Below are 144,179 nucleotides of genomic sequence, written 5' to 3' on the forward strand. Positions count from 1 at the left end.
AAATGCATTGAACTAATAAACCTAAAACATATTTGTATTATATGTAGGGGGAATAAATGTTTTGACAAATATAGTTTTGCATTTTAAGTAGTGTTTATCATAATTCTTTTATTGTGATTGGGAATGTCTTGCTATTCAAGTAATTTCAATATTATCTTTGTCACATTGGGCATTCTCACAAAACTTTAATCAAACTTTTATTGTTAAACCTAACAATAAAAAGAAGTCAATGAGTTTTATTAAAGTTTGATGTTTCCTTTTTATAGAAAGTGGTGTAAAAAATTTAAATGAGTAATTAATATAATTTTCATATCTCATAGTTATGCATAGTTGCGAATATTTTTAGAATAATTTAATATAACGGCACCCGTTCGTAGGACATGTTCATAAGATAAATCTTTTCAAGTGGGAGTGGTGTATTCTTTAAGGATATAGAAACAATCAATCTGTTATAGTGATTTGTACACATTAGTACGTAAGCTGAGCGGTGAAGATTTACCGTTAAATCACCATAAATCTGATAAAACTATTATACAAGGTAGATCGAGTTTAAGATAATTTCATTTAAAAATTATGGATTAATATCCTAAACCACAAAGTGAAGAGGCTATCTCAATTTGATCCCTTAGTTTCCAAGTACTTATACACCATAATCGCTGCTCATTAACGAATTTCGATTTATTTTCAATAAAAATATATTCTGATTAGAAAATTTGTCGTTAAATCACCATAAATCTAAGAAAACCATAATACAAGCTAGATCGAGTTTAAGATAATTCTATTTGAAAATTACAGATTATTATCCCAAACCACAAAGTGAAGAAGCTATCTCAATTTGATCCCTTAATTTCCAAATACTTATGCACCATAATCGCTGCTCATTAACGTATTTTGGTTTATTTTCAATAAAAATATATTCTGATTCAAAAATTTGCCTCTAAATCACCATAAATCTAAAAAAACTATTATACAAGCTAGATCAAGTTTATGATAATTCCATTTGAAAATTATGTAGTAATATCCTAAACCACAAAGTGAAAAGACTATCTCAATTTGATTCCTTAGTTTCCAAGTACTTATGCACCATAATCGCTGCCATTAATGTATTTCAATTTATTTTCAATAAAAATATATTCTGATTCAAAAAGTTGTGTGAGACATTTTGTAAAGCCTTTTCAGCACACAATATATTTAATAGATCCCGGGCATATTCCCGAGTCCAAAATCTAGTCTATATACTAAAGCAGAGACCTCTAATAGAAGATTTACTCTCTTCTATGTGGCATTCTAATATGAGAGTTAGTTTTTTCTCTCTCCTATGTGTCACTCTAATATGAAAGATAGTCTTTTCTAATAGTCTACACTCCCACGTACATAGAATCTCTTTAGAGAGTTTAAGTGTATTTCTAATTCTTTTATTTGGAGAGTTTGAATGTATTTCCAATTCTTATATATTTGATGAAATAAAAAAAAAAATTAATTAATAAAAAATAGGTGATTTGTAAAAGGTAATTTCCTATTACGAATCAAACACTTTTAGTGTTCCAATTCTTATATATTTGATCAAATAAAAAAAATGGCTAAAAAATAGGTGATTTATATAAACTAATTCCCTATTACAAATCATACCATTTTAGTGTCTATGATAAAGCACCAACTTATTTCGAATATATCCTTAATACGGCCTCAAACCATAGTTAAAAATAATTATAAAAAAATAACATCACAAATTATACAATATAAAATGAAAAAAAAAAACGGCAAAGCAATAATGACAAATATTTTAAAAAATATATAATACTGAATGAAACTAACGTCAAATAATCGAAAACTAAATGCAAATGCAACTTTATCAAATAATAAACAAGAAATTGGAAACTGGATGCAAATGCATTAAACTAATCTCACAGAATAATTAACGGCAAATCATAAACTAGATGCAAATGCATTGAATTGACCTCAAATAACAATTAACAGGAAATTGGAAATTGGATGCAAATGTATTAAACTAATTGAAAAGAATAATTTATGAGAAATCAGAAACTGGATGCAACTGCATTGAACTGATCTCAAAAAATAAATAATGAGAATTGAAAATTGGATCCAACTGCATTGAACTAACCTCAAAATATAAATAACGAAAAATCAGAAATTGGATGCAAATGCATTGAACTAACCTCAAAACATAGTTGGGTTATATGTTGTGGGAATGTCTCGATAAGTATAGTTTTGCATTTAAAATGGTGTTTATCTTATCTCTTTCCGTATGATTGGAAACTCCTTGCTTTTCAAGTAGCTGCAATATATATGAACTTCACCTTATTAGCCAATCTCACAAAACTTCAATCAAACTTCTATTATTAAACAACAAAATAAAGTTGAAGGGTTTTATCAAAGGTGAACTCTTTTTTTTTAATGGAAAGTGAGGTTTTCACGTTATAAGAAATTTGGTTGAGTGATCAATATAATATTAATATATAATGGTTCTGCATATTTATTTGCCAATATTTTTTAGAATAATTAATATATCAACACCCGTTCATAGATAATCTTTGAAGATTCTACATAGTGAGTCATGCATAATTTAAAGAATAATTAATGGAAAATCAGGAACTGGATAATCTTCGATGATCCCATATAGTAAATCAAGCAAACACTACACCATAATAGGATATTTGCAACATGCACCTTTTTTTATTTGCAACGGTTACTAACGTTAAATAAGCGTTAGTAAGTTTCTAACGTTAAATAAGCTTTGACAATGTTGTAAAGCGTTGCTTTATTTGGGTGAATTTTCGGAATTAATTGGTAATGCTTAAAAAGCGTCGAGAAGTATTACAAATTAAAAACTTAAATTTTCGCCGAACGAGGGAAACGAAAAAAATCAAAATATAAAACATAACTTTTTTTCTCTCCTCTCTCTCTCTCACCGCCGCATTTCAAGATCCCTAAAATCTTCATCAAAACTAAAATCCAACTAATTTTCGTACTCCTTAAAACTAATTTTCGGTGGATTAAAACTTTAAAGTTCTAGCTGTTATTCAATTTCTAGAGAGAGGGGAAAAAAAGGGAGGGAATCAAATTCCATATTGACCGAGTCATTCGTTACTAGTAAATAAAGAAGAAGAAGAAGAAGAAAACAAGGACTCGTGGATATTCTCAGAAACAAGTCAAGAGTTACTTTTACAAAAATGTGCCGACTGCAAAGACTCGTGGCCTGGATTATGAGACATTTCTAGTGCTGGACATATTTCTGCTGGTCACTCCTCACTTGTAACTGCTAGGTATTTGTTTTATTAATTATTATATCTTTGGTTATAATAAATTAATTAATAGTTTCATGTTGTTTGTTTTTAGGAGGGAGCTTCATGAAGAGCTCGGGTTGCTTCTTTCAAAGGATACATTTTAATTACTATTCGTTTTTTTGCAAGAATGGTTGGTGCTACTTTTTATGCAGCGTTGAGCATTTTTTATGTTTAAGATAACTTACAAGAGTTTTATTGTAAATAAATGATGATTGCAGTGTCATAAATGATGGTAAATTTATCAACAATGAGTTTAATGATGTGTACCTTGTTACAACTCTGGCTCCAATCCCTCTGGAAGCTTTTACTCTTCAGGTGAGACTATATTTATTCCCTTCTTTAAGCTAGTTTTGGCTGAAGTTAACTATATTACTGATTTCTTTAAGCTTTCCTTAAAGCTATTAAATGCCATTTATATTCTCAAGTTTTCATTTATTTGTTTCTTTTAGTTTTTGTGTTATACAATACTTATTTATCGTGATATCTAAATTATGAAAAGTATGGCAATGATATATTTACTTTTTATTTTTTTCCTGTAGGAGTCAGAAGTTTCTGCTGTTAAGTATATATCCTGGAAATAATATGAGCAGATCCTTGCAACCGAAGATTCTAAGTATGTCCCGTATGACATGAACGGGGAATATGCTCAGCTATTCAAAATACTCTCAAAAAGGTAGCAATTTGCATTTTTTAAAGAATTCAATAATTCCTTGCTTCATTGAATGCTGAAAATGTCTTAGTTTTTCTCTGTTTATATGTGTTGGATTGAAACAAGTTTAGTAGCTATAATCTAAGTGGATTTGGTCATTTAGTCCCATGCAGATTAGAGTTTAGTTTGCTCCAAATCCTCTCGCTATGAAAGAGGCATGTTTTTAAAAAAATGTATCTTTGATGTCTACTCTATTTACTAGTGCAATCACTGGTTTTTACTAGACTACTTTTGATAGGTCTATGTGAGGTTTAAATTAAATGCATGTCGCATGGCTATACTTGATTGCAATATTCAGTGGGAGGGAGTGAACTTTGGGATTATGTTTGGTTTGAATAGGAGTTATATTACACTGTATGACAAGGAAGATTTTAAAGCTGTTCTCACTAGAAATTGTTTTGAAATGCAACTATTATTCGTTTTTTGAGGAGATACCATCTTTGGGAAGTTGATGATGTTCTCATACATTCCTGAGAAGATACATCATCTTTAGGAAGTTGATTGTTTTCTATAAATTTGTTTAACATATTGCGAGGAGAATGGAGAAAATGGCCGAGGAGGACAATTTCAATAGAGAATGAGGAAAAAGAGCTACACATTCCTTTCTGGTGAGGAACTTCCCATCTGGTGATCTGGGGAGTTTCCTAGTGTACAAGTAGATTTATTAGTTAGCTTCTAATGCATCAACAATCTTTGCAAAAATGGATTTTTTTTGTGCCAATTAATTTTATTCTCACGTTTCAGTTGAATATCTTTTGAACTCATCCCTGAGAAAATATCTTTTTCAAACTCACACAGATAGACAATCATATGGATGAACTACAAGTAGCTTCTTAACACTCTGCCTGTTTATAGAGCTATTACAGGAGCGTCAAATCTCTTCCCGAAATAATGTTTTTTTATCTCTCTCACTAGCAATTTGATGAAGCACATAATTTCTTCAAAGTAATGTGCCACCTTCAAGTTCATTCCATATTTTTGTCGATAATTTTGATTGAAATTCCTTAGGTACAATATATATATATGTTAGGAAATTCATATATATATGTTAGGAAATTCATATTGCCCATGTCATAATTTGTATTCCTCGGATGGGCGATACATAAATACTCATCCTTTCCTCTGGGAAACAAGTATTGCATATGGATAGAAATGACTATTATGGAGGAGAGTCATCCTCGCTTAATCTTGTTCAGGTACGAATGTAGTAATACTTTTGAGGAAGTGCATTTATTTTTCAAGAATCAAACTATATATATATCCGGCTTTGTGTTAATCATTATTTTTTGCTACTTATTGCTTGTAGCTGTGGAAGAGATTTAGGGGTGATAACAAGCCTCCAGAGCAACTGGGCTCCAGCAAGGAATACAATGCCGATATGATACCTAAGGTATTATTTTAGCTGTTAATGCTTACTGCTGTTAGATAATAATAATCACTTGACCTGTTTCTTATTGGACGCTGGGTATTTGAATTATTTCCCCAGTTTCGAGCTCTTTAATTTGTGCACTAATTTCTCTTTCATGGCCACATATTTGATATAGCTAGGGAAGTGCAGTCTTCCTTTTCTTTAATATGCCACCCAGTAGATACTTGAAATTAGCTATCAGATCATACTGAACTATGGGAATCATGTCTGTAGTACGAGATAATTGCCTGGTATGACAATGTCCTTGTTACTCATTTCAGCTATAATCCTGAACCAATGCTTAGCCTAGTGAAACTAGGGAAAATGGATGTGAATCTAGGTTCAGGGAGGAAATTGACGCATGCCAAAACTTATGATAATTACTAAAAAGTTCTGAATCATACATTCTTCCATGCACTCAGGAAGAAAGTACTTGTTTTACTAATAGTTGTCCTTAGATATACTTTATTTTGAACAGTAGAGACACACACGTGACTAGGTGTATTCCTACTCCAGGATTTGATAAGTCCTTGTTGTTCTAAGGTGTTTCATTTTGGTCTAGAAACGCACTCAAACTTTAAATCCAGAAGAAAACATTCGCAAGTCTTTGCAACTGCAACAGCGGAATCAATGTCATTTAAAAAGGCTCTACTTAGTCCTGATTTGGTTCTAATGTAATTTTCTCTGTGGTATTGCAGTTTATGATGGCCAATGGTGCTTTGGTTCGTGTTCTCATTCATACTGATGTTACTAAATATCTGAACTTTAAAGCAGTTGATGGTAGTTTTGTTTACAACAAAAGCAAGGTACTAATTCTTAGCTACTAAAAGATTACCTAAGTAATATTTATGAGAGGTTATGATCATTTTATTTTTTAAGCTTCTTTCTTAAATCTTGAAAATCCAACTAAGAAAGGAAAAAAAATGTTTTTTACAACTGCTAGATTTACAAAGTTCCAGCCACTGATGTGGAAGCACTGAAATCTCCACTGATAGGATTGTTTGAGAAGCGCCGTGCTCGAAAGTTTTTTTATTTATGTGCAAGACTATGAAGATAATGATCCAAAATCCCACGAAGGATTGGACCTAACAAAAGTTAAAGCACGAGATATTATTTCGTAAGTACCTCTCTTCCTTACAACGTCTAGCAACCTATAATCGTCTTACTTCTATTGGACTCTACCTACCCTATCCTTTTGTTCTTAGACATTGTTGTTTTGATTACTTACTGTCAGTTTACATATTAGAATGTCAGACGTCTTATGTTGTAATGTTTAGGGACCTTGTGTCATAAGTTGTAGACAACACTAATTCATTGTACAAACATAAAGACTTGAGATTGGCCAGTTCTCCAACAAGACATGTTCGGCTGATCATGCAGATTCTAGCTTAATGCTGATTATTTTAAAAAGTTTGAACATCTCTGATTTACTTCTACTGAACTTGATTTATCCTTATTGCATCAAATTTTCATTGCTATCATCCCTTCCTTAATGGAAATACTTCCTGCATATTATGCACTAATCCTCTCAACAAGTTTTCCTCGGCCTGAATAGTAATTTTCACCATCTTGTCTTTAAAGGAGCTTAAATCAGATGTATTAATGTTTGTTTCAATGTAGAAAATATGGGCTAGATGACAATACAGTTGATTTCATTGGTCATGCCTTGGCACTCCATATAGATGACAGCTACTTGGATGAGCCTGCACTAGATTTTATAAAGAGAATGAAAGTAAGTACTACTTTGTAAACACAAAATAAGAACGGGTTTTCTGTTGTACTTCAATCACATGTTGCACACGGGCTCACAAATTTCAACAATCCTTTAATTATATGATTAATTGTGTGCTAAAGTTTTATAAGAACTTTTCTGATTGTGATATTCTCTAGCTTACCCTATGCACTCTATTACTGTATTCACTGTTAACATATGTTGAAGTAGATTTCTAACCTCTACTGCATTCAGTTTAAAGTAGTTCAAGTAACACCCTTTCTACCTTAATAACTCAGCAAACTCATGTGCATCTCGGAGTATGTAAGAGCACCACTACAGAACCATTTAGAAGTCAATTTAGCATAGGCAAGTGAAGTTGGGAAATGCTCTGAAGCTAAGTAACATGGACACTTCATATTCTTAAAAAAATCTGTGTCGGACACACGGACACGTTGTGCATACGGTTTATAAATAGGGTTTCTTCTATATCCTAAAAGATTGAGGAAATAACCAATTAACATAGTTACAACTCCATGATATGCCACTTTCATAGTAAGGAGGCACTTTGTAAGATCTTGAGCGCGGGAATTAGTTGTGTAACTAAAGAATACTAATATTTTTCTTTTTAATTAGCTTTGTTCCCATGTCCTATTTATATAGGATGCCGTCTCGGACACTCCGTATCCGTGTCAATGTGACTTAGGTCTGAAGTTCTTCCTCCGTCCTAACCACTATTGATGGAACATTCAATAAGGGCTCATAATATTTATATAAAAGGGCAACATGCTGCTTCATTTGAACCTCATATTGACAGAGTAGATGGTATATATATTCTTGATCAAATAAACTTTATTCTAAAATTTCTTCCTATTCTCAAACTCATAGGACTGAAATGACTGCATTATTGCATCTTTTTTAGTTTCAGTTTTATTCTTATTTTGCCTATTTTGTTGGTGTTTAAATCTATATTTTGTTCACAATTGTATTTTATCATTTCCATGTGCTGTTTTATAGTGATGAAAATTGATATTCAATAACTAACTCGTCTTTGTTTCACAAAAAACTTTATGCAGAGTCTTTGGCTCGATTTGAAGGAGGATCTCCTTATATTTATCCACTGTACGGATTAGGAGAACTACCCCAGGTTTGTTTCATTCACTACTCTGGATAGATGAAGAACCTTTTTCCTTTTCTTTTCTTTCTTATTTTTAAAATTTTGACATTGTATACATGGAAATTTCAGGCATTTGCTCGTCTAAGTGTTGTTTATGGTGGCACCTACATGCTTAACAAGCCAGAGTGCAAAGTAAGTTTCTTACAGATTATGATATCCAAAAACTTATATGTGCCTCAGTTCCTGTCTATAACTGCCGTATACAAACCACCCTTATAGTCCTGTGGATTATGTTTAGCAAATTTCTCCCACTTGAATGAGATGGATTGGATAGTGGCAGATTTGAGTGGCCTTATCCTTTTAGGTAGTTTTCTGTACAGAAAAAGGTGATTGTTTGTCCACAAATCTAGCAAGTCTATGTTACTTGCTGCAGCTCACTTTCATCCAAGTTGAATTTAGGACGTCATTAGCATCTCAATCGCCTAAATTTCTTATGCTAGTAATACTTGACTCACCTCTAGCTTTATGAAATCTGCTGAGTCTTAACACTAAATTTAGTTAAACAACTGAACTGTGATGTTCTCCTGTTACTGTCGTAATAAGTCATGCGATTTTTAGATGAATCGCATTGACCTTCTATGGATGTAGGTGGAGTTTGATGCAAATGGTAAAGCCTTTGGGGTGACATCTGAAGGGGAAACTGCTAAATGCAAGAAAGTTGTATGTGATCCTTCCTATTTGCCTGATAAGGTAACCTCTGACAAGTCCTAGGTTGTGTTTATCTCATGGTTAATTTATGTTGCATGAGAACTGTGTGGAGTACTAATGTTTGAATCTGAATACAACAACCGCAGATAATATTATTGAAAGAAGGAATGGACACATCGCAAGGAAAGCCACAAACAATAAGCAATATAAATGCTTGTACAGGAATTGCAGATGTCGTCCGAACAACACTGGGTCCAAGAGGAATGGATAAATTGATTCGTGATGACAAGGGCAATGCTACTATTTCTAATGATGGTGCTACTATTATGAAACTTTTTGATGTTGTTCATCCTACTACTAAGATTCTTGTCGATATTGCCAAGTCTCAAGATTCTGAGGTATACAATAGAAAACAAATTTACTAAATTTAGTGATTGGCTGACTAAAAGAGTGAAATTTTTATGCTAAAGTTTATATTTATCTTAGAGTGGGTTATGATGGTTGCATTACTACAACATTTAACACTTTATACTTTAGAGAAGATAATGACATTAACAAGGACATTGTCTCGAGAGAAAAGTGAGAGGTATCATTAATAATTGTATTGGTTAGGTTTAGGGATAAATTTGGAATTCACTTGTAATTTTAATGACCGGATTTATTGTCTACAAAGGGTGATGGAACCACTAGAGTAGTTCTTTTTTGGGAGAGTTTTAAAGGAGGCCAAGCCTTTCATTGAGGATGGTGTCCACTCAAAGTCTTATATGTAATTTTCGAGCTGCTTCCAATTTGGTAAGGAATTTGGATCTTTTGGTTTGATTGGATGGATATGTTCATGACAAATTGTTCTACAAGCTATGAATTTGCTACTTGTATTTCAGGCAATTAGCAAAATTAAGGAACTTGCTACGAGTATAGAGGGGAAAAGTATGGAAGAAAAGAAGAGTTTGTTGGCAAAGTGTGCTACTACCACACTCTCTTCAAAGCTTTTTTTTTTTTTTTTTGATAGGAAAGACCTCACTCTCTTCAAAGCTGATTGGTGGTGAAAAAGAAAAAGAATTTTTCACATCTATGGTTGTGGACTCAGTTATTTTAATTGGCAACGATGATACATTGTTTATTGTATTCTTGTATTCATTGTTTATTGTAGGTTTAGCTGGTCTCGCTACAAAATATGAGAAATTATTATTTTTTATTAGCAACCCATCAGCAACGGTTTATAACCGTTACAAACGAATTTTAAATTAAATTTTTTTAAATTAACTAACAACTTTGCAATGGTTACAAGCCGTTAGTAAAATTTTTAACAAATTACCAATGCTTAAAAAGCGTTTGTGAAATAAAAAACCGTTGCAAAGGTTTTAAATTTGTGCATGAAATAGTTATAATAAGTGTTGGAAAGTTTTGTTTGCAACGGTTAATAACTGTTGGAAATTTCTGTTTGCAAATATGTCCAACACTTTACCCACGCCATATTTGCAATGCTTAAAAAACATTGCGAAAATTATTAGTAATGCTTTTTTGCCGTTGCAAATAGCCTGTTATGGTGTAGTGATAATTTACTTTTTATGTCATGTTTGCAAGGACACTACAGATAGATCAGTAGAAGTTGGTATTACACACCATATTGGATAATTAAAAGAAAATCGAAAACTTGATTCAAATACATAACTGAGCTCAAAAAGTAATTAACGGGAAATCGAAAACTTTATGCAAATGCAATAAACTAAACTAAAAAAGTAATTAACTAGAAATCAGAAACTGGGTGCAATTGCATTAAACTAACGTTAGATAATAACTAACGAGAAATTTGAAATTTGATGTAAATTCTTGAAAAATATTTAACTGGAAAATTAAAAATGGTATGCAAATATATCAAATAAACCTTAGATAATAATTAATGGGAAACTGAAAACTGGATGCAGGTGCATTGAATTAAACTCAAATAATAATTAATAGAAAATCAAAAACCGAATGCAACTGCATTGAACTAACCTCATAGAATAATTGGTGGGAAATCGGAAACAAAATGCAAATACATTGAAATAATCTCAAAGAATAATTAATGGAAAATCATAAACCGGATATAATTGCATCGAAAAGCATAAATAATCAGAAACTAGATGCAGATGTATTGAACTAATCTTAAAGAGTTATTAACGGGAAATCGGAAACTGGATCCAAATGCAATGAACTAATCTCAAAAACTAATTAACGAAACATTGAAAAATAGATGAAATTGCACTGAACTAACCTAAATGAATAATTAATGAGAAATTATAAATTTGATGTAACTGCATTGAACTAACCGCAAAAAATAATTAACGGGAAATCGAAAACTTGATGTAAATGCATTGAACTAACCTTAAAGAACTGTAGGAAACTTATTCCAAAAATATATTTATTGTTAAGTAAACAAGAAATCAAATTGATATAACAAATATATCATGAACAAACCTTTAATTTCAACAAACAAACAAACTTTTTAGTTCAACGAATGAACTTAATTTACCAATGATTAAATCCGAGCCTAGTGATGATCACTATGTCCTTAAGACAGATTTCCCCCCTCACGGTGCTTGAAGGTTGATGGGAAACTGTCTCCCAAGATAGAACGGATTTCCTTTTATAGAAAGCTAGCACTTCAATTCTATAGAATCAGCGAACACAACATAGTATTTGACTAAGAACATAGGGAGAAGCGAAAGATCAAAACTCTGTGTGATCTGGTATGTCTTTCTCTCCAAATTTATCCACTATTTATAGGTAAGTGGTGCCTCTTCGAAACAACACAATGACTCTTGGGAAAAAGTAAGCAACTCTTTGGAAAGTTACATGTTTCGAAAGGACACACTATTTCGGCATAAATCACTGTTTCGAACCAGTTCCTATTTCGAAAGGTCAGACCTTTTCGGCATGATGCACTATTCCGAACCAGTGCACATTTCAAAAGATCGCACCTTTTCGGCATAATGCACTATTTCAAACCAGTGCACCATTTCGAAAAGGTTTTTCTCACTTTACGTACTGTTTCAAGAGAAAGCCATTTCATCTTAAGTGGGTTAACTTGGGAGACAAATTACTCATTCATATCTCAATGGATTTGTGCAAATCCATTTTTCTAACAATCCCCCACATGAATGAAGATTTTGTTTCTTCTATTATAAACATCGGATTTCTGTTCTTTTACAAATGAAAAGATACCGCATCAGGTCAAGTAGCATGAGAGCCTTTGAACTTGCCATAGTGAAAGACGATCGGATTTAATTGGACAATCAGTAGACTTCAATTAATGTCCTTGAACTGTCAGCCGTTTGTATAAACCTAGACAATCATCTTCACGCAGTACCTTCTAGAATACTGTTGGTTCTCACGTTTGTGTTCATTTTGGCCTTGAACACTTCTTGGTTTCAGATAGTGCTTTTGAGACATTTGCCTTAAAATTCTCATAAAAGCGACCCCACTTCGCACTAACATAGGTGATTTCTATAAAGAGTATCCTACAATACTCCACTTGGATAACATAACTTTCCAAGATATAGTAAATCATTAAAAGCTTGACTTATCCTGGTTCTCGTGGCAGATATGCACTGTCTTATATAGGAATGGGTTAGAGTATAATATTACTCTCCAGTGCTAACTGAGTCACAGACATAATTCAGTTGGCCTATTGAACCTAGATCTTGGGATCTCCAGTCAACTAAGTTGGTTTTTCCATTATGAGGACTCTTGGTTGATTATCTCAAAGGCTTTTGATGTCTTTTGACTAATGCTTCAACAAATTTCCAATTTTGAATTGATTAATTCAAGGAGATACATAATCCCCCAAATTTTCCAATTTCTCATGACAAAGTCAATAAATTGGAAAACCATTTAGATATATGTTTTTCAAGTGAGGCGTCTTGTTAAAGAATGTCACATATCATTCATATAGTGTTGAAACACTTCTAAGACCTCAATTTTGCTTACAAGTATGCTTACAAAACAATATCTTCAGCAATTTTCTTTATTGGCACTCTTTGGCGCAATAGTAAAACACATATATCTTACAAATAATAAAATACTCTTAGAACCCTTTTAGCACCCGCCATTCCTAACATCTGGAATGAACAAGGATTCTTAGAATCTTAGATCATAATCCCCCCCCCCAGTGTGGCATTACCACCACCTTGTTTGCTTTCAAGAAGTCCATTCCAAGAATGACTTGAAAATGGTTTAAGCGAGCTACCATTAGGTCCACCTTTCCTTGCCAGTTGTTCATCTTAATGTCAACTTCCAAAGCGAGTCCTTTCACCGGTTCGGCTTCTTGGTTTTCATCAAGCCTTTCATAGAGCCTTTACATTCTGTGAGTTTCAATCCAATAGGCTCAGATATATACTCAGAGATTAACGTATGAGTTGAACCAATATCCACCATTGCTAGTAAACACCTGTAGTTGTTGAGTTCCACCTCTACGAACATAAGGTCGTCATCGAGGACCAAAATGTTCATACCATTCAACGAAGTAGTAGGTCTAGCAAATCAAATAGGAATAGCATGAATAGGAAAACTTGGTGGTGTTGTCATTTCTATTCTGAGATAGAAACACACTTTGTTATTCTTTAAAACCAAAAAAGAAAATAGAAACAAATTATGTTCAGTAAAGAATATACACTCACAAACTAATATGTGAGCTTTCTTCTGTTCGAGAGATAAAGAATGGGCATCGAAAGTACCTTTTTAGTAAGAGACAAACAGTGCATGAGATATCCTTTTAAGAAGGTTCAAAATCTGGAAGGTGTGAAAAGTACCTTGTTGTTTATGATTTCCTTTACTGGTTATCAAACCATGAGATGGAACCAATTTACCGTTCTTAGTAAGAGACAAAGACCATGCTTTTAACCGTCTCTGGCACTAACAGTTACCTTGTAAAGGTTTCTAAACCGTCTCTTGCCAATAGGTGTGGTACCGCTTCCAAGTGTGTTTCTTCAAACATCCCACCTTTTTGAAGTTCTTTTTTATAAAACATATCGCCAATTTTTGGTAGGAGATGTAACCACCATTTCAATATAAAAAATATAAGTTCTTCAAATTGAGGGTTATGTAGGCCATAGGATGTAACCACCATATACACGCACATATGAGCACTTTCAATAAAATATTTAAAAAAATAAAACCATTTAAAAAAAAATGGCAGCAACATACTTTCTTTGTTTATGTTAGTTATTGGTTCCGTTTTACACAGAGACAAGAAGACTTCAAGTCTTGAACCGTACCTTATTTACTAACATGTGGCTTTCATATTTCCAAATCGAAAACATTTACCTTAACATTTACTAATGCATGTTACTGAAACAATGCATGGCTAGTGAACGTGACTGTTGTTGAAGTCGTAATCAATGACACCTATACATCATCATTTAATGTACTTTCTGTTATTACACATGTCATCCATGGTGTAATCAATGGTGTTTCATGTAGTGTATGTGTACTGTTCATATTAAATATATGAACAAGGTCCCGAAAACATACCTGACTTACTGAATTGTACTAGTATTTACCTGTAGACATTTTCATATTGTCTCACACCAATAAAGATTGTTAGTGCATTAACAATAAGTATAATAACCAAAATTCCATCCAAGAAAAAGGATATGTCTTAAGTTTGTAGGAAACTTATTCCAAAAAATATATTTATTGTTAAGTAAATAAGAAATCAAATTGATATAACAAATATATCATGAACAAACCTTTAATTTCAACAAACAAACAAACATTTTAGTTCAACGAATGAAATTAATTTACCAATGATTGAATCCAAGCCTAGTGATGATCACTATGTCCTTAAGACAGATTTTTCCCCTCACGGTGCTTGAAGGTTGATGGGAAACTGTCTCCCAAGATAGAACGGATTTTCTTCTATAGAAAGCTAGCACTTCAATTCTATAGAATCAGCGAACATAACATAGTATTTGACTAAGAATAGAGGGAGAAGAGAAAGATCAGAACTTTGTGTGATCTGGTGTGTCTTTCTCTCCAAATTCATCCACTATTTATAGGTGAGTGGTGCCTCTTCGAAACAACACAGTGACTCTTGGGAAAAAGTAAGCAACTCTTTGAAAAGTCACATGTTTCGAAAGGACACACCATTTCGGCATAAATAACTGTTTCAAACCAGTGTCTATTTCGAAAGGTCACACCTTTTCGGCATGATGCACTGTTTTGAACTAGTGCACATTTTGAAAAGTCGCACCTTTCCGGTATAATGCACTGTTTCGAACCAGTGCACCATTTCAAAAAGGTTTTTCTCACTCTACGTACTATTTCAAAAGAAACCCATTTTATCTCAAGTGAGTTAACTTGGGAGATAGATTACTCATTTATATCTCAATGGATTTGTGCAAATCCATTTTTCTAACAAGAACAATTAACATAAAATCCGAAATTGGATGCAACTGCATTGAACTAACCTCAAAGAATAATTATAAGAAAACCAAAAACTAGATGCAACTTCATTAAACTAAAATCATAGATTAACTAAATTAAATAAGAAATTAGATACAAATACATTGAAATAACCTAAAAAAAAAGTTAACTGGAAATCAGAAGTCGGATGTAACTGCATCGCACTAACCTTAAAGCATAAATGTCCATTTTTTAAGCCTTCTCACATGAGTAATTACGAGTAATTAGGATCCCAAAACGAAAGTGAGTTTATAAAAATATACTTTAACATATATGCAAATTGTATATAAATTGTAAACTATCAAACAAACCTAGAAAAACAATTAATGGGAAATCAGAAACTAGATGCAGATGTATTGAACTAACCTCAAAGAGTAATTAACGGGAGATTGGAACCTGGATACAAATGCAATGAACTAATCTCAAATACTAATTAACTAAACATCGAAAATTGGATGCAACTGTACTGAATTAACCTTATTGAATAACTAACGAGAAATCATAAAGTGGATGCAATTGCACTGAACTAACCTCAAATAATAATTAACAGAAAATCGAAAACTTAATGCAACTGCATTAAACTAACCCCAAAGAATAAATAATGAGAATTTGGAAACTGGATGCAACGTACGACATTAAACTAACCTCAAAGAATAATTAATGGAACATCAGAAATTTGATGCAAATGCATTGAACTAATAACCCTAAAACATATTTGTATTATATGTAGGGGGAATAAATGTCTCAACAAATGTAGTTTTGCATTTTAAGTAGCGTTTATCAAAATTCTTTTATTGTGATTGGGAATGCCTTGTTATTCAAGTAACTTCAATATTATCTTCGCCACATTGGGCATTCTCACAAAACTTCAATCAAACTTTTATTGTTAAACCTAACAATAAAAGAAGACGATGAGTTTTATCAAGGTTTGATGCTTCCTTTTTATAGAGAGTGGTGCAAAAAATTTAAATGAGTAATTAATATAATTTTCATATCTCATAGTTATGTATGGTTGCGAATATTTTTTAGAATAATTTAATATAATGACACCCGTTCGTAGGACACGTTCATAAGATAAATCTTTTCAAGTGGGAGTAGTGTATTCTTTGAGGATATATAAACAATCAATCTATTATAGTGATTTGTACACATTAATACGTAAGCTGAGCGGTGATGATTTACCGCTAAATCACCATAAATATAATAAAACTATTATACAAGCTAATCGAGTTTAAGATAATTCCATTTGAAAATTACGAATTAATATCCTAAACCACAAACTTAAGAGGCTATCTCAATTTGAACCTTTAGTTTCCAAGTACTTATGCACCATAATCGCTTCTCATTAATAAATTTCGGTTTATTTTCAATAAAAATATATTCTGATTCGAAAATTTATTGCCGCTAAATCACCATAAATCTAAGAAAACTATTATACAAGCTAGATCGAGTTTAAGATAATTCTATTTGAAAATTATGGATTAATATCCTAAATCACAAAGTGAAGAGGCTATCTCAATTTGATCTCATAGTTTCCAAGTACTTATGCACCATAATCGCTACTCATTAACGTATTTCGGTTTATTTTCAATAAAAATATATTCTAATTAAAAATTTGTGTATGACATTTTGTAAAGCCTTTTCAGCACACAAAATATTTAATAGATCCCGGGCGTATGCCCAGGTCCAAAATCTAGTCTATATACTAAAGCAGAGACCTCTAATGAAGGATTTTCTCTCTCCTATATGACACTCTAATATGAGAGTTAGTTTTTTCTCTATCCTATGTTGCACTCTAACATGAAAGATAGTTTTTTTATAATAGCCTACAATCCCACGTACATGGAACCTCTTTGGAGAGTTTGAGTGTATTTCTAATTATTATATTTGGAGAGTTTGAGTGTATTTCCAATTCTTATATATTTGATCAATTAAAAAAAATTACTAAAAAATAGGTGATTTGTAAAAAGTAATTTCCTATTACGAATCAAACACTTTTAGTGTTCTAATTCTTATATATTTGATTAAATAAAAAAAATTGCAAAAAAATAGGTGATTTGTATAAACTAATTCCCTATTACAAATCATATAATTTTAGTGTCTATGATAAAGCACCGACTTATTTCGAATATATCCTTCAACAAGACCTCAAAACATAGTTAAAAACAATTATACGAAAAATAATATCACAAAATATATAATAGAAAATGAAAAAAAAAAAAAAAAAAAAAAAAACAAAGCAATAATGACAACTATTTTAAAAAACATATAATACTGAATGAAACTAATTTCAAAAAACAATTAATGGGGAACGAAAGCTGGATGCATTATATGGAACTAACTTCAAATAATATTTAACGGGAAATTAGAAACTGGATGCAAATGCAAGCATTAAATTAATCTTAAAAAGCAATTAATATAAAATTGGAATATGGATACAACCTCATTAAACTAACCTTAAAGAATAATTAACGGAAAATAAAAAATTGGATGCAAATACATCAAACTAACATAAAAGGATAATTGTCAGAAAATCGGAAACTAGATGCAAATACATTGAGCTAACCCTCAAAGATTAAATTAACTGGAAATCAGAAACTTGATGCAACTACATTGAACTAACCTCAAAGAAAAATTAATTATAAATTGGAAACATGATGCAAATGCGTGGAACTAATCTTAAAAAATAATTAACGGGAAATCGGAAACCGGATACCGGATGCAACTGCACTGAACTAATCTCAAAAAATAAATTTGATGTAAATACATTGAACTAACCTCAAGAAATAATTAATGGGAAATCAGAAACTGGATGCAAATTCATTGAACTAACCTCAAACAATAATTAACGGGAAATCAGAAACTGTATGCAAATGCAACTTTATTAAATAATAAACAAGAAATCGAAAACTGGATGCAAATGCATTAAACTAATCTCACAGAATAATTAACGACAAATCAGAAACTGGATGCAAATGCATTGAACTGACCTCAAAGAACAATTAACAAGAAATTGGAAATTGGATGCAAATGTATTAAACTAATCGAAAAGAATAATTACCGGGAAATCAGAAACTGGATGCAACTGTATTGAACTGATCTCAAAAAATAAATAATGGGAATTGGAAATTGGATGTAATTGTATTGAACTAAGCTCAAAATATAAATAAAGATAAATCAGAAACTGGATGTAAATGCATTGAACTAATCTCAAAACATAGTTGGGTTATATGTTGTGGAAATGTCTCGATAATTATAGTTTTGCATTTAAAATTGTGTTTATCTTATCTATTTTCGCCTGATTGGGAACTCCTTGCTATTTAAGTAGCTTCAATATATATGAACTTCAACTTATTAGGCAATCTTACAAAACTTCAATCAAACTTCTATTATTAAATAACAAAATAAAGTTGAAGGGTTTTATCAAAGGCGAGTTCTTTTTTTTTTTTAATGGAGAGTGAGGTTTTCACTTTATAAGAAATTTAGTTGAGTGATCAATATAATATTAATATATAATAGTTATGTATATTTGCAAATATTTTTCAGAATAATTAATATAACAACACCCGTTCGTAAATAATTTTTGGAGATTCAACATAGTGAGTCATGCATAATTTAAAGAATAATTAATGGAAAATCGGAACTGGATAATCTTCGATGATCCCATATAGTAAATCAAGCATAATTTACTTTTTATGTTATGTTTGCAAGGACACTACAGATGGATTAGTAGAAGTTGGTATTGTAGGAACCGTTATGGTTTCACCGAATGATTTACTAACCGCGAAAACCCATGCGTAGCATAATAAGAGGTTCTCACGGTTTGGTTAGAAATTCATAACTTTAGATCGGCTAACATAACTCTGAGAATACAATATATATGAATCAGCAACCTTTTGATCTTCTATTGTATTCCTATTCTTAGATTGGACGTTGTGTGGGCAACGATCTACCAACCCTTTTCTTTCTCTCTTTCCTTGCCTTTTTTTTCAATCAAATAAATAGTGAATTCGGCCAAGAGAGAAGGGTTTCTATTTATAGGCTACAATAGGGACCATGAGGAGAAATTAGGTTTGGGCCTCCTAACGGGCTTGGGCTTCCCATGTTCGCCCAGAACACACGGCCCAAGTCCGTCAACAAATGGCTTATTCCATTAAAGGCCATTGTTGCACTACCGCCCTAATCCCAAATTACGTGTTACATTTATGGGCTCCATATTATATGCTTGTTGATCTCCCCGTGTTTAAGATATCGAATGCCTGTTGATTAAGTCAAGTTACTGACAACTACATTAATCAACTTCTTATGTCCTTGAGTAGTACCACTCAACCTCATTGTCATGTTAGATTAAATCCACCTGCAGAGTTTACGTGACAATCCTTATGAGCTCCTCAAGGGGACATCATCAGCCCGACTTTCTGCGGGTCACGAATTCATTCTATAATCAACAACACACTTTACATACAATATCATTACCCAATCCATCGAGTTTGTTGATTCACAAATGAATCTCACTCATTGATGATTTAAAGCAATGTACAATGCACGTAAGTGCCCGTTATTATATCCAGATTAAGAGGACAAGCATCCATAATAACAAAGGTGTTTGTTTTTTTATATAGTCCGTATAAAGATAAACAACCTCACTTGGTCCTGTTCAATACACACAAAATGTACTAGTGTAATCCTACTGTCAAGATAGACTAATATCATATTATACTACAACCGTACCAATGGTTTGTCCAAATCCATCTAGGTTGTGGACGTTTACTTATACTTTATAAGGTACTGATGATATGATCTTCTGTGTGTCACCACACACCATATCATCTATAACATAAAGTATTAGACACATGCATATAACTAATAACATATATAATATGCATAACATTTGCCCATATGATTCTCATTGAAAATATAAAGAATTTGAGTTAATACAAAAGTAATGTTTTTAATATATAACCCTATCAGGTATTACACACCACATTGGATAATTAAAATGAAATCGAAAACTGGATTCAAATACATAATTGAGCTCAAGCACTACTAAAAAAAATGACATATTATGACGCTTGTTTTTTATCTATCTTGACGGCTTTGTTAAAAACCGTCAAGATAGGTGTTTTAGTAATATTTTTATGATGGCTATTGCAACATTATGTTATGTATGACACAAAGCGTCAAAAAAAAAATAAATAATAAATTTATGAAGAAAATATAATAAATTTTGGCGGCTGCAACATTATGTTATGTATGATTCAAAGAAAATATAATAAATTTTATGACGTCAAGAAAATTCATGATATGATAGTGTTTCTAAAACACTCAAATTAGCAATAGTTAAAACTGTGAACCTTCTCAAAAAAAATTGGGCACCAGCTGGGTTGGACCATTTTTACTTTCACTTAAACCATCAACAACTTAACAAATAAAAATGGCATTCAATTAAGATATGGTAGCCATTAGGGAGACTCCACTTATTTAGACTCCAATCTCACTCCAAATCTATACCGTTAGATTCTATTAGCATCTACGGTTACATTATTATTTCCGCGCCTTCTCTATAAGCTTGGAGGGAGATTGTCAATCTCTGATGTTAGCTCTAAAAGCTTGTAATAGTTCTCTATTATGGTGGACTCCTTTTTTGTTTTTTTGCATATCTTGGCCCTAGTTACAGGGCTAGATAAGCATGTTTTTTCTTGGGTTAGTCGTATTGGGAATGGTTTTGCTCATGGTCTGGCTTCATGGGCTTCAAAACAGATTCCTAGTAGACACCGTCCTTGTAATCTTGACTATGTAAACTCTATTTTTAGTCTTTAAATATAATAGGGGGATGGGTTATAGTATATATATATATATATATATATATATATATTTCCACACCTTCTACAAATCCTAAAAGAGTATTTTCGGTAGATAGATTCGGTTGAGAAAATTAAAACTTACGAGACAAAGAAAAACCCTAAACCTTTCTTCTCCATCCTCCCTCAACGCCGCACAGTGAGTCTATGGTTACTTATTGAACCGAAGTTCTATATTATTTTTATCTCATCTGAAAAAATCATTTTTTAATGTTTTTTTTTTTTTTTTTTTTCGCTATTGTTTTATGTTTCATCAAATATGATGGTTCAATTGATGGCATACGTATTGCACGCAAGTGTAATACCTGGAATTTATGAAGCTATGAGTTTTGCAGAGATGCTCAAGTAAGTCTTATTTTGATTTTTTTTTTATTAAGCAGTGATTTCTGTTTTTTAATTATTATTGGTTATTCGTTCCTTTATCTTAATAATGCATAAATTTTGGATATCAGTTACTTGAAATTTAGATAAGGAAGTGAATGGTGTTTGAATTCCTTAGTGGTTTCTAATTAATGAGAAAAGTTAAGGTATATAGAAGAGTGAGACGTCCTAGTCTTCAATGTCCTAAAGTAGATTCTATTGCTGTCCAATATGGGGATTCCTCAATTCCTCAATTGTGCACCTCCGTGCATTACAACTCTGAAACCCTTTTTATGGTTTGCTCTGACAAAGCACTTAATCGTTTAGTAGGATACTGAGTTGAAAGTGATTTTGGTAGTTTAACTATCTAAGAAGACACAATACTGATGGCTGGTGCGTGGCTTGGATTCTCTGGAAAACTTCCAAGTTCCATCCATATTATTATTTTGTAAAGAACAAGTGAGTTATTATTGTCACTAACATAATTTTAAACTAGTTTTGTAAGTGATTTTCTCGATAGGTTGACTTTAATTATACGAATGCACTAGAGAAACTTATTGATAAAGAGTACTTAGCTTCCCCATCTTGAATTATTGTAGCATGTTGTGCCTTTTTTTTTGCGAACCCTAACTGTTGCACCTTTTTTTTTCTTCGTCTCATTGGTTTCTCGCATTCTCACTTCTTCACTTCTTCGAGCTGCGCTTAAACTTGTTTGAGAAGGGATCAGTCTGATTACTACTACAACAAAGGTTTCTAAAATCTAAAAGTAAGTTTTTTTTTTTTTGTTTATATCTTTTTTCAACACTTGGGTATAAAACATCAAAAAGTTACATTGTTTCAACATTTATGTCAATGGCTTGTTTAGATGTGGCTTGGCCTTGACTTGACTTTGTTATGTTTGTTTATCTTGTTGACCATTTTTTTTTTTTGCCTGAATGATTTAGGTACACCAGTAGCATCCTGAATGTCAATTTAGTTTGTTAATATGACATAATTTTTTTTATATTGGTATATATCATAAAGTTTTTATACTAGTCTTAGCGTTTGAAATTTGGTGCAGGTCCACTTGAAACCAAGTTAGCAATGGTTGCATATCTTGGTGAGCTGGTTCTTAGAAATGATGTAAAGGTTGTTGTTGCTAGAAGGGTGGGTTCTTCACTGGTGAACGTCATGAGAAATGGCAACATGCAGTCAAGAGAAGCTGCACTGAAGGCTTTGAATTAGATATCATCTTCTGATGCCAGTGCAAAGGTGTTAATAGAAGTAGGGATTCTGCCCCCACTTGTCAAGGACTTTTTCACTATTGGTGCAAATTAGCTTCCCACGCGGCTGAAAGAGGTCTCTGCAACAATCCTTGCTACTCTTCTCTTGTAGAAGTCGTTATATGATTATATTTTTAGTTTACTTATTAAACAAACTAGCATATTCTTCTTTATATTGTTTTTTAGGTTATATGTTAGGAGTAATTAACGGAAAATCAGAAATTTTATGCAAATGCAATAAACTAAACTCAAAAAATAACTAACTAGAAATCAAAAACTGGGTGCAATTGCATTAAACTAACGTCAAATAATAACTAACGGGAAATTAGAAATTGGATGCAAATTCTTGAAAAATATTTAACGGAAATCGGAAATGGTATGTAAATACATCAAACAAATCTCAAATAATAATTAATGGGAAACCGGAAACTTGTTGCAAATCCATTGAAATAAACTCAAAAAATAATTAATAGAAAATCAAAAATCGAATGCAACTGCATTGAACTAATCTCATATAATATTTGATGGGAAATCGAAAACTAAATGCAAATGCATTGAAATAATTTCAAAGAATAATTAACGGAAAATCAGAAACCGGATATAATTGCATCGAACTAACCTCAAAGCATAAATAATCAAAAACTAGATGCAGATGTATTGAACTAACCTTAAAGAGTTATTAACGGGAAATCGGAAACTGGATCCAAATGCAATGAACTAATTTCAAAGACTAATTAACGAAACATTGAAAAATTGATGAAACTGCACTGAACTAACCTAAATGAATAATTAACGGGAAATTATAAATTTGATGTAACTACATTGAACTAACCTCAAAAAATAATTAACGGAAAATCGGAAACTTGATGCAAATGCATTGAACTAACCTCAAAGAACAATTAACATAAAATCGGAAATTAGATGCAACTGCATTGAACTAACCTCAAAGAATAATTAACGGAAAACCAAAAACTGGATGCAAATCCATTAAACTAAAATCAGAGATTAACTAACGGGAAATCATAAATTGCAATTGAGCAATATTTCTGTGGTGGTTGTCTTTGTCGACCAGTAGAGAAGCTGCATCATATCGGTAATGGCGAATTATTTAAAAGTTTATAAACTTCTAAGCTCTAGAAACTGAACATAAAGCATCTTACAAGAGGAAAGTGAAGTTACAATCTGAAGCAAAAAGTCTCTAAAAATCTGCTTTGTTACTGGTTCTTCTGGACTAGAACTTCCTTGACAATTTTTTCAAAATTCAGGTAGGAAGTTCCACCTGGTTTTGTTGAGTCTTCCGCACTCTTCTTCCACTCAATTGCCTTTTTCTTCATCCCTTTACCCTTCTCACCTTCCACAAATTCTCTCAGAATTCTCTCTACATCATCTCTATTTACATTCTTATCAATCTCCATGCCAATTTCCCAATGAACACAAGCATAGCGAGAGTTAGTCGTCTGGTCACCAAAGCCAGGCCAACAGATAACTGGAACCCCACAACACAAAGTATCCATAGTAGAGTTCCATCCAGAATGTGTTAAAAACCCGCCAATGGAACCGTGGCTAAGGACTTCTTCTTGTGGACACCAACCTGATATCATGCTCCTCTCCAGAGTCTCTGCTGTAAACTCTGGTGGCAAAACCGCACCCTCACCTACCACTAGATCAGGTCTAATGACCCATAAGAAAGGGTGCTTGCAGTTAGCTAACCCCCAAGCAAATTCAGTGAGTTGCTGTGTAGTCAATATTGTGAGACTACCGAAATTTACATAAACAACTGATTTTGGTTGTTTTGAGTCGAGCCATTTGAGGCAATCTCTGTCTTCCTTCAATAGATTTGATTGGAAAGATTTTAGCTGGTTGTTTGGCAGTTGTTGTTCAAACAACTGTAGAGGACCTATTGAGTAAATAGGGAGTAGTAGAGACTTCATTGAATCTACAACCTCGGTTTCAAAGGCATCGAACGTGTTGATTATAATCGCAGTAGCCTTGGAGGCTCTTTGCACATTTCGGATACCATTATTGTTCAGGAGTTCATTGCCATCCCAAAAAAAACTCGGAAGATCTTTGAGTCGGATATTCTTGATTCCTGGGATGATATCAATAGGCATGTCGAGATACCCGTTTGTTCTTTCACCTTCTATATGAGTCGTGCGTAAGGAAAACAAGAAGATATTAGCTTTGATTTGAATAAATTTAGGCAAGTTGAAAAAAATTACCAAGCAAAGAAGACGAATATATACAGTACATATACCTTCCGGTGGGATTAGAATCTTTTCGACAAGAAGATCAGAATGAAGATAGCACCACAAGACAGAGGCACTCATTGGCCACAATGCAACTCCTGGAATGCTCAGTTTTTCTGCTGCTTCTAGTGTGAAGCTCATAAAAGTGTCCGCAACAATGCAAGAAACTAGTGGATCCTCAGAAAATGTTGACGCTTCATTAAGCTTCGCAATAAGACTAAGAAAGGGGACTAATAAATTCTTATCAATAGAGTCACAGAATGCTTGGACGACGTCTTGGGTTGCATTGACATCAGTTGGAGGTAGACCACCTGGGATGGTTTCAAATCGAAAATTAGGCAAGCCCTTGAGCGAATCCCGGTCTCTTGATTCAAGTAACCTTAAATGGATGAACTCAGTGTTAACAAATGTGATGTGAAATCCTTTGGAATGGAGAAGTTTTGCCAATTTAAGCATTGGCGTAATATGACCCTGGAAAGGATAAGGTATGCAAACAGCATGAGGCTTCTTAGCTACTGAAGAAGGCTCCATCTGTTCCTTCCCTGCTGTGTCCAGCGACAGCCATTTTATACTTCAAAAATCTCCACATGCCCAAACCTACTTTTTCCTCCTATTTAAAATCTAATGAAAATGACATCTCTCAAAAATGTTATTGAGGGGGATAAAATAAATTAGATTATGTTATGAATTGCTTGCTGCTTTACGTCAAGAAAGCAATATATGCATTGTGAGTGAGTAATATTCACATCCAATAATATCAGGTCCAGCATATTTTATGATATGTAAACAAACTCAAAATCGTTAGGACATTTATAAGTTTTGGATTAGGCTAATTTTTTGTAGATATAATCTTATAACTAATCTAAACATTGTCACAAATAATCAAAAAAATCAAAAATTTCTAAACTTGCCAAATATAGTATCAAAAATGGTGAAAATGAACGGTTTACAATTAGCCAAATTTTGTAAATTGTTAACTACATTTTGGCAAGTTTAAAATTTTTTGATTTTTTTAATTATTTGTGACAATGTTTAGAATAGTTAGGAGATTATATCTACAAAAAATTAGCCTAATCCAAAACTTATAAATGTCCTAACGATTTTGAGTTTGTTTACATATTAAGATAAAATATGTCCATATAACTCCTCCCAAAATGAAAATACATCAGAACTTTAATAGATAGCCTCACAAGTCACAGGCCTAATCTACCCGTCCATATTATTTTTATACACAGAACACAGCCTTAATACACATGCACCGACATTTAAGTATGTAACTCAAAGGCTTGATTGTATATATATATCTTAAAGCAGGGTAAGGAAAAAACACTTTCAAAATGAAAAAAATAATTGTATGATTAATGAGGTAGACAGTTGAAAGACTGGAACATGCGTATGGAAGAAATATGATATGACAAAATCAAGTTTGAAATAAAAACTGCGAGTTTATATGTTTTTATCATTACGATGGTCTTGAGATCTTTGGTGTGTGAGAATTACCAATGCACACACCAGCCACAAAAACATTTAACTAAATTCATTATTAGAAGATCGATCTTGTCAGATCGAACGAACTAATTACAAGAATTTAATGATTAATCCGACGCTAAATTTAGCTATTGGCACTTTGGATTATACCCAGGGCCCCCAAAATAAAAATGTGTACCCCATCCATCACTATAAAAAGTTTTGATGTCGTAACAATTGGGGTTCGCGGCAGCAGTTGAGATGTGCTGGGCTGAGCTGAGGTTGTTATCGGCATCAACAACTTCAAGGTTCCGAAAGAAACTGGACTGCCCAAACCCATCTTGGGCAAAATGGCCAGAACCCATTTGAGTGGATGTGTGTTTGCCATTGGACCGCGAGTTCACCACCTCACCACCCCACTCAACCGAGGTTGCGTGATCTGCTAAACGCGTAAAAAGCTCTGCTGGCCAATATCCAATAACTGTGTCATCCAATGCCAGCCACCAACATCCTTGTTTTGGATCCTGTAATGTAGCTAGCGTTTCAAAATTGCTCAAAAATTCTTTGATGCTGCGCATAGAATTAAGATCGACAAACCTTCCAAATGAGAATGGTGATATCATATTGATTGCTTGAGACAGATGAGACGGGAGATATAGCAGCTCCAATAGCAATCTTGTTGTTGGTCTGTACGAAAGCAGCACAAAGAAGGTTGTAGCAGCCCGTCGCTTGGTATGCATCACGCTGTAATATAACAGATATCTTATTAGCTTATTATAACTTAATCGACTAACAAATAACTCTGAACCTAAAAGAAATGCGAGCGGAACATTTTACAGTGCACACTCGCAAAAAGTGCATATTTTGAAAAAGTTCACCCAAAATTCCAGTACTGTTTTCCCTATAGCTAAAAAGATGCGTACGTGGGACAATGACCCCCTTCCCCACCTAGGCCTAAGTAAACCTTTATGAGCAAGAACACCATTAACGTTTGAAACATTCCTCAGTAGTAGTCAAACTTGTTTGCGACACAAAATACTCCATTACTCTGTGCACTTGCATGTCATGTAAGTTTAACTATCTATTATATAATTTCCGGCTTTTATTCGCGTCTGTCTCATATACTGAAAATGCACAAAGTGTTCTACTGAACGTTGTAACCAGATACTTGGGCAAGGTCACCTGATTCTTCAAAATAAAATATCAAGTAGAGGAAGAGAGCTCACCGTCCAATATGTAAATAATCTTGGTCTACTGTCCCCATAAAGATGCGGATAGGCCTGACAAAGAAGAATCACAACTTCAAAATATGTTCTTAAATTGAATCTTTTCACATTTCAAGGTTCAATAATTTTAGTACTTTTCATTGACTTTCAAACATGAGATAATGGGTCAATATATATGTAATAGCTATCGAGGCAAACGAGATGAAATAGAAGAAGTTAAGAACCTGCCAACCAGCTTCTATGGTGTTGAGACCTGAGTCATTAAAAGATCCAGAGATAATCCAAATCTGTGAAAGACTAAACTCCTTCACCACTTCTACTTTTGGATCCCATACATTTATTGCAGCCTTTGCTCCATATATTTCTTGCGATCTTCCCGTGTGTGCAAATGCATGCTACTAACACATACACAATCAAGTGCAGAAGATAGAAAAAATTAATAAGAAACTCAAAGCTTGATAAAAAGAACAAAGTTTAACAGTTACATCAAGTGAAAACTATACGTACTGGTGTTCTGAGTTTTATGTAATGGCTCTAGGTCACTAGGTAACTGAATATACAGTCGTCCAACCTCTTTTTGTAAACACTATTTGAGTTTGATATATTCGATTTAACCATCTCTTCTACTAACCCACAGTGTCCATTATCTTACATATTATGGATAGGTGGGATAGAGTCTTTCCAAGGGCAGCTCAAGGCAATCGGGGGCTAAGTAAAGTTTTGACATGGGCCTTCTAGTATTAATATATACCAATAAATTTGTTATATTTTATGGATTTGTTTACGTTATTTCATATGAATGCAAGCCTTAATTTAACAAAGAATTTAGACGATAACAATTATTGTAAAAATTGATCCCAACCTTTTTTTTTTTTTCTTGGATAGCCATCTCATAAATTTGAAACTTCAATAAATTTATTTAACAAAGAAATGCACAAGAGAAGACAAAAGAAGACAAAAGAAGGATAGAGGTAAGATTGAAGTGTTGGCTTCAATGTCTTATATTTGATTATTTGTTATAGAGTGATGAAGAACTGGAAGAGTCTCAAGAGCAACTCTAGCGCCAATGATAGAAAACATTAGAGCTCGAGCAGCTAGCTGGGCTAGGAAGATGTTGTCTTTCAAGGGACGGGTGGTACTAGCAAGACATGTATTGGGCAGCATCCCTATATACAACATGGCCTTGTCCACAAGCTGTGATTCGAGAGTGCGAAACTATTATCATAAACTTTGTGTGGTCTGGTAGCCCGTTGAGCAAGAAACTTATGACTCTGGCATGGGAGAAAACTTGCAAACCCTTGGAAGAAAGTGGGCTTGGGCTTCGTAGGCTAAAGGACATCAATCTCTCCATGATCATGAAGATGACATGGAGCTTTCTTAATGAAGACAATGACTGGGCTAATTTTATGAGGGGGAAATACACAACAAGGAATGGTGATTGGTCCTCAAGTAAGTTATCCACTGTTTGGACTGGAGTAAAGTGGGCTCTAAAGGAAATGAAAGTCCATACTGGTTGGTGCATTGGCAATGGTCGCCACATTCGATTGTGGAAGGATAATTGGCTTGGGAATAAAGCCATTTGTGATATAATAGAAGATATGCTACCTCCTTTTGGGCAGATAAGAATGCAAAACTCAGTGATTGCATTAATGGACCAGTGGAGCTTCTCACCCGACATGATCATGGTCCTCAACAGACTAGGCTTTCAAGTCAATCATCTCCCTCAACCATGTCCAGAAATTATAGATTCAATGATATGGCAACCTTCCACCAACGGCAACTTCAAGGTCTGCACAACCTTTGAAGCAATCAGAAAGAAAATGCCTAAGCCCCCTTGGGCACAATTTCTATAGAAGTCAAAAATTCAACCAAAGATAGCAGGGGTGGGCTGGAAAATCTTACAGGGTGTCATGCACACGGATGATAATCTAAGAGTAAGAAACTTCAAGCTTGCTTCAAGGTGCTACCTATGTCAAAAAAATGAGGAGTCAAAGAGGCATATTATTTTTACATGTCCATTTGCCTTCAAACAGTGGAATCATTTGAAAGACATCTTTCAGATTAATGGGGACGTCTCCAACTTTCAAGATCTCACTAATGTCTGCAAAAACTGGAGCACATTACTAAAGGACATTTGGCCTGCCGCTGCTATCTCATGCATGGCATCTTTCTGGAAAGCGAGGAACAAAGTTGTTTATGATGGGGGAACGACTCCAAGTCATGTCAAGGTTTGGTCCCAAATAAAATTGGCAATTCACTCAACCTACAACTCTTCTGAAGGTCACATGAGTAACTTTTGCCAAGATCTTGCTACTCTCCACATATTAGGACTTCAATCTCAATCAAGAAAGGCTCCAAAGATACATGAATGTTACTGGCTCTTCCCCCTCCTCCAAACATTTTGAAAGCAAACACAGATGGCTCGAGTAGAGGAAATCCTGGGCTGGCAGGGTGGGGAGTTATATTCAGGGACAACAATGGGGTGGTACACGGTACTCTGATAGGAGGACTATTGTGTACATGTTATGCCACAGAATGCAAGGCAATTGTTGAATGCGTAACAAAGGCAATAATAGAGCTCGGCTGGACCAGGCTTTGGATTCAAACATACTACTCTTCAGCGGCAGCAGCTTTCAACACAAATTAAGTCCATTGGCAGTGCAGGGCTGCTTTGGGAACAAGCACGACACAAAATGGAGTGGCTTCTCATTTCATCTACATGGCGAGAAACGAATTTCTCAGCCAACTCTTGTGCTAGGAAAGGAGCTTCATTACCCAAAGGGGTAAAACAATGGTGGAACTCTCGAGCAGACTTTATCTCGAGGATCGAAGACCCTAACTCTACATACTTCATATTTGATTCTTAAAATGTATTGAGGGGACTTGCACAGTAGTGCCTCCACTCTATATGATATAAGATCTCCGATCACTTGTAATTGTTCTTGTAACCCCACTTTTTGCTTAATACAAGTTACCTTTAGCAAAAAAAAAAAAAGATGAAGAACTTTAATAAATTATAGAGGTGCGTATGTTTTTTTTTTGTTAAAGAAGCGAAAACGTGAGGGAAACATATGGGTTTAATGTGATTTTTAAATAAAAAACAATAATGACGTTTTTTTTTTTAAATAAAAACAATAATGGGTTGTTTTTTGGGGGTTTTGGGGGTGGGGGGTAATAAAACAATCATGTGGGTTAGAGCCAACCCTCCAAAAAAAAAAAATATCCAAAATATATATATATATATATTTTTGGATATTGGGGGGTTGTCTAAGGGGAGGGATTGGGTTGGGGTTGAAGGCCATCATGTTATGGGGTAGAGCCAACCCTCCAAAAAAAAATCCAATATCCATCGGTCAAGCTACTTCAAGTGAAAGAAAAAATTGATCTCATAGCCGTTGGATATTGGATCGGGGTATGTCTAAAAAGCCCCTGTGGATATGATTATATGATCATGGTAATTATATTGAGGTTTTCATATAGACACCACTGATTTTACCAAGGACACCACACACTAACCACAAAACAAACGGATCCTAGAATTAGGACGAAAAAGAATAATATTTTAAAATAGTTTATTAATAATCAAAACATAATTTTTCTTTTACGAAATTTCCTAATATTGAAAATCAAATAATAATGATTTATAAAATTTATCACCAATTGAAGATACTCATTGATTGATTTATTTTATTTTAAAAAAATGATTGAATTATAAAATTTATTAAAATTTGAAAGAACCCTAACACGAAAACAAATAAACATTCTCATAATAATTTACGAATCAAATCCATAATCTTTTCTCTACATTAATACAATTGAAATCAAAACAAAAAAATTAATGAAATTATTCAATCATACATTTGAATATACTCCCATTCGTTCAATTTTATGGAAAATGATTAAAATTTTAAATTTTGTTAACATTGAAAATAAAAGAGGCATTCTTTTTGGTTTGCTGTTGAACATACAGTCATACATGTCAGCGTACAAGGAGAACCAGAAATCACATACCTCATGGGCATTGCCACTACCCACATCTGGTGCATCAACACGTCTATCAAGATGAAGCCTAGTTGGTTTTTTGCCATAATGATACAAAGACTTTGCTCTCAAAACATCATGCACTGAGCTTCTTCTTATTGGAACCGTCCCTTTTGGACACATATCACCACGTTGATGCCACACTTGCCATGCATGTTCACTCCCATTGTAATTTTTTATTTCATTTTCTTCATTCCTCACTTTAAATCTCGGCCTTTCTGATGGCACCCTCTGATAATCACATAAATTAAATCATTTACAAATCATAAAAATATGAGTAAACTAAGACTACAGAAAATAGGATTACAGCAGTGAATAGCGTGGCCGTATTTGATCTTTCACAATGAACTTGCCCCTTCATAATATTGCCAGTGTGAGCTAGTTTGTTGTGGTGGATCTTTATATGCTTCATTCTTTTCTATCATACAAATATTGTTCGTTCCTTTTTTTTAGAGATGAGAGAGACACACACAAAGAAGAAGAAGATGAGAGTTCTCTAGCTAATTACCTGGATCCTGTGGTTCCTTAGAAGAGGGTGATCAAAAGCTGGTTGTTCGTGTCTGCGAACACAATCTATTATATCTCCATCTGGGCTCTATACAGATCAATGAAATATAAGAAATAATAACCACATGAAGAAACACAAGAGCGAACCATTAACCATGAATGATATGATCACCCGGAAAATAAAATTCGATCATCACATGCAATATATACCTCAATGGTCTTAATCGCTGGTTTGTTAATTTTGTTCAAGTGTCTTTGAATCCTTTCAAGTCTCAAGCTACTTACTCTCTTATGATTAGTGTAATTCAAAGCCAACACTACTGTACAACCTTTAAAGAAAACTATGAAAACAATGCACATGACTACAATAACAGAGAAAGAAGAGTCTCTCCTTGTTGTCCTTAATGTTACCATATTATATTCAGTGCGGCTAAGAAAATCTGAGATGTCTACAACACCATTACTAGTATATATAAGAACATAACAAAGAGGAGGGCAGCGGAACCAGGATTTTAGGTCAGGGAAGGTGCTACTTTAGGAAGTTCTTTCTAAAGAAAGAAATACATGCCTAGGAAATTTTTGTTTAAATAAAGAAATCAATCTCTCCATGATTTTAGGTCAGGGAAGGTGCTACTTTAGGAAATTCTTTCTAAAGAAAGAAATACATGCCTAGGAAATATTTGTTTAAATAAAGAAATCAATCTGTCCCATTACTTTCTACAAGAAAGATGGCCCAATTTAGATTCAAAACAACTCTAGAGAATAGGGTTTTGTGATAATCACTCTCAAGCCCATTTTCATCCTCGAAACAACTCACGAATTCAATTTTTTATTTTAATAACCCTCAAGGACAAATTAAGTTGGTCTGGCCTATTATAATTTTATTAAATATCACTTTTACCCTTTTGTGTATTAATATATAAATAAAAGATGTTTTCAAAATTAGAAATCAACAACGCGCTTTGGTTTTAGGAAGATTTCAATTGATTACTTCTTCTTCCTCAACTGAAAATCGAGTGATTTCCTCAACTGAAAGTTTCAATCCATAGCTTCTTCTTCTTGCTGTCTAAAAAGGTTTATACAAACTTTGTATTTTATAACAATGCTATTATGTGTTTATAGCAATTTGAAATCTTCTATTGATTTTGTTTTGAAATCATCTATTGTTTATAGCAATGCTATTATGTGTTGTAATGATGTCTAAAAAAGTTAGTTTTTATATCATGTTTTGTTTGTTCATTTTCTAGATCAGATCTGTGATTTTGAGATATAATTTGTTTGTATGAAGTTTGTTTTGAAAAAGATGTTTTATGCACTTTTCTTAATTGAACTTTAGGTTTTGATTTTATTTTTTGCTATGAGGTGGAGGAGAAGAGAACAAACACCGATGATGAGAAACCAGACATCTAAAAACTTAAGACAAAGAATACTAGGAAAGGGAAGGTGGTGGGCAAGAATATAAAGAAATATGTAAAAAGGAAAAAGCTAATAAGGAAGATGAGAAGGAAGATGAGGAAGAGGGGAAAGAGAATGTGAAAGGTAGCACAGTAGCACCTGTGCAACTACGAAGTACTTTATCACATATGATAAGTTTGGTACAAAAACTCAAAGAAGTGGGAATTCCAAAAAAACATGTTGATGAAATGAAGAAGACATCATTCTGGTTTATGTTTGATGCATTATACAACAGTGAGATTGTTGAAGAAAACAAATTCAATCCAAACAAAGAAATATTCTATCTCTTCGACAATTTCAAATCAGGACCTGAGGAGGCATTTGAGATTGGTAAAAGAATGGTGAAACTAACTGTAGAGGAGGTTAGTCTCATGTTTGGGCTGCCTATCACAGAGACGTTGATGTAGTTAAATAGGACTGTTGGAGATGATGAAAAGAAAACCATATTCATTAAAAAGTACATTGGTGATGCCAACACCAGGTATTCCAAGTCTTATGTGTTGAATATGGCATAATGAGGACTTTGGCAACCAGTGATGAGCAATCTTCAGTTGAAGATTTTTCAAGACTGATGTCGCTTTTCATGTTGATTACATGTTTCTTCAGCAATATTGCCAATGACAAAGCATCATGGCCATTGATCAAGACTGTTGACAGCTTGGATACACTTAGAAATCTGTCTTGGCCAACTGCCATACACAAAGAGCTAATTGCTACTACCAGAGAATACAAAGAAGCCAAAAACAGACGATCAATGGATGCACTATAATGTTTTTGATATATTTCTTTAACTCAATATCTTTAATTTATAGTTGTTTGTCTGTTTTTGTAACAATTGGTGGGTATGAACAATCATTGTTCATACATGGATCAATCAATGTTCAATGTTATTGTACATTCATACATATTTGTGGGTATGAACAATAAATGTTCATAACTATATTGTGGGTATGAACACTTAATGTTCATATCTATTATTAGTGTATGAACATTGATTGGTTTAATGTTTTAGTTTATTGGTGTGTGAACTAATATGGCTTTTGTCACATGCGTTGTAGTTTTGGTTATGTGAGCACTCTGTAGTCATCAAGAAGGTAGAGAACCATGAAACCGAATTCCCGAGGTGTGCAAGGTGGAATTTGAATACCTTGCTTGATGCATTTCGAAAGACACCAATCATAGAAATAGCTGTAAGTCAGATCATTGTTAATGTTGAAGCAGCAATGGAGGCTGAAAGCACTTTACTTCATGACATGTACAGTGAGTTAGTCACAAATGAGGAAGTAACAAACGATGAAGTAACAGTCCAATCTAATACAAAAGACATTGATGCAGTGATACTGGAGAATAAAGAACTAACGGAGAAAGTCATCGAGCTTGAAAAGAAACTTCTATATTCCAGAGATGAAGTTGAAAAGTTAAAGGAAAAGTTGAAGGATTCCCTACCTAAAGAAGTCACGGATGTAGTCCACCCGGCTAAAGTGTAGCAGGGGAATCCTGGTGAAGTCACGGATGTAGTAGTCCACCCAGATGAAGTGCGTTACAGCACTGGAATCCTGATGAAGTCACGGATGTAGTTGATCAGCTCCCAAATGTGCGTTTTATTACTCGTATATTGCTTCATTACAATCCTTCTTACGCTTAACGAAAAGACAACCCATAGTTTTTACTGTCTTTTTCAGGTTGAGTATTTCAGACCACTTATCATAAAAGCTGCGTCTTAGCACCAAAAGGAGCTTTAATCATACTTATTATGAAGACCAGTAGCTGCTGTGGAAAAGTGCTAAAAAAGGTCAAAGTCCTCAAATCAGAAGGCCAATGATGGAGGCCTTTATCTCAAATTATGAAGACTTATCCATAAACCTACCTTGGTCAAGAAAGCACCAAAAAGCAAAAGCAAAAGCAAAAGTGAAAGGGTGAGGTGTCTAGTTTGTAATAGAGAAGGACAAATCTGTAAATGGCAAAAGTAGGGGTATATAAGCAAAAAGCAAGGGAGAGAGAACTCATCCATTGTCTTAGGATCCAAACCATTTTGTTTGTTTAATTTCTTGTCTTGTTTTTCAATTTATGTTTTTATTTTTCTTGTTGTTTTATTTCCTTTTCAATCAATTTGTTATTTCCTTTTTCTTTGTTTCAATCAACTTGTTATTTACTTTTCTTTGTTTCAATCTTCAATCTTATTTGCTTGCTTTCATTTCAATGTTTTAATCAATCTTTCCTTTATGTTTTCAATGTCTTTTCAATACTACAATCAAAGCTTTCAAGTTTCCTTAGCTTAGAACCATTCTAAACTTACAAGAGTCTACCTTTCTTCTTCATATATCTCCCTCACTCAACTCTAAATAATTTAGGATGAACCTCAACTTCTAAAACATAACTCTTTTGAAGTATACTCACTACAATCTAAAACTTCAAATGGTGCCGTCGTCATGGATTGAAGGAGTGAGAGTGATTGGTTGAGAATATAAGAAGGGAGCATCATTCTCATCTCTCCATTTATATTTTTTTTCAATTTTTCGTCATTTTTATTTTATTGTTTCTCTATATTGAGATACTTTTTTTTACAAATCAGGTTGCGGGACAACAAAGCTGGAGATGAGGAGCTAATCAAACAGGCAAAAGACGACAGCCATCCACCGGCGCAGGCGTGGTGAGGGCGACCGCCCGAGCACCTCTTCAGAAGTGTGTCCGATTTTTTTATAGTCCAGTTCATTTGCGACACAGAGTTGTACTCCGAGCCTGAATTTTGTAATATAGTAGGAGAAAACAGTGGAACTTGTTTGTAATAGTTAGTGATAAAAATAAAAACGAAAAAAGAAAAAAGAAAAAATTGGTCTTTGATTGATTTCTTATGATGAACATGAGTTAAACTTGGTTTAAGTTTAATACTTACCAAGCGATTAGAGTTTTAATTGCCTTGGGAAGTTTAAGTGTGTGAGGCAAGTTATGGATCATAGCTCACACACTTTGAATCAACTTGGTAATCAACACTCTAAGTCCATTTGACTCTAGTTAATATAGGTGATTAATCTAAAACTAGTTAATTAGATTAGTATAATCTTAGTTTAGTTTTAAGTTTGAGCCCTTGAGAGCAAGTCCAATGGAGGGCTGCTAAATTTGGCTGCTAAAAGGTGCCACATAGGCCTTTTAGCTTGCCCAACCAAATTTGGCACCATAAAATAAAAAAACCAATCCAATCGCGTTTTCTGTTTTGAAGTGCTAAATGATACGGACGACATAGTTTTTACCGTCCGTCCATTATTTTGTAACTTAAGTTGAAATTTGTTTGGACGGATGACACAGTTTCTGTCGTCCGTTGAAATTTAACCCATGCATGGACGGCATAAACTATGTCGTCCGTCTCCCGAACTTATTACAGCAGTTGCTAACGAAGGTCTTAACTTTGGCTGGATTTTTTACTCCTTCCAAATTTAAGACCCTTTTAGCAGCCCTATTGGAATGACATTTTTGTGGTTGGGGTGCTATATTTGCCTTTAGCAACCCATATAGACCCCACTGGACTTGCTTTGAAGGCAAAGTTGTATAAATTATCAAAAACCCAACTTGTGGGCTTTTTAAGTGGGCCTTTATTTGTAACTTAAAACAGGGTAAAGCTCGAAAGGTTGGGCTTGGTTCTCAAATTAAGCGCCAACCAACATCGCCTTCTCCTCAAGCAGCGTGTAAGCACGGCTTGAGAGGTAAATTCTAAACCTCCTCGAAGCCCAAGTAAGAGGATACTTGTGTATTCAAGCATGCTTACGTGATTGTTTGAAATTTACTTTTCGTACTACAATTTACATTCGCGCATAAGGCTGAACCCGAGCCATAACAACCATTGGGAAGTCATTACCCAATGTAGGTAAATTGAACTTTGCTTGATTCTTGAAAGCCCTATACCAAAAAAAATTAATTAAAATCAATCAATTAGTGCCCAAGTAGTCACGCTCCTCCAGAAAAAGACAAAAATATAACCATGAAGATTCATCGTGAGTGAGATTCTTGGTAGCACACCACTTAGTGAAGTGACTGCCTACTTTTTGAGATGTGTAGTAGAGCCATCATAGTCTCGCGCCCAACTATTCCTCTGAACAGGGCATAGTAAAATATAGACCAAAAGCAAAGTTTTCAAAACTCTATACTTGCAAAAACGAACTTCGATTGCTTGAGCATACATTGCACCGTTTGCGCATGTTAGGATAGTTTTAGGGTCTTGCTAAAAGTGTATGATACTGCGTTTAGGCACTTCTAGTATTAGCAAGAATAAAACTTACTCACGTAGGAGAGTTTGTCGACCTAGACAATCTCCTGTTTCTAGTCCCCCATCTCATAAGATGGCTGACGAAGTAGTGCAAGTTGAAGAGCCTCTCTCCAACTTCTACACACCGTTGCAAGATGGGCATCCATCTTGTATACGACTTACACTACTTATGAGCGATTTTAGGATTCCACCGAACGTGTTCAATCTTCTACCCATCTTCCATGGGTTAGTACACGAGTTACCGTATGAGCATCTATGCCGAATACATGAAGTATGTAATACTTTTCATCATCTGGGCGTTACCGACGATCAGGTTAAGCTACGAGTGTTTTCTTTTACTCTAGCTGGTAAGAGTCACGCTTGGCTTCTCTCACAGAAGGTCGACTCTTTCGATACATGGGAAAATGTTGTGTTCTCTTTCATGAAGAAGTACTTTCCGTCGAAGAAAACAAAAGTGATAAGAAGCAAGATACAATTCTTCAGATATAGATTCTTTGACATACTCCATTCATGTCCTCACCATAAACTAATCCACTCTTGTCTAATGTTTCTTCAAAGACCTTCTCCCATAACACAAAGTAACCCTCGACATCATGAGTAATGGAATTTTTTTGGATAGAGGTGCAACTGAAGCCTTAACATTTCTTGAAAACCAAGCTTAAATGAGTACCCATTGGGGCGACATAAACAATTCCAGAACAGCCTAACCTAGTACAACTAAGTCTAGTGGTATTTTTTTAGGTGAAATCAGATCCAGAAATCAAAACCCTAATAGATCGAAACCCTCACAAGAAATATAGATGCCTTCACAACCAAACAAAAAGACCAAAACCCTCATTCTGTCATGAACGTAAATACCTTACCATGCAATTTCTATCTAAGCTTAAATCATATAGATACCACCTGTCCCTTGATCACTAACCTATCATCACTTCTGCCAGAAGAAGTATGTGCTTTCAATTTACCAAATGCACCGTGGAGACAATATCCAAACTTCGCATGGACAAACATTCCACAAAACCAAACACCACCAGGTTTTAACAAACCAACAAATACCTTTAGACAAGGACAAGGACAAGGACAAGGACAAGGTACCTATAACAATCAAAACAGAGCATTGGTTCAATCCCAATTTAACCAGAACTATGAAAACCAACCTATCAACAACCAAAGAGACCTAGTTCCCATTACACCATCAACTAGTGTCCAAACAAATAAGCCCACCGAAATAATACTATCTGTCATGCAACAACAAACCCAAATCCTAGCATCCATGCAACAATCTCTAAACTTGTTAGCCCAAGATAAAACCCAGAAAGGTATGTTCCCAGGTTAAGTTATTCCTAATCCTAAGCCAACAAACACAGCCTTTGAAGCAACAAGTGACGTGAACGAAGCTGGAGTGCTAAAAACTCTTTCTTAATCATCCCATCTACAAGGATTGAATCCTTTTTTCTTATGCATTTCCTTCCATTCCATATTTTCCTTTAAGGGGATACATCAATAAGGTAACCGAACCTCTCAACTTGGAGGGTGGGGTTGTAAGTGCCGGAGCCTTAGTCCACAGTATATCTCACATATTCTTTGTAAAACACTTTTTACTCATCGTTGGAGTAAGTGTGAACCTATGGGACGAGTATACAAAGTTTCTTTTCTTTATTTTACACTTCTTTTTCAAAAATATTTGTTTTCTTTGTGCTGTTAATGATAGATTCTCGATACATCAATAGTTAAGTGATTTTTTCAAAACAGGTAATGGATTTTACACAGACCAACCCCTAGAACAATGCAATCTAGGGGAGGTTTGAGATCAGCTTTGCTTACTAAGGGTTGCCTATATCACCGAGCTATTCTCCCAGGTCAGGATATTCCATGTCTTGTGCAGTAAATCCCTCAACTCGCGTAACTGAAACTCTGTATGTCTAGATTGGGTTTGCCACAAAGCCGACACGAAAGTTACCTACGATTATCTGTTTTGTTTTAAAGTAAGTAACATCTAGAATTACTGCTTTTGAGTACATGTTTCTTAAAAACATCTCTCCATAGTTTTCAAAACCAAAAGATATAAAAAACGAAAGTTATACGGCCGGAGTAACCAAAATGATACCGGATTAACGTATAATTTTATCTTCGTGACAAAACTTCTATATGGATAGAGACATATTTTGAATGAGAAAACCAACTAAAAAAAAATGAGACGTCTCCAAACGAGAATTAAACAAATAGAGTAACCCAAAGTGATATTATTCTCTGTTTAATTATATCTTTTTGCCTCCACCTCTTTATTTTGTCTCGAGAATCTGACGTTAAAAGACTCAAAAATGTTCAAATTTTCAAAAATATTCTGTCCTAAAAATCTTTCCCTCTCGTTTAAATCTTTTCCCCTTCTCTAAATCTCTCTTGTTTCTAAAAAACTTTTCAAAAATATCTTCTGTAGCAAACAAAAACCCTTCACCTAGCAAGACTAGATGGATCATTTTCAATGGTTGTGTGCAAGCACTTCCTAGAGAACTGCAGCTTAAGATATTAACACATGTACTGAAAATCATCTCTAGTTTAGGTAAGAGTTCATATGCACTTAAGAGACGAGCTAAGAGAGAAGTCTGGTGCTTGAATTGTCAAACACCAACTTGCCCCGATCTTCAACCTCATAATAATTCTGTATACAAAGTCTACATGTGTTATCCTCCAATGCATTACGCTCGGTTTAAGAGAGTAATCCAGCCGTCTGGTTGGGATTGACTCAAGTTTTCAAAAACTTCCAAGTCTTGGGGATCTAACTTAAAACGACCCACTTTTTTTTAAAAATTCCAGTCAAACTTATTCAAAACCCAAAAAAATTAATTAAAACTTTCTTTCTGTTATCTATATATTTTTTTTTTTTACAATTCCTATACAATTTTTTCCATCATTTGTTTTTCATCCACCATTGGACTTGAGTGTACCCTATACCGTTACGTTGCATTTTTTATGCTGATTTTTTGATACCTCACGAGTCAAGATTAGACGAGAAATGAAGAATGGATTGCTCTTGAAGTTGGCAAGGCACTGAAGACAAGATCGGAATTTCCTGATTCATTTGGGCTTGGGCAAAAATTTCAAACTCTTAAAAGAGGCATGTGCTATCAAACCCTTAACCCCACACAATTTCCCACCTTCCTTTCTTCCTCCCCAAAAATTTCCAAACCCTAGCCAGAGCCGCTGAACAAGCACGCCCGACTGAGAAGGTGGATTACTTCGCTGAAGATGCCACTCAACAATTCACTCAGCCCATGGACAGAATTCACTTCCTCTATGAAGGCCTGAGGATTCTACACTCATATCTCCACCAGCTCAGGGAAACTCAGGGTAACATCATAACGGAACAGCGGAATATCAGAGTGGAACAACATACCCTTAGAGAGGTGCTACGGACCTTCCAGCAGGAGCAACGACATTTTCAGCACAGTGTCACTAGAACACTGTAGAGCATCAAAGACGCGCTCCCGCGTAGTGATAGACATGTCAGGCCTTGGCGTTAGCAAGGAGAAGGATCTTCTAGACGTCAAGATGAGTCATGCACGGATTCTGACTAGGATTCTTAGTGTCCGTATAGTTGGATCTATTTATTTCTATGTTTCTTTTTCACGTGTATGACGTAGTATAAGTTTAACTTTATATTTAATATTATCTGCTTGTTTTATTTTAGGGTTAGTTAGACTTACCCCCCATTTTCAAAAATATTAGTGATAACCCCCAAATTTCAAGATCCAACGGCTATGAGATGACTTTTTTTTTCAGATGAAGAAATTTGATCGTTGGATCTTACAAATTGGGAGGGGGTAAGGCTAACTAACCCTTTATTTTATTTTGTTTTTCTTGTAGAATTTGGTTTACAAGTAGAAGATAAAACAGATACATCATGCCAAAATTTTCCATTTTCTTCATACATTTCATGTTTTCAAAAATACAAAAACCCAAAAAGATTTTATAGTAGAATAAATATCCCTAGTATAATAAACCATGTATTTCTGGTTCTATATCAAACAACTCACGCCCTAAACTTATTTGGGGTGGCGTATTTTCATCATGAAGAACATAATACAGGTGTATCGCCGTTTTTGCTCATGTTTCTATAGTAATCTCTTTCCTTATCTCTTCATACCTTGAGGACAAGCAAAGTTTTTGTAGGAACCATTATGGTTGCATCGAATGATTACAAACCGCAAAAACCCATACGCAGCGGAATAAAGGGTGTTCACAATTTTGTTAGGAATCATACCTTTGGTCACCGTGATATCTCTGAGAATCCAAACTCTACGAATCAGCAACCTCTTGATCTTCTGTTGTATTCCTATCTTTGGAATGGACGTTGTGTGGGCAACGATCTACCAGCACCTTCTTTCTCTCTTGGCCTCTCTCACTCACAAAATTAGAACTGATTTTGGAACTCTCTTTTCTTGAGCAAAACCTGAGTTTCTCTTAATGTAAAAACGGCCAAGAAAGAGGGGTTTCTTTTTATAGGCTACAACAGGGACCATGAGGAGAAATTAGGGTTGGGCCTCCTGATGGGCTTGGGCTTCCCATGTTCTCCCAGATAACACGACCCAAGTTCGTCAACAAATGACTTATTCCACTAAAGGCCATTATTGCACTACCGCCCTAATCCCAAATTACATGTCTTACGTTTATGGGCTCCATATTATATGCTTGTTGATCTCCCCATGTTAAGATATCCAATGCCTGTTGATTAAGTCAAGTTACTGACAACTACATCAATCAACTTCTTATGTCCTTGAGTAGTACCACTCAACCTCATTGTCATGTCGGATTAAATCCACCATAGGGTTTACATGACAATCCTTATGAGCTCCTCAAGGGGACATCATCAACCCAACTTCTTGCAGGTCACGTATTCCTTCTATAATCAACAACACGTGGGTTTTCGCAGTTTGTAATCATTCGATGCAACCATAACGGTTCCTACAATTGGTATCAGAGCATGTAGATCTGTTGGTAGATGTAGAACTGCTCTAACTTAGTTTTGCAGGTATCTAGACTAACTGTTATGGTCAGAATGTATGAAAAGTGATCGGTTTTACATTATTTGTTTATTGGTGGATATAATTTAAATCATGATATGTATGTATCATGTTGTTTGTTTATTATCCATGATGTAATCTACTGTAAGATCAAAAGATCAAAAGTTGGATTGGTCGAGATCCTATGTTGTGTTCATTTTGGTGGAGCGCAGGTGGAGTGCGGGTCGCGCTTAAGATCATGGCATGTTTCCTTCACTGGAAACCTCACGAAATCACTTCATAGACCCTCAAACAGCAAACAGATTTCACCTCATAAAGAGAAAAAAATTATCTTTCTGGCGTTAGGGGTGCGACACGCGCTCTTTTTATGCATGTACAAGGCGCGTGGCGCGCTCATGCCTATGACGACTTCTAGACACTTAAGCGCGCCCCGCGCTCCACCTGCGCTCATGCCTTTGGCGACTTCCAGGCGCTTAAGCACAACCCGCGCTCCACTAAAATGAACACAACACCGGATCTCGACCAATCCAACTTTTAATCTTTTGATCTTTTGATCTTACAGTAGATTATGATCTTTGCACTTTTCAGTGTTTTTAGCAGTTGACTTACTACGTGCTAAAACTCAATAATTCCTTACTCACTATTTTTTTTCTTTGAGAATGTCAGTCTAGTTCGAGTAGGGATTTCGTTCCAACTTCTAAGACAAGAATTTAAATGATCACAACTGGAATCTACACTTTGGAGAACTAAGTGAGAAGGATTTTATAGGTAGATTTTTTTACACAAGTTATCTAAAATTTGTAAGTTTGTTTATTTTAAATGTTAAATGAGAGAGAGAGATAGGGAAGGATTAATCCTACTCATGCAAGGCCTAGCTACAAGTCTTTTAGAAACAGGTCACTACCATCTCAAATCCCTAACATAATATACCTATCTCTAAACATATCATGCTAGCATGTCGAATTGAAATGATATTTCATCTCTGAAATATCATTCCAACTCCTAGTTCTACTTTACAACAATTGATCAGATAATTGTCAATCTCTGTCATTTTGGGACAGGATGAAAAATAGAACCTAAGTCTTTTAAGTAGTGATTTTGAAATCCTAAATTTGTAGCATGATCCTCACATGAGCATCATTAACCCTCCCCTTGGGAGAGTTTTAGCTCATGATCCTAGGATTGAATTAAACTACAAGAAGATATGTGAAATGAAAAAGAAAGAGAATGAAACAAGAAAACTACAACCTGTTTACCTAAATGAAGAAGAGTTTATTAAAAACTAGAGAGAGTTCCCCCATTAACAAGTTACAAGCTTTTCTCTCAAAACTAAGAACTAAAAAAACAAAATTAAAGACATGGATGTAAATGAAAAAGTAAAAGTCAAAGAAGTAAAAGCTTCCAACTCCCAAAATCAGCCCCCCTTTACATAAGAGAGCCTTTTTCTCTTCTCCCACGTGAAACACTCTCCTCTCATTTATTTCTCACTTATCCACAACTAACTCCCATTTGACACCTTTCATTTTTTTTTATAATCATCACCTAAATCCAACTAACTCATTAACTTCATGCAAGGTGTCAAAATTGCACCAATTATTTGCACCTTTGTCTTGACTTGCATGATGACTCATCAAATCTTGTGGGCCCGCCTAGTGGGTCCATGTACGAAAATCGATGGCAACCGGTCTTTTGGCATTTTACAACTTCCCTTTATTTGTAGAGTTCATCGCGATCGTCGGAGCAGCTCACTCGTCGCATTTGGAGTCCTGGTTCAAGAGATATGAGCTTCGGAAGTTTGATGCTTCTGTGCATGTAATCCCGTTTCTGATTGGATTCTGTACTATTTGAGTCTTTTGGGCTTTAGTCCGAATTTGTTAGGCTTCACATGGGCTTGATCGGAAGGCATGTGTATACTCCTATTCCGTGCTTAAATGTCTTTGGCTTTATCATAATTTTTTACATTAGTTGCTCCAACCTGCAAAAAGCGAAGATGCGATTATTTCATGATTATTAAGCACAAAATTGACCGAAATGTTATGTCTCTACAGGTTTTTATAATACAGTTTTGGGTGCTTATCAGATTACATCATGGATAATAAACAAACAACATGATACATACCATGATTTAAATTATATCTACCAATAAACAAATAATGTAAAACTGATCACTTTTCATAAAAACAAAATCGATCACTTTTCATACATTCTGACCATAACAGTTGGTCTAGATACCTGCAAAACCAAGTTAGAGCAGTTCTACATCTACCACCAGATCTACATGCTCTGATACCAATTGTAGGAACCGTTCTGGTTGCATCGAATGATTACAAACTACGAAAACCCACGTGTTGTTGATTATAGAAGGAATACGTGACCCGCAAGAAGTCGGGTTGATGATGTCCCCTTGAGGAACTCATAAGGATTGTCATGTAAACCCTGCAGGTGGATTTAATCTGACATGACAATGAGGTTGAGTGGTACTACTCAAGGACATAAGAAGTTGATTGATGTAGTTGTCAGTAACTTGACTTAATCAACGGGCATTCGATATCTTAACACGGGGAGATTAACAAGCATATAATATGGAGCCCATAAACGTAATACATGTAATTTGGGATTAGGGCGGTAGTGCAACAATGGCCTTTAGTGGAATAAGTCATTTGTTGACGAACTTTGGTCGTGTGTTCTGGGCGAACATGGGAAGCCCAAGCCCGTCAGGAGGCCCAACCCTAATTTATCCTCATGGTCCCTGTTGTAGCCTATAAAAAGAAACCCCTCTTTCTTGGCCGTTTTTACATTAAGAGAAACTCAGGTTTTGCTCAAGAAAAGAGAGTTCCAAAATCGGTTCTAATTTTGTGAGTGAGAGAGGCCAAGAGAGAAAGAAGGTGCTGGTAGATCGTTGCCCACACAACTTCCATTCCAAAGATAGGAATACAACAGAAGATCAAGAGGTTACTGATTCGTAGAGTTTGGATTCTCAGAGATATCACAGCTGATCAAAGGTATGATTCCTAACAAAATATAAAGAATTAGAGTTAATACAAAAGTAATGCTTTTAGTATATAACCCTATCAGTTCTATCATAGAGTTGGTATAGTAACATTTTGCAAAAAATAAACATTTTCTATATAGTAGATATAATAGTATATTTTTTCCTTTTCAAAAAAATTCGAAAAAAACCAAAAATATTTTTCCATTTAGTATTAAAAAGTCTTGTTTCCTTTTTCTATGATGAATAAAAAATTTAGAAGTCTCATTATAACAATAGAGTAAGGATTTGTTCTTCGTATTTAGACTAATATACATTCAATAGTTTCTGCATCTTTTCATGAATGGCATGCATCAGCACTTGTTTGTATATAGTAGTAAGTTTCCGAAACCAAGGTTAAAACAATTAAGTTTTATATCTTGTGAGAATCTAGCTAAAAACCTCATCTGAATGATTATTAAGTGATGACACAATAGATGTCCGGATAGAAAGACCACACATCCACTTGCTTGATCACCACGCCATATCCTATGAGGGAATTTAGGCCCTTTTTTTATCGATATAGCCAAATAAACGTTAAAAACCTAAAAAGACAGTTTTCCTCTAGTTACCCCTCTTGAGCCTTCCACCTTTCTAAAAGCCTTTTTATTCTTCACCAAAAATTCCTAGCCCATCACAACACACAATAAAAAAAAACTTACCCACCTGATGAGTTGAGAATTGGATGGATATTAGAAAAAGAAAAGAGAAGACATTGTACAAAAACAGAACAGTTATTTGCTTCAAAAGAAGAAAAGAAAAAAAGAAAAGAAGAAAAGAAAGACCCATCAAAAAACTAACACTCCAAAAAAAATCCAAAGGAGTCAAAAATCGAATCTCCCAAAAGTTCAAAATCAAAAGGAGATGATATCAAAAACAAAAAGAAACAAAAACAAAGTTAGAACTCCCAAAATTCAAAATCATATGGAGTCACAAAGCCAAAGGGCTATAAAAATGTATCACAATTCGGAAGCAAAAGAACAAAACGAGGTTCTTCTCTGGTTACAAGTATCTTGAAAACCCAATTTATTATCTTATCAGATTTTGTTTTTTTCCTTCCTTTTTATTTCTAAACCATCACCCTAACCCCGTAACTCCTAATAAAAGACATCTAGCTCGATTAGGAATAAGATGGTGTGATAGTAAGTAGCATGTGTGATCAATCGACCCGAATATAAGTGCCCACTGCACTTGAGAGAACGAACCTTGAGTGAAGCTATCAGAGAGTTGTGATTGCAACACACCCCTGTGAGAACCCACCTTAAGGAAGCTCCAAAAGCCTCGAAAACAACTCTGCTTTTGCATTTCATTGCTCATGTTTTATACAATTATCTTTAGATACTTAAATTATTGTATATATGTTATTCTAAGTTCAAGAGAGCTTATCCTTATTTACCACTAATGAGATGTATAAACTTCTGAGAATAAATAAGAAAACAAGATCCTTTGTACTAAATAGAAAAAGTTTGTGAGTACCTTCACTAGAAAACTCTCACGAGGCTTAAAGCTCATCCACTAGGAAATTCCTAATGGTTTAAGGCCTTATTGCATATGGTCAATGCAATCACACTCTGTGAAACGGGATTAGTATAACGTATAATAAATAACTCATTTGTGATCTTAGTTTTTTCTCTCATCCTTGCTTGAGGACAAGCAAGATGCTATTTAGGGGTGGTGATTAGCTCCCAAATGTGCATTTTATTTAGGGATGTCCATCTTGCCTAAACCTGAAACCCACTCAAAACCCGAACAAAATACCCGCACCAAACCCCGCCCGAACCCGACAAAACCCGAACCTGAACCCAAACCAAAATATATAGGGTAGGGTTTGGTCACACTCTCTAAACTAGAACCGACCCGACCCGACCCGATAATTTAGCCCTAAACCCGTTAAAAGGGCTAAAAAACCCGAAACCGAACCCGGATCAAAATCAAATCCGGTTTCAATTGCATACTACTAATCTCATATAAAAGGATGAGTTAGATAAATATTTGGATTATGATCTCATTCATGTTTACAATGATGAGTTATTTAATATATTGGATTATGAAAAAAATTATGTCAAGATTTCCAATTTTTTCAGTAATTGCACGTGATCATGTGTCTATAGTTCATTCCGAGTCCATCTATTTTTAAGTCATATCAAATAATTATGTCCGAGTATAGGTGATAATTACTTCCAAGTTTATTAGAAGTTTTATTTTGTTTGAAAGATTGGTGGATAGCCGAAGAAGGAATAAAATGTAGATATATATTTCAAATAAAATTTCTTATTGTCTTCTTTCTTCATTTATACCAGGCTTTATCTTACCCAAAACCCAAACCCGGGCCCGAGCCCGATGGGTACCCAAAATATAAGGTTACAGTAGGGTTTGGTCACACTTCTCAACAAAATACCCGACCCGCTGAAAACCGGTTCAGGCTCGGGTAACATGATACCCATTCAAAACCCAAAAAGTCGGGTTCGGCTCGAGTTGGGTACCCGTTTGGACATCCCTAGTTTTATTATCCGTATATTGCTTCATTGCAGTCCTTCTTACGCTTAACAAAAAGACAACTCATAGTTTTTACTGACTTTTTCAGGTTAAAGAGTATTTCAAACCACTTATCATAAAAGTTGCGTCTTAGCACCAAAAGGAGCATTAATCACGCTTATTATGAAGACCAATAGCTGCTGTGGAAAAATGCTAAAAAATTCAAAGTCAACATTCAAAGTCCTCAAATGAGAAGACCAATGATGGATGCCCTTATCTCAAATTATGAAGACTTATCCCTAAACCTACCTTAGCCATTAAGGCACCAAAAAGCAAAAGCAAAAGTGAAAGGATGAGGTGTCTAGTTTGTAATGGAGAAGGGCAAATCTACAAATGACAAAAGTAGGGGTATGATAAGAGCCCAAAACTGTAGTTTTAACCCCTTAATAATCATACGGTTAGACCAATTATGTGAATAATAAGTAAGAGTTAATACTGATTACGTGTTTTTATGCATTTCAGGCTTCAAAGTCCATTATGTGCGAGAAATGTGCCACATTAGCGAGATAAGGAGCAAAAGTCGTGAGAACTTCGAATGCCATATCTTTGGACTCGGACATGGATTGAGGCCTACCTTATGTCAAAACGACCGGCTCGGAAAGAGCTTTCCAATGGTCAAGCCTTGACCCAATCAGAGGAGCAGAAGTGGACGAAAAGTCTGTGGAAGCCAACTGCAGCTGAAGAGGCCTTTTTGAATTTGAAAAGAATTGGGTTTTGGGCACGATTCTCAGGCCCCATGGCTCCAAGCCCATGCACGAATTTTGGATCTGGATGTATAAAACAAAAGCTTAGCTCTTTGTTAATGGTAGCTAGTTAGACCTAAATTAAGATATAGAATTATAGATCTAGTTTTATTAATTAAATTAAGTTTTAGTTCCATTTAAATTCTTGTTTTAGATTAAATCTCTGAATCATTGTTCTTGATTGATTAGATAAATAAAATAGTTAGTTTGTCAATTTCGAATTTGTCATTTCCATTCTAGATCTAATTTCAATTCTTGTTCTTGTTTCATTCCGACCATTAAATTAGATTCATTATTGCTAAATTAAGTAATTCTCAATTTCTCACATTATGTTTAGTTTAGATTCAATGGTAAATGTTAGATTGATGACTCAAGGCTAAACCTCCATTAGAGGGTTGATGAAGCCTTGATGAAAACTTAGCTGTTTAGTATAGAAGCGTTGTAGAATCTATTCCACTCTAGAAGGTGGAGTGTTTAAGCCATGAGAATGGGTGGGCGACCTCACATGCTAGTTAGTACTTGGTAGAAATGCCATGAAAACTAGGGATTAGACTTCGAAATTCTTGCCGGTGAAAGCGTAAGAATCGAGATACCACAATCTATGCTAGGTCATTAAGTTAGATTCGAGGTGGATTCAATTCCCCTCTAATTCCTTATCTAGAGTCAAACAATAGTATTTCCATAGCATTTGTAGTTAATTTCTAGTAATCATCTTAATTAAGTATCGTAGTATAATATTTAAGTAAAGCTCTCATTGACTTAAAAGCGACTAGTTAGACTTAGAAAACAATCCATGCTAGGGAACTAGGAGTGGAGCGAACTTAAATTACTCCATTTAGTGCAATTAAAATTGTTGAGAGTAGAAGATTTGATAATGAACCGCGAAAAGTTAGTTTAGTTTACTTACGTTGTGAAGCCATAGTTCATTTAAATAGGTAGACTATTCATTTCTGATTATCAAATGGCGCTATTTCATCTTAGTTGCACTTTAGCATTGTTTTCTTTGTAGAAGTAGTTATTTTTAAGTCCCATTAAACCCACCCACCCTTGTTTGATTCATCTTTGTGGTTGCCGTTTCAGTTTTGGAAAAATTCGAGAAAAATACGAAGCGCCGCCCGCAAAGAGAGCGCGACCAGCGTATCTTCTTTGAAATTCGATTACAAAGCCCAGCATAAAAAGAAAAGCGCGACCAGCTATCTTCTTGGAAGTCGACTTTGCCTAGAAGCGCCCAGCGCAATCTCTGGCCCGCCCCCCTTCTCTGAAAATTCAGGATTTCCACGGTTTGATTCGAACCCGAGTTGTCAAGCTTTTTCGGTGTTCTAATCTCTTATATACAGCGAACAGCGTACACAAGGCGCTATTCATAAAGCGAAGCAAGGGCGCTTATCGGGTATTCCTTTCTTCCATACCTCGCATTTTTCGGTTAGAGGTTTTCTACTAGTATATCGAAATTGTTTGGAGTGTTGCATGTTTAGTTAAAGCAACTTAGTCTTGCATGAGATTAAGGTGCAGTCGAACAAAAACAACAAAGCGTAATTACCGCAACAAACAAGTCTATCTAGTACACCACCCACGACACCTCTAGCTAATATCACACACACCATACGACATAATGGGTGAAGAAAGAGACTCCTCTCTCCGACTTCTACAAAAGCTTTGGCGATAGCCCTAAGTCTTGCATCGTTCTAGCGGACCAATGGGGGATTTTGAATCCCCAAATATATTTAATCTGTTACCCGTTTTCATGGGTTAGACCATGAAAAACCCTATCGGCTACATCGTAGGATTGAACAAGTCCTTACAACATTCCACCACCCTACGGTTGATGCGGAACAGATTAAACTAAGGGTATTTCCTTTCACATTAGCCCGATAAAGGGCGTCTTGGTTAAGCGCCCAAAGCGCTAATTACGTGGACTTCGTGGGCTAAACTTGTTGTTTGTTTATGGAACATTTTACCCACCCCTAAAGGCGGATGAGATGCTTTCCAAGATTCATTTCTTCCGGCCGAACCCTCATGAATCATTTTAAGGGCATGGAATCGTTCACCGATCTCCTTATAGAGTGTCCACACCATAACCTAGCAAAGACCGTTAGTTAGTGCCTTTTCAAAGGACTTCAACATCACCATAAAGAAGTCCTTGACATAATGAATGGGGGTAGTTTCCTAAGTAAAGGAGCCTCGGAGGCTTACAAATTTTTAGAAGACCAAACTAAGCGGAATAATAATGGGGGTAGTGATGATATCCCCGCAAAAATAGTTCTTCTTCAACGATCAAGGCCGCCCGGTATGTTTGAGAATAAAACCGATCCATAACTTAAAATTTACGAATCTCTAACTAAAAAGTAGAGGCTATTTACGTTCAACAAAAGCCTATCCCGTCATGAATGTAAACTCCAACCCATGTAATTTCTGTTTGAGTCGAGCACCACGACAATTATTGTCCTCTAGCTTATGAACAACAACCACGAGCAAGATAATGTTTACTCTATTAATAACTATCCTATTCCTAAGCCCTTGGAGACAACATCCCTTCTTCAGTTGGAGAAATAATCAACAAGTAACACCTCCGTACAATAATCAAAGCGTTAGGCAAGCAAACAATTATAACCAAGCTCCACTTAGGCAAGGACAAGGACAAAGTCAAGGGAATTATAATAATTATAACAACCAAAGCAACCTAGGCAAGGTCAAGCACAAGGTCGAGAATAATTATAATAATTATAATACCAATAGAGGTATCGTTCGGTTAATAATACTAACTATCACAACCAACCACCAATAAATAATCAGCGAGAGATAGTTCGGTCGCACCACCCGTGACTACTACACCTACACAACCGGATCGTGTCGGCCTTTATATCACGAGTTACCCAACAACTTTTCCAATCAATGACTAAATCAAACCAAGCGGATCTTACAATCCATAAATCGGGGCATACAACGGTTAGCCCAGCCAATGACCAAAAGGCGTGTTTCGAGGTCAAGCTATACCAAACCCTAAAAAAGCAGCAAACCGCGCCTTTGAGGTCAGCGGTAATTCTAGTGCGGAAAATACAATAAGTAGGTGACCTAAATGCCATCACCACTCTCCGATTACGGAAGAGTGGTTGATAACAAAATAACTAGCGCCTATAGTTACCCCATCGATTACTCCACTACACGGATATCGAACTAGATACGAAATAGAAGCGAGGAGCCTACCGCGGTAGAGGTACGGTTAAATCACAACCAAAGAAACGAAAAGCCAAGGTTACCGCGACAAGTAGAGCCATATCACGAAATATATAAGCGAAAACCACCGTTCCCTCAAAATTAGCCATGCTAACTAGGGATACAAACTTTGAGGAAATTAGGAGCGTTTTCAAGAATCTAACGATAAACCTCCCTTTTCGAAGCTATTAAAAGCTTCCTAACCACGCTAAGTTTCTTAAAGAGTTGTGCACTACTAGGTAAAAAGCGAACATACCCAAAGGCGCCTTTTAAGCTGAGCGGTTCCCAACTTTATCCGAAAATAATGGAATTGTTAAGTACAAGGACCACTGGTAGATCCCTCTTGTAAAATGCACCTTAGGAGATTCCCACCGCGGCGACCGCTTTATTAGACACGGGGGCGAGTGTTAACTTACTCCCGTATTACTTGTATAAACAAATAGGTCTACGAGGAAATGCAACCTACAAAATAGCGTTGCAATTAGCGGACCAGTCAATTAAGTATCCTAAAGGTGTAGTGGAAAACGTGCTTGTTAAGGTTGAGGATTTCTACTATCCTGGCGATTTTGTTATCCTCGATCTGAGAAATTAAGCTAATGACTCCGTACCGATCATCTTAGGGCCCCTTCTTGGCAAACTTGCCAATGCGCTTTATAAATTGTCGCGATGGAAAGATGTCCTTATCTTTTGGCCATCTTTACGTCGAGGTAAAATGTTTTAAAATGATGAAACGATTACCAGATTAAATCTATAGATGGGGAGGTTAGCATGATCGAGAGTTTAGCTCAAGATTATTATTTTAACAACCGTTTCACGAAAACAATATGTACAAATTCCTTTCTTTTGGAACTTCTGATTTTGTGAATGACTCCTACTTAGAGGAGGTCAACACCATCTGGAATCCACACCAATTGTAGACCGTCGGTTGCTCCATATCTCGAGTATGAAGACTTGCTACCTAAGCAAGTATTCATTCGCATAAATAAGGACACTTATGAAACATCACCGGACATTCCCCACACGGTCTTAAACCTCTTCCCGGGTTAAAATATATTCAACTTGATCGGATGGTAGTCACCCGATAATTATATCTTCTCTGTTAACTAAAGATGAAGAGACATCGTTAATAAGGGTGATTAGGGAACATCGATCTGCGATTGGTTGGTCCTTAGCCGACATTAAGGGCATTGACCCTAATATGCACTCATCGTATACATTTGGAGGATAGCGAAGACTTCTCGAACCTCGGCGTCGCTTGAACCTGCCATGAAAGAGGTGGTTAGGGAAGAAGTCTTGCGATTACTTTCGATCGCGGGTATTATATACCCAATCTCCGATAGCGAATGGGTAAGTCCCATTCATGTAGTTCCTAAGAAGTCGGGAATTACCATGAGTGCGTAGCGGGAAGGGTGACTATGTTGTCACTCGAGGTCCTATGAAATGGAGAATCTGTATTGATTCTGAGGGCGTTTAAATGCTATGACCACGAAAGGATCACTTTCCGCACCATTTATAGATCGGATGCTTGAGCGTCGTCGGCTGGTCATGCCTTTTATTGTTTCTGGATGGCTACTCGGCTATTTTCAGATTATTATTGATATTGATGACCAAGAAAAGACAACCTTCACATGTCCGCCGGAACATATGCCTATAAGCGAATGCCTTTTGGCCTTTGTAATGCTCTGGTACCTTCCGGTGATGTATGCTTCATATATTTAGTGACATGGTAGAAGCTTTATGGAAGTTTTCATGGATGATTTTTCTATCTATGGAGACTCCTTCCGCAATTTGTTTGTCTAACTTTGTCTAAAGGTTTTGACCGCGGTGTGAAGAAAAGAGCCTCGTTTTAAATTGGGAAAAGTGTCATTTCATGGTCAAAAGGGCATAGTATTAGGTCATATTGTATCTAGTGATGGCATCGAAGTAGATAAAGCCAAACTAGATAAGATAGCGACCTACCTAAACCCGGGTTGTCAGGTGAGATTAGAACCTTTCTAGGCCATCTTGCGGGGTTTTATAGGCGGTTCATTAAAGATTTTTTCGAAAATAGCTAGGCCTTTAACTAACTTGCTTTTGAAGGATGCAATCTTTGATTTTAATTTTAGCTGTAAACGGGCTTTTGACACCTTAAAAGCCGCCCTAACCACTTGCACCTATTATCTGACCTCGATTGGTCAAAACCTTTTCGAACTCATGTGTGATGCTAGTGACTATCACGGTTAGTCTTTGTCTTGGGACAAAAATAGATAATAAGTCCACTGTTATTTATTATGCTAGTAAAACATTAAGCGGCGGCTCAGCGGAATTACACAACTACTGAAAAAGAATTCTTAGCTGTCATTTATGCTTTAGATAAGTTTAGTCCTTATTTGGTTGGTTCTAAAACTTTAGTTTACCACGGACCATGCAGCCATAGGTACCTTCTTGCAAAGAGGATGCTAGCAGAGATTAATCCGATGGATTCTTCTCCGCAAGAGTTCACATTAGAAATAAAGGACAAAGAGGGTCGAAAGCGTAGTTGCGACCACTTATCTAGACTTACAAATGGCGATAGTAGTGATTACGAGTCCATACGGACTCTTTCACGATGAGCATCGTATGCTATTTTTTTCATCACCATGGTATCGCGGACATAAATGTAAATTATTTAGCGGCTGATGTTATGCCTTATAATTGGTCAAGAAATGAGCGTAAGAAGTTTTTGGCGAGTCAAGTTATACTATTGGGATGAGCCCTACCTTTTTAAGTATTGTTAGGGATCAGTTATTAAATTCGTTGCATTCCCGATGGGAATATAATGAAGTTCTATCGTTACTGCCATGACAAAGAGTGTGGTGGCCACTTTAGTGGAATGAAAACAGCCGCTAAAGTTCTTCAATGTGGATTTTATTGGCCTACCCTTTTTAAGGATGCCCAAGTGCATTGCAAGGCGTGTATTAGTTGCCCAACAACTTGGCGAATCCGCGGCGTAATATGATGCCATTAAATCCAATCTTAATAGTAGAAATTTTTGATGTTTGGGGTATTGATTTCATGGGCCCTTTCCCTGTTTCCCCGGTTATATTTATATTCTAGTTGCGTGGACTATGTGTCTAAATGGATAGAGGCCCTAGCTTGCGTAGCAATGACCATAAGACCGTTGTATTTTTATTAAAGAATACATTTTAAATCGGTTTGGCATTCCTAAAGCCATCATTAGTGATGGTGGAACACATTTTACCTTGAGTTGTTGCATCCCTAGTTAAAAAGTATGCGGAGTTACACACAAAATAGCAACTCCTTATCATCCACAAACTAAGCGGACAAGTAGAAGTTTCTAATAGGAAATCAAAAGATTTTAGAAACAACGATGAAACCACGATAGGAAAGGCGGTGAAGCGTCTATCGGATGCCTTATGGGCATATAGAACTGCTTTCAAAACTCCTATAGGTATGTCTCCTTTAGACTTGTATTTGGGAAACCATGTCATTTGCCCGTTGAATTAGAGCACCGTGCTCGTGGGCTATAAAAGCCTTAACTTCAATATTGATGAGGCGTCAAGCGCAAGTTACAATTAAATGAGCTTGAAGAAATCCGTGGCGATTCTTACGATCTCATGAAGGATTATAAAAAACATGAAAGCGTGTTCATGATAAGCATATCTTAAGTAAAGAGTTTGTGGTCGGACAAAAGGTTTTGCTTTACAACTCCGTCTACATATTTTCCCGGGGAAACTAAAACCCGTTGATGCGGTCCTTTTACTGGTTCTTGAAGTCACCCCTTACGGGGCAATTACCTTGGTAAATCCCAAGGACAACGATTACCTTTCAAGTTAATGGTCAGCGGTTAAAACATTTTCCGCGAACTTTTGTCCCCGATGTGGAGGAAGTCCTTTTCGGGGACCACATCTATGAGGGTGACCTTGTCATTGGTGTACTTACTTTCATTTCCATATCTTGATAAGTACACCATTCAGGTAACCGGGCCCTCCCTATGGAGTGTGTGGTACATAAATCGGATCCTAAGTCCACAGTTCACATAATTCCGTTTTCCACTTTACATGTTTTTTCTCGTTTTTGAGTCATGTTCCTCTATGAAGTGAATTATGTATTTATTGTTTTTAGTCTTCCTTATAATAAACAAATAAAATAAATTAAGATTCTTAAAAATCATAGACATAGCAATCCAACAAGTCTGGGGAATCGACTTTAAAAGCGACCACGTTTGTAAACAAATTTTGTGTTTAAAATTTGTTTGGGGATCAGGAAGTCATCTTTCCATCCGGTTATTCGAACCTTCTAGTTGGGTTGTTTAGGTCCATTAGTATAGTTCATTGGGGTTGGCGTCATCTAATTTAGTGTTCATTAGTTAAGCATAACTTCGTCATGCCGCACTCGAGGCGTTTTCCACTATCTTATTCGTCACCCCGGTTGGAATCGAGTGTTTTATGGATCATTGGATTGGAAATTCTCTCCTGATCATTTCCATATCTCATTCGAAAGAATCGGACCGATAGCGGCGGAAATCTAGTTTGAAATTAGCTAAAATCGGCGAAAAGTCGAAACAATCGAATTGGGCTTGGGCCGACTTCATCTCACCTACTGTGGCGCCAGCGCCTTTCAAAACCAAATCGCGATCTTCTTCTTCTCCAGCCGCTTTACACAAATTTTAATCCAAACCCTATCAACCAAAATAAAAAAAAATATATATATATAATAAAAAAATAGAATACATCCACAATAATCGGACACCCAGCCCCGTTTGTGAAACACCAATCTTCCACACAATCAACCGTTTCCACCATTAAACCATCCACCAATTCAAGTTTTCATACCCACCGTCGTTACCTACCATAACCACCACTGTTTGGTTTAGTTAGAGTTCATCAAACTCGCATCCACCACCATCTACAAACCCCAAATCGGTTCAAACTTCAATGCGCTAACGGCGTAGAATTCTGCGGAAAAGCGTTTGCGTTTTGCAGCCGGCGGTTTAGCGCCATTTATGAAGCGGAGATGTTTAAGAGAAATTGGAGCGGTTGTGGTATTCGACGAGGGATTTCTATCACTTTGATTTGGTAGAACAGTTTTATAAGAAACGCGAAAGTGGAGGAAATAGGATTTTCATTAGGATAGCGAGGAGCGCGGAGGAAGTTCACGAGGCGGTTGTTGGTGAGCTATTAGGAATCACCCACAGTAACCAACCTAGATCACGACCAAACGGGGAATCGGTATCTGCGGTTCTGTTTTGATGAAAATCTGGTCATAGAGGGTGAATACAATCGATATCTCATTCGTTAAGCGGATGACCACGAGAACCAATCAATATTCGCTTCGATGGATTGGTAAAACGTCCTCGGGAAAGACAAAGTCGGCGACATCGGACTTGATTAATGCCGTTCTCTGGAATTTGCAAGCGAAGGAGTATAATTTCTGCATCCTTGATTTAATTTTGAATGTGATTAGAGGTGGGAAAGAGCCTGGCCTCTTCCCGTATTGATCACTAAGATTATGCTCTCATTTAGAGCCGTCGCTAGATCTGCTCCTATTAAGATCAAATTGCCTTCTAATCCAAGTATTTATAAGGAATGCATTCAAAAGACTTGGCCGTTGTCTGCAGAGAAGGAAGTTGAGTCGGATAATGTAGGGGAAGATATGACATGGTTGGTTGAGGATAATTTTGATAGTCATACTTCTAATTTAGAGCGAATGATAATCTTTGCAAACCCGGTTTTGCGATCGCGGTTATCGTATCTGTGAAGACATTAGACATAGACAAATTGTAATTGAAATAAGCAAAGCGAACTTTTCGGGCGATAGTTGAAATGCTTTCGAAGAGGGTCGACAAGATATATTGTTTAACTTGGAGGTTATCCACAAGAATCACCAAGCCCGGTTATCACGATACTCAAGGCGAGATGGAAGCCGCAGTAGCTTGTTCGGGATAGAGATGCTTTGACGTATGCCACTTTCGTGGATGAGTGCATCTCGGTGAGTCGAGAGGCATGGCGTCGTCGCCCTTGAGGCGGATGGCTCAAGCCATTCTTCACCCGAGAACCGATCTCCATCTCGGGGACCATCTTCTTCCTGCGCCTAGGTGTTCACCATCGGTCGTGTCTGTTATCTTATCGTTTTATTGTTTAGTTAGTGGAATTTTATTTTAGTAGGTAGATTTGAGTAGTAAGTTGTTTGTTTTAGATTGCTTGGATTTCATAGTATTTTAATATAATTTATTTTGATCATCTTTTCTTAAGGTTGTCTTGGAGTAAAAGTTGAAAATAGTGGTAGCGGGATATGTAGGAGAGTTTAGATACCGGGGTTGTTAGGAAATCAAAACTATGGTTAGTTTCGGTTTGGGTTTGGCGGTTTTCTATTTCGGGAAATTGCCTTAAAACAAATTGGTAACTTGCCGATTCGTTTTGGAAACCGGAACCTATTTAAACTTCCATCATACTACACTCACACCCACACTACACCCCACAATCATCTTTCACTTTTCACTCCATCCCCTTTTTTTTCTAGTTTTTCTTGTTTTTCTTAGAAACTCACTTTTGCACCTCTGGTAGGCCCAGCCAGCGCGCAGCGACTTCGCCCTACTTTTGTAAATCGAAAATTCACTAAGCGCCCAGCGCGTAGAAGCGCGACCAGCTCAAAACAACTGAAATCAAAAAATCAGCGGCGCCAGCATACAGTAAAGCGCGACCAGCTAAAACACTATAATTTCAAAACCAAAGAAGCGCGACTTCGCTCTATCTGGCGCCAGCATCTCCGATAATCCACGAAATTTTTCGATTTTTACGAGGTTCTTCCAGGTTTTCGCAGCTATTCTACAAAGTAGTGTTGAGATGACACCACCTATAGTGATTCTGAGCGATCTTTTGAAGACTTGATGGGAACCTATACCTATGGAGCATCGTTCCGTGGCCGGATCGTGCAATTAGGATGGCGGCATCTTACGGTGAGTGATGGCGATTCTTTTTCACCTAAGCTAACTGAATTCTTCTATAATAATATTACTTTTTTGTACCCAAGAAGGAGAACAAAATTTTCCCTTACTATTGATGAATGCGACTATGGAATTCAATAAACACTTGATAGCTTTGGTTTTGGGTTGCCATTACGACCACATATGCACCGCGTGGGGATATATGACGGATAACTTCATACCTATATGAATATGCCTATTTCCATGAGTATTATGGGGGAGGGGTATTTAAATATCATGGACCAAGACCAATATAACACATAATACGAGTAGCCTATCACTGAATGTAGGCACAACCATGTTGTTCATCATGATGAACATTCTAGAAGAAACGGCGGTTTATTACGCCAATAATACCCGGCCGGTGGCGTTTTCCTTTTTTTAGGCGAGGGGCGTCGTAGGTATGACATTCCCGAGTTTTAGTTGCTACTCGAGCGAGCCCATACCTTGAGGCATAAGTACCTTCTTATGCCTGTCTTGGTTTGCCGCCTTATCTTGGCGCTTGCCTACCCGTATTCTGTACCGCGATTACCGCAGTTGGAAAAGGGTTCGAAATCATGAGACCTACCAATCGTGTGGTAAGATCATTCGAGCCATGACTTGGCGGGATGGCGAATGCAACCACATTTTGGTTGCTCCTTACACCATCGGACCAAATAACACTAGAGGGTTAGCAATAGTTGATGATACCGCGGCGTAAAGTGGCAAGTTATTATGGCATGGCGGGGATCGCGAAAAGAACCTCATATAGAAGAGGAGGATGGCGAGTAGATGTTGGGGTGCGGTAAGTTTTAGTTAAGTTAGTGTCTGCGCTTATGTCCCAAGCAATTTAAGTCTGTTAACCCCATAATGGGTGGAACTCTTATAGTGTTGCGTCGGTTTTATTTCCTATATTAGTGCGTTCTAACATTGTTTTGCGGATGTTTTTCGAATTTCCAGCGTTTCAATGGTATTTTTCCTACCCTCTTTATTTAAAAGCGCTTTGAGGACAAAGCATGCTTTTTGTTTGGGGGCATAGAAACCGCGTGTAATTAAGACATCTGTTAGGATAGAGATATGTATAATGTGCACTTGTTTTCTAGTTAAAATTTGAAAATTCAAAATATAAATAAAAAAAATATATATATATATATATATATACACTTAGGAATATTGGTATTGTTTTCTTTCTCCATGCTCTTAACAATCTAGAAGTCTCCGTAGGCTGTTGCATCGGAATAATTGTTAGAAACTTAGGTTAATATGTAGGTAATAATCTTTGCATCTATCTATAAATTTATTACATGAGTATCTATGATTGTTAGCGATAAGTTTAAAATCTAGGCTAGAGTACTTATTCTACAAATCCTGTGAGAATATAGCCTAAAGCCTTATATGAAGCGAAAACATGTGAGAAATGACACAAGGGAGAAGTTAAATCCGGATAGAAAATCCACCGTCCACTTGCTTGATCACTAAACCATATCCTAAAGCGAGAATTTAGGCCGCTCTTTGGATCGATATAGCGAGAAATTCAAACCTATGAATTATTTTCCGCTAATTAAGCCCACTCGAGCCCTTTCATTAGCCTTCCATAAACCACAATTCCTTTACCACTGTTACAAAAACAAAAACAAAATAAAAAAAAAAAAAAATATAAATCAACCTACCCAATTTAGAATAAGTCCGAGAATAGAATGAGTGAAGAAAAGAAGAAAAAAACACGTGTAAACAAAAATTTGTTAGTTGCTTGAGAAAATAAAGAAAAGAAGTTTCCATCCAAAGAAAAAAAATAAAAATAAAATAAAAACTCCAAAAAAAAAAAAAAATAGAATAAAAGGGAGTCAAAAGCCAAAGAAAAAGAAAAAGAAAAATATGGCTAAGGATGGAAACAAAGTATAGAAGCAAAAGAAAATAACAAGGTTTTCTCTAGTTACATAATATGAAGACTCTATTATCTCAGGACTTGTCCTCTAGAATATCCATTTCCTTCCTTCTTAAACCATCTCCTAATCCCATGACACCTAATAAAGACCTCTAGCTCAATTAGGAATAGGTTAGTGTGATAGTAAGTGGCGGATGTGTTTGATCGACCCGGCTTCCTTGATGTCATTGAGATTGTAAGGTAAAGTGTGCCCACTTGCTGCTTTGGAGTAGCAAAACTTGAGTGGAAAAATCAGAGAGGGTTTTGTCTTGACATTTATGTGAGGACCTACTTAAGGACGCTATTAGAGTTCTCGAAAACAAACACAACTAAACATTTCATAGTATTACTCATTGTTATATGTTTATTGTAGATGATTGATTATTATGCATATATTAACTTAGGTTTTTTTCTTGTTATTCTTATGTAATTGCTATAGAGATGTATAGATAGTTGAGCATGAAGGGGAAAACAATAGTTTTATTTCTTAGTCGTTGTAGTATAGATGAAGTTTGTAAGTACCTTCAATTTGGAAAACTCTCCGCGAGGCTATAACTTCGTCCACTAGGGAATTCCTAGTGGTTTAAGGCCTTGTTGCATATGGTCAATGCAATGCAGCTCAAATAAAGCGAGTAGTTAGAACTCCATTTTTGGTCACTTATTCTAATTTCTCATATTTGCTTGAGGACAAGCAAAATCTTTGTTTGGGGTGGTTTGATAAGAGCCCAAAACTGTAGTTTTAACCCTTAATAATCATACGGTTAGACCAATTATGTGAATAATAAGTAAGAGTTAATCTGATTACGTGTTTTTATGCATTTCGGGGCTTCAAAGTCCATTATGTGCGAGAAAATGTGCCACATTAAGCGAGATAAGGAGCAAAAGTCGGTAGAACTTCGAATGCCATATCTTTGGACTCAGACATCGGATTGAGGCCTACCTTATGTCAAAACGACCGGCTCGGAAAAGAGCTTTCCAATGGTCAAGCCTTGACCCAATCAGAGGAGCAGAAGTGGACGAAAAGTCTGTGGAAGCCAACTGCAGCTGAAGAGGCCTTTTTGGTTTGAAAAGAATTGGGTTTTGGGCACGATTCTCTGGCCCAACCATGGCTCCAAGCCCATGCACGAATTTTGGATCTGGATGTATAAAAAAAAAAAGCTTAGCTCTTTGTTAATGGTAGCTAGTTAGACCTAAATTAAGATATAGAATTATAGATCTAGTTTTATTAATTAAATTAAGTTTTAGTTCCATTTAAATTCTTGTTTTAGATTAAATCTCTGAATCATTGTTCTTGATTGATTAGATAAATAAAATAGTTAGTTTGTCAATTTCGAATTTGTCATTTCCATTCTAGATCTAATTTCAATTCTTGTTCTTGTTTCATTCGGCCATTAAATTAGATTCATTATTGCTAAATTAAGTAATTCTCAATTTCTCACATTATGTTTAGTTTAGATTCAATGGTAAATGTTAGATTGATGACTCAAGGCTAAACCTCCATTAGAGGGGTTGATGAAGCCTTGATGAAAACTTAGTTGTTTAGTATAGAAACGTTGTAGAATCTATTCCACTCTAGAAGGTCGTGTTTCGCCATGAGAATGGGTGGGCGACCTCACATGCTAGTTAGTACTTGGTAGAAATGCCATGAAAACTAGGGATTAGACTTCGAAATTCTTGCCGTGAAAAAAGCGTAAGAATCGAGATACCACAATCAATCTATGCTAGGTCATTAAGTTAGATTCGAGGTGGATTCAATTCCCCTCTAATTCCTTATCTAGAGTCAAACAATAGTATTTCCATAGCATTTGTAGTTAATTTCTAGTAATCATCTTAATTAAGTATCGTGTAGTATAATATTTAAGTAAAAGCTCTCATTGACTTAAAAGCGACTAGTTAGACTTAGAAAACAATCCATGCTAGGGAACTAGGAGTGGAGCGAACTTCAATACTCCATTTAGTGCAATTAGCATTGAGAGTAGAAGATTTGATAATGAACCACGAAAGTTAGTTTAGTTAGACTATTCATTTTACAGTTATCAGGGTATATAAATAAAAAGGGAGGGAGAGAGAACTCATCTATTGTCTTAGGATCCAAACCATTTGGTTTGTTTAATTTCTTGTCTTGTTTTTCAATTTATGTTTTTATTTTTCTTGTTGTTTTATTTCCTTTTCAATCAATTTGTTATTTCCCTTTTCTTTGTTTCAATCAACTTGTTATTTACTTTTCTTTGTTTCAATCTTCAATCTTATTTGCTTGCTTTCATTTCAATGTTTTAATCAATCTTTCCTTTATGTTTTCAATACAACAATCAAAACTTTCAAGTTTTCTTAGCTTAGAACCATTCTAAACCTACAAGAGTCTATCTTTCTTCTTCATATCTCCCTCACTCAAACTCTAAACAATTTAGGATGAACCTCAACTTCTAAAACAAAACTTTTTTGAAGTATACTCACTACAATCTAAAGCTTTAGTAGTAATCCTCCCGGCTGAAGTGCAGCAGGGGCATTCTGATGAAGTCATAACTAAAGTCGTGGCTGAAGTTCAACAGAGGTAGTATGTCGCAAAACCCTTTGAAGTAGGTCCATCATTTGATCTACGTCTTACCTTGTCACCTCTAGACAAGGAGGGAGATAAAGATAAAGTTGAGGAGAAGGATGTTGGAGGTAAAGATAAAGATGAGGAGAAGGAAGTTGAGGGAGGAGAGAAACTTTGTTCACTAGTAAAGCGAGTGAAAGAAAATAGAGGAAGGAAAATTAAGATGATAGGCGAGGATTTCACTGGTGAAGGGAGGAAAAAAAAAAAAAAAATGTGACACTGGCAAACAAACTCTTGCTGAAGAGAAGGGATTTGATGACACTAGCAGTCGTCCTCTGCTTGACCCGAAGACGTGTCCATACTATGTGGGATTGGAAGAAAGCCATCGAAAATTCATTGACACTTTCTTCAAAGTTGTGGACAGTGGGTAAGTTTAGGATACCAAAAAATGATATTTTGAGTAAATATGTTTTTTGACTAATGGTTATTTCTTATGGTTTTTGAAGAGCTATTGCTTGGTCAAATAGAATTTTATAAGTTCAAGGTGTTCTAGTTGAAGATCTTCTCTTTGATAGAGAAATTGATCACCTAGTAAATTATATTCATACCACAATTGGATTATAAACAATGAATGTTCATAATAGTCTTTAGCTATGAACATGAACACTCATTGTTCACATCCATACTATACTATGAACAATTATTGTTCATAGTCATGAGCTTTTTATATGATGCAAATTTTAAAAAAATTTATCCATTCAACAGGTCATCGACTGGTGGTCGATAGAACTTCAACAGAGGAAGACTGGAAAAGCAGAGACTTGTCTAGTCTCTGCAAACATTAAGGTGAATTTTTTATTACAAAAAAAATATTGTTTCATCTATTATTATTGTCACATTCTTATTATTTCACACAATTGTTGACACAGAGATTGTTGGAAGAAGTAGGATTGGAAACCATATTGAAGAGCATCGACTTCTCTTCGAAATTCATAGCCATTCCAATTCATTCGGACATTCATTGGACTATTCTTGTGTTGGAGTTGGTGGAGGGACAACAAGCAAAATGGTTTCACTTCAACTCCATAAGCCACACAAAAAAAGGGTTGCAAGTTGCAAAAGAATTTGTGAGTTCGACAATAAACACTTAAATTACATAAATTTTTTTGTGTTGAAATATAAAGAAATAACTTCTTTGCAGAAGAAGGCACTAGTTGAGCCAATAAACCATCTTGTCATAAAGGGGATTTGAAAATCCAACTTCTCAGTAATAAAGGAATAATACTTTCACAAAAATGTCTGCAGCAAAACAATAGATAATTATTTATTTATTTATTTATTCTCCTATGTTACATGTGTGAACTATGATTGTTCATACCTATTGGGTATGAACAATGAGTGTTCATGCCTTAGATAGCTATGAACATTAGTTGTTCATGCCTAAGATAGGTATGAACAATTATGAATACAATGATTCGTCATATTTAGAATTGATTGTGATTTGATTATGTATTATCTAAATTGACTGTGTTGATTGTGGGCTTCATGTGTGTAAAATGATGCAAATTCTGTATGAACAAGGTCATATGAATTTCTCTAAAGGAGAAATACACAACATGCGCCAGCACATTGCATGCAGATTGTTGTCAGACTTGCCAAGAAGCTGGAGTAAAGAAAATCACGAGTTTCTGGAAAATTATAGAAAAGGATTGTTTAGTCAATGAATGTGAGGAAGGCAAAAAAACAATATATTTTGTGGTGTTTTTTGGTGCACAATGATTTTTTGTGTTATGAAAATGAACTATTGGTATTTTTAATGTGTTCTCTTATTATTGTTTTTATTCTGCTTATTCATAACTCATGTTCATATTTTTAATCCTCTGTTCGTAACTCGATCATGTACATATTTGGGGGTATGAATATTTATTGTTCATACCTACAAATAGGTATGAACAATGATTGTTCATAGCTCACGTTCATAGTGGAGGTATGAACATTTATGGTTCATACCTGCTTAGAGGTATGAACAATCATTGCTTATAGCTCACGTTCATAGTGGAGGTATGAACATTTCTGGTTCATACCCACAAATAGGTATGAACACGCATTGTTCATAGCTCACGTTCATAGTGGAGGTATGAACATTTATGGTTCATACCTACTTAGAGGTATGAACAATGATTGTTCGTACCCACAAATAGCTATGAACACTCATTGTTCATACTCCAATAGGTATGAACTATCATTGGTCATAGCTCATGTTTATAGTGGAGGTATAGTATGAACGTTTATATTGGAGGTATGAACAATGATGGTTCATACCCACAAATAGGTATGAACACGGATTTGTTCATACTCCAATTGGTATGAACAATGATGGTTCATACTCGAATAGGTATGAACACGCATGTTTTGTATATGAACAATGATTGTTCATACTATATATACTGGGTCAGGGGTATACTTGACCTTTCTTCTACCCGAGCCGTTTTTTATTTTGCATCAAGAGTATACTTGACCTTTCATCTACCGGTCCTTGTGAGTGATTAAAAAAAAACATGGTGTTAAGAGTTACTTTTTCGAGCGATTTGTCCTTTAGAGTCGCTCTCTGTACTTTCTAAATTAAAGACAAAAATCTATAGTCCATGAAATCTAACAACATCAAATTACACACTCAAGTACTTGAATAGATATTTACAGGGGAACTATAAAATTCGCTTCGAAATCGCAAAACCATCAACAGAAGCTCTTCCTTCGCCAACAATCTTCTCCTCATCCTTAACATCAACATATTCTGATTGTTCTTGCCATGCATGAATTTGAATTACATAAATAGCAAAGACTGTAACTTGAATTTGAAACACTAGTAACTTTCTGGTTAAGTAAACAAAACTTGGAAGTTGGAGACAAAGTTTTCATGTTGTGGAAGTGATGATTGAATTTTTGTGAAGAAGAGAAGGAGAACTGAGGATGGTTAATGTAGGATTACTTGCCCCTCTTTCTTACCATAATTCCTTCTTTTGTGCTAAGATTATTATTTTCAAATTAGAATTATTATTTATTAGGAATTTAGAATATTTAGTATTTTATATTTAGAGTTTAATTAGCTTTAGAAGTCTATGTTAGATTTAGAAGTCTAATTTCCTTATTAATCAAGTATAGCTTATCTATATAAAGAGGTTGTCGGGGCAAAAAAGTTAACCCGACACTCCCAACGTGATGGTGCTTCCGAAAGCTCGAAAGAGATGGGGATTGGGATTTTTAAGGAAGAGAGACTGCACCAACGTTCTAGTTGCCTACATACCCAGTGAGGAATCCGGGATCAAGTCTCTTAAAACGTAGTTCTGGAGGCTGCAGAAGCCTCCATATATATAGCAATCTCCTGCCTTGGCGGCCAAGAAAGGGATTCTCGGAGATTGCCTTCCATGATGAATCCTAGTATGATCCTATCTAAAATAGGATCATTCCCCAATATTTCATCATATTCTTGTACAATATCTTATCGGATTGCACTAAGATTTCTCACCTCTGCGGATCGGGTTACTGGATCAGAATCATCCGGACGGATTGGATCCATGAACTTAGGCCACCCGGATGGATTTCTCACCTCCGCGGATCGGGTTACTGGATTAGAATCATCCAGACGGATTGGATCCATGAACTTGGACCAGCCGGATGGATTCCTCACCTCCGCGGATCAGGTTACTAGATCCGAGTGATCAGGACGTATTGAATCCATGAACTTGGGCAGCCCGGATGGGCCCTGGACCTGTTGCAAACTTTGACGGATTAAAGAACCGGATGATCCATAACATTTTTAACAACTATCAGGCTGGTCCGCTGCTGGGCCCATACCTAGTCCATGGTCCGAGTAGACTTTGGACTGGAAATATGATATAGGGTACACACATTGCCCCCTCTTCAACAGAGGAGCAAATGAAGATGAAGGTGGTATGTTGAAGAAGAAAAATGATGGAAAAAACCAAAATGGCATAATAAGGAAAGTGGAATGTGTAATGGAGACGGGCGGAAAATAGTCAAAATACACAAAAGCGAAAAAATTGAAGGGTATAAACGGAAATGATTTTCGTAGGTAAATAGTGAAAAAGAAAAATAAAGGAGAGTGAAAAAATGTTACCATGAGAGGTAAACTAAAAATAGAAAAGTGGGTGTAAAGCAATAAATGATGAGAATCATAAGAGGGGCTAAAGTTAAAAGGTGAGAAAAGTAAAAGGGGTTGGTGGGGTAAAGAAAAAAATTTGGTAATAAATGGGTGGGTGGATAAGTTAAAAGAATGAGATAACAATTGTGTGGGTGGGGATTGAAAGAAAGAAATAAGAAGATAAAGAAGAATAAGAGGACAAGTGAAGAACTAAGCCTTACCATGTAAGTGTGCTTCTATTTTTCACTTAATTCCTTTATGTAGTTATCACTAGATGTTAATTAGGTAAAGTCTTTCACTTCTACCATATGATCTTTAGGAGATCTCTTTGAAAACACTTAGCTTGAGTACTTTAGTGGATAAAATAAGTGACCAAGTTAGTGATATGGCCATGGAAGAGACTAATAATGTCTAAAAAAGAACAAAATAAGCTGAAATGGACCTGACCCGGTGAAAAACCATGATGATCCGGCCTAAAAACTGTTGACCGGCGAAAAAGCATGCTGACCCGGCCTAAAAACGGAGGAAACTCGTTGGGCCCAGACTTAAGGAGGCCTAAACCGGCCTATATATTACCGGAACCAGCTTGTATACCACTGAACCGGCTGGGAAAAGCCAAAATCAGCAAGAAAAACACCTGGACAAGCTATAAAACGCGTGAACCGGCTGTAAAAACTCCCAAACCGGCTGAAACCGTCTTGAACCAGGTGAAAAACGCTTGGACAAGCTGGAAAACTGCTGAACCGGTTGTAAAAACGCCTGGACCGGTGAGTCGTCGGTGCCGGTGCAGGTGTCGATGTCGGTGGTATAAGATCAGCAGAACTTTGGGCTTGTAGATGTTGGGTTTGTGGAAATTGGTTTTGGGCTTATGAACTGTGTGTGGGCTTTTAAATAATGGGTGTTTTGGATATTGGAAATTAATGGGCTTGTGGATTTTGGGCTTTTTGCAATTGAGCTTGGGGAAATAATATATATGGGGCTTTGAAATGAAATCCGACCAACCCGACAGACGGCGCCAAAGAATGTCGGGGCAAAAAGTTAACCTGACACTCCTGATGTGATGGTGCTTCCGAAAGCTCGAAAGAGATGGGGATTGGGATTTTTGAGGAAGAGAGACTGCACCAACGTTCTAGTTGCTTACGTACCCAGTGAGGAATCCGAGATCAAGTCTCTTAAAACGTAGTTCTGGAGGCTGCAGAAGCCTCCATATATATAACAATCTCCTGCCTTGGCGGCCAAGAAAGGGATTCTCGGATATTGACTTCCATGATGAATCCTAGTATGATCCTATCTAAGATAGGATCATTCCCCAATATTTCATCATATCCTTGTGCAAGATCTTATCGGATTGCACTAAGATTTCTCGCCTCTGCGGATCGGGTTACTGGATCAGAATCATCCGGACGGATTGGATCTATGAACTTAGGCCACCCGGATGGATTTCTCACCTTCGCGGATCGGGTTACTGGATTAGAATCATCCAGACGGATTGGATCCATGAACTTGGGCCAGCCGGATGGATTCCTCACCTCCGCGGATCAGGTTACTGGATCCGAGTGATCAAGACGGATTGAGTCCATGAACTTGGGCAGTCCGGATGGGCCCTGGACTTGTTGCAAACTTTGACGGATTAAAGAACTGGATGATCCATAACATTTTTAACAACTATCAGGCCGGTCTGCTGCTGGGCCCATACCTGGTCCATGGTCCGAGTAGAATTTGGACTGGAAATATGATGTAGGGTACACATGAGGTCATTGTAGTTTAGTTGAGACATTCAATTATCAATTATCAATTATCAAATCTCCAAAATCTATTATACTTTTCTCCCTCAAGTTCTATAATTCTTCTATTCAATTTTCTTCCTCCTTAAATCTATTCCCCCTTTTGAAGATCTCTGCATCTTTTCTTCTAAATCTCTTTTTATTCCGCATCAATTGGTATCTAAAGCCCTACTTTTTAAATTCTGATCTAGAAAGCGATCCACCACCACCACCACTTCCGCAAACCACCAAAAAAATTTCTCTCAATGGCTGAATATGTTACGAAGAAAGAACTAGTAGACACTATCAAAGACGCTATCAACAAACTTAAGTTAGAATTGAACATTGATTCAAAGTTTGAAGCTATGGAGACGAGACTCATGAATATGTTCAAAGAAGCATTCCCTCACACTAAAGCTTTTGCAAACCCTAACACCACCACTTTCACAAATCCCAAATCTACTTCCGCATCATCCACCACCACTTTCACAAATCCCAAATCTACTTCCACATCATCCACCACCACTTTTGCAAACCCTAGCACCTCTGCAATAATCCATGAGACCATCATTCCTATATCCCCACCGAAAAATTTCCTTACCACTCCAATTATACCTCCACCAACACTAGTTTATACTCTTCAAGAAGTTGAAACTATGAACTAAGAAGATGTTGGTTCTTATGTTGCTTATGAAGATTCCAACTTTTGAAGTCTACAAATTAGACAAAAATATGAGATTTTTCAAAAGATAGAGTTTTTTCAAGAAAGGAAGTGCACACCAACTTTTATCTTTCCATTTTATGAAGATCCGTTTGCGTTGTTCTCTTCTCCAATAGTTACATGTTATTTGAAAAAGCGCGAGAAATATCATAACAAGTGTTGTCGAAAGAAATTCATTGAAAGTTCGTTTGAAGCTTCTTTTGGAGATGTATTTACTTCAAACAAAAGACTACGAAAATTTCACCCAAGAAGTCGAAAGAAACGTTGAAAAGATTGTGAAAATATTATTTTTGACAAAACAATGTTTTTTACTTTTATTTTTTTTCTTATCATAAATTCGAGGTCGACTTTTTCAAAAGAAGGGAAGAATGATGTAGGATTACTAGCCCCACTTTTTTACCATAATTCCTTCTTTTGTGTTAAGATTATTATTTTCAAATTATAATTATTATTTATTAGGAATTTAGAATATTTAGTATTTTCTATTTATAGTTTAATTAGTTTTATTAGTGTAGGTTAGATATAGAAGTGTAGGTTTCTTGGTTGTCAAATATGGCTTATCTATATAAGGAAGCCATTGTAGTTTAGTTCAAGAATTCGATCAATTATCAATTATCAAATTATCAAATTTCTAAAACCTATTATACTTTTCTCCCTCAACTTCTACAATTCTTCTATTCAATCTTCTTCCTTCTTAAATTTATTACCTATTTTGAAGATCTATGCATTATCTTTTTTATTCCCCATCAATGGTGATGAAGGTGAAGATGAAAAGGGTTTGTCATAGAAGAATCCATGAGTGAATTGAGTGGCAAGTTATGTAAAATTGGACAAGATAAGGAGTAGAGAAAGAGTGAGTGATCAGTTTGCTTCCTATAACTGTCTTGAAAAAAGAAGTTGGGAGAAATGCGGGTAAGTTCTTTGGGCCTGTATATACAAATATAGTCCAGCCAGGCCCACGTACAGATAACTAATCTCTACACTATATTATAGCCGGGTTTGTAGGAACCACACTTCTCAACCGAACAGTGTATTTCTAATCTCTCAATTTTAAGATTTTAGAACCACCTCCCTATGTTTATTTAAATTACATCTCTCTTATTTATTAATTACAATTGGCTCCCTAATCTCTATTAAAATTGAATCACCTCCTTCTTCAATAATTGTAGGATAGTCTTCTTAATTTAAAAGCTAAAATTTATGTATAGGAATTGTATATCTTCCCCATTTTTAGAAAATTGTTTCTCTTTTTTTAGTGAAAGATTCACAAAAAATTGTTTCTCTTTAGTTTTTTTAACAATCATTTTAGTTCTTTACAACTTGGCAAACTGATGCGTAGCACAGGACACATGCTAGTTCACCAGAATACCAGATGCACCAACCACAGCGATAGGTACCTTCATTTACATACGTACTGATATGTAAAAATCAATCGGAGTGCACTGGGATATAGACATTAATAAGCACGAGCCTAGCTGCCTGGCCATGAAAATTGAAGTTGCAAGTCTCCAACTTGATTGGAAGCTGGGCTTTGGGCGGTTGGGCTTCAATTTACATTCTCCGACTCAATTGATAATAGTTTTGGACTTGGGCTATAAAATTATCCATCTGGTGACTGATTACTATTTTCGTGGATATTTTCAATTAGGATTGAAGTTCAAACAAACTTGTAATGGGGGAGCCAACGCAGTGCACCCTCAAGTTTATCCTCAATCTTAATAGCTTATACTAGTTCTTCGAATTGTTAACAACTTACTACCATTTGTGAATTCATGTTTTACCGTTTTATCACTTTTCTTCCAACTTTCCAGAAAGAAAACAAAGGGAAAAAAAAAAGGATGAATCAACAAGGCAAGGTTACAGAAATCAGTTTTTGGTCACAAAATTTTTGACGTTGCCGTCTTTGATAATTTTTTAAGTTACTTAAGATTTATGAAATAAATTTCCTAAAGAAATCAAAATCAAAATCAAAGGGGTTAGCGAGACACTTTTCTTCTAAGTGTATCCTGGAACATCATCCCAAATGCAATAAAAGGGATGTTGTGCTAACTAGAAATTGGGCTCTAGACACTTTCTTTAGTGTGTTTTTGTCTAGAAAAAACCAATATTATCTTTTGATTCTATTCCAATTTTAGCAACGTCACTTTTTGGGTGTAATAATTGTTTTTAAAATTTCTTATTTTTCCTTTTTACCCTTTCATTCAATTTCTTCTACAAATAAATAATACTAAAATCTAATGTGCCCAGGCTGTAGGTGTGTGTGTCAATCGAGGCCACTCATCAGGCAAGGGCGCATGTGTATTACTCCAAGATGTACTACAATCAAATAATACAATTGTCTTATAAAAAAAACTATTTGTCTTTTCACAATTTCACAATTTGAATTACATCAAACAAAGCTTAAACATGTTATTCAAAATTATCATAGATGCATTTTAAATTGTTAAAGCTATATTGAAATTAATTGTAATCAACATACATTTTTTCCGTTTTTGAAATTGATGTTTTCCACATTGTTTTGGTCTCTCCAGAAATTCATCTCACTTTTAATTGGAATTTTGTAGATTTCAAATGAATTTTAGTTATTTTGATTAACCCACTACTCTTTTGGTAACTGATTTAGTTCCTAGTTTTTTTTTTATTGGTAGTTGGCTTTTTTAGTTTTGAGTAATAAAAGAGGTCAAAATTATAAAAGTCAGTATGAGACAGATGTCAAATTTCAGTTTTTATAGAAGAAAAACAAAAAAAAGTTTGTTATTTCCTCTAAACTTAAGAAATTTGCATATGTATACCTATACCCAATTTTCTCGTTGTGCTAAAGCATATTACACACCTATCAGGTACCACGTGCACACGCACTTCCTTTCTCAAGTTAACATATCAATCAACCATGAAATTGTGCTAAGTATAATAAGAGCAGGTTTCTTGAAACTGGAAATTTGCAATCGATGAAGGTGAACTGTGAATGTATGACAGTATGAGTAGATTCCAGTACTTGCGTATATGCCGTTACTTAATTGAACAAGGGCAGCTTCCAACTTCTCTTCTTAAATGCCATTGAATGCATTGTTGTGCTTTCTGCCTTTATTTCCCCGCCTTTGACTTGATCAGCACTACATATAATAGTTTTCTTGTGGAACTCTTTCTTGTGCGGGTAACCATCTCAAAATCAGATGCGCATTAATGCTAGGCACTAACACCCATTAAACCCATTGAACATACGTTGAAGTTAAGCTCTTAATTGATGCCGCTAGATTGACTTAGTGTACATGTTCTAACTGGTGTTTTATAGAGTGGCACTCACTCGTCAAAGCAAAAATACACCGATACGTAACTCAATATTTTATTGTGTATCCTATCAAAGCAGCATCGGCATGTCCCTTTATAATGTGAGTGACAGGATGTGAATCATACAATCCTGCTTTGAGGAATGTATTTCCAAATAATTAATTAGTTGACCAAAAAGAACCATCTGTATCTTACTTCACTTTCTTGGAGCATAAAACCATACAAAATTACCAAGTCTTCAATATGAAAAAAAATAATTACATGACAAATGAAGTACGAGTAATGAACTAGACAGTTGAAAGTTGCAATATATGTATGGAACAAACTTGATATGACAAAATCGATTTTGCAATAAAAAGTACAAATTTGTATGTTTTTATCGTTAAGATGGTCTTGAGATCTTTGGTGTGTGTGAACTGTGGACTACCAATTCACACACACCCCTCAAAAACATTTAATGATTAAAACATAAATATTGCACTGTTGATTATAAGAAGATCGATCTTGTCATATGAAGTAGAAAGAAAGGAGAAAGGGATGGAAGAAACAAATTACAAAAATTAAGCTGACAATAAATTTAGCTATTGGCACTGTGGATTATTCCCAGGTCCACCAAAATAAAAATGTGTACCCCATTCATTACTATAAGAACTTTGGATGTCGTAACAATTGGTGTTCTCGGCAAGAGTTGAGATGCCCTGGACCGAGCTGAGGCTGTTATCGGCATCAACAACTTCAAGGTTCCGAAAGTAGCTGGACCGCCCAAACCCATCTTGGGCGAAATGGCCAGAACCCATTTGAGTGGATGTGTGTGCACCATTGGACCGCGAGTTCACCACCTCACCACCCCACTCAACCATGGTTGCGTGATCTGCTAAATGTGTAAATAGCTCTGCTGGCCAATATCCTATTAGTGTGTTTTCACCAAATCCCATCCACCAATTTCCTAGTTTTGGATCCTGTAATGTGGCTAGCATTTCAGATTACTGAAATTGAAATATCAATTTTACCATACTTGATTATTTATTTAAGAAATTATATAAGAAACTAGCTAAGTTGGTTCATGTGTCAGTTGACAACTTTTGTAGTACAGATAGGAGTTTTCAATATCAAAATGTTGTTGTTCTTCTGACAAGGGTGTGGACTTTTGTGTTCAAAACTTCAAATACTAATAACATGAGATCAATCTGTGAAATCATATCTCTAGTAAAATGGAAAAATTCTTAGATGCTGCGCATAGAATTAAGATCGACAAACCTTCCAAATGAGAATGGTGACGTCATATTGATTGCTTGAGACAGATGAGACAGGAGATATAGCAGCTCCAATAGCAATCTTATTGTTGGTTTGTATGAAACCAGCACAAAGAAGGTTGTAGCAGCCCGTTGCTTGGTATGCATCACTCTGTAATATAACAGAGATCCTTATTAGCTTAGTATAACTTAATCGGCTAACAAATGACTCTATGGTAAATAAAGAAATGGGAGCAAAACATTTTATCGTTCACAGTTTCACACTCTCTTAAGAGTGCTTATTTTGAAATAGTTCACTCAACATTTCCAATACGATTTTCCCTAAAAGATGCGTACTTGGGACAATGACCCCCTTTCCCACCTAGGCCAAGGTAACCTTTTACCAACAAGAAAACCACTAAGGTTTGAAACATTCCTTTTCCCACTAGAACAATCGGCTGAATGTTCAAGGGGTTCAAAAACACATTTTGATCAAATATAAATGAAATAATTCATTTTTAAATTGTCAAATAGCACTTCTACAATGGAGCATATTGTCTGCCTGACAGCCTGACTGCCTGACTGCCTCAGTAGTATTAAAACTTGCAACGCAAAATACTCCGTGCACTTTCAGTGTCAAGTAATTATAACTGTGTCATATAAGTTTAACTGTCTATTATATAATTTCCAGCTTTTATCAACCTCTGTCTCATATATTGAAAATGCAGAGAGTGTTCTGCTGCAAGTTGTAACCAAATCTTTGGACAAGGCCACCTGATTCTTCAAAATAAAATAACAAGTAGAGGAAGATAACTGACCGTCCAATAAGTAAATAATCTGGGTCTACTGTCCCCATAAAGCTCCGGACTGACCTGACCAAGAAGAATCACAGCTTCAAAATATGTTCTTAATCAAATCTTTACGGGTTTCAAGGTTCATTAACAACAGTTTAACTTTTCATTGAATTTCAAACATGGGATAATGTGTCACAAATGCACTAGCTCTTGAAGCAAACGAGATGAAATAGAAGAAGTTAAGAACCTGCCAACCAGCTTCTATGCTGTTGAGATCTGAGTCAAATGATCCAGAGAGAACCCAAATCTGTGAAAGACTAAACTCATTCACCACTTCTATTTTTGGATCCCATACATTAATTGTGGCCTTTGCTCCATATATTTCTTGCGATGTTCCCGTGTACGCAATTGCATGCTATTAACACATACACATGTACAGAAAGAAAAATAATAAGAAATTCAAAGCTTGATAATTAAAAAGTACAAAGTTTAACAGCAAGTTGTTAAAGAAATTAACACAATTTTATTTTATTTATATTTTACTTTTTTTTTGCTCTTTCATTAAGTTGAAGAAAACTTGACGCAATTTATTAGGTTCCAGTTCAACACTGACACTAATCAAGGACTATGCTACTGTACATTTTCTTCAATCCTAACACAAATTTAAATTAGTCAAGAAAAAAGAAAAAAAATCGAAGAAAAAAAAGAGAGGATGGAAAAGATACAAACCAGTCTGTAAACTAATTAAGCAAGCCAAAACTATACTGGTACGTGTTCTGAGTTTTATGTAATGACTCTAGGTGACTAGGTAACTGAATATGCAGTCGTCCACCAATGACAAACCCTCTTTTTGTAAACACAATTTGAGCTAGATATATTCCTTTTAACCGTCTCTTCTACTAATCCACAATGTTAATTATATTCTAGTTTGAATATGAACAAGGTAATTATATTGTGAGACCTTCTTCTTAGTTTGTTTTTGAACATACATGTTAATTAACGTACAGGAGAACGAGAAATCACAAACCTCATGTCCATTGCCACTGACCACATCTGGTGCATCAACACGTCTATCAAGATGAAGCCTAGTTGGTTTCTTCCCATAATGATACAACGATTTTGCTCTCAAAACATCATGCACTGAGCTTCTTCTTATTGGAACCGTCCCTTTGGGACACTTATCACCACTTTGATGCCACATTTGCCATGCATGTTCACTCCCATTGTAATTTTTCATCACATTTTCTTCCTTGCTCACTTTAAATCTCGGCCTTTCTGGTGGCAGCCTCTGCTAATCACATAAATCACTTACAATCATGAAAATAAAAGTAAACATAAGACTAATCAAAGAAAATATGATTAGCGTTGTGTGGTCATTATAGTTCAGCTGTACGTGAATAACATATGGCCACATTTGATCTTTCACAATGAACTAGCCCCTTCATAATATTGTCTGCGTGAGCTAGTTTGCTGCGGTGGGTAGGTCAGATTCAAGGTGTAGATGATCTTTATGTACTTCATACTTTTGTATGAAATAATGTTTTTTTTTTTTTTCTTTTTTTTGAGATGAGACTATGAGAGAGAGAGAGAGAGAAAAAAAGAAGAAGATGAGAGTTCTCTTACCTGGATCCTGTGGTTCTTTAAAAGAGGGTGATCTAAAGCTGGTTGTTTGTGTCTGTGAACACAATCTATAATATCTCCATCTGGGCTCTACACAGATCAACGAAAACATAAATAATGACCACATGCAGAAACAAGAATCATATGTGATCACCAGTAATAACATTAATCAGAAATAATTAAGGACAATACCTCAATGGTCTTAATGGCTGGTTTGTTGATTTTGTTCAAGTGTCTGTGAATCCTTTCAAGTCTCAAGCTACTTACTCTCTTATAATTAGTGTAATTCAAAGCCAACACTGCTGTAGAACCTTCAAAGAAAACTATGAATACAATGCACATGACTACAAGAAGAGAGAAAGAAGAGTCTCTCTTTGTTGTCCTTAATGTTTCCATTTCATTCAGTGCCACCAAGAAAAGCTGAGATGTCTACAACACCATTACTAGTAAAAGAACATGACAAAGGGCACAACTAAATCAGAGCCTTGTTAATGGCGGCAACACTACAAACAGTGACACCAACAATGGCAAGAAATTGAGGAAGTTGGCTTGTCTTGGTGTATTGTCTTAATTGCCTTAGAAGGGTAGTGGATGCATGTTCATTAACCTGCACACAACCCCATCAGCTTCATCATCTCATTATCACTATATCTCCATCACCTTTTGAATTCCCACCAGATTGAAACAGTGGCTTCAAAGCATTATAAAAACTTGACCTACCCATGACTACACACCCTTTATTACTCCTTGAATATCCCATCTGCCACCTCAGTATAAGCTTTAAATATAATTGAAACTGCCCATTGTTTTACTTTATTTTCTAAAAATTGACTTTTCTATCGTTATTCCCCACTACTTCACAAGTACGGAATACAAATGTTTTTGAACACATTAACAAATTATGGCGGGTTTTGAACACATATTTAATTGGGTCTGAATAAGATTAACCTTAATTAACACATAAGTATTTCTTCACATTCCTAATGATTAATGATCGATATACACGTTTTGCATTGAGAGAATCATATTTAGGATTGGGTCTGAATAAGATTAACCTTAATTAACACATAAGTATTTCTTCACATTCCTAATGATTAATGATCGATATACACGTTCTTCTCCATTAGCAAGGCTTTACTATTGGAAGTCAACTATCCTACTGCAAAATTGTCTTGTGAAACACTAAATTTTTTTGCTGGCCATTCAATTAATCAGAATCAAAATTTGGCATCAAAGCGTTTTGAAGCGTTAATCTGACTAGTTACAGCCATTGAACAAAATGCCGCAAAAGACATTTTGTTTATAACCTTCAACTCATACTGCATGCCCAACCGTTATTATAAGCGTGACAACAGACAACTAGACAAGGTCATCTAATTGAACATTTGTAACTCATCGTGAAATGGAAACTCATTGGGGGATCCTAGTTTTCTTGCCAAGAATTCACATAAGATACGAAAATCAGTTTCAAAGCAATTGCTTCGCAGTAAGTAGAAGGCTCATATCTATCCTGTAGTCATCTTCGATGCTCACCAATGGATTTCATTCGAGCAACTCTTTTCTGTTTTCTTGTTATCTTTTCCATTTATCTTTTGTTTTCAACTGTGAAGTCTTGGGTTTGCCAAAGTCAAAGGTTTTGTTTGTTCAATTATAAATTGGTAATTGGTTTGGTAGGAGAAACTTCTAATATAAATTCTTGGTTTGAGGCGTGGAGTACACTACATACTTCGGAGAATAAAAAATGCTACCGAAATTCTATGTTTCGTTCTTCAGTGCGCTGTTCACCATATGCACATGGTAGACTGAGGTATTAAGTTGCCAGTTAAATATACAACATTGATAGGAACCAGACTTCCATTATCGATTCTAGCATGCTTCTAAGGCAACATAAAATTTAGCCTGTCCACCTGAAACTACGGAATTGACTCAATACTGACTCAAGATCAAAACACCCATCATGATTTCTGATTGGAACGTCTCATCTCTTTGGGACAGTTACTAATCCATAGTTGTGGAAAGAAATAAGAACAGGGCTTTAGTTTGGTGTTTACATGATTAATTCGTCCACTACTAGACAACACTACTAATAAGTAGCTGGCCACTGCAATAGTAGAACAGTTGAAACTTTTAATACAATTCGAGAAAATCCCCCAAAGCCTATTTGAGGTACTATACAAATGTAAAAAGTTGTCTAATCGATCAAGAAGTCACAACATTTCGAATATGAAAAATTAAATATGACCCACTATAAACCATCTATAGCAACATATTGGCTCCCCGGAAACTGGAGCAAAACATTGTTTTAGAAACATTACATTTCCACCTGTTTGGCAGATTCCGGGTGGTTGGTAACTCGTGTAAAGGGGAGACCACTGGAAACTATTCCCCTCATAAACTATTGGTAAAACTTTTCAAAAAATGAAGGACCTCCATTCTTTGTTAAGTCTCTCCCGATAATCTCACCGGATTGCTCGCCTTACCTCACTCAATCTGGATCGACCCAAGCAACTATATTTTCCGGGTTAAGTTTTCATTTAGAAAGATTTGCTGGGTAAGGGTTTCCAAAATGAAACTTTACAAATTTGCTTGTATTTCCATAATACCAAGCGTACCCATTAATTTTACTTACCCGTTACAACTTATTTTTCCCTCCGAAAAACTCAGTGGCAGAAGAAACACTTTGTTAGTTCACACAAAAACATTACTAAGCAAAATCTAAGTTACACGATTTTCTATTCCGAAATTTCCCAATAAAACAACCTGGACTCATATCATACTCCAATCAATGGTCCCACATTTGGCAAGATTATCTGCATAGAAACCGCTAGGTACTGAACTTGCATCCATACACTTCAAAGAAAGCGAGGATACCCATTGCCCCGTATAGCCATCCAAAAATATTTGTGTTCGGTAAAGTAAACACAAGAAGCTCGTATCAAATGACAAAACGAAGAAACACTGCTATAATACAACAGGATACTTTATCTCTAATACTACCCCAGTTCAAAGACCAATCACCTGAATTCTGTCTGCACAACTATTATCAATATTAAGAAGCAAAATTGACTTCAATACTCTTTCAATCTTAGGTGGCAGAATAACATAACGCACATACCATGCTGTTTTTTTTTCACCCAGTAAAATATTGTTTCTCATTTACACGAAACTGTGGAATGTATTACATGAGTAAGACAAAAGGCTCAAAAATTATCACTACACCTTTTTAGGAACTTTGGGTGGGAAAAAAGAAGAAAATTCTATAAACTCAAATGCCCTCAAAATATATCTATATAGAACAAAATTCCCGCAACTCTACAACATTCAACCAGATGCTGGACTTCAAAATTCAAATGGGAGCCAAAGAACGAAAATGTCAGTCGATCATCATGTCATCTTCACTATCGCCACTCTCGTCACTGCAATTCCATATCCAAGTAAAAGTTGAGCAACTCAGATAAAACTACACAAATAGAATTAAGAAAACAGTACTCCGCCTAATCAACTTTGTATTCTTTGGAGTTATGTTGGGTTTTTCTTGGGTCTACTAAGCTACAGATTCAATGTCAAAGCAACCATTTTTTATTGTTCAAGGGGTTGGTTGCCCCATGTCCCTTGATTTTAGCTTTTTTGGTATCTATACCTCCCTATTAGACTTGTATATGAGTATATGCATATGTATTGGGTTACTTGCACATGATTCTCCATACTAATAAAATCATTTCATCAAAACCATCTAAACCCGACTAGTACTGTTTACACAACAGTCTCATCTCACAGGATGCTGTCCCTGGACGCGACAATATCCTTATTTATCATCAAATATTGCCTGATATAAATCAGAATTTCAAAGGTCGACACAAAAAATATTTTGGGCCTTGGTAATATCAAAAGAAGTAAACAAACAAAAACTCAACGTGGAAACCTTGAAAGAGAAAAACCCAAGTAAGAGCTGAAAACTTAAGTTACATTGACACGGAAATATGCATCTGTATCCGATACGTATACAAATTGTCCAATGCATCAGAATACCAACAGTTGAGGTATATACATACAACATGTGCATGTGTTGTGTGTTGTGTCTGACACAGATATGCAGACACATGTCCGACACGGACTATTTTTAAAATACGGTGTCCATGTAACATAGCTCAAAACTCATCACAACTATGAAAACATTCAATATGATAGGGGACCTTTTGTCTCTTTAAGGCTAGGGTCAGAGACTCGCAGCAAAAAGGGAAAGTGCACTGAGAAGTCCTCCAGTAAGAAGCCCCAGACTTCTTACAAAAATTACCAAAGAAATAGTACATTCAAGAGGGTTCAGGAAGATGTCAATTGGGGCTTTTGCTATTTCATGGGAATCTGTCATCTGGGATGGTTGATGGACCATTGTTTTGTGCATTTCTTTTTCAGCTTCTTCTTCCTTTTATTTTTGTTTGTTATGGTACTGTATAGCTCGGACTACCTTGCAACCACCACTATTCTTTTCTTTAATAGAATGATTGTTTACCTTGTGAAAAAAAAAAAAAAAAAAAAAAAAAATTGGGGTGTGGCACCAGTACAAACTGTACTTTAAAGCACTCAAAAAGCACATATGCCTGTAAACTAATGTTAAAATTAAATATACATTTTTGTCTAATTAGATTGGATCTATTTATTAATATTAATCTATTTCTCTAATCAGGTTTGAGATCAAGAACTTTCTCCTCAATATTCTACATTTTTATACGGCTAAAAAACTAACTTCAGGTCCTGATATCACACCCATAGAGGTCCTAGTGACCAGCGCAGATCTCTCATAAAGCAATGGTCAACAGGTCAGAAATGCTTGAACACCAAAAGATAGTAGTGTACCTGTTCTCAGGAAGTTTCGATAGTCGCCTGGCCTCCAACCCTGTAATAAATTTCTGTGCAGCTTGGACATTATCCAAACCTATAAAAAATATTGAAATAGTAACAAGTTAGCCAACATATGACCTTCTTGACAGACACAAATGCACTTTGCATACATAGACACACACATAGAAAGATATACCTCTTGCCAATTGGAAGACATGCAAAGCACATCGTTCAGCTGCAAGCCGCACAGGAGTATTTCCATCTTTCAAACAATCGGCTAGTACTGGGCCGAAGTTGGGAAGATAAACCATAATTGCTGCAGGATTTTCCTGTAATACAATATTGAATACCCAAATTCAGATAAAATGCTATAATGAAGACCTTAATGTTTACAGAAAACATAGCCAATAAAAGGCACACCTTAGCGATTGCTTTGAGACTAGACAATGCTCTTCGTCTGACTTCACTTGAGTCATCCTGTAAGGCTGATACCAAAAGTGGATAGAGTTCGACTTGAATGCCGTAATTTGAGGCCTCATTTTTACATTGATGTAATATAAGTCTTCCTAAAGCTTTTGTTGCGCTCTCACGAATAGGGAACTGTTTCAAACATATGAACGTGAATACAAAAAATGCTAAAACCAAAGGAAGCACTTCTTACTGAGAAGACATACCTTATCATCTTTAAGAATATCTTTTAGCTGATCTACAATAGATGGAAGCACTGAAGACAGGTTAACTCCAGTAGGATGATGTCTCAACAAAGAAGAAATTGTTAGGATGGAGCCATGCCGAATAAACCAGGTTGCAGATGACAGTGAACTTGAAAGCATTCGCAAAAGGTCAAGGAGCTCGCTGTCCTCCAGGTACTACAATTACAACATAAGCGAGCTATCTATCGTCAAGCAGTAATAGAGACTGAAGATTAACTACTGGGTTTATAACCTATCAGATATAATAAATAATCAAGTTAAAGATAAAGATAAAGGGGATAATCATTTGAAATGTACCTGCGACATGGTGCCTAATACTCTTGCAGCACAATTACGAATTTGATCATCGTCAACATGTATCAAATCTTTAAGGATTAGGACAACACGTGTTTTAGTTGCAGCGCTCACACTCTTTCCAGCATGCTTTATTACACCTTTCAGAGCAGTTAAGACAGCCTCCCGAACCCCACCATCCGATGCCTAAACTTATTGTGTAAAGTCAGCAGTAGATGGTCCAAAGTTAGTATGTAAAGTCAGTATGATTTACCAAAAAGAGATAGAGAAACAGAAAGCAATACCTGTAAATTAGTTAGGAGGTCACTAACTAACGGGTCAACACGACTACTCAGGGCACTAAGCTTTCCAAGTGCAAGAGCTGAGGTTGAACGAACATTCCTACATTGGAAATAGCTCAAATATTGAAAACCATCATAAATAATTTGAATTCCAATTTTCTGCAATTAACACAAAAGTTGTGTCCAAAGTTTGGACATATATTTCACCAAATAAAGCATTATCTTCAAGTTTCATTGGGGCTTTACTATCACTGTGCAATCTATGTAAACTACAAAGCATGTTAGTAGAGAGAAAATTTGGAAGGAAGCTATGCACACATCGTGAAGAATGATGAGCACATGTTTCTTCTCCAATAACACGTGTAGCATGACAAGTAACAGATGCTCAAACAACAAATAAAGAAGAAGACGGGGGATGACACATGGCAGAACGTCGACATGTACTAGGTAGCATGCCACGGTATTTCTCAAAAGACATGCTAAAAGTTTCAGACCAATGTGTTTGAGGCACACCAACCATGAGCGCATTCATATGGTTTAATCACTTCAAGTAATTGCGTATAAAATATATGTTCTAAAAAACTAGTATTTTTCCTTCTTAATATCCTTCTTGAATGTACTCAAAATTGCTGCTTTTTAATGTAGAGAAGTGCAGGTGATTACTTTATGGATCACAGACTCAAGGCCAACAAGAAAAAACTACTTAACGTATATGTGCTTTTACGGGATTGACTGAACAATTTTAGAAGAATAAATAACAAGACAAACAAATTGAACAAAGCAACAAAAAGTTTATACAATATGCATAGAATATAAAGGGTTACAGTACTAGGCCAATCACTCCAATAAGTGATAACATCTTACGTTCCAAAAGTATTAATACTACGAACATTTTTTATTTCTATTTTTTTCAAAAAAAAAAAAAAATAATAATAATAGTAATACAATGAATATCTTGTAAACCCACCTTGCATTATCCTGCAGGCACTTGATGAATGTTGTCTGAAGCTGGGGAAGGAAAGGCTTAAGTGCCACTCCGCCCTTCTTAATTATGATGCATAAAGTAGAGAGAATGGCACTCTTCACCTGCCAAGGGAATCGATCCCCTATGATCCGAATGAGAGGCCTGTAATAGAAATCATGAAATGAATATACATAGAAAGGAAAATTGACTGCACCTATCTAATATACCTTTAATCTGATCTTAAAATGATGTATAAACCATTCCAAAATGTTAATTAAACTGTGATTCATCATAAGTGTGATACAATTACTTGACTATCGTTTAGAAAGGTAGAATATGCTTTTACATTTAGTGAAAGATTCAATTGTCTCATATGACATAAAACCAACCAATCCAAACAAAAGTACACATACATCATGTCATACCAATCAGAATAACAAAACTCAAACTAAAGTGAGAAGAATTTTTGGGAGTTATATTAAGAACATGCAAATTATATTTAAATTCAGGGTCATGGTTACCTCAAAGGCTCAAAGTATTTCAAATTCTTGAACTTTAAGCTTAATTAGTTGTCATACTCTCGTAAAAAGATACGTAAATGATCATGACTGAGATTGACTTCTAAAATTCAGTTATTTAAGTGGAATAAAAAATAAAAACCAACATCATCTACTAAATGCAATTGTTTAAATACCCTGTTATGGGAACCACAAACTCTTTCAGTGCTTGCTCACTAGTTACTTCAATTAATTCCCCCAAACCCTGTGCAGCTTGCTCTCTGAGTTCTGCTGAGCCACTTATTAGACCCTGAAATAATAATAAGAATATTTGAATTTGACATGAAACAATAAACATCAAATAAGAAATGCATGAAAGAACGGAGAAGTAAAGAATTGAAAGAGCCAGTGTAAGGAAAGCAAATAAATATGGGATTAGTAATATGCAAGTGGACAAATATCTTAACGTATACAAGAATTTACCGCTAACTTGCTAAAATCTTTTCAAAGCAATTTAACTTTATTGAATGATACTTGAAAAATCAACCACATCAACAATTTCCATATATTTATACTCTTCTTATATTTAAAACTTTATTCCTCATCCCCCTTTTCCCTGGTGAAGGTGGGAAGCAAACCCAAGAACTTGGCTGAAGACACCTTCATCAATCGCATCAACAATCCAAAAAGCAAAGATTATGAACGTGTCTCTCTCATCAGTGGATTGTCAAGTATACAATAAAGGTTAATCTACAAGTTATTAAGTCTCAAACGAGAATATGCTCAAACCTGAAGGAAAACAGGAAGTAATGGCTGAAGACATTTAGGAAGGCAGAATCCTGGTATAAGTACTGGTCCTCCCTGCAATGGAACAAAAGAAGAAAACAAATTAATTGAAAGCCAAGTTAAACTTTGACAACAGAAAGTTATACCTGACAGTTAAACTAAAGGGCTGAAAGACTAACCTTTCTTTTCCTCCGCTCCTTATCTCTAGACGTAGATATAGCATCACGGACTAGCTTAATGTATGATGGAAGAACTTCCCTTGGAACTGAGCCAAGAACCCTTGACAAAGCTTCCCAAGCAACCTGTTAATAACCGGGACATATTGAAGATGCAGTACAAAAACCATCTCCAAACAGAAGCTGCTATTACATTTCATGAAAGTAACATTTACATAAACTTACCGCGACAGTAGCTGGGTCGGAATCACTTAATAATATAATTAGGGTGGAGATCATATTTGGGGCTTCATCAACCAAATATAGTTTGCTGTTTTTGAAGAAGTAGCCTATAAGATATGAAGAACCTCTTCTAATCAAAGCCTGAGACAAAGAAAAAAGATCATACAAGAGCAGTTAAAAACATAGATAAAACAACAAAAAATGAAATTATACTACAACCAAGATAAAGAGTCAACACACCTGGTTATCGCCAAGACCTTTAAGAAGCTCTGAAATTAAGGATTCGATGCCTTCTTCATCAATGACCAAGACAACAGTTTCTGCAGCCTTCTTCGCTAATTGTTGAACACCCTGGACATATTAATATTTTGTAAGTACAACCAGACTCTAATCCAAAGATTTGGAAATAAATCACACGTACCACACTTGTGCTCGTATATATGTAGCAGGGTGGAATTGTTTCCAGTGAAAAAAAAAGCCTATTGACTACAAAGAAATCTGCACAGGTAATAATTCAAATATACAAAGCTCCAGTAGTCCCTAGTCATATGTGCCACCTTCCAAAAGCTACAAGAATATGCTGTGGCTAGAGGATGTTATGCATAGAATTCTTACTAGGGGTATACAAGGAGTTTCGCCTTTTGGCTATATTTTTCTGTTTGTTTTCTCCTTTCTCGTGTTCCTGTAGGTTTTGTCGACCTACTTTCCTTCTGGTCTAATGAATACTTTCCTTTAATGAGAAAGAAAGTACATGTTGTAGCTACATATAAATTTGACTGAAACAGATTCTATTTGGTTGACACACTAAGAACTTTTAGAATTAGCTGGTTTTTATCCATGTTACATGGACATGCCATATTTTAAAAATGGTCCGTGTCGGACACATATCAGACACATTTTGTATGTGATATACCTCAATTTTCAATACTTCACCATGTCGGCCACAGACACACACATATCCGTGTCAATGTATCAAAGTTTCTGATGCGAGGACGCCATAGATTATCATGTGCACAGCACATGCATAATGCTACAGCTAGAGTTTATCTTTTATTCTATTTCTATTTTGAATCCTTAGTTAATTAGAATTAAACTAGCTTCTATTTTAGTTTCCCAAGTTCTATTATGATTAGGATTTGTTAACTAGTTCTCTATATAAGCAGATGTAAACCTTAAGATTTTCAGACTTGATTATTATTATTGAATTAAGAGAATTCGTTTTTCTATTCAAACACTAGTTTTTGGGTATTTCCATAAACTTTCATTGGTGTTTATCATTGAAGATTGCTTCCTCCTTCGAGTATACATCAGTTTCTTACGGATATCGTCTCCTCACCACACAGATAATCTCTATTACAAATCAGATTATTCCAGAATGTATAATCAAACTATATGTCTCCTTCAATTTCCGGTGAATATGGATGGTCTACAATTCTTCACTTTGTAGACTACTTTTGATGGGTGCACAAAACTTGGACATGGCTTCCCTTTTGTGGAGATGCATATATTGTTAGGGAAAAAATCAGCCAAATCAAAATTTCTTGCTGTCACGATCACGAGTTTGTGTGAAAAAGTTGCCACTACTTCCCAGAATCTCCCTTAATATATAGACTAAAAATGTTAACAACATAGAATGCAGTCAACAAACTACATACTAAGAACTTAATGCAGAATTCAGAGAAAAAGCTTGGTATACAGTATGCAACTCGATACAAGAAAAACCCATTTCAAGACTAACATTTCCTTTCAATCGCTTACGTCCAGTGGACATGTGAATTTAAACGTTATTAAAATATGTATGCCTCTCCAGTTGAAAACCAATCAATAGGGGGGGAAAAAAACTTGTCGGGGGACATATCATAAATATGTAATACTGTAATAGTTACATACCATGTCGCTATCACCCATAGCTGACAATAACGCTGGAAGAATGGTTCCAAGGTGGAAATTAAGGCCAGGTCCCGCAACCTCTGCTAAGGCTCCGAGAGCGTGTACATTAAAGGCGCTGAAAATTGATAAAAAGCTATAAGAAAGGTGAAAAAGAATAAAGTTCTAAAATCAATAAGCAACCAGAATGAAGTACAAAGAACTTACGAAAGAGGAGGCTGGACCAATTTGGGCAGGATATGAGGCAGGATGGCAGCAGTCCTGACACTAGAGTTGATAATGGAAGAACTTTAGCCACAACAAGTAAATCACTATGTTTGTATATTATGATGGCACATGTGGCATACCTTAATATTTGCTTGAGTCCGTCAAGCGCTGTATCAGAGGTTTCACTGTCTTCCAGAGCATGAAGAAGTGTTGGAACAATTTCATCAATAGCTTGCATCCCTGCACTCTGCATAAACGAAATTAATTACTTTACTTATGTATACCCATGTTGGAAGATAAAAAGACACCTTCAAAAAATACTAAAACAGATAGGCACCTTGTAAAGAGTACTGAATGCGAGAGCAGCAGACTCGCGAACTTCCGGCGTGCTGAAACAAAAAATCACGTACATAATATTTCATAGAAAGAAATTAAGACTTGAATAATTGAATTCAAATAGGTGAAGGGGAGGAGAAACAGAAACCTCGTGCAAAATATAAGGAAAAAACAAACCTATCACAAAGGGCAGTCCGAATTGTTGGGATCAGCTGGTCCATAAAAGTCAATAGCTGATTCTTTCCAGCACTAGCCATCACTTCACTTAGACCAATGCATACACCCTGCCACCAGATCATTGGTGAATATGGAGAATAGATGGGGTTATGCATATATCGATACGTACCACAACCCACATTAGCAGTTCTTTTTTTGAATGAATCAAATAGCATATCTCTACTTATGAAAACGGGAATAGTTAAAACAGCAAGTGAAAACAGCACCAATTTGATAAGACTAGCTAATTGAAAAAACATCATGCCATCAGAATCTATGCAACTACTAATCCATTCTGCATCATTTATTAGCTTATATTCAAAATTACTCGTGCTTACGCAACATTATCAGAGCAATGTAATAGAATTCACAATATACTCTTTCATGGATAAAAGATCTCACTTGTCTTCTTCCAGTATTTGCGTCTTTTAGCCCTTTTGACAAAATGGGAATAATCAACGGAAGGACTCTTTCTCCGAGCTTCCGGACAAGCTCACCTAGAGCTCTTCCAGCCACCTAGAAATTATTTGAAAATTTAGTAATGCTTAAAACACAATAAGTACCCATTTCAGAGCTACAAAATAGAATAAAAACATGCTTACCTGCCGCCTTTCAGGAGATGATGAGGCAAGAGAACTAATCAGAGTGTTCATTAAAACTGGCATTATCTCCTTTAGAGTCTTTGGAGTATTTGCTACAACAGTCTTCCACACATGTATGGCAGCCTGAAAAAGTGTAGTAGAATAAGTAAAAAGATCATCTTTAGCAGTACTGATAATTTAATCCATGAGTAGTGTTTTACGAACAAAAATGCTTGTGAAGTAAATGTATAGATAGCAACAAACAGAATAACAATGTAATACCTGCCGTACTGATAAGCTGACATCAGTCCGAACCATATAGACTGCAGCAAGGACTTCATTACGCTTATCCCTCCCCAGTACCTCAATGATAGCACGCCCCTGCGCTTCAGTACTTGCACCTTCATCATCACTGCCACCTTCAAGAATTGCTTTTCCAGAAGTTCCAGCAACCTGGACAACTCACAAATACCAGAAAGTAATTTAGAAACAAAACCAAATAAATTTGAGACACATTTGAATAAGACCTACCTTGAACAGCAGATCACCCAAAAGTTCAACAGAACTTTGTCGAATACGCCAGTTATCATTGAAAATACCATCTTCAACAGCTGGAAGGAGTAGCGGTAGAGATCTAATTGAAACAGAAAATACAAACAGGAATTTATCAGTATCAACCCGCAAGATGATATTTTATAAGAAAACAACAGAGGACAGGAATCTATGATTCACAGACGTTGTTGCATAATGCTCCACTAAAACATGCCCAGCACTGAGTGCAGCATCACGCACTGATTCATTCTCATCAGCAAGACCTGTAAAAATATTATTACAAGTATGTAAAGCATGGGATGACAGCTGAGTACACACAAGTACAAAGCAGAGGAACTGCACATACCATCCAAAATGGCAGGGAGCACTTGTGGCAAATAATTTTGGAAGCTGATGCCTAATGACCTTGGAAAGTACTACATACAAGTTTTCATTACAAGAATGTTAGATATTTCATGGGAACAAAACCATTGAAATATGGATAACAATTTTTAAAAGTAAATTGGTGAATTGTTACCTTGAAAAGTGTTAAATACCCATCCCGTACAGATGCCCTTTGATGAGAACAGTTGCGAATAATATCTGGTAGTACATTCTCAAAATACTCCTTACCAAGGGCAGCTAAAACCTTAAGACAAATTTCTAACAGTCAGTGTACCTCAGCAGAAAACTAAAGCAACTAAAATTGAAGGACAGTATGTATCACAGCAATTTTTACTTAAGTTACATTGACAGTGTTACATGTGCCTGTATCCAACATGGTTATGAAGTGTGACACGGTGAAATAACAAATTTTCAGGCAATATACATACAATGTGTCCGTGTGTCCGACACGGACATGGGATACGTATCCGACACAAATTATTTTTAAAATATGTTTTAAAATATGGCGTGTCCTTGTAACATAGATTTTTACAAAGCGACACTATATTTTCTAAAAGAGCAATTACCCGAAGGAATACACACATTTACCAAACTTATTGAGATCAGGTTTGGCATTCAGGCAACAATATTTTCTAAAGAGCGAACAATGTGATAAAAGATATAAGATGGTAGAAATTCTAACCTCACTCAATCCTTGAGCAGCCCCAGAGCGTTCAACATTGCTATTTTCAGATTTAAGTGTATCAAGCAACCATGAGACAAGATCTGGGAACTGTTCTTCGCCCATTCCTTTGATAAGAGATCCAAGAGCACGGGCAGCAACTGATCTAACTTCTGGAATAGGATCTGCAAGAACCTGTTTGCCAGCGATAATGATAGTATTAGAAATATATGCAACACCCAATGATATCAGATGACTGCATAATGACATCAATTGTAGATACCTTTTTTACTTCAGGAAGGAGCATTCCAATGTAAGGAATCATGTCCTTAGGTTCTGTCACTAATGAGCACATATTTCCAACTATCTGGGCTGCCTTCTTTTTAGTGTCAGCACTTCTTTCTCTTAATCCCCTGTGAACTATGGGTACCAGCAATGCCAAAGAAGGTGCATCGATTGAATTAATAAATGTTGTCTGCAATAAAAAAATATGCACTTTCAGGGTTGAGGAAGACAGGTATAACCAATATTAGCTCCTTGCCCTAAAGCCTATAAGATGTCAGACCACAAGTGGCGATGGGCGTAATGAAACTTATGCATTTGGATTATAGTTCTGGGCCTCTTGGAACAGAATTATAGTGTATTCTCTAACAAACTTATCAATAAAATAAAAGGCAGTTTATATATGCAATTTATGGAGGCAAATCTTACTTGAAGGAGAATATCAAGAGAATGTTTGGTATATTCATTTGGATCTGTAAGAGCTGTCAGTAGGGTAGGAACAAGCGCTGATATTTCCGGATTCTTTATTACGCTTCCAACCTAAAAGGAGCAAAAAGAAGGCTTACTGCTATGCACAAAGCACAAAAGAAATTCATAGTTTTCAACATACCTGTTGAAGGGCCATCTGGCCAGCTGACTGGACCTTTGGATGTGTATCCGTTAACACCTGTACCATGGGAGGTTGATCATCAGATATAAAGATCAGAGATTTAGAAGAGGGAAAGATAAAAAGTGTGTGTGTGTGTTTGGGGGGGGGGGAGGGGATGGGGATTTTAAGTTAGAGACACACCTCAGTGAGTTTAGGCACAATGCGAGGGAGGCACTGAGACAATTGTTGAGGAGCACAATAAGCCATAGCTCCAAGTAACTGTACACTACTTTGCTTTGTTCGCCACGCTTTGTCCTCCAGCCCCTGGGCCACCATAAAATTTGAATGTTACCTTCAATGCTTGAATATGCACATAATTTTCTACCACCTATCAGTAGCAAATCATTTTTCTGTACAAGATGCGAAAGTGCAATGTGTAATCATCCTACACAAAACTAAACCAATAAAGTCAATATTGGCCAGATAAAATGATTAATCTTAATCAGTTGCAGGACTTGGGAAGGAATCCCTTTCGAGAAAACTGTTTTCCCTTGGCGCGCTATGTTTTCTGCCAATGGATATGTCACATCTTACTTTTTTCCGTTGTTCCTCTTTTCCATATTGTAGACGGATATCTCATTTTACGATCTAATTTTTCCACATTTGATCTCATATTCTCATATAAGATTTTGATCGCATGCCGCTCTTTCAAGATCACATGAATAGTAAGATGGGAAGGGAATCCTATGTGACCTTTTGCAGACATGGTTTTTTATTCGATGACATTATCCATGTGGACCAATCCTATGTATAAATTCACCAAAAAAGAAGTCAGTGATTTGATTCTCATTGTAAAAACAGTCTTTAAACCATCCAGGAGAGCACAACCACGGAAACGGATAAGAAAAATAGAGGGCCACATAGAATTGACATGTCGCTTCCTAGGTCAGCTCTTTCAAAAGTAGTTCATAAAAATCATAAAAGAAAAAGAGACCAGGAAAAAGAAACAGCACAAGATACTGATAAACAAGACGAAGTATAATTCTAACAAAAATTCAAATGGTAAACAACCTAATCCAAGTAACCAATAATAATAAAAAGTGGACATATCGAAAGATAAGCACCTTGAGAAGCGAAGGAAGGACAAGCTTGACTCCCTGACCACTTAGTTGGGACATCATTGCACGAGCTGCACATTCCGCAGCTTCTCGAACAGCAACAACTTGATCGGAGAAAGAAACCAAAAGTAATGGCAACATCTGAATTACATACCTGAATCAAAAAACAAAAAGCATGTGTAAAACCTGTCTGTAGGAACATATAATCATGCACATAAGAGCTCCCTACATACGGTTCAAACAGACGTCCAAGCTTCTCACAGAGGCACTCAAATGCCAGTAATGCTCCTTCACGAGCTTTTGCAGAGTTCCTGTAACATTTAAATAAGATATTTTATTTAGGGAGCTAGATCAAAGAATCAGCTTTCCTAAGACTAAAACTCCACGTTTCTACATCACCAGCAACAGAGACAATTACCAAACAAGAAAGCCATATATCACAACCAAACTTTTTGTATACAGTGAAAAGAGTGCTAAAACTTTTGTATACAGCAATGAGCAATCCCGTTTGATAACAATATATTTCAAAATGATGATTAAAGGTTTTCCCAGATATGTGAACTGTGACAGAATTTCAAACTTTCATTGAGAAGTGCAAACAATTATCTATGTTATAATATACAGCAATGAGCAATCCCGTTTGATACCAATATATTTCAAAATGACGATTTTGGGCAAAGGTTTCCCCAAATATGCCATCTGTGACAGAATTTCAAACTTTCATTGAAAATTGCAAACAATTATCAATGTTACATGGAGACGCCATATTTTAAAAGTAATCCGTGTCGGATAAGTATCCGCGTGTCCATGTTACCTCAGTTTTTTATATTTAAGCGTGTCAGACACATCGTATACATGTCAGATACGGACACACGTGTCCGTGTCAATGTAACAACCAATTCTGGTGATTGCTTTTAGTACTTATAAGTAGCATGCCATTTTTTGTAACTTGTAAGTAGGGATAACTTTTTGTGGGGATTTGTTTTTCAGCTACTTATAAGTGGTAGACCCCTCAATTTGGTATATTTTGCTTTGCTACTTATAAGTACCAAAAGTCTAAGTTGGAAAGCATGATTTACATATACTTATAAGTGGCAACTAGCAAGCACTTAGAAGTGGCAACCACTTGGCGGCCAAGTCACACTTTTTTTTTAATTACAATCTTAGGTTATAATTTTCCAAAAAATAAAATAAGGAAAACATATGACTATTCATTATACACTTCAGGAGTATAGCAAAATCTGTGTGTGTGTGTGTGTGTGTGTGTTAGAGAGAGGGCGGAATTAATTAAGGTCGTGTTCCCTTTCCCCTCTTCTTTTCCGTCTTTATGTCTTTCTTTCTTCTTCTCTAATTTAACAATAGAAACATAATTTAATTACAAGATTCATTATCAAAGTAGTACTACATAGAAACAAGCAGTAGTATTCATCGGCCAATAACACAACCTTAAACCATAAGGCTACTAGTTAACAATTCTAAAGAACAAACCTGTCCTCCAGACCAGCTCGCAGAGCAGTTATAATACCATTTTTCTTCAAGGAAGAAATTCTATATCCTTTTACTACACCAGCAAGTCCAAAAGCTGCCCCGCGGCGTTCCCCATACTTATCACTATGCATCAACTGATTTAACAGCCTAGAAACAAGCTCCTGAGCATCATCCTACCCAAGAAATATCAAACACAAACAATAAGATCAGAAGCTTTGAAAACAAAAACAAAAAAAAATCCCTATACTGTCACATCCTCAATTTCAACAGTTTCTGCCATAGAGAAATGAAGAAGCTGAAAGGGATGGATATACATAACCAGGACCGAAACAAAGCATGTGGGGAAGAAAATATACATGCAATTAAAACTTCATATTATATCACATGTCTTTTAAGCTGTGTGATGTTTAAGTTAAAATGTAAGTCTTAGGAACATGGACAAATGCATTTATCTGTGTCAGACACACAATCATACGGAACATGTTGTGTATACAATTTCAAACTAGAATTTCTCCTATACCCTGAAAGAATGCGAAAATAATCTATTAACATAGTTACAACTCCATGATATACCACTATCATAATTATTTATTCTTAAGGAGGCGCTTTGTAAGATCTTGAGCCCAAGAATTAGTTGTGTAACTAAAGAGTAGCAATACTTTTATTTTTAATTAGTTGTGTCCCGTGTTGGACACCGACACCTGTGTCCTTGTCAATGTGACTTAGATGTAAGTTAAAGTTTATATTTTCAACATGTACCATGTTTATCAAAAAACAATATATATATAAATCTCCCCACAATGGAGAACATGCTCACAAAAATTCAGCTCATTCAAAGAAATCTAACCTTAGAACATGCTCACAAAAATTTTAGAACGTTAGATTAAAAACTCAAAAATGAACACTAATTTTTACATGGTTAGACATATCCAAATATTATAATTTTTTGTGAAAATGATCTTCATGGTGGGGAGATCATCTCCACAAAAAATCATACCTTAATTCATTTGTATGTGAAAAATGTGGCTATAATGTGTGCATAAGAATATGCCTCTATCCCTCCCCATATGTGGGGCTATATATATATCAAATCGCAATATGGGAAAACACAAATCGCAATACACTACTCAAAATCTTTCTAACAGGAATAAGGTAACAAGCAAAGTACGGATATTTTTATTACTATAACGAGAACGCCAACATACCTTCTTTGATTGCATCAACGGAGATAAGCAAGTTGAGACTGCCCGTTGAACTGCCTCTGATGGAGTGCTTAGTACATCCAGCAACTTCTCTACAACTGCATGCACTTTAGGATCATCCTGTTCCACGAAACACACATTAATGCAAATGTTTAATATGCAGCCAGCCAATTTTCCATATTAAATAGCACACAAATTATAGTTCCACCTTTGCTAAATGCTTGGCCAGAGCTCCTGTGAATATCACAACCCCTTCGCGAACTAAATCATACTGTTCTTCATCAGAAGCCTGTAGATATCAAAACAAAAAACAAAATAATATCAACTTAACAGTGTGAGTGTGTGACAATATCACACAAAGAAACAACAAGAATAATTATCCTCTCTGGATTGTGGTGTCCTTTTTCACTAATATTATCATGGATAGCTTTTTCACGTACTTCAGTCTATGTAAGCTTCAAGGTAGACCGGTGACTGTTCAACATAAACTGACAAGTTCATGATCCCTAGTTCCCTACCGACAACAAAGTTGACAAAAAGAGGCTTGCATGTGTGGGATGAGTATTTCTTTCATTCTGATCCATCTGTGAAAAACATGACTTGGTCAACTGCCAACAAATGTGTCCGATGATTTCCTCGGGGTAGCACGGTGGATTGAGATTTGAACAGTATATCATAGATAGTTATACAGGGGAGTCTTTTCATATCGTTAATATTTTTAAACAAAGAAACCTCCACTCATGCTTTCTAGTCTCCTTACTTATCGCTTCTCAGTAAATCTTACGGTTTTATAATCCAAAATAAAGTAATACTCAAAACAAAGGATAGAAAAGCGTACCTTTTTATTCAAATAATTTTCAAATATCGGGAATAACAAAGACACATTATCTTTTCCATGCTTATCAATGATTATAATACCAGCATTAATCATTCTTCCTCGAACATCTGAATTAGGGTCAGCCTGCAACACCAGATATAACCAACTAATAGTGAGTTGACGCTGACACTTTACGTAGATGAGGACATTCAATATTCAAATCATTACCACACACTCCGTAATGAGAATGATATGTCGTAAGTATATTTCTCATTCTCATTTGTCAATGCATAACAAACATGTCTCAAACTCAGTATCCAACACTTTTTCTACAGCAGTTTATACAATTACAAGATGAACCAAGGGCTGATATTATGCTAATATGATCTCACCACTAGAGATGAACGCCACAGATTTTCAGTTCATTTTGGAAGTCTACCGTTGTCAAAAGTTGTTTTAAAAATGTTGAGTTTTTTAACAGTCATAGTTAAAATCAAGGAATTCGTCTTCCTATAGTCGAAGTTTTGAGAGGAGTGGACAGATACATTGTTCTGGGACATTATGTTTAGATAGGGTTCCTTGCTCGGCCACGCATGATCACAGTTTTTTGTTTTAGTTTTTCTTAGTGCAGCTTTCTCTTGTTTTCCTCTTGTATTTGTCTTTCCCTTTGTTGTATCTAAGTGGGATTTCTCAACCTACGAAGTTTGACCATATGATAACATACATACACATCACATTACCGATCAAAAACAAGAAGATGAATTTACAATATTTACTTCTAACCAAACAGCACTTAGAGCTAATTTCACGAATCCGGATCCAATTAACACAGTTTACTAGTGTCAAACAGATTCTACGCAGGCCTTATCAAACATTTTATGGGGACCTTATCAAACATCTATGGAAATAGTTATGCTGGCCATCAAAGCACTTCTATTTTTCTGGTTGAAGGTGCATAGTGAGACACGAGACATACCATTTCAGGCGTTTGTGATTGGACTTGCCTTTTTGTTTTATGTTTTCCTTTTTCTTCTTATGTTTCTGTGATGTAGGATATTCCTTCCTATTGTATCCTTGTTTAGATATATATAATAAACTATATATTAAAAATCATTAACAAAAAAAACCATTAAGAGTGCCTGTTTTCACATGGGAATTTTTCCAATGGAAAACAACTTTTCAGTAGAAAATTGATAAGATTACAAGCATACACGGGAATATTTCTCTATTGCCTCCATACGTACTTTTCCCCATCGAAAGTACTCTTGAGGTTGGAGAAAAATTCCCATACACACTCATATTTTATAAACATTGTATCTGACAGTGGGCTTCCCATGGGAATTTTTCTCAATGTATTTGAACGCCTCCACAATATTTTATGTATAGTATCTTTGAGAAATTAGAAGAAAAAAAAGATGACTCCAATTTTTTGCTGTCTACGCAATTCTTCCTGTTGCATAATGTAACCACTCTATCACCAAACCACTAAAATTTACAAATGAGTAAACTCCAACTACAACAACAACCAACAACTTTTCATTTAGGCAGGGAAGCCATATTACTCACCAAAGCTCGTGATATGAGGAACGTCATGACAACAGGAAGATCCTTCGCTCTTAATACATCAGCTGAAGAATGCAATGCCAACGCTATCCCTTGTCTTCCAAGCCATCGAGAATCGACAATATCTCCTTCAGAGGCAGCATCACGTATATATAAAGAGAACAGAGTTGCTAGAGTTTCCTGCACATATCACAAAATGATGAGAACCATCACAATAACTGCTTTAAATAACAATGAAAAGTTGAACTCCTGACACCAACCTGTATAGTATCTTGATTTTCGTCCAAAGCAGTTGCTATAGCCTCTGCAGCTGCTAAACGGACATTATAGTTGATATGGGAAAGTGCAAGAAGAAGTCCCGAATAGTCAGTCCCAAAATCATACCCATAACGATCCCATACATCCTCTGCTGCTTCCGCTACAGACTGAACAGAAATAAATATTAAGATGAACAAGTGATAATAACCATGATACTGCCAAATATAATTTTCCCCACACCCCCTTATTTGACATTCCCTATGCCAAATATAATTTTCTGCAAGTCACACAGTTACTTGTGTAAAAAAAATCTGATAAGTTGCGAGTAATACAGAACACTCACTCACATCAGCATGCTGTTATTTATAACAGGAAATTCTTTTAGCAATATCTGAAAGTCTCACTGAGATTAAATTTAGGCCGATCCCGATGGTGGTATAAATTAAGTGTTTCGACATTATAAATTCTCTGTTACACGGATCTCATGAATCTGAATTGATGAAAATTTCGATTTAAGATTATATCTTGGCTACTTCAATTTTGACCCATACTCCGAAGGAGTGACACAAATTGAACATCGAATCGGTCTTCTAGAGGTGAACACTTAAGATATCAGTAACAGTCTCTTTAAAGAAGAGGGTGAGCGGCTGTGGTTGCAAATCATAACATCCTAGTTCAAATCCACATGGAACAATTCAAGAATATTGTATGTGTCATATGTTCCCAGGATTGTAGTACTTCTATATGTCACATGTCAGAACACATGCAACACCATCAGCCCAAACTCAAAGGAAAATTAATCAAAAGCCAATAAGGAGCACAACAGACTACAATTATGAACATTGTCACCAAGTACGGTACGGGGTATGGGTGTAAAACGGTGTACCTGAAAAAAAACTTAGTTCATGTTTTAAACGGAATGTATCGGGAAAAAAAAAGAAAAAGTGTAAAAAAAACGTAGGCCATAAAAAACGGGTTTAAAACGTATAATACGTAAAAAAAACGGTAAAAACCGATGATAAAGAATATAATAGATAAGGAGTTTGATTTTTTATAAGAGTGGAAAAAAAAAATAGGCACATAAAATAAAAATAATAATAATAATACAAATGAAAGAAAATTCAAATACATGAAAGTATCAAATTATAATTACTCATCCAAATACTAGAAGTTTTAGATTCAATTCCAAAACACGACTCTAAATAAGATTCTACTAATTACCAACCATAATGGCATAATCAAGTACTACAAATAAGTTAATAATTTTAAAATTTCCAATTATTAATAGTCCAAAGCAAAATAGAACTGTCTCAATAGTCAATCGTTAGCCCACTCTTCAAAAAGGTAAACTCCAAAATCCCTTTTTCTTCTCGCATTTTCTTTTAGATTAAAAATAAAATAAAATAAAATAAATAAAATAAAATAAAAAGTTTTAAACGGGAGATTTTCAAAATCTCGGGTTTTAAACGGTTTTTAAGTTTAAAACGCGTTTTTTAAAAAAACCCGGGTTTTAAACTGGAACCAGACGCCTTGCCAATATCTCGGGTTTTAAACACGTTTTTTTTCAAAAAAACGCCGAATTTGGTGACAATGATTATGAATAATGGCTGGATAGTGACAAACGTATAGCTTTCTGTTTTTAAGAAATAATGCACTAATAATAACAACAATAATGATAAAAAACATTTCATTAAACTATTAACAAGAATGCCATACCTTCTCTGAATCATGAAGAGAAATCCAAATGCTTGTTGCAACCTCTACATGTTGAGGAAGAGAGCGTCCAGATACAGCAGGAATGCACTTTATAGCATTTAAGCAGGTAAGCCTCACATGAACATCCTTAGCATATACTCCACTCAGAGCCTGTTCAAGATGAAGGTCAGAAAATAGGTATGGATTGTGGACAAAACCGTCCAAAATTCTTCAGAGAGAATGTGACGAGACTTACAGTTGCAAGTTCATTTGGTTGCAGCCCTAAACATAATTCATTTAGCATTGGAGCAACTGATGCTTGATAAGATGGAACTACCCCAAGAACATGGTAAAGAACCTGAAAACACACGAAAGGAAATATATATATATATATATATATATATATACATATATAAATGGTACATAAATCTAGATGGGATTTGCACAACGTAACAGAGAACTCCAAAACTAAGGGTTTGAGGGTATAACTGATAGCATCCGAAGCCTGGGAAGTGGCAAAATAGGGTCCAAGTGCAAAGATAGTATGCGAAGTACAGCATCGTGGAAGCCTTGTTTTCTTTGCTGACAACAATATCTGTTCCAATATCTGTTTTTTGTTTTTTTTTTTAAAACAAAGTTAGATGGACTCCATCAAATAAAGTAATAGCAACAAGCAAGTATAAAAAGAAACTCAAGGATGGACAGGAGAAGTACCGGAAATACAAATACAAAGGAATCCACTGGAAGAGGTCCCGATTTACAAGATACTGACAACCCTGAAATTATTCGCTCAAAAAGACCACGTGATTGTGTTTCTGGGGACCCTCCCTCCCCAACTAACGGAGATAGCTCCCATACAACAAGTACTTCTTCACTAGAAATAATACGTAAAGCAGCAGCAACCTCAGGAGCCCATTTACATAGAGGAGGAGCAAGACATCCTGCAAGCTTCAGCATTGTCTCAAATGCTACATCACTCACTATAGCTGACCGCAGAAAAGGATCAACATACTTAACCTGTAAAACACAAAAGTACCTCAAATGACAATACAACGGGAACTTATTCAAACAGAAAGCATAATGACCTCAATGAAATCAGGATTGCAATAAGGGCAAATAGACACTATAATATAGAAATAACATTAGAATAATGTAGAAAGTTTAAAGAGGTGTTTCATGATCAGAATAATGGTAAGTGAAACTATGGTCAGAAAATAACGATAGCCATAAGAAAATAGAAAGAAAAGGGCATTTTGATGTAACAACATTACATGGTAAGGAAAACAAGCTTATCAAATGATAGAAATAAAAGTCTTGACGTAACAAAAAACAAATAAAAACTGATTAAGAACTGAAAATGGGTGAATGTAAAGATTAAGAAAGACATAATCGTGACCAATAAAAGCTGAGTCAACAATCGGATCACATCTTTGAACTAAAAAAACAACTGCGAAAATTTGGCAAAAGGGGACATCGGAACTGTTACGTCAGGTACAAAAAAAAAAAAAAACAGTAATCAACGTGACAACATGGGTAACACAACTAATAGACATATCAAGCTCACCCTAGCGCACCTTCAATGTCTACATAAATAGTTATTCCATTACAGATTCCACTTTCTCCAAAGACATAATGCAATCTTCAAAACAAAATCATACTTAAAGATCCAAACACACAGCTGGAGTCATTCTGGAGCTCCATAACAATTATTTAGAATACTGACGAAATTAAGGTTCAGTAAAAGTTTTTAATCATCTTCAACTAAAGGAGAAAGATCGTTACAACCTCTTATGGTAAAAAAGTTCTTGCAACCCAAGTACTTCACAAATAGTTGTTCAGGTGACACCTGGTCACCTGCCTAGCACTGACAGATTTCTGACTTTCCTATACTAACCAGTCATCACCTGATATTCATTGTGTATTTTCTGTATTATAAATCAAACTACTTTCCAACAAGTAGTGATGTTGACAAGTTCTAACATTATGATGTGGACCTGTTATGCATATTCTAGCGAATGGCATTTTTTTTTTTCTTTTCATTTCTTTTCCTTTCTTTTATCGGTAGAATGTGACTATCTATATAATCACAATATCAGCAATGCGGGATGAGGTATCCCACTGAAATACGACAAGGGCAAATACAAGGAGAATAAAAGTAAAAACAAAGAACTAGAAACTTCGATAATGCTTGGCCGAGTAAGGAATCACATTTGAATAACCCCGATCATGTTTCTTCTGCAACCCAAAACTTTTGCCCACATTTGGTGTCACATGGATGAACTCTAGACTGACCAGAAGGCGAGGAAAAGGACGAGAGATATTGCATAGCTTATTTTACCTATTTCAGAGAAATTAAGTTGGAAATAGCTGACAAGGCTATTTAACGTCTAGTTTCTAAAATATCTGAGTTGGTGATAAAACCAATGTTTTGGAAAAAAAACACGTTGAGGCTTAAGCCTTACAAATTTAATAATGTATACATGTGTATTGTGAGGCTACAGCCTCAATGGTGTGAGGTGTGTGCTTTGAGGCTTAGTAAGGTTCAGCCTCACTGGAAGTCGGGTTTTACCCCAGCTAAACCATTTTTTTTCTACTTGTTTTCCATTTTTCAACAGTTTTGACAGCTTAACCCCTAATGAGTTCTTTAAAGACTAAAATGTCCCATGTCTACGACTTTATGTGCCTAAGCGTGAGTCAGTGATTGTCTACTGTTTAGTGACCATGTCTACACTTGAAACTTATTTGATTAGTAAAGTACTTAAGTATTTGCGTGTTAGTATTCTACTATTATGCTATATTGTTATTTGCCTATCTATTTGGATATGCATATAGGCTTATTTTCAGGCTTTCATGCATAGAGTGCAACGAATCTGCAAAAAGGTAAAACCTTAAGAGAGTGCAACGAGTCCGCAAAAAGGTAAAACCTTAAGCCTCACTACATTCTCTTTGTGCTATATTTCATTAGTATGGCATAATGTTACTTTTTTTTCTTGATTTTTCCAGTCTCTTTTTCATCTTATTTCTTTCCTTTTTTTTTTTATGCTCACACTATTCCAAGGAAATAACAACATTGAACGATTACTTACGTACAACATCATCATCTTCTTCGAATCAAAGGCTTTACGGAAAACTAAAAAAAGTAACAGCAAAGAATAATTAACAAAATAGTAAATATGAGATGATCAGATTTCCAATATCATGTGAACCCCAGTCATAATTGATATAGTAGTGTACAGCAGCATTTAGAATGCATTTGGAGGAATAAAAATATATCAAGATAAGTGCTATTAAAGTCAATATACTAATACAAAAACAATTAAATACACAAAAAGTTGATGTGCGAACCAGGGACGGCAATTGACTATGAGAGAACACTGGATTAGATATAGCTAGTTCTCCAATACATTGCAGCATCAAACTCATGTTCTTCTGGATACCTCTAACTTTCTCACGCGTTGCAGCTTCTTCCCTCAGAAGAATCTCACGTGCCTCTTCCTTCGCAGTCTTACCCTTATCTTAACACATTCAATAAATCAAAAAACACATATCATCATACAGAACAAGAAGAGAGCATATTTATGAACCAGAAGCAGTATTAAGAATAACTTGCCAACTTTCTTTGACCCCTTTCCCATATCTTTCTTCCCCACACCAGTAGATTCTCTTTTAGCTGGTTCTCTCTGGACAGAATGATTAGGTCTGCCATTATCCTACAAACAGAAAAAGATCCCATATAAGAATAATAGGTTAATAAAACATCACAAACGAAGAAGAAAGAACACGAAATACCTGGCCATTTTGGTCATCATAAGCCCGAAAACGCCCCTTTGCAAGTTTTGTATTTTGAATGGTACCAGACTCTGCAACATAAATGCCTTGCTCACTGGACAATACTCCTTCTGGAGTATAAAAAATCTGGAGACAGAAATAGGATTTCATAAACAAAACCACTTCATGAGCTTTAAAATGTAATTAACTATTCTGAACCTTGTAAACAAAATGCTTCTGAAATATTTTTTGTTAAATTGTATAACTAAAATAAGTTACATATGATTGAGAGTTAAATGGGCAGATTGAGATAGGTGAACAAATAACACTAACTATAAAAGGTCTTTTTATGTTTAAACGCACACTAGACTTCATCAATTTTCGTGGTCTAAAAGGTAGCAGACATCAACCAGAGCATCAGCCGAGGCAATCAAACACAATATTAATATACCAAAGTTAACGATTCAAGCTCTTATGTTACAATTGTATCCCAATTACACATGTGATATCTTTGAGTCTTACACCCTTGTAACATAGGACAAGCACATGCCAATCAAATAGCATGTCGATTATCTCCCCACGACTTTGATGACACTCATTTTCTTTTTGTTCAAACACTATCAATTACCTTTCATTCCAAAGTACCCATATAAGGGTATTATGGAGATGCTCCACGATCCATTTAATTTTCGTAAAAAGAGGTAGCATCATGCTATCCTTTACCAATACATCGATTTTTATAGGTGCTATTCACGTTTTTTTTTTAATCAGTAAAATATAATATACAGATTTAATTTAGCAATTACATCAACACCAAGAACTTGCTCATGGACGGAAAACCGACCCCAGTACACCCATGTACCCCACCCCAACATTCCAATCCAACCCCAACCCCCCCCCCTCCCCCTCCCCCCGTAGCCAAAAACAATAACAAAATAAAATAGTAAGTACCACCACCAAGGTGGAACATTACAGCTTTCAGCCTCCTCCAGCAGCGGTCACCTCGCTCTCTCTACCCTCCTTATCCTCATTCCATGTTGAAAGATATTTTAAAGAAATAGCTCCTAGACACGAATAGCGGATGGACATGTGAGGAAGATACGATCCACACTTTCCTCCACCAACGTGCAGAGTGGTCAAGCATTATCGTAATTCACAACACTTCAATTCAAATATCAATTGTTTGAGTCCTACCCAAACACACTGCCCAAGAGATGATAGCAACTCTACACGGAATAAAAAAATTCAAAACGTTTTTATAGGGATATAGGAACCACTCATTCGCCTCAAGCATCTACTGCTCTTACTCCTTCCTTGGCTACCACTTGATAAAATTACTAAAATGCAGGATCCAACAATTTTCATAAGGAAAAAGATTTATTACTCTTTTTTTTTATCTGTAAGAATTAAATTTCATTCCCGATAATAATAAGAGAATTACAAATAAGATAGCTAGCCCTTAGCGAGAATTTAAGAGTAGCTAACGACATCCCCCAAGACTCCCAAAAACAAAATTACATCACTAGTGCATCCCAACTACAAATAAAATCAAGATAACTCAACTCCCTAAAGATGGGCACGTTTCTTGACCAATTATACAATAGTTCCTTAATATCCACCAAAATCTAGTGCATATCCTTTTCCTTGTTCTCAAAACACTCTCCAATTGCGTTCCAACCAAATCCCCCACACTATTGCCTAGGGAATAGGTCCTCTAGCCACTTAGCTCTCAAAGAAAGACCCTCCGTGCATGTGAATATGTCCTCACCAAAAGATTTATTACTCTTATCTCGAACAAACGAGTAGTTAACAATGTAGTGATCCATATTCCGTTAATTATAAACTAATACCAGCCCATGTAGTGCATCAATGAATTTAAAAGACCACTCCCCATACAAAATTAAATTCACACCTTCTAGTGAGATACTTAAAAATGACGAATATATTTTCCATATTATGTTACTTTTGAAGAAAGAAATCAAACAGCCTATTCCTAAATCATACAGTTTAACTGGTAAAAAGATAGGTATAAATAAAATTAATAGAAGGCAAAAGCAACTTCCTAAATAAAAAAGCAGTAGAAAATGTAGCAATAAGCTAGAAATTTGACCTTGACTTCATTTTCTGAAAGTGCATTATGTAGAAGAAGGTCGGGAAGCTTGGTCATGTACTGGCCAGACAAACAGAGAAATGACAGTAAGCACAATGCAGTACATCATTGGATCAAGAAAAAAGTAAATCAGAGGTCTAAATCAAGTAAAACCTAAGCAGCTGACCTTCTCAACCTCAACATAAGTGTCTTTGGGAAATATAGACATCAGAGTTGATAAAGACTTTAAAGCAGCACTTTGCTCCACAGGGTTAGGACTCATTAACCCCATTGGTCCTAGTAGATCCTGTGAGGAGATCCATGACAAGAAGCAAGGTCAATATCTGGAAATTCATCCTACAAATTGAATTATTCAGCTTAAGAGAAAAATAAGCAGTGTATGTAAATAAGAATCACTAATACATGTAAATAAAAAATTATAAATACAGATAAAAGGAGAGGAAAAAACAATAGACATCAACAGACTAAAAGTACAAAGGTTCCATGATGTGAGGCTAGAGGGAACTCGTCAATTCGTCATGACCTATTGTATGATGTATTCCATCCAAAATTAATTTGTGGCATGAGCAACAGCTGACAAGAAGATGCAGCCATTTTATGGGTGAATGACTCTTACGTTTGCATTGAAAATGATGGAACTTAGGACAACTATTATATCAGCCAAGCTATGAAGCACCAATACATACCTAAGGGTGAAGTATCCGTGTCCGACACGGATACGCCCCGATACGCGACCGATATGTGTCGGATACACGATTTAGAGTATCCGATTTTATAATTAATTTTTTAATTTCCGACACGCGGGGGACAATAATCTCACACACAAGAAATTTTTTTGAAACTTCAACAAAAAAAAAACAAGTGAAATAAAATCCAAGTTAAAAAGAGATGCAAAATAAGAAAGATGAAGTGAATCCAAGTTATACATGTGAGTTGCTATTTAATGTGTTTGAATTGGTCATTTTATGAACTAGAATTGCCATTTTAATTTGAATTTGGTGAAAAATGTTCAATTATATATTATTCAAACGTGTCAATGACATATCCGTGTTCTATATTTTTGAAAAATGTCGTGTCCGCATGTCATATCCGTGTCGTGTATCGGTATCCGTGCTTCCTAGCAGCCAAGTAGGGAAGATACTAAGTAGGTCCACCAATAAAATAAAATTATTGCTGAATCCCTCCTAAGAAGATCATGAAGAAATGTGTTTCCTTTTAAGTAGCATTATTTTGTTGGGCAATCTACTTCAAAAGGATTCAAACAATTTATATTTTGAATATGAGAGCATGGACATTCCAAACCCCTGCCCTTCATGGCTTCATGCAACATTGCAGAAGCAAATGTCGAGCACCAACTCATATTTCTTATCTTTTTTCTCAGCTTACATTTGGGAGACATTAGTATCCACTTTTCGTGTGCATTGGGATTCTCATTCCATCTCCAGACTCTGGCTAATACACTTATTTTCTATCCCCACCAACCAAACGTACGTGGTTAGTGGGACACATACGAATGCCTATCCTATAGGCAATACGAAAATAAAGGATGAGGAGGTTTTCAACTGTGAAGAAAGAAACATGCACCAAGTCATCCAAGACGTCAAAGCACTTCTTATTGATCGGCGTCAGGGTTCCATCCATCAAAGGACTGAAATTCCAAGAGTATATGGTCCACTAGGATATTCTAGTCTTGTAACTTTGGAGGTGTTTGGAGGCTTACTGGTCAAGAATTGGGAGATTGGGCCCAAGGTTTTGGATTCAATTCCCTGATTAAGGGATTAGGGAATAAAATGTTAACAATAAAAAAAAACACTTTGAACTGGATTTTTTTTTTTTTTTTTATCGGTAAAATGTGATGTGATGTGTATATATAATCATAAAGTCAAAATACGTAGGATGAGCTATCCCACTCAGATACAACAAAGGAAAAGACATACAAAATCACTACTAGAAAAAAGAAACTACGACTATTAGAGAAAATTCAAACAAAGGGATGCAATCATGCATGGCCGAGCAAGGACTCCCAACTGAACATAAGGTCCCCGAACGATGTATCTGTCCACTCTTTCCAGAACTTTGACCAAAGAAAGACGAATCCCTTGATTGCTACAATCACCTATTCCTTAGTCATCACACATCCATCAAAGTCTCCTATTCCTTTCCAGCCACAAAGCCCACATGATAGTAAAAGGTAGGATGTTCCACACTCTACATCCTTTGGGGAATAGACATTAAGCACCCAAGAGCTCAACAGATCTTTCACTGACCGAGGAACAACCCAATACACCCCAGAGTGGCCCACAAAGTAACTTCATATCTCCCAAGAGAAAGGACAATGAATGAGAGTGTGACTCACTGACTCCCCATCAGCCATATACAAGGGACAAAAGTTAATGATTATTTTCTTTCTCCTAATAAGATTGTCTATGGTCAAAATCTTATTATGAGTCGCACACCAAATGAAAAAAGAAACAAAACAATGAATCTTTGCTGACCAAATAAAAGAACTAGGAAAGTCTGGAATCATGACCCCTCGGTTGTTAACCGGTAGATGAGAACACAGAGAAAAGTAGAAAGACTTGACTGAGAATTTCCCATTCTTTTCTATAGTCCAGTGCCGACGATCCCTATCCGGTCTCACAGCAGGAATCGCCTCTAGCATAAGCGTGAGGGTGGCAATGCTCGCAATATCCCGATCAGTCAAGTGAACATGAATCCCCAAATCCCACCCAAGATTACCATTATTTAGACACATGAAATCACAAATGATGCGATTTTTAAAAACTAAAATGGCATAAAGTCTCGGGAAAAACAAGAATAACGGTCTCTCTACTACCCATCTATCCTCCCAAAACCTAATTTTATCCCCGTCACCTAATACATATGTGATCTCTCTCTGAAACTCCACGAGACCTCTCTGAATACTCTTCCAAACCCCACACCCGTAGGGACTAGAATTCCCCCTGCTATATCACCCAAGATTGAACTCACCAAATCTAGATTTGACCACACACCTCCAAAGCCTCTCACTTTCTTCCCCAAATCTCCAAAGCCATCTGTATGGGCAGAATTAAACTCACAAATCCTTCGCAATCCCAGACCCCCGTTCTTCTTCGACATACAGACAATCTTCCAGTTAACAAGATGATACCTATGATTCTCCTCCTTGTCATCCCATAAAAAATTCCTAATAATCCTTTCAACCCTTTTGACCGCACTTTGTGGCATCCTAAAAAGAGACATAACATAAACCGAAAGGCTCGAAAGAGAACTCTTAATCAAAATCACTCTCACCCCTCTCGATAGGTACCGCCCATGTCACCCTTCAAGTTTCTGACGGAGGTTCTGCTCTACAGGTTCCCACATAGTAGCAGACCTATATCGAGCACCAAGAGGAAGCCCGAGATACCTCGAGGGTAAAGATCCAGCAGAGCACCCAATGGCTCCAACCATCCTATCAATATCGCTCATGTCAACCACCCCATACACTTTACTCTTAGCCATATTCACTCTAAGCCCTGAGATCACCTCAAAACAACAAAGAATCCCACGAAGAAATCTAAACTGTGAGAGGTCCCTACGCAAGAACACCACGATATCATCTGCATATTGCAAATGAGAGATGAGAACTCATTCTTGGCCCACCCTAAAGCCCTCGATAAACCCGAGCTCATTAGCTCTACTAATCATTCTACCCAAAACCTCCACTACTACCAAATAAAGAGGTGGAGACAGGGGGTCACCCTATCTAATGCCTCTAGAACTCCTAAAGAAACCTGCTGGCGACCCATTAATAAGGATCAAGAAGGAGCATGATGAGATACATCACCTAATCCATTTTCGCCACTTCCAACCAAACCCCATACGTCTCATCACATAGTCCAAAAACTCCCAACTCACATGGTCATAAGCTTTGGTAAGATCAATCTTTCAAACCAGACTTGGTATCCCACTAACATTCCTATCCTCAATCGCCTCATTAGCGACCAACACCACATCAAGGATTTGACGACCACTCACAAAAGACCCTTGCTCCTCCGCAATAAGGTTAGAAATCACCCATTTCAATCTCATCGAAAGCATCTTGGATATGATCTTATATACACTACCAACCAAGCTAATAGGACGCAAATCACTAATGTCCTCAGCTCCTCTTTTTTTAGGGATGAGCTTGATGAAGGTGTTATTCATGCTATTCGAAAGAAAAGATGTCTCCCAAAACTCCCAAACGGTCTCCATGACATCATCTCTCACTATATCCCAAAACTTCCGAAAAAACTCCATATTGAACCCATCCGGTCCCGGAGACTTATCGTTCCCCAGATCGACAATTGCCCCAGATCGGTGTAAAGCCTAGAGTAGAGAGTTTTAGGATTGATGGTGAACTGGAATTAATCTTGTCTCTTACTTTACTGCCTCATCCCAACTAGGTTGGCACCCCTTAACCAACTCATCTATTTCCATCCCTCCTCTTTGAATGGTACAAAGGTAACAAATAACTCGTAGACTCATAGTAACAAAACACAGCACATGTTTTCGATACAATGGAGTTCCAATTGCACACAAAGTCTTGAAACTTCAACCTCCGAAACAAAGATTACCATTGACCAAGTCAAACAAGACCTCTTTGACATCAAGGATAATGAAAAGCTTGATGAAAACACTTGCTCCAAAGTCCTATGATTGTCAAACACCCTCCTATTTGATTTGAGCTATAACAAAATAAAAAATAGTCACATATGATTGTCAAATCTTCTTCATCAAAAATAAAAGCATGTAGTCTTTTTTTTCATGATGTATCATGTATGCCATTGTACCAATGTGTTTTCAGGCTGGTCCCTTAGCAAAGTGGACCATTTTACTTCCAAAACCGATCCCCTAAAACATTGGATCTGATGTCTTCAGGGACACACCTTCAACAACCTAAAACTCAAGATCCAGATCCTAAATTATCTTACCTAAAGCAGCCGAGCTTTGGGCCTGGTCCAGCACATAGACAGACACCCTACTTCAAGCGATGTAAGCCTCAATTGTATAAAACACAGTTAACAATGCCCAAGTTATTTTCTTTTAATGCGTTGTACATCCTTCAGTGAAGAAAAACAAAATTCTAGAACAAGTTTCTCTTGAAAAAACTAAATGCAACCCCAAAGAAGCTCACTTGAGGTCTCAAAACAATCCATCCGTCAAAACCTAAATTTTGAGCTCTGAAACCAAATTATGAAGCACAACAAAAGATTTTTCATATCAGACTTTGGTACCGTCACACTCTACGGAGTCTTCCAATGTTTCCAACTTACTAAAAGCAAACAACACATTTATTAAATTTTGTTTCTTAAAGAATGATGCCTAATCAAAATAAAAGGAGTTTGAATTCCACTCCCAAGTTATTAATCAGAAACCTTTACAATCTTGAACCTCTCATGGATTTCCGAATGAGGCAAATTTCATCGACAAAATGCAGAACAACCAAAAACTCTTCACAAAGAGAATCGAAAGAGAAGTGGTTTATGAACTAATCATAAGTAATTACAGAAGTGACAAAATTAACAAGAACTTCATCAGAAAACATAACCATTCTTTCTTATTTGCATGTCATATTATTTTAAAGTGACATCCATGGAGTAATATTCATCTACAGTGTAGAGTCTCAACACTATAAGCACATGAAGATTGGACAAGGGGATACATGTCCCACCAGCAAAATTCTATACCTAAAGGATTAAAACAGGTCTTGATACCTAAGTCATCCATATGTCGAGTTGTGTAAATTCAAATTAAAAATACAGTGTCTAAAACACCAAATATATTAAATGTTATATTTGATATAAAAATATACAGAAGTTCTGCACACCCAGTGAATGTACGTGTGACAGACTTGGATAAGACTGTATATGACTAACAAGAAGTCAAGAATACTGCAAATTTTTATTGACAAAATAACTGAATAATCTAATTCGGGATTTACCTTACACGTGTTCCCCAGGTCTGCAGCAATAATGCTAAATACATCAAAACCATGCCTTTGCAAACACTTCTGTAGCCTCTGCAAAAGAAGAAAATGAAAATAGCATTGAAGGCGTACTCTCCCATAAGAAAGTTTGAAAAAGAAACTATCGTAATCAATGATAATTAGGATTACCCGCCATACTGCGTCTTTGTTTGCACCACTAACAACACAAGGATGGTGGGAGCAAAAAATAAGTCTTGTGCATGCATGTGGACTGGCAGCTAGAGCTAAGGGTGAAATTACAAGAAAACACTTCACTAGAACCTCGACTGATGGAAGATACGGCACTTGAGAATCCAGCACATTTTCTGCATCACTGCAGAGTCATATGTTTCAGATCGCACATTAATTCTAAGGAGCTTTCAGCAGCTATGTGGTTATGTCAAAACCTTAACACGCCTATACAACTGAAACAATGGGGATTGCAAGATGGTGGAAAGATGGGGGAAAAAAAATTATTTTTTATTGCTTTCCCTTGGATTGGTAATGAAGAATCATATCCACATGAAACCAACATTAAAGGACAACAGGCCAATTTGGTAATTCATTATAATCCATTCCTAAGGGCATCTCACGATGATTCTTCTCTACTTCATTTTCATGGAGACTACGGTCACTGGTTTAGGTAAATATCTAATGTGTTCCTTCCACCACTTGATAAAAACAGCATCTACTCAAAAATCTTCGCCACTCAACTTTGATTAATCCAATTCTCTGAAAGCCAACCACAATCAATCCAATCCATATACTAAATACCTAGAAAACCTAATATATTTGCTTGACAAGCATATCATATATAATTACAATCGACCTTATTGTACAGCAAATTACCCTAGAACTTAGAAGTTCCTAAATCTGCTTGACAAAAATCAGAACCTAATTGCACTGAACTTGTAATTAAAAGTAAAACAATATGCCAATGACATAGAAGATTCATACAGAAAAAATCTAGAACTCTTCAAACGATAACATAGCAAGTTATGTTTACTTTTATTTGTGCATCTCTAAAACACTACATACTAGAACATTTATAGTTCTTTCCACAGAGATACCTATTACATCAGAAGACTCTCATGTTCAAATTAAAACTACTATCAATTTACAGCGTAAAATGTAAATGAGCAAGTAATCATTTTTCAATACCCAAGAACTTTCGCACTTGTAGATTATCTCACTTGCTTTGATGGAAGTCCTACAATTTCCAAAAACAATTGAGCACTTCATACACTTGAAGCTCATCCCAAACCATGTAACTAGAGTACTAAATAAACATCGTTGTTCTGACGGCAATAGGAATCTACAAAGCCCATAATCAATATTAAGAAATAGATCATACCATGTTCTACAAAGAATAAACTTATCCCCAACTACAGAGAGAAAGTTTGTGAATTCTAGCAAAAGGTCTTTGGCCAAATTTGGTGAAGCCGTGAATATCTTTTTAGTAGCATCATAAGCAACACGACGAACGTCCCAACTTGGATGGCAGATTAGGAAGAGTATCAACTACAGCAAACCAATGATCAGTTACTGATGAAGCTAACAGATTAAGGAGAGTCTTTCAAGCAGTTGTGGAAGTTTACTTTACCTGTAGTAATGCTCTAACAGGGAAGGCCTCTAGCACTCTGCAGAAGAATTAAACAGAGTATTAAATCCTAATCTACAAAGAATTAAATCCTAATCTACATTCTCCACATTTAATCGAAGTATTTTGAAAACACAAATATAACAATAGTAAGGATATACAAATTACAGCAAAACTACAACGCTTATAGTGAAAACCTGTAGATATGATCCACCAGCAGCACCTCAAGAAGATCAATACATGCAATGCAATCCTCTACTGGTAACTTTGATACCTGTAAAACAGAAGCAGATTAACACAGTGCAAAGAGGAGAAAGTGAACACTAAAATCTGATATCAATCTAAACACATTATAGGGGAATCCATTCAGCAAGGATAGCAGCAATCGTGTTGGAAAGACAATCACAACCGGGATGAGCTCTTAAAGAGTTAAATAGAGACATGGAGATAAAATTTGATGAACTAGAACGATAGAATCCTTAAAGTGTGTGCGTGTGTGAGTGTGTGTGCGGTCAACCTTATTGGGGTTTCAAATAGAGATGGACTTGGTGTAAAAACACATCTTCTATACTTTGGGACAAGTTTCCAAGGTTGACTTTGTGCAACAAGGTTTTCATGATAAATACAAACATAAAAAAATTAATACTTACCAGTGAAAGAGATACCACTGAAGGTTCATACTGAAATACCAATGCCCAAATTTTTTCCTTTGACAAAGTATCCTCTGGGAAGGCAGAAATATTAAGCTCAATAACAGAGATTGATAATTAAGAAATAACCATATTAAGTGCCAATAAGCATCCCTAATGAATGTTTGGTTTTGCATAACAGTATAACACACCTGCTTTGATATCAATTGTTGCAATCTTTGCTACTGCAAGTAATGCATAGATGCCATCTAATCGTTGTGCTGCTTTGGTAAAACCAGTTTTCACTAATTGGATAAGAGGACCCACCAAAGTTGATATCTGCATAGTGGTATCACAACAAGCAACAAAATTGAAATGGTAAAAACTCGAGAGCATGAGTTACTAGAACAATAGTCTGCACCTAGAGAAAATAGCTACACAGAGGGCCTCACCCGTACACAGACATCAGTATCCATAGTGAAAACTCGGAGACAGCGCAGATGAGCTCTTCTTAATGTCTCTTTCTCTTTAAGGCCTGAAGAAATAAACGAGACAACGTCTGGCTGAACCAATTCTGCAGATCGTGAAGCCCATGAAGCTAGGGCAAGCAAGATTGCAACCTTCACTTCTTCATTTCCTGTACAAAAGGAGTAGGGACAGTGTCTCATAAAAGTACCAGATAGAACAAAGAAAAATTATTACAAATTAGAGTGATGAAGGTTGAAAGGGAGAGAGGAATTGCAGAAGAAACATAAACTTGAATCAGGAGGGTTACCGTCATCCTTATAACATGACAGTAGAAAGCTGCAAATCGTGGGGGCAAGACTATGTAGGGACTTTCCTTCTGGAGCATTTGACAATTCCTGAAGGGCATTGACCATACCAACCCTCTGGTAAGGAAATGCTAGTCTTCCTTCTGAGCCTGTTTAGATGTATTACACATAACTAAATTTCCACATAATCTATAATATTCATGAATTATAGATTTTCTGTACTGTTCATTGAAAAAGATAACAAGTTGCACCTAAGAGAATATACCACCAATGATTCACATGATAATACTTGAAATGATGAATACGGGAGAAAACCGAACCTCCAATTACAGCTTTTACAGCATTGAACATTGCTTGTAGCGCATCTGGATCACTTGACTTTTGGCTCAAACACATTATAATGGACAGAGCCACATGCCTTCGTCCTTCTTCAGCGTTGCGAGCCTGTGGTAAAACCACTGCAAGAATATCCACAGCATATTTACTCAAATCAAGATTGACTGATTGCAGCAGTATTCCAACTGATTCCAAGACAATCTCCGGGTTTCTTCTTAGCATTTTAATAGAGGATGGAATCACGACCGTCTTAAAATCTTCATGTGACATGTGCAGGAAAAGTGGTTGAAAAGCTTCACTGAGTCGCTTTGATGGCTTATCTCTTGCATTAAGAACTGCTTCAACATACATTTCGAGAAATAGTGGCTGTGGAAGTCATATATCAGATTTGAGAAGTAAAGGAAGCCAACTATTAAAGTTATCTAATGCAAGAGAAACTCCAGACTTAACGAAACAAAAACATATATCATTATATAGGATTAGATATCATTTTACCTTGTATTGTTCAAAGTGAAAAGGAGTGGTAGTCGAGAAGTTCAGCATTAACAAAATTAACACAGCAACATCTTTGCACTGGATCCTTGAATTCTTCAGCTCCTCGGCATACACTTTATACAGATCTGGAGACTGAAACATAAACAGATAAGTGAGTTTCTTAAATCTGCACAGGTCAAAAAGAAAAACTATATATCCATCAAACAGGGAAGGTAGAGTTCCTAAAAGAGGACCTGAGAAAATAGATGAACAAAACTTCTTTTGCAAGCTCTGCGAATACGAAATGAGCCCTGCAGGGCTATATGAAGCAGAGATGCTTGGAAAGCGATTATTCTCCACAATGCATTTTTCGACGCAGAGATAAACCGAGTGTTACTCAAAAGCATAAACGACCATCTAAGAAGTTTCAAACAACCAATATGAGAATTGAACTTTAGCTGTTTTTCCATGGCCTGAACAAGTGTAGCAGCAAAGCTTTTCATAAAGTTCATTTGATCTAAGGCTTTGACAATCACATTGTCCACAACTTTCCTTGACGCACCGTCATCATAAACTAACAAGGTTTTGAAAATGATATCCACCAATTGTGATGCAAGATCAACTGACATCTCTGCACATTGAACAAAAAAGAAAGAGAAGTACAGGACGGCAGTCAGACAATGGTAGTGATAATATACATAAGTACGTCCCTATTAGGCTTGTAAGTAATTAAGATTGACTAATGATCATAGATTATCTTTACAGATAACTTCCATTGTAGACACGTATACACTTTCCCAATCATTTCCTACGATCTCAAATTCTTGAGTTGTCATTCGGAGCTTATAATTAATTACCTAGGCATACGAAATTGACTTATTTTTTCTCTTATTAACCTAACCAACTTCTATGTGCAAGTTCATTTTTTTAATAAATAGATAGCGTGTTTCTAAGCATGTTGACCTTGATTTGATTGATTTACAAACAAATGAAATCAGTACCAAACGTCACGTACCCATGTAAAAACAAATTTGAGCTAAGTTCACAACTAAATACTAAAACAAACTAAACACTATCACACATGAATTTCAGCTAAATACTGACAGTAAGAGCTAATAACAACACGATGTCACTATTTTCCTATGTTTTCCTTCTTCATTATTACCATTTACATATATGTCTCTAAGCACTTTGAGTTTGTTCTTACATTTTATCGACGCCGTTATTACATGCCTAAACACACTCAAAATCCAGCTAATATTTCACATCTTCACAACACAACGTGTTCAAGTTAATAGATGACGTGTTTCTAAACATAGTGAGCTGAGATGGATTGAAAGTAACGTAACAGATCTAATAATAAAGAAAATAAGAAGAAAACCTGAATTGTTTTGAAGTAAAGAAGAAAGAATATCATCGCGAAAGAGCTTAATCCTTAACTTTGTAGATGAAGTTGTTACTAATTCATCTACTCTCTTCAACACTTCTTCTTCCATTTGTTTTTTAACGTTTTTTTTAGAAAATGAAGATGATGATTTTTTTTTTTTTTTTTTTTTTTTTTTTGCTCCAGAAGAGCAGAGAGGAGATTCTAGGGTTTAAGGAGGAAAGAGAAATTATTTATAGAGATGTGAAAAATGAAAAAAATAAAAATGACACTCTCTAAAAGCAAGTAAAGATTGATACACTGCTGTGATTGGTGAAATGATGTTGGGCTTTTCTATTTCTTGGCCCATATACAACTAATATTGTGAAAGAAATGAGCCCAAGCTCGGCCCATTTACATAGAGTGATGTTTAAAAGAAATCGAGTTCCAATCACACAGCAACGCGTAAGCAGTTCAGCATTTCATTTTTCATTTTTTTTTTTCATTCCGATTGTTCGGACCAGTGCCCAAGGCTTAACTTCTATTTAAGATTGTTATGGTCGCTGCAATATGTGAAATCTACCTCCAAATTTGTGCCAATTGATAACTAATTGATTGAAGGTTCAGCTAGATACCCCCAGCTAATAACCTGTCTATTTGATCATTTTGATGGATAGAACTAAAACACATGCCCCCAAAAAAATATCCGAAGTCGACTGTGATTGGTTGGTAGAAATAAAATAACAAGTTAAACTCTCTCTCTACCTCCTCTCTCCTGTTTTCTCTCTCTACACCAGCCAATCACAGCCGACTTCGGATGATTTTTTTGTGTTGGGCCATATGGTGTAGTCGCCCCCCATTTTGATATGTGCTTCAGTGACTGTAGTTAATTAACGATTGACAGTGGCGGAGCCCCCCAGAAATATTTTTGAGTTGCTTTCTTTTATATTCATGAATTGCCTATTTTGCCTATAGATAAAGGCTTTAGTCGGCTGGGTCTAAAAGTATTTTTGGGTTGCTTTCTTTTATATTCATGAATTGCCTATTTTGCCCATAGATAAAGGCTTTAGTTTGTTGGGTCTAAAAGTGATTTGGTAATTGACATGTTAATTTGACTTAAGCTTCACCTAAAAACCGAAAACATGGTCCTCCAAAAAATAAAAAACAAAATGCATAACACATGCATAACACATGGGTCTCTCCAATGAATGAAAAGTAGAAGTGATATGATAAGTCTGGTCATTTTGCATGCTCCTTGTGTGGCAATACACCCTCACCCCCTTGGTTATTAGAGGGCCCAGATGCTGGAGCACAGGTACAACAGGCGTATACTAGATTTTGTATAAACTACATTACTCACTACAACAGATGAGTCTTTTTGCGACGTTTATAAGCGTTGCAAAAGATCATTAGCAACGGTTTAGAAAGCGTCGATGTGTCATTGCAATTGATGCCGACACAGATGATAACCAACGACGAAGCAAAGCGTAGCAAAAAGCATATGCTTCAACTACAGATTTAAGCGTTGCTAATGTAATAAAAGCGTCACTGATTATTTTCTTTTCTTATTTTGATGATTTTAATTAATTAATTTTTACGGACGCTTTTAAGGGTTGCAAAAGGTTCCATATCTGCAACGTTTTTGTAACCGTTGTTAATTGTCTATTTTGACTACGGTTTACAAGCGTTGGTGATGGGTTCCTATTTGCTACGTTTTAGTACCGTTGGTGAATAACTATTTTTTGTACTATTTGCATACGTTGATATTATTTTTTAGATAGTATTAGCAACGCTTGTAAGGGTTGTAAAAGGACCATTTGCATGTACAATGGTTTATGTATTTACAACGCTTTTCAAAAGCGTAGCAATTACACTTTTATATTTGCAACCATTTGCATGTGTTGGAGAAGATCTTTTCTCCTATCAGGGATATGATTTCCTAATTACAATTTTCATACAGGGCCTAAAGAAAACTTTACACACTCAAAAACATTTAACTAACAAAATATTTAATTTCATAAGCTCCAAATGTAGAAAAGTGTCACAATATCCAAAATAATTTCCACATAGCCTCGCTAGTATGTTTACAATAATCACATATCCTTCCTAAGCTTGCAAAAAAAAATATCATTCAAAATTCTGGGGCAAAATATTGCATTTATAATCGTCTTCGATCCTTTTCAACCCCAACAGTCCATCTTTGCAAAGTACTCACGAAGTTGAACCATTCTGCAATTCCAAAAAAGAAAATTAGTTATATATGAGGGCGCCAAGAAATGGTAAGTAGAGTTTAAGTGACAAAATATACGCTTAAAAATGATTTTCAATTCCACACAACTAATAACTAATAACCAATATTCCATTTAGTCATTTCAAGAAAAACTCACTACGAACCTGTGTTGATTTCTAACTATGAAACTAGCTTCCAAAGTTTGTATGGTTCCAATTAATATTTCTAGAATGGTGCAAAATATACCCAACCGCCAATTATCAAAAAAAAAGTCCTAGGCCACTGCAGACCATTCTTTCTTGAGTTCTCTGACACGCCATTTGCTAAGTATGTATATTACTTCCTTTAAAAGCCAAAAAACAACACCACACCATCCACACAATTATATTTTAGTCCTATGTACTTACACATCAATCAAGCATATACAACTACGTACTCACCAACCACCACAGACCCTTATCTCACATAAAGGTTCCTGATTTAATCACTTCAACTCAATGTTATAAAGAAACATGTCAGACACTATTCAATGGAGACTTAAACGTCTCAACTCATCAAACCAAAAATTAGGTTGAAGCAATATAAGAAATTAAGTATAGAGTAGGTGTTACTCTACGAAAGAAGAACTAAAGTAAATAGCACTATTACCTAGTAAGAATGTTGGAGGTCATATATATTAAAAAGCATGGCACACATGAAATGTTTCTCCCAAGCATTTCAAAGTTTCCAACTAGTAATGCTAGAACTGCTAAGAAACTATTGCAACAACCATATTGCACTTGAGAAAAAGAGCATATTAAAATTTTATATGTCAAGGCTTAGCACCAGGTAAACTCTTGAACTCTGTCTATACTTTTACGTATAACTCTGTGAGTTTGTGTCTTCATGAATTGCTTGAGGCTAGGATCACATTGGTAACATTCCTAAAGATATAGAGCAGCATATTGATGGCTAGTCTTTCTTTTATCTTATTTTGACAATTAACAATAAGAGCAACTTAGTGGAGTGTATTACTTGGTCTAGTTCGATCAGAAAAAGAAAAAGAAGTGAAGTACCAAAGAAAAAAGGGCGACCATCCATTGAACTACCAAAGAAAAAAGGGTAACCAATGTGATCATGACATTGTAGATTCTTGCGATGGGACGGATGCGACTTCCCTCATAAGTAATGGGTGGCATAGCCTGTTGCAGAAGTCCCCCCCCCCCTTTTTTTTTTTTTATCTATTCTTTCTTTACTCTTTAGGGAGCAAACTACGGATGCTGACTACATTCCATGAGAAGAAGATACCCGGGGGCCGAAGACTTGTTAGGTGTAGTGACTTAGATAGAATTCCGTACCGTCACAGTGGAATGTAGTTCCGTCAGGGCTACGTTTGCTCTTGGCGCCTTGACGGAACTAACATCTCTACGTTTGTGGGGTTGTTCTGGCCCCCGGGTCACACTTCTGTTTTCTACCGGGGCCGAGAGAAAGAAAGGGCGGGGCGACCATGCATGACACTTCTCAACCCTGGCTCCAAGGGACAGTTGAACGAGCGACTCATGAATGCTGCCGGGTCGGATGAGCCAATAACTCGAATGCATTCGGTCTGTTTTTTTAGCAAGAATCACAGCGTTACCTTACCTTCACCATGATAAGGACTCCAAGTTCTTATGGCAGAGCACCAAGAGATTTATCATCAATATGATGATGGGAATGGAAACTAGAAGCACGACCGGGGTCTTCATTGTCGAGATAATACTTACATCGATGCTAAGATAGCGTAAGCATGAGACTTTTTGGTAGTACCGGTGAACCCGGATGGCGCGGCGATGGAATCCGGACGGAAGACTCGTAGTATCTCTCTATATCGGCAAAAGCGAAAAGACCACCTTACGTAATTCGATAAGGGCTGACGGCGAGCCCACTTTTGCCTCGCAGGCGGCCCCGGGTCGCGAGCTTCGAGCTGCCATAGCTTATGGCTAGAGCAATGGGAGGGGCCCTACAGAGAACGATGAAGAATAACGAAGCTCCGCCGGCCCGCGGGCGGCGGAGGGCGGCAGCAAGTGCTTGGTAGGCCAATAGCCTAGTGAACCAGGTAGGGGCACTTTCGACAAAGGGGGCACACTACACCGAGCAAGTACGAGAAATTGGCCTCGCTCCGCTTTCTTGAAAGCTAGGACCACTACGGAGGTCAAACCAAGGACCTATGGAAGTCGGGGCTCGTCCCGGTCAATATTGGATCAAACAATAGGGGTCGTGATCTTGACCTCTCTTTTTATTGATTCAATACAATAGGGAAAAGATCGTACTATTCCCTACCGGAGACAATAGACACTCTCAATGGATCCTCGCTACCGGGGCATACCTCTTCCGTCGTCTTTCTCTCGTGGCGATAATGAACAACAAGGAAAGACCCGGCCGACCTACCTGGGGCTCGAGGGCTGCCATATGAGAGTGAGTCGAAAAGGTGGAGTTTCCGTATTTAAGTTTCATGTAGTTCTGTCAGGTCTTGATCAGAGCCTTTCAATCTTTTTCGTATAAGGGAAGGGGGAAGGAGTCTAAATCAATGGAAATTAATGAACCATCATTGATGGACATTGCACATGCACGATCAATTAAGGTCCGGCGCTAATAGAAGTTGCTTACTCTCCTAATAGCGAAGGATAAGGGCAGGGTTTTTTCCATAGTAATAGTGGGCGGGTCTCATGAGATCTATGCCGGCGTCAGAATCAAACGAAGGTCGAAGGACCCTTCGATTCATTAAGGGGCATAGATCGATCTACGCCTATTTGTTCGGTCAATCACCAAAGGTAAAGTCCTTAAGGCTTAAGTAGTAGAAGAACTTGATAAAGTTCAGTATCATGTGACATTCCAATACATGTGACTCTCAACATTACACCTCAATATACTTTCATAGCGTAGACAAAGATAAAGATCACCACACTTGTATGTAAATTCATACCACAGAAAAACGGGCCCCAATGTGCGCCATGAGAAACTCCAATTTAGCTTCAGAAACCGTTTTCCAATTTTGTAGCTCCTCAACCCTACCCTCATTTTCGTGCAAGCGAGTTGTGAGCTCTTGCGCTTGTCTCTCATACTCCTCAGCCTGTCTCTCAGCTGCCTCAGCTCTCCTCCTAAGGACTTCAACCTCTGGATTATTGTAACTGGAGGATGACAGTGGATCCACGCCGTGTCCAAGACCCATGACATAACCAGGTTTTGCACCTAAGACTTTGTCAGCAATTTCATCCTCAGTCATAGGGGTAGAGCCTTCTTGTAGGGACTGAGTCTGCATCTCCAGCGTTTTATCCTATGATTTGAAATATGGCACAAGTATTAAATGAATATGCTCTTCATAAAACTAGAATTGCACACAAATAAGAAAAACCGAACTTGGTCATTACATAATTTTCTTGAGCCACAGGGCCAGACCAGCCTTTGCCTGGGTTATAGTACATCATGCGATAAAATTCAATCCTTCCGGGCTCTTGTTGAGTCTCTGCATTAACCTGTAACAAGCTTAGAAAGATACATCAATATGTTGATACAAAATCTTGAAGTAGAAAAAGTAACAGATGAAAAGAAGGCTACTAAAAAATAATAAACGATTTATACTACCTTATTTGCTCGGTGATTTAGAAAGGACCTCGAACCACCACGGTGATTAACCTTCTTCTGCCCACGATTTGCCTTGTTTTTTGTGCTGAGTTTCTACCATAGGAAATATTTAGTTAGAAATACAATAAAAGATAATTACAAAAAATCATATAAATTACTTTGAATTTTTCTGTTTCAAACCAATCACAAAGCAATTCCCAATCCCCTTGCGCGACCATCCCCTCATATGGCTTCCGTCTCACGTGGTCATTTGGGGAGACCCTTGTAATATTTGTGCAGCCTGCACTGTACTCTTTGAGAGGCTGTCCTAGATACTTATTAACACCCTTTCTACATGCGGCGATGGATATCAATGTCAAAGCTCTTACGCAAACAAGTTATGCATGCAATACAATGTTAAAATAAATAAATAAAGAAACAATATAACTAGTAATGATATTTTATTACCATTATATGTTAGTGCATCGTATTAACTTTTGACTTGAACTCCTTCTTCATCGTTCTCGGTTAAGCTGCTAGAGGTGCATACTTGCGGCAAATTATGCCAATTTCATAAGCAAATTGTTCCTCCAACTCCCTACGTGGTTTTGACCTCCCGGTGGAATCTCAATTCTCGATTTCTGACTTGTCCTTGCTTTATGATTGATTAGAGTTGTGTTCATTGCTTTACCTCTTTTTTTTAGTGGGGAGTAATGGTAATGGTGTCGAGCCGTTTATAAGCAAAAAAAAAAAAAAAAAACTTCGGTCTGCACAAAAAGCTAAAAGTTTTACTTCTTATTTGCTTTACCTCTTCCATTTGTCTTTGTTTGTATGGAAAAAATTGTCTTACCAAAGACTGGACCAGCTAGGCGATCCTGCTTGAAAACATTGGGCCTAGACTGAGGCAGTGTACTAGAACTTGCAGTACGACCACCAGGTTCCATGACTACAAAAAAATATACATGGAGAGAAAAGTTGGAAGTCTTTAACTCAATATAACCTATAATTTAGATGGACTAAAAATTGATATCATACCACCAAGAGAAGCATCTACTGATTGGGAGCTTGGCATAGACTGAGGCTGAGGTTGACGCTGTGCATTGGAGCTTCTAGTGGTTCTTCTACCTGAGCCCATGACTGTACAAGAAATATATACTTACCAGCAGAAAATTAAAAAATTCTTATTGAACAGAAATCATTTTTCAAGTGTAAATAGCTGCATTCAATTCTTCCAAGTGTGGCCAAGAACTAAAACTGAAAAAAACAAAAAACAAAAAACCAAATACAAACAAGTAGATAGGAAGTCGCTGCTGACATTACTAACAAGGAATTCAAAACATAGAGAACACTTTAGAGAACACATAGAAAACACTTAACTTTCACATTTAAACTTAATCTATGTCAGTATCATCATCACTTGATATGACTTTCTCTTCTTCAGAACTACAATAGTTTATAAGCGTATCATCTTCTTCATTAGATTCGTTATCAACAATGAAATGATCATCCATCTGGGTTCTATTTATATTGGTCAAGACCACATCCGCATCAATTTCAGTTGGGATCAAATCATCCCTATTCAAAAGTACAGGTGCAAATTCTTCCATTTGAATATTATCATTGTTACTTTCTTCAAGTGTTTGATCGTGTTGGACAATGCCATCCATTGCATCCTGCTCCTCTTCTTGAAATGCGACGCCATGCCCTACTACAATCTCTTCCTCTATCTCAGCAACGTCATACACATTTCTAGGCTTTATCTTCTGGACAACTTGCCAACTACCACGCATTTTAGTATCACTCACATAAAAGACTTGACCTGCTTGGGTAGCTAGCACAAATCGGTCGTCTTTGTACCAAGTTTGTGAGACATTAACACTAGTAACATAGCCATCTATTTGTATTCCACTCCTTCCATTGCCGACATCCCACCAATCACACTGGAAAAGATAAACTTTCTTGGAAGATAAATAGTTTAAGACTATGACATCAGTTAAAACACCATAGAAATCAATCTCTTTTGATTGGTGACACCCCTCGACAACAACACCACTATTTTGTGTTCGAAGATTTACTTCTCTATCCTTCGTGTGAAACCTGATCCCATTCACAATGCAGCCACTATATCGAATTGCACGAGGATCAGGCCCACAAGCTAATGAATATAACTCATCAGTAGCTTCTGGGGAATTCTGAGATCGCAATTCATGCATCTATCAACAAAATGAACAATAATCAATAGAAAATATAATAATAATGAAAAACAACAAGGGGTATTTCTGTGAAAACTTACTTTCGTCGTTCAAACCATTCAGGAAAATATAGTTCCCTCTCTTCCAAATTATGTGGACTTTGCCTAATAAGCTCGGCCCTATGTTCACTACATATAGAAAATGTTGTATATATAAGAAAACATGTTAATAATGTGTATATATTGTGTCTTACTAAAAGCTGTACTTACTCAAGGTATGGTAATACTTCTTCAGAATTATTTAACACGTAATAATGGGCCTTGTCATAATCTTTTAAGCTTAGGCTGATAACTTTAAAAGCCCCCAATGGTCGCACATTCTGTGAGAAAACAAGCAGCCCCGTGGGTTGTTTCTCTTGGCCACCATCAAAATTTCGTTCTTCATGGTTGAAGCGTGTTTCAATATCTTGGAGATACATGGAACAGAAAGTGAGACATTCATTATCGATGTATGCTTCTGCAATTGAACCTTCTGGACGCGCCTTGTTTCAGACATACTGTTTTAAAGTGTGTAAAAACCTGTTTAACAAATTATATTAATTGAAAGCAAAACAAAGTATATATTAAAAGTTACAAATGATATACATGTTACCTTTCAATGGGATACATCCACCGATACTGTACAGGTCCGCCAAGCAGTGCCTCGTGTAGTAAGTGAATAGCCAAGTGAACCATTACATCAAAAAATGCCGGTGGAAATATTTGTTCGAGTTTACAAAGTATCACGGCAATATCCTTCTCCATATTCTCGAGCACTTCTAACATCAGTGTCTTACAACACAACTCTTGGAAAAACACACCCAACTCAATCAATGCAATTGCTACATCACTACACAAGAAACCACGTACCGTAGCTGGAAGAAGACGTTGTAAAAGCACATGGCAGTCATGGCTTTTCATTCCTGATACTTTACCTTCATTGGCATTCACACATCGAGATATATTTGATGCATAAGCATCTGGAAATTTCATAGATTTCAGCCATTCACAGAATGCCTTTTTATCGGTAGATGACATTGTATAGGATGCAGCCGGCATGATATACTTATTACCATTCGGAATTAGATGCAACTCCTTTCTAATACCCAATTCAGCCAAATCTAGTCGAGCTTTAAATAAATCTTTTGTTTTACCATCAATATTCAACAATGTTCCCAACACATTCTCACAAACGTTCTTTTCAATATGCATCACATCAAGATTATGACGCAACTCAAGGGATGGCCAATATGGTAAATAAAAAAAATACACTCTTCTTTGTCCAATTTAACTCAAACTCGGTACACTTCCTTTTCTTGTTAATCGGATTCTCTCCAAGTTTTTGTTCCTCGACCAAATCAACTTGTGATAACACATCAGCCCCATCCAAATCCTTTGGTTTTGGTCTGTTTTCAACCTTCCCGTCGAACATATTTTTACCACGTCTTCGCCAAGAATGTCGTGGTGGCAAGAAACGACGATTAGCCATATAGCATAACTTGTGGCCATTTTTTAAATACATAGAGACCGTGTCTTTGTTACAATTTGGGCAGGCCATTTTGCCTTTGGTGCTCCAACCAGACAAGTTCCCAAATGCAGGAAAGTCATTTATGGTCCACAATAACGCAAAGCATGCAACTTAAATGTTTGCTTGGTCACAACATCGTATGTCTCCACGCCATTGTCCCACAAATCTCTTAATTCATCTACTAGAGGCTGTAAATATACATCAATGTCATTTCCTGGGGATTTGGGATCAGGAATAAGAAGCGACATGAAAAGGAAAGGATCTTTCATACATTTCCAAGGAGGCAAATTATAAGGCACAAACATTACCGACCACATGCTATAAGAGGTACTCATGTCACCAAAAGGGTTGAACCCATCACTTGCAAGGCCGAGGCGGACATTGCGAGGATCATTGGAAAACCACTCATACTCCTTGTCGAAATATTTCCATGTTTTAGAATCTGCTGGGTGCTTGAATACATTCTCTTCCGGGACTCGTTTTTCTTTATGCCACCTCATATCTACATCAGTCATCCTTGACTTAAACAACCTTTGAAGCCTTGGTTTAAGTGGGAAATAACGCAAAACGTTATGCGGTATTTTCTTACACTTGCCTTCAGAAGCTTTATACCTCGGTTCACCACATACCGGACAACTTTGAAGATCTTTGTATTTGTCCCAAAAAAGAGCACAATTGTATTTGCATGCATGTATAGCAATATACCCAAGTCCTAGTTCTCACATTAATGTCTTAGCCTCGTGATAGGACTTTGGCAGCGTCTCACCCGCAGGCAATGCAGCTTTAATCAATTCAAGAATCATATCAAATGATTTGTTACTCCAACGATTAATCACCTTCAGATGGAACAACTTCATGAGATAATCTAATTTGGAAAACTTTTGGCAACCTGGATACAAAGGCTGTCGCGCTTCACTCAAAAGTTTATCAAACAAATTCGGATCGTCACCATTACCCCTATTAAGACCAGAAGAGCTATCTGCATGTTGTGTTGTGGCAGTATAATTATCTCTACCCCCATATTGCATGTCTGGTACAGAATTATCCATAGGAGTCGGTCCTCTTAAATCTTGAAGCAAGTCTTCCAACCCATCAAAACGAACTCCTTCATCACTACCAGCATCATCATAATCATCATCGTCATCAGCAAGGTGCTCTTCATAACCTTCACCATGATGGAGCCAACGAGTGTAATGTTTGTCCATTCCATGTTCAAGCAAATGATCTCTTACTTCACTGATTTGCTTGTAGTACCTATTATTGCAGATTTTACAAGGGCAAAAAGTCCTACCAGCGCTGTCTACATGATTAGTAGCAACCACAATGAATGCCTCAACGCCTTCAATAAATTGAGTGTCAAACCGATCTGGCATATTCATCCAACTCTTGTCCATATTTACGAGCAATTGCTATACATTGTAAGTGAAAACAATATGTTAATAGCAGTACACACGTAAGTGGCTTCTCTCAAGAACCTTGAATTGAAAAAAACTACTTGTAAAGAGCCCCCCCCCCCCCCCGGCTCTCTAAAGGCACTAAGGTACATTGACCCACATTGAACAAAATCAATTTGAATTCAAAAGGTGTTCGCATCCAAAACTAGCTAAACAAAACTCAACCAAACAAGCCAAAGGGTTCAAACAGACCAACAAATCATACAAAGTATTTATAAGCTTATCCCATTATCACGTGTTAGCCATATCCAAAACTAGCTAAACAAAACTCAACCAAACAAGCCAAAGGGTTCAAACATACCAACAAATCATACAAAGTATTTATAAGCTTATCCCATTATCACGTGTTAGCCATATAGATGATACTATCAGACGTTATCAAGTTTGATGGTGCTAAGAATATAATAATCCTATATCAATTAACATTCATGAGTTTGTCGCAAAAAGAATGCTCAATCTTATTGTAAACATGGTAAAAAGGAAAAAAAAAAATTATAAAGTGGACCAAACTTAAGTTCATAATCAAATACTTAGATTACTTCTACACTTGCAAAATGGACAAAAAAAGTAGCAATGTCAAATTACAAATCTAGTTTTTGTCCACCAATTTAAACAATATTTTAAAAGAAAACACTAACATTCACTTCTTATTATTGCTATATATTCCAATTTATCGATACAATATGCACATACAATTATACACTCAAAAAAGGTTGTCAATAAAGTATGCACTAAATTTCCTGATTAAGTGCCTATAATTTTTCTATAATACAAGGCTGAACCCAACTATAATTACACTAATAATTATAGAAAATTTAGTCAAAATCATAAATGCAATTATTTAAACTTTTCAAATTTTCAACACCTAGTCATGTTAGCTAAACAAGAGAACTAAAAAGCATGGGCCGAATAGATGCAAAGCTACCATCTCAAAGTGCTTCATGTGAGAATGAACAATCTTAGTATTCTAAATTTGTATCTTAAAGCTCATCTAGAATAGTATTTACAATTTGTATCTTAAAGCTCAACTTGAATGCTATGTCTTATAGGTGAAGGCTCAATTTGTATCAAATATTTGAAACTTGATACATAATGGGCGCATCAGAAAAGGTATATATTACTAATTTAATGAAAATATCTTGTAGCCCCTTTGACATATATCAAACAGACTAAATTTATAAAATTGAACACTTAAAGTAACAAACGAAGAATACAAGACGATGATCCAGATTTCAAAGCTTAAACAATTTAAGTTTATTTGCAATCTAGTTGGATCACCTACTTGAACTTTTTTTTTTCTATAGAGAATCTCTTACTTGAACAATGTGTAGTATATAGTACGCAAGTTATACAAAGTCCCAAGTCGAGTACCCGCGAGACCATTTCATCACCCCAATGAGTATATTTTTTTTTTTCTTTTTTATATTCTAGTATCTAATCCAGTTCTAAAATAAGGGTGTGAGGGACACATGAACAGGAAAGAGGGCATGCATATTCAATTAGAACAAACGCAGAGTTAGAAAAGATGTTGGGCATTCTAATTGACCAAGCCAGCACACTGCAGATCGATCGATCGGTTAGCGCCAACATGTCCCTACGATCAGGGTGAGGAGAAGTTTCATTGCTTACTTTTTCGAGTTAATAAGTAGAATTCACCATTATTGCATGAAAAATAGACAAGGCGATAGGTGCCTGGCCATCAACTCATTCTTGTAAGAGACGCCGAGAGATACAACTTCAGGTTCTTCTGCGACCTCGAAAGAATCATAACGAAATGGATCCTAAAAGGACTAATGTTATGGTACGAATTTCTTTTTTCTTGTAGGCCCGCTAAGCTAAGGTCACTGCGACCGCGCAAACCATTCGGCGAAAAGACTACTAAACAACGAGCCCCATTTGAGCCCTCCACTCAGTAGGTACTGTATAACTATTACCCAGACCAAGATAGAGATGGACTCCTGAACGAAGGATCTCCTCTTCTGCTGATAGAGCCAAAAAATCCGGGGATTACGTCCTCGCTCTAAGAAGTAGGCAAGTAAACTAGCTAGCACCTCTTTTATCATAGGCATTTTGGTCAGCAGGCTACTATTTCAGATCAATTCCTGGAGTCATGCCAACAAGGCCAAATGGGTGCCACATCCCCTTCAGTAGTTGATCTTGCCATTGCTATTGATACAGATTTGGGTGGAGCAAGCAGATCAAGGGATGTCTCAAGACGGGTAAACCAATTCTATGGCCAAAGATCTATATAGAAACCTTGTTCTGGGACTTCCCGTGGAAAAAGATACTTGAGAAGTAATAAACTCGCGGTTAGAGAGCCACGTTCCTCTCTGTATTTTAGCGCATCTCCTCTTTTGAGGGCTTTCCTCTTATGAGGATTCACAGTTTGAGTAAATAGGTAACCTAAGTCCTAGTTTGATCTAAGGGAAGCAGTCCCAAGTAAGTAGCGAGTACACTACTCTGAGTGCCCAGAAAGCCAGATTCTTCCCTTAACAATGTTTAAGATGCCTGGTTGTGCCAATTTCCCTAGTTGACAATATTCCTTTTTTTTTATGTCTGGCTGCAAAAGGAAGAGGTTAGTTCACAACTCTGAAAGCCGAAGACGAAGGGAGGAAGGCAGCAGCAGGAAAGGAAGAGATTTAGGCAACTTCAGAGTCTTAATTGACCTACCGGACTCTAAAGGAAAGGTACCACTTATTTGGAAACTAGAAACTTGCCGGTTTCCAAGCGCAACTCAATGCTACTTTAACACAAGGGCGGCGTCTATGAAAAAAAGAAAGAAATTTCATTTCTAGAGTGAGATTCGTGTGCCTGATGAAATAGCTAGGGTTGATGATATAACTCTAACAACGGTTATTGCTAAGACTGGTTTTTATCTTCCGCACCTCCCTTTGAGGGGATTTGCCCTTCAAACAATCCTATGAATGCCATCAATGCCATTCGAGGTGATAAGTTAAATGTTAAATCGAAACTTTCATTTTCCCGGGATTTTAGGCTGCAAGTCCATTTCCGCTCGTAGATAGGATCTCAAATCGGCCTTTTTGCGTTTTACCGGGATTTTTGGATGAAAGCCAATTTCCTTTCCAAAGTGACAGTTCAATCGTGCCATTGTTTCATTTTCCCCGTATTTTTTATTAAAAACCAAATTCCTTTCATAGAGCTGGTGGCAAACTGGTAACAATTCAAGAAAGCCGGGATTTTTGATGAAAACCCTAATTCCTTTCATAGAGCTGATGGAAAACTTGAAACAATTCAAGAAAGCCGGGATTTTTGATGAAAAAGAGAGCTTTTTTAAGCATTCACAAACTAGAGTGCGCTACTCTCTAGTAAGTCAACTAAGCCAGGGTCTAAGAAAAATAGAGTCTTAGTTCGCATCTCTAGCCCATTTCTCCTTAGTTTCAAAAGCTTCAATTGTTTTATATGCTCTTGCCTTATCAATGTAAAGTCAAGGGTGCACGAACTCAAGTTAATCACCGCACTACATTTTTTTTCTTCTAATGATAACAATTGTTCAAAAGCCATATATCTCATAATTTATGAGCTCAACTTTTATATTATTTACTTTTTATCTAAAAGTAAGTAGGTATTTTGAAAATATTGAAGAAATTCAGGTGTGAAGATTTTGAAAAATGCTGCAAATTCTTATTATTTTCACTCAAGCTTGATGGCACTAAGAAAATAATAATTCCAGATCAATTAATAATTCAAGAGATTGTCCCAGAACATGGCAAAGAAGAAGAAAAAAAAATACAAAGTGGACCAAACTTAAGTTCATAATCAAATACTTATACTACTTCTACACTTGCAAAGCGGATAAAAAAAAAATAGCCTTGCCAAATTACATCTTTAGTTTTTGCCCACTAAATTATAGACCGTACCCTTCAAGACATGTTTCCTGAGTTGTGCCTTTATAACATATTTAACTAAAAGGGTCATATATCGACCAAGATTTATTGTGCTTGTAGATATCGACCAAATTTATTATTTATTTTTTAACTAAGTGAGCAAGAGTTTGTATTAATATTCAAACAAAGAATCTACCCAATTGTTTTTGAATAGAGTGAAGTGAATACAACTTCAAGTCTAAACTCAAAAAAATGCATTGGTCAACTAAATTCGGCTTTGATAGTAATAGTGAACCCTCTACATGCACTTAATCAAATAACACATTCACAAATTTCAGACAATGTTAAGTATCTAGCAATGGATTATACAATACAGTTCATTTCAACAGTACAACGATATTTCTGTAAGAATAGTCAAGAGCACATCAAACAAGATAACCCAAAAAATAAATTCTAGCGTGATTAGAACATAAATCCCAAAAGTACCTTAGCTTTTCCGCTAAAGAACTGTTTCAGCGAATTTTTCGGTTGCAACAAAGCCTTAGCTTTTCTACCTAAAGTATCTAAACAAAGTAGTATTCAGTAGACAAAGAGAGCAATTGAAGTATAAACTTGAAAGTTTTGATTTTTAGAGTATTGAAGAAAAAAAAAACCCAAAATTAACCAAACCCCATCTAAACAAACTCCATTAAAACAAACCCCACATTATAGCAAAATGAAGCAAACAATTCACATTAGAAAGGTCTAAATTTTCACTACCCTTCATAGATCATACAACCAACACTAAGAGAACAAAAAAAATCAAAAATGTAAACACCCCAAACCCCAAACCCCAAAACTAAAAACACCCGAAGCATAATTTGCACTATAGCAAAACCCCATTAGTCATAATTTGCACTATAACAAAACCCAAAATTAGTAACAATTGAAGTCATAATCAAATAATTAAAATACCTGCCAACAGGAATTTCGAGATAAAAACTTAAGAAATTTTGAGATACCTGAGCAACAATATGGAAATATGGAAACAAGATTAAAAAAATATGTCCTATAAATAGTAAGAGAATCTAAATTGTAAAGTGATTTTGTCATGACTCAACAGTTTGAGCCGTGTAGAGAACGAGACAAAAAAAGAGGCATATATATTCGAGCACACATATAAGTTCTCAATTGGAGAGAGAAAAAGAGGAGAGATGTATATAGAGCGAGAGAGAGAGAGACTTACTGGTGGTGTAGACAGACTGGAAATCGCAAGTTGCAACATTTTTTTTTTGCTTTTGGTTTTTGTAGTGGCGGTGTGAGACAAACTGATGAAGTTTTGGTTTTGTGTTGTTTTATTTTTCAACTTTCCTGGAAACATAAGCCCGCGAAATATCTGAAAAATTGGGCGCATTTAGTGAAAAGTTAGCAGCCAAATAACTAAAATGGGGGTAAAAAAACACGACAAGCGACGTATATAAAAGCGTGGCCGATGTTACAGAAAGCGTAGCCGATGTTATATATGTTGCTACTCTTTATAGCGTTGCTGATAAATATTATCATTATCGACGCTTAAAAACGTAGCTATTGAACTTTAACAAAATATAAACTACTTTCTTTAGAAAATAAAACATGGAATATCTTTACCAACTGTTAAAAGCGTAGCAATTAGTGCCCCACAATGTACACTACCGAAATTTATTTGCTACCCTTAAAAGCATCGCAGATGCTGTATATTAGCAACAGTTTGAAAGTGTCGGTAATAATATAGTCGCAAAAGGCCCCATCTTTTGTGGTGACTACAAAACATCTTGGTAGTTAGAATTTAGAACAAGTGAACTTTTCTTTGTTGCTGCATTACGCAAGCTTATTTTGCCGTTAGAATTTAGAACAGCTGACATAACAAATTTACAAGTGAACTTTTCTTTGTTGCCGCATTACACAAGCGTATTTTGCATTACGCCCAAGTGATATTATTTATTCACAAATGAAGAGGGGGAAAAAAAACATATTTTGGGCTATATAAGACTACTAGTTAAACACCTTATTTAAAGCAAAAAATATATTAACAATTTTATTTAGTCTAATTTACCAAACTAGTAGGTTCGATTTGTCATCCAACACTTTCAAAATAAGGAAATGTCTGTTATCTAAAATATATATATACTTTTGATTTTCAAAATATTAATTTAACTAGAGAAATTAACAATTTGTCAAACAATTTGATATGCAATTATTTAACCAAAATAAAACCAACTAATAATCACATGTACACACTATTTGATATGAGTTGGAGTTCACCGCCGGCTCACCCTGGAACAAATTCCTGGCTCCGCCACTGACGATTGAGGGAACTATAGAAACTCGAGTTATTATTAGGTCTTAGATTTCATGCAATAGTTTGTAAACAAATAACCATATTTTATGTTTGATCCCCACCTAATGGTGTGTATGACACTGTTTTTAAGGAAAGCTTTCGCTCCTTCCAACGGTACATAATGCCAACAGTGACATCTTCACTATATCCAGTGGCGTCCTCACATGATATAATGCTTAACAGAATGCTGAATTGCACTAAAAAGACTTATCTCTAGAACAACGAATAACTCTCTCTGGTGACTAATAAGGAAGAGAGAATAAGAAGCTAGGATTTGTAATCTTGTGAGTAAATAGATCTGAACATAAGTCTTATTCTTATAGCAATCTAGATGGTTCAGTTTCTAATACAGGAATAAGATAATAAGAAGCTAGGATTTGTATTCTTGTGAGTGAATAGATCTGGACGTGAGTCCTATTCTTATAGACGGTTCAGTTTCTAATACAGTATTAGAATCCTACTATAATTACAACCAAGAAGAGAATAAGAAGCTATGATTTGTAATATTGTGAGTGAATAGATCTGGACGTGAGTCCTATTCTTATAGCAATCCAGACGGTTCAGTTTCTAATACAGGAATAAGAGAATAAGAATTGAAGCTAGGATTTGTAATCTTGTGAGTGAATAGATCTAGACGTGAGTCCTATTCTTATAGACGATTCAATTTCTAATACAGTATTAGAATCCTACTATAATTACAACCAATAAGAGAATAAGAAGCTATGATTTGTAATATTGTGAGTGAATAGATCTGGACGCGAGTCCTATTCTTATAGCAATCCAGACGGTTCAGTTTCTAATACAGGAATATGAGAATAAGAATTGAAGCTAGGATTTGTAATCTTGTGAGTGAATAGATCTGGACGTGAGTCCTATTCTTATAGACGATTCAATTTCTAATACAGTATTAGAATCCTACTATAATTACAACCAAGAAGAGAATAAGAAGCTAGGATTTGTAATCTTGTGAGTGAATAGATTTGGACGCGAGTCTTATTCTTATAGCAATTAAGACGGTTCAATTTCTAATACCGGAATAAGAGAATAAGAAGCTAGGATTTGTAATATTGTGAGTGAATAGATCTGGACGTGAGTCCTATTCTTATAGATGGTTCAGTTTCTAATACAATATTAGAATCCTACTATAATTACAACCAATAAACGTGGAGAAACAAAAACACTTTAGGGAATTGCCCAAGCCTATTACCCACTAACTTGTAAAAGCCCAACCCCAGGCCCGACCCGACGCGACTCAACTCGGTTCAGTGCAGTGCGGTTGCATGTGGCTTTGTGTGAGTCCTCCCTCTTAACACAGAAGCCTTTGTACCTTAAGAGGACGCCCTTATGCTAGTGGAAGTCCTTAAATACTTACAAAGTTAGCAGTGGTTTACCAATGAGGGACTATCTAAAAAAGCACAAAAGTGGAGAGAATTATAACTACAACAAAAAGGCTCATTTGCAGTGCCATACCTCGTCGCTAATTGTGTGAAAATGCGTTGCAATTGATCAATTGCAACACCAAACTAGGTGTTGCAGAAAAGCGGGTCACAAAAGATCAATTGCAACACAAACAACGGCGTCGCAAAAACTTTTAGTCTTTTGTAACGCTTCACTTCGTTGCTAATAGTTTATGCGCGTTGCTACTTCATTTTCCAAAACTAAATTGGTTTCGAAAAAAATTCAAACTTTTTGCAACGACTGGCCTTGCAAAAACACTTTTTAACAACACCATACAACGTCACAAAAAACTAACTTTTATCAACACCTTTGGCGTTGCTAAAAGCAAAAAAATTAGCAACAGTGCATACACCTTTGGCATTACATACAGAGCGTTGCAAAATAGGTGTTTTTAATTGCCAAAGGTCATTTACACGCAATATTTTGATTCTTTTGAATGTGTAAAATTTTTCCCAATGCAATTTATATAGATAACAATAACCACACCATATCAATTCACAATGAGCCATACCAATATATATCATTAACTAATATCAATAGATCATCTGTTACAAAATTGTCAAAAACATGTACAAAACTAATACATTGTATCACATTGTCACAACAATCTAGAAAAAAATTCTTCAATTTTTCAAAGTTCACAAATGTCCATAGTTGTCCACAGCCTGCCAATTTGAACAGCATCCATCTATGTTTTCTTCATGAATATACCGACATTATATCGACTAATCTAGTACAAAAAAAAGGCAAATGAACCAATAACAAAGCTAAAATGCACTCAAAGTAAGCAATAAATGTGACAAAATGTTTAGCAAATCAAACTAATAGACCTAGCATGTAGAAACACCACTACAACCAATTGGTTAGAGTCCTCTTCCTGTTGCAACTTAATTTATCAACAATCAATCAAGGACATATAAAAATTTACTTACAAGGATCAAATTTATCATATACATATATGTTTGTAGGCTTACTCAAACAAGATGTCAGTAAGTAACTAAGTATCTAGCTAGATCACTCAAACAACTCAAATCATGATTCTTACTTCATCGTCAATATGACACAAACCATTCTTCCAAAGTCTTGGTCTCGAATACTCTTGCAAAAATAATGAGGTGCAGATTAAAAAAATCAAATCCAGAAAATTAAACTTCCTACTAGATTAAAAGTAAAGCAGACAAGAGAATAATGAGCTATGAGACAAATAAATTTATTTTTGCTTACCCATAAACCATGCTTGGGATAAGATCACGGCCTGTCACTGCATCATCTATTGGGTCAAAGCGATTTTGGGATCAAATATGCTAGAAAGACATATCAATCAATTTAACAAAGACATTTCTATCTGTGAAACTCCAAGAATTCGTCATAAGGAAAACAGACCATCCAAAGAGCATGCAAAATTATTAGCAATATTCACGAGACATACAAACATGCAGATGTCTTAATAACAAGCATTCTTTCTGGCAAAAATAGGAAATGAATAAAGATCGTACTAAGCTAAGCTCCATTGCACCAATCCTTGGTCCGACTTAACCATAGTATTGCTCTAGACACAAACCTACCAATTCTAACCCATTCCACTAATCAGACATATTTTAGATGGACTGGTCGGCCTACCAGTTTCAAGCATTGAACCAATTCACTGAACATCTAGTACTGGTCCTTAGTCTAAACCCATCCCAACACCTTTCTAACTATCCAACACGTGAAGCCAAGAAAACCTGTTCAACTTACTCTCAATGCGAGCATTATCACATGATCAGATACGTGTATCTTTTACTTACGAAAGTCCTCAAACAAGAGCAACTCAAAATTTTTAGAACAAGTGAAATTTGTACCTTGATCCAATGGGAAGAAAGGCAGGTTACCCCTTCATGGTAACCCCTTTGTTGGTTGATATATACCTTCTAGATTTCCAACCAATTTATAATGACCTAATTTAGTACAAAGAGCAGGACATCCTGAAAGTTGAAACAAGGGGGAGTCACGACATCTAGAGCCTTACTTCAAACAATACTACAAACTACTGTCAGTAACACTTACGACTCGTACAACAAAATAAAAACTTTGATTACATGGTAGAGCAACTTCCAAAAACTCAGCATTGCAACATGAAACCAAATCATAGGAAACAATTTAAACAATTAAAGCAACTTGGTCAAAATGCAAAGGAATACTAAGATAAGATGGTCCATGAGAAGATTAGATGGCATCGATCAAAACTTAAAAGTTAACCAACATGCCACACAACCATGTATTAATACCAAAGAAATTAGCAAACGGTATAAGAAGAAACACATTATATCTGGTGCTACTGTTTCATGAACACATTTGGTCAAGTTCCCAACCATTTAAAGTCTACAAAACTGAAATTTAAACTTTAATGTTGGTGGACTCAAAACTGAAAACAAAGATCATGTAAGCACCATTACGCTTATTGAGAGAAGTCAACTTAAAATTTGCTGTTAAGAAAACTTAATAATAAATTAAGAACCTGAAACATATTGCAATGGGGAGAATCTTTACTGATTTAGGAATTAGCGAGAAGCTCCTCTGTTGTTGTAGAATATAACCACTAACACAATGAGATCAGAAATATAATTCATACAATTACAAATATACGAGCAAAACATATATTCATATAAATATATAGGTTATATATATGAGAAATCGGGTTGCAAAATCTGGGAATAGGTTTTCTTTGGACAGTTTTAACTTAGCTGAATGCACACAAACAATGATAGTCTATCCAAGCATTAGATTTAAGATCAGTGGCACATCATGGCTGCTAATACAGATAACTAACGAAAATTCAGTCAATCAGTACAACACATACTACAAAGTATGAGATAAATTTTCACAACTTACCTAGCAAGAAAATGAGGAACTAGATTTTCAAGCCAAGATCTGTTAGACATTTATCATTTGTGCTCTTCTGCAGGAGCATGAATTAACCATATAGTTACAAGCTAACGTGCTTGTAGACACACAAACACATAGAATCCAAAAGAAGAAAAAGAATAGCAGAAATTTGAACAGACCTGACCAAGTGAGACGGTAGATTTAAGGCCCTTAAACAATTCTTTATTCTGTGAAGGAATTCAATTAACAAATTATCGACTGACACTTGCACGACTAGATCATAATCTATGACAAAGGGGATGAGAGGAAACCACCACTCAGCAGTCAGTAAACGTAATGGGATTGATTGAGGTTTTCACACTCCCTTCCATATATATCAAGCACATCGCACTACACCAGTTCCAGATAAGAAAATAAAAGATTAAATTTTTCAACATGCAATAGAATTTGAAATGTACATAAATTACAAATGAAACAAATAAACGGGAAGAATACTTGAATCACTTGAAAAGTAAACCCAAAGAGAACCAAAAAGAAACTAATTAAGCCATAATAAGAGAACCTTGCAACCTTCAAAATCAAACCTCAGTCGCATGTGGAGGAGTAAGCAAAAATAAAAGGTTATTGTGACGGTTGTTTTAAGATGGAGAGAGGAGCTAGATACGTTGTCGGTGGGAAATGGGGGGTGGCGGTGGTTGAAGAGAAACTTAGAGAAAGAGAATGTCTTTTAGGGCTTTTAGTTTTCAGTTCGAGCGCTAACATAAAAATAGGCCCGCCCATCAGTTGCAATTCCAAAAAATTAAGACCCGCCTAAAAAAGCCCATTAACAACGCCACTCTCATCGCAAAAAAAATTAGATATATCATTCATAAAATATTTGTTACAATGCAAGTGAGGTTGCAAATGATCAAATTAAATTTACCCATGCCAACGACATTGTAAATGATAAAGGCCCTCTATAAAAATTGTATTATCTTTTTTTCAAAAATAAAATTACATCTTCTTGCCACGCAAGAGGCGTCGCAATAGATAAATCCATGCACAATATGCACAATAACACGACAAACATTTAGCAGCTCCATAAGGCGTTGCAATTGGTGATCTTTAGCAACAAATTTTTGGTGTTGCAAAAGGGTGCATTGCAAAAAAAAAACCCTTCTGTTGTAGTGAATGTTCTTCTCCTCCACCTAATTTGCACACACAAAAAAAACCATTCTATTGTAGCTTGCAATATAAAAGAGATATTCTAACAATCCCCTACTATTTCAAAATATTTATAGTCTCCTACTATTTTGGAATAGGATATTACAAAAGAAAGAGTTTATGAAGTGTCAGAGAGAAACGAAATCGCAATGCCTAAGATACTAGTGTTTTACGGGCTTAAACCAGTCATTAGGTGACATGTTTTATCTCACGTGAAATTAAAGTGGTAGATTTAAAATATTTGAACCAACATTCCCTTGTAGTCAAATAGATGACATGCACCCACATTTTTTTCCATTATATGTCAATTCTGCGGTGTTAGTTGCACTTTTTGGCCCTGTGCTACCTGTGTTTCATGAATGCTCTAGGATACATGCCTAAATATCCATAAAAACCAACCCAGTTCTACATACATCCATATAGATGGATTTTCATCAAGTGTACATTGTAGTTAAAATACATTATCTCATAATAAAATAAACTATGGAATCCAATAAGAGTAAAATGACTCATCCTTACTTACTGCAATTCTAGTTATACAATGTATACAAAATTATTATCTCGTCATAGGGTGGGACATCTGTAACGCCCGTATTTAAAATACGTATTTATTTATTAATTAATTAATTTAATTATTTATTTAAAATTCGTTGGATTGGATTTGAGATACGTGGGCCTGGTTTCTGGGCCCGAGTCTGTGTTGGGCTTGGGTGTCAAACCCAAGTATATATTCACATCGTTCTAGAGAATAGGGTTCTGGGAGAATAAAATATAATAAAAATGGAGGTGGAGATAAAAGCTCGTTGGCTAGAGCGTTAGAGCGTGACGATTCGGATTAGGAGGGATTTGTCGAGCTGTTAATTAAGGTGAGTAGCTATTTTTGCTATTTCACCAGATTTATAGTTTTTCGGGTATACAGACAAAATTTTACTGTCTAAGATTTCGTTCATTTTTCTGTAGTTATTCTGCTATAATGTCGAGTCTAAGGTCTCGTTCATTTTCTGTAGTTATTCTGCTATAATGTCGAAGTGTTACATGGGCTAATGTGAGTATAGTGTTTGCTTCATTATTAAACTGTCGAAGTTTCGAGGAGCGTTGATGGCGGCGCAAAGACAGATAGATCGTCTTTGTTGCCTTTTAAACTTGTATTGGGTTATATATATGGTGGGTTAGTCGGATATAATTTGGTTGATGGAGGTCGGGGGGGTTAAGTATTGGAGGTTGGCAGTGGTGCGGACGAAGCTTTGGAAGGGCGTTAATGGCGTCACCAAGCCACAGGAACGAATCATCCTGATGGATTTGTTTAAACTCTTTTTTTTATACTGTGATGTTAAATTGTTGGTTGTTGATGTATGTTTGAATGTTGGAATTTGGTGGGGGGCTGTCGGAGGTTGTATAAGCATTAATGGCGGTGGGAATTATTTCTAGATCTAGTTTTGGTGAAGTTTGGATTTAAGGATTTGAGGTTTTAGCTTTTATTAAAGTTGTAGGGGTTTTGAATCTGGTTAATTTCGGTTGGTTTTTGGATGGTGGCGATCGGAACTGGTGGTGGCCAATTTGGTGGCTGCTGGAGGGAGAAGATGACCGGCTGGGCTTGGGCTTTGGGCCTAAAGCCTTTTTGGTTTTGTTTGGGGCCCAATAATATATTTTAGTTGTTGGGCCGGTTTTGATATTAGTTGTTGGGCCGGACCAGTTTAATTAAGTTTTGGACCAGTTTTAGTTTTAGTTCTATGGGCCAGTTTTATTTGTTTTGTTTGGGCCTTTTCCAATTAGTTGTGTTGGGCCGGACCTTAGTTTGTCTTGGATGGGCCAGTTCTAGTTTTTGGTATACATGGGCCGGTTTTCTTTTATTTTGTGGGTTGGGTCATTTTGGTTTTAAGTGGATCTGTTCCCTTTAGACATTTCTAGTTGGGCTAAATCTATTGTTGGGTCGGTCTCTGGTTTGGCTTTGATGTTGGATCAGGCTAACATTATTTAAATCTTTGGTTGAGTCATAGGCTTGGCTAGTTGGGTCCGAACCATTACCTTAGTCATGACCCCATGAGCCATGCACCTTGACCTTAGCCATGAACCATGGCTATGACCCTGAACTTGTTGAACATGGAAACGACATGTTGACTTTGACAATGATGTGTTGACTTTGACCGTTGACTGTGGAATGTTGACTTTTTCCAGTTTTTCACATATTTAAGAATATGGACAAATGTAGTAATAAAATATTGTCGAAGCTTGTATAAATTTGGTTGTCATTATCTAGAAAAGATTTGACGTTGATATTGTGTATATTTTGACACGTGACGAGATAGAAACTTTAGGAGATATAATATTCCTAAAACGCTATAAAAATATATGCGATACATTTGAAGCAATTGTGACATTATATAATATGTTGGGATATATATATTAATAATACAATAGTTTTGGAGAAATAAATGTATAAACGCTCCATTATTTTATCTGTGAGATGCTATTAGGAGGTAGTAGAGTATTTGTGGATATTTCCCACAGGAGTGTGGCGTAGTGCAATAATATATTGGCACGTGAAAGAATGAAAGTGGTTATGAGATATAATTGAGATATTTCTAAATATTGTGGCTTAGTGCAATAAGGTATTTGACCTGCACGTGATATAGTGGAATTATTATGAGATATAAATGTATGACACTTGAATAAATTACGTAACGAAAATCCTAGAACCTAGCTACCACAACTCATGTGATATGATTGACCCTTTTGGCGTTTCAGTGAATCTGAATGGCCCTTTGGGTGAAAGTAATTTGATTGGCCCTTCTAGCGTTTCAGTAAATCTGAATGGCCCCTCTGGCGTAGCCGAATGGTGGCTTGCTTATTCCGTTCGCAAAATTAGAACGAGATGCGCGATATTTTATGCCGTATAATGGCAGTACTTACATAATGGCTTTCGTGTGAGGGTTACCTAGTGTGCGGCATCCCGCTTAGGGTAGTTACGCACGGAGTGGTTCATTATGTAAGGGGAGGCATGTGGATGTACATGTTCGGCGTTGGGAAGCGATTGTGGTAGCCAGGGAAACTAGGTAAGACATAGATACGACGTAATTTTAGGGACACGCAAAGAAAGCCTTAATTAATATAATTATAGTAATGTGTTGGTTAATGATGTATCTTTAGATAGATGATTGTATATGGTTTTGCAGAAGTGTGGGTCAAATTAATTACTTGGGTATAGACGACCTACTCTGTAATTGAGCATGAAATGCGGTAAGTATAGAATATGTTTGGCTGGTTATTAGTTTAGTTATAATCTAAGGCGCCTCGTGGAGGAACTAAATGCCTTTTTATTATGCGTATGGTTTGTTGTGCGGTTAGTGGGAAGTTAAGGCGCCTCAGTGGAGGAACTACCTGCCTTACTTATTGTAGTTAAGAATGTCGTATTAGTTGTTAAAAGTTAAGGCGCCTCGGTGGAGGAACTAACTGCCTTATGAATTGTGTATGTATATGTATAAGTATATGTTATATTTTAGAGCTACTCACACCAACATTTTTATAATGCTGACCTGATTTGCATGTTTGCTTATCGGGTGTGTTCATTAAATGAACATAGTTGATAAGTCTTGACAGGTTTAGTATTGAAGAAGGTTGGTTGCTACGTGTGGTTTGCGTTAGCGTTGCATTCAGGATATGTTTTGTTTTTCCTTGAGGTGATATAGATTTTCAGTTGAGACAAGGTTATTTGTATTTTCATTTGTAAATTTAAATAAAGAGTTATTGAAAAGAGATTTGTAACCTAATCTTATTTGTAAATTTTTGTAATGAAGAGGACTTTTGTTTAAGTTAAAATTTTTATTGGTTTTTAATTATCTGCATATTTAAATTGTTTATGAGTTTTTGGGAGTTGAGAGTGCGTCACACCTCGAAGATCGAAGAGTCGGGAACAAATATTGTTTTTCCGAATTCTGTCGAAATTCGGGGTGTGACAACATCTCAAAATTAAAAGACGATAGTATATCAGGACAATTAAGTGACTTATTTTTCCCTTTGAACCTACTTTATGGGATTACCAATCACATAGGTAAGGTTGTCGTCAGTGTCGCCCTATATCCTAGGCAAAAGTCTCATCCCTCTCAACGTATCAACCACTTGTCTCCTGCTAAGTAGTTTAGTCAGAGGATCGGCCAAATTTAACTCTGACCT

The 144,179-nt window shown here is 36.1% G+C and overlaps 4 protein-coding genes, 1 long non-coding RNA gene and 2 pseudogenes across 14 annotated transcripts; 1 reads left to right on the forward strand and 6 right to left on the reverse strand.

Annotated features, from left to right (window-relative positions):
* Positions 1 to 2,847: 2,847 nt before the first annotated feature.
* Positions 2,848 to 10,151, forward strand: LOC147506515 (guanosine nucleotide diphosphate dissociation inhibitor At5g09550-like; annotated as a pseudogene). Its single transcript, XR_015193788.1, has 15 exons — positions 2,848 to 3,284; positions 3,358 to 3,435; positions 3,524 to 3,620; positions 3,845 to 3,978; positions 5,149 to 5,210; positions 5,321 to 5,404; positions 6,121 to 6,228; positions 6,366 to 6,539; positions 7,043 to 7,148; positions 8,194 to 8,280; positions 8,380 to 8,442; positions 8,899 to 9,000; positions 9,105 to 9,358; positions 9,631 to 9,750; positions 9,840 to 10,151. The product of XR_015193788.1 is annotated as a guanosine nucleotide diphosphate dissociation inhibitor At5g09550-like (transcript).
* A 13,660-nt stretch (positions 10,152 to 23,811) lies between these two features.
* LOC147506516 ((R)-mandelonitrile beta-glucosyltransferase-like) lies at positions 23,812 to 25,677 on the reverse strand. Of its 2 annotated transcripts, none has more exons than XM_086604266.1 (2): positions 25,140 to 25,677; positions 23,812 to 25,022 (listed from the first exon to the last, which is right to left on the reverse strand). In XM_086604266.1, exons 1-2 carry the CDS (start codon positions 25,660 to 25,662, stop codon positions 24,100 to 24,102), a joined length of 1,446 nt encoding a protein of 481 aa, XP_086460392.1. In that variant the 5' UTR covers positions 25,663 to 25,677; the 3' UTR covers positions 23,812 to 24,099. The 2 variants fall into 2 exon arrangements, with proteins under 2 accessions (XP_086460392.1, XP_086460391.1); XM_086604265.1 differs by having other exon boundaries at positions 23,812 to 25,025.
* Positions 25,678 to 26,591: 914 nt separating this feature from the next.
* LOC147506517 (protein neprosin-like) lies at positions 26,592 to 32,786 on the reverse strand. The gene is made up of 7 exons (XM_086605782.1): positions 32,583 to 32,786; positions 32,374 to 32,460; positions 31,836 to 32,096; positions 28,049 to 28,219; positions 27,825 to 27,878; positions 27,196 to 27,342; positions 26,592 to 27,122 (listed from the first exon to the last, which is right to left on the reverse strand). The coding sequence occupies exons 1-7, from the start codon at positions 32,784 to 32,786 to the stop codon at positions 26,748 to 26,750; spliced, it is 1,299 nt and encodes a 432-aa protein (XP_086461908.1). The 3' UTR covers positions 26,592 to 26,747.
* Positions 32,787 to 74,128: 41,342 nt separating this feature from the next.
* On the reverse strand, positions 74,129 to 78,229 carry LOC147506518 (protein neprosin-like). 2 transcript variants are annotated; one of them, XM_086558638.1, is made up of 7 exons: positions 77,801 to 78,229; positions 77,612 to 77,698; positions 77,016 to 77,276; positions 76,236 to 76,403; positions 76,013 to 76,066; positions 75,220 to 75,366; positions 74,129 to 74,921 (listed from the first exon to the last, which is right to left on the reverse strand). In XM_086558638.1, exons 1-7 carry the CDS (start codon positions 78,002 to 78,004, stop codon positions 74,544 to 74,546), a joined length of 1,299 nt encoding a protein of 432 aa, XP_086414764.1. In that variant the 5' UTR covers positions 78,005 to 78,229; the 3' UTR covers positions 74,129 to 74,543. The 2 variants fall into 2 exon arrangements, with proteins under 2 accessions (XP_086414764.1, XP_086414763.1); XM_086558637.1 differs by having other exon boundaries at positions 77,016 to 77,279; positions 77,801 to 78,186.
* A 2,402-nt stretch (positions 78,230 to 80,631) lies between these two features.
* On the reverse strand, positions 80,632 to 117,513 carry LOC147506519 (protein ILITYHIA-like). Its single transcript, XM_086558639.1, is given in 61 exon segments — positions 80,632 to 81,024; positions 82,463 to 82,541; positions 82,644 to 82,776; positions 82,868 to 83,047; positions 83,122 to 83,316; positions 83,458 to 83,640; positions 83,739 to 83,835; positions 84,703 to 84,861; positions 85,394 to 85,506; positions 85,986 to 86,057; positions 86,162 to 86,284; positions 86,384 to 86,521; positions 86,621 to 86,731; positions 88,271 to 88,385; positions 88,475 to 88,534; positions 88,615 to 88,721; positions 88,812 to 88,863; positions 88,988 to 89,094; positions 89,429 to 89,542; positions 89,629 to 89,751; positions 89,890 to 90,060; positions 90,139 to 90,241; positions 90,344 to 90,422; positions 90,506 to 90,575; positions 90,677 to 90,787; positions 91,226 to 91,399; positions 91,488 to 91,679; positions 91,916 to 92,026; positions 92,097 to 92,153; positions 92,277 to 92,399; positions 93,200 to 93,347; positions 93,427 to 93,504; positions 94,682 to 94,854; positions 95,887 to 96,003; positions 96,092 to 96,172; positions 96,722 to 96,844; positions 98,267 to 98,443; positions 98,524 to 98,688; positions 100,238 to 100,387; positions 100,473 to 100,574; positions 100,706 to 100,786; positions 100,788 to 100,823; positions 100,931 to 101,233; positions 103,562 to 103,731; positions 103,827 to 103,926; positions 104,006 to 104,131; positions 106,095 to 106,154; positions 106,261 to 106,380; positions 112,063 to 112,140; positions 112,237 to 112,420; positions 113,441 to 113,607; positions 113,690 to 113,726; positions 113,884 to 113,960; positions 114,337 to 114,410; positions 114,528 to 114,654; positions 114,768 to 114,952; positions 115,091 to 115,237; positions 115,409 to 115,790; positions 115,920 to 116,051; positions 116,153 to 116,529; positions 117,280 to 117,513. Coding segments are annotated over 61 exon segments (7,887 nt in total). The 5' UTR covers positions 117,395 to 117,513; the 3' UTR covers positions 80,632 to 80,981.
* A 6,948-nt stretch (positions 117,514 to 124,461) lies between these two features.
* LOC147506520 (uncharacterized) lies at positions 124,462 to 128,222 on the reverse strand (annotated as a pseudogene).
* An 8,211-nt stretch (positions 128,223 to 136,433) lies between these two features.
* LOC147506521 (uncharacterized) lies at positions 136,434 to 139,576 on the reverse strand. 7 transcript variants are annotated; one of them, XR_015193791.1, is made up of 3 exons: positions 139,121 to 139,554; positions 138,986 to 139,033; positions 136,434 to 138,879 (listed from the first exon to the last, which is right to left on the reverse strand). It is a non-coding gene; the product is annotated as an uncharacterized LOC147506521 (long non-coding RNA). The 7 variants fall into 7 exon arrangements; XR_015193795.1 differs by having other exon boundaries at positions 136,434 to 137,905; positions 138,813 to 138,879; positions 138,986 to 139,553; XR_015193793.1 differs by having other exon boundaries at positions 136,434 to 138,497; positions 138,813 to 138,879; positions 138,986 to 139,553.
* Between the last annotated feature and the right edge of the window lie 4,603 nt (positions 139,577 to 144,179).

This window comes from Coptis chinensis, chromosome 4 (genome assembly GCF_015680905.1).
Source record: "Coptis chinensis isolate HL-2020 chromosome 4, ASM1568090v1, whole genome shotgun sequence".
NCBI classification, from domain to species: domain Eukaryota; kingdom Viridiplantae; phylum Streptophyta; class Magnoliopsida; order Ranunculales; family Ranunculaceae; genus Coptis; species Coptis chinensis.

Excerpts from the sequence above, each read along its gene's own strand:
- LOC147506518 (XM_086558637.1), bottom strand. The coding sequence starts at position 78,004 with ATGGAAACATTAAGGACAACAAAGAGAGACTCTTCTTTCTCTCTTCTT. Across the intron at positions 76,067-76,235 it reads GCATAGAAGCTGGTTGGCAG|GTCAGTCCGGAGCTTTATGG; the intron begins GTTCTTAACTTC and ends CTTCTTGGTCAG. Across the intron at positions 75,367-76,012 it reads GATTATTTACTTATTGGACG|AGTGATGCATACCAAGCAAC; the intron begins GTCAGTTATCTT and ends GTTATATTACAG.
- LOC147506517 (XM_086605782.1), bottom strand. The coding sequence starts at position 32,786 with ATGGTAACATTAAGGACAACAAGGAGAGACTCTTCTTTCTCTGTTATT. Across the intron at positions 32,461-32,582 it reads CAGCGATTAAGACCATTGAG|AGCCCAGATGGAGATATAAT; the intron begins GTATATATTGCA and ends TGATCTGTATAG. Across the intron at positions 28,220-31,835 it reads GTAGTGGCAATGCCCATGAG|CATGCATTTGCACACACGGG; the intron begins GTATGTGATTTC and ends ATGTGTTAGTAG.
- LOC147506516 (XM_086604265.1), bottom strand. The coding sequence starts at position 25,662 with ATGGAGCCTTCTTCAGTAGCTAAGAAGCCTCATGCTGTTTGCATACCT. Across the intron at positions 25,026-25,139 it reads GATTCTAATCCCACCGGAAG|AAGGTGAAAGAACAAACGGG; the intron begins GTATATGTACTG and ends CGACTCATATAG.